Source organism: Nylanderia fulva, unplaced genomic scaffold (assembly GCF_048542155.1).
Source record: "Nylanderia fulva isolate GAGA-0341 unplaced genomic scaffold, ASM4854215v1 Scaffold23, whole genome shotgun sequence".
Lineage (NCBI taxonomy): Eukaryota > Metazoa > Arthropoda > Insecta > Hymenoptera > Formicidae > Nylanderia > Nylanderia fulva.
The window spans coordinates 1,081,425-1,203,320 of record NW_028190293.1 but is presented as its reverse complement, the minus strand read 5'-3'; the positions used below and the strand labels follow the sequence as shown (position 1 = coordinate 1,203,320).

Here is a 121,896-nt window from a genome sequence, read left to right as displayed (position 1 = left end):
CGTCTCCGCCAAATTCCGCGCTCGTCTCGGATTCCCGCTAGTTCGACCACTTCGAACGAGTTCCATATGGATTTTCCACGTTCCGAGTGTCATTCGGCGTCCGCTAGGTCGAGGAACATCGACGGGAACATCGAGGGATGGCTCGCCGCGAGGACGAATTTATTTTGGCGGGTAACGCGACGTCACGTGACGTGTGACGTTGCTTGAGATATTGAGATATGTCCACCATGACACTTTTGAAATTTTCCGGTACTGGTCATCTCGCGTCTCCTTTATCCGTCCCGGTCGAATTTCGTGTAGCGCCGAGTGTCGGGAGTGTCGAGTCCGATGACAGATGACGGGTTGTCATCTGTCACCTCGTTAATTCGTCGCGCGATTCTCGGTCTTCGCGATCCGGATACTTCGCGTCGCGATTGCGGGACTCCACCTCTGCAAAGTGCATGAAATCTCGCGTGCATAAAATCTCTGCTCATCTGTGACGTATTTGAGCATCGCGAGGACATGCAATGTCCGCAGAAGGAGCATCTGGAAGGGTGAATGCTCGGGATGGATTCATCGAAGTGAGAGATAACGAAAGTGGCACTGTGAGATATTCCGCCATGACCTTGAAACTTGTGGAGCTAATTCCCGTTAAATCATGGTCTTGTGTCTTCTTTCGATCCTTCCTCCGAATCGAATTTCGCGTGTAAACGTGTGTCGGGAGTGCCGAATCAATTAACGGGCTAATTAAATCCGTGTGATCGAATGTGCGCGAGTGATATCGATCGCTTTAAAGCGAATCGATCGAAAGAGTGTGTGTGTGTGATGTGTCCATTATGGGATTACGTCGTGGGATTCATCGTGGGATTCATCGAGGATCATCAACGGAGGCAGAGGATTGCTTAGCTATAATATCTTGAGGTGATTATGGTGAGTGTTAAACTAATATTTGGTATTTTTCGTTATTTTGAAAAATTTGTGTTAAAAATTATTTTTAAACTATTTTAAAAATAGCTAAATATATTCATGATTCATGATTCTTATACATATTCGATTATACTAACTAATAAGTAGTGCGCAATAAGTAGTCTTCAAGTATAAATCTGACGTAACTGTGAGACTTTAGGTGAATTCTCCTTTTCCAGAAAGCGTAATATATTTTCCATAACTGTAAAATAAAGAGGGAGAGATCTATTTAGAGAGATCTATTTATTAATTACATAGATTGAATCAGTTAGATTTTTGCAAAAATACATTTTATTTCACATGATTTCAAATAGGAGCTATTATATGTATATTATATTTGTTATCTTTATGTTACCTTTTTTATCATTGGAATCCATAAACATGCAAATGATAGAAAATCTTTTTAATTGACTTAAAGAATATAGTAGATGTGTGAGTAGCTCTGTGTCTTTTGGGGTGCAGAATTGTTGCTCGCAGCAATGCAAAATGAGACTCAACATTGTCGCATCCAATTTGTTGCCTATAACTGTAAATTATTTTCATTAAATAATTACTTGCAACACTCTAATACAATTTATATGCTATTTTATTTAATCTATAAAACATTAGAACATGATCTATGTGAACACACTTCTACTTTTACTGATTGTGAATTAAATAAGTGCTAAAATATTCAAGTATTAAAATAAATAGAAACTATTCTAATTGAAATAGTTATTAATAGAGATAAGCAAACCTTAAATTTTAAAAACAAATAATATATAATTTTAATATCTACAAATATATTATAATTAATATCACTTTATAAAACTTACTTTTATTTATGTCCTTGTATGCTATACATCTTAAAAGTTTCGCATGTAATTGTAAATTAGAATCATCCTTCAGGGATAGCCATAGACGTAAGAATACATAAGGTGATTCAACGTTTTCCAATTTCTGAAAAAATATGTGTATCATATAAATTATATACTTTTATATAAATTATATATTAACAAGTTATATAAAATTTACATAATTATTAAATTATATAAATTAAATAATTGTTAAAATATATATAAATTATATAATTTTGTATAATTTGTATAATTATATAAAAATATATTTTATATATTTTTCTCATCCATTTTTAATTATACACTTTTCTCATATCTGAAATTTAAATAAATAATAAGATGCAATTTAATTCGACCAAAAACTGGCTATTCATTTATTGAAAATAAGTACACACTACGTTTCGACCCACATTGTGGTCCTTTTCAAGTGTTGTTCTTATTCAGCAATTAGAACAACACTTGAAAAAGACCACAATGTGGGTCGAAACGTAGTGTATACTTATTTTCAATAAATGAATAGCCAGTTTTTGGTCGAATTAAATTGCATCTTATTATTTGTTAAAATTTTATCACTGGCGATCAACAATTAATTGTGAAGATTTTAAATTTAAATCATACTTGAAATTCCTCTAGGTTTTCGCTGTCTTTCTGATACTCATTAAACATAATTTTGCTCGGTGTTACGCTCCTTTTAATCTTGCTTTCGTTTTCAAGCGAACTTTTTTTATTCTTATCTAAATCTGATCTTTTCATTAGCGTATCTTTCTCTTCCTTGGGCGTCGTTTTTTTCTTTATTTCCATTCTTGTTTCGCTAGTGTCGGTACTTTTTCTCGGCTTCTCACATTCGTTAACTATCTGAATTTTATTCGGCGTTAAATTCGTTTTAGTTCTACTTTCTTTCCCAAGAGAGATTAATTCCTTGGTTTTATTTACACACGATTTCTTTGTCGATGTACTTTTCTCTTCTATCAGACTCGTTTTCTTCTTCGCTTCGCTCTTCTTCTCGTCAGGCTTGATAATTTTCTTCGGCATCTCGCTCACTTCGTCGCTCGAAAGTTCTTCGATGATAACAGTGGAGGGTTTTATTTTATTAGAAGAGATGCACGAAAAAATAGACTTTTCCAGTCTACCTTCTGCGCCGCGTTGTTTGTGAAATGACTCGCGGGCTATCGTAAAAATATCGTCACTCCTGAAAGCGTCTTCGAGATACGATTTTGGCGTTTTATTTCCACTGCCGAAATCCTTCGCAACAGGTGATAATTTATTGCCGCGCGTTGTTTTCCCGCTGCTTTTATTTACCGCTGCAGCTTTGTTACTGTCGGTTTCCACGCAATAACTCGCTTTTAAGTGCGGCTTCGTCGCAACACTTTGTGACGGGCCTGGCGCTCTGTCGCAATAACATATATCGTTGTTAACACGCTGTTTCGGACACTTGATGCCGTTCGTTTCCACAGTTCGCATCTCCGACTTCACTTCTCGCTTGGCCTTGCCTTCGTCGACACTGATATTTTCTTCTTCTTCGATGTTCATCCTGCGGAAATGCAATGGGAAAAAATGAACGACAGTAATACAATATTCAGACAGTAATATAATATTATATATCCGATATATAGTAAAAAAGTTTATCATTCGACAAACTATTGGAAATTAAAAATTAAATTAACCTTATTTTTCTCGATTTTTCACATGGTTTTCTCAGCTTGTTTACGCCGGAAATCGCCGTTTTGTTAGTCGGCTCCAGTTTTAAAACCGCTTCATAATCTGCCAAGGCCTATATGAGAACATGAGAAATTATACATCAGCTATTTATTATAAAATTATGAAACGCGCGTATTAGTTATAATGAAAAAAAAGAAATTCGATTAAAGTTTTCGTTGTGAATACTTTGGAGAACCTTGTATTTATTATGCCATAAACTTTGTATTTCTCGGCATTAAAATATTACGAATTATAAATTAATATGAACGTTTATGCGTGTAATTTTTATACCTCGTATGCCTTCTCGAGATGCTCCAAGGATAACGCTCGGCGAAGTAGCGCTTTGACATTTTTGTAATCCATGGTAAGCACCGTGTTGCAGTCGTTAAGCGCCTTCTCGTAACGTTTCAACTTTATAACTGAATGCAATATAAATTCAATGATCTTATTATATAATACAGAGTTAAGTAATATTTTAAAGAACTATTAAAATCGTGAAATAATCCCACATTTCTCGTAATACAATTTTATTTTAATTAAATTTTTTTATTGTCTAATAATTCAAGAAATCTTACATGGTTTTATTCAAAAATATTTAAAAGATACGAGAAAAATATGTACAATATAGGGACTATTAAAATCGCGAAATATCCCACATTTCTCGTAATACGATTTTATATATATTTTATTTTAATTTTTTATTATCTAATAATTCAAGAAATCTTATGGTTTTATTTAAAAATATTTAAACGATACAAGAAAAATATGTATAGGAACTATTAAAATCGCGAAATATCCTACATTTTTTGTAATACGATTTTATTTTAATTTGATTTTTTTATTATCTAATAATTGAAAAGATGAAGAGGTTTTATTTAAAAATATTTCAAAGATATAAGAAAAATATATGTAGGTTTCTCTTTTTATCACGTAATTATGTATCGTGTAATTATTAATTTAACAAAATGCATCTACTTACATGTCATTGCGCGATTGTTGTAAGCATTCAGATTCGATTCGATTTCGATACTAGCGTTGTAATGTCGAAGGGCTTCTTCGTAATCAGCTGCTTTGAAGGCTTCGTTCCCTTTTTCTCTCTCTTGCTCTGCTATTACGTTTATTTCCGTGCCGGTTAACGAAGCTGTCAATCGATTAAAATATTTAATATAAGACTTATCGCTTTAATTAATTATATCAAAATTTACAAGAGAGATCGATGCGAGAAAAATTCTATGAAGTTTAATTAGAGAAACGAAAAATGTGCAGGAATAATTCTATAGATTAAATAAATGCGCTATATAGATAGTTTTTCGTTCTTTTAATAATCGTCGAGGTTTAAAAAAAAAATTACAAACTTACATTTATTGACGGTCGCTTTATGCGTCATTCTATTCATTTTCTTCAGCTCCTTTTGCCGTTCTTGGATTCTCTTCATTTCGGCTTGTCGCTGCTCGTCCTGTAGGTCTATCCTGTTTATTTCCGTATCGACGTCGTATTTATCCCAAGCCGCGTAATCACACGAGGATATTCGTTTATTGGGCTGCTTTTTCTCGTTGTTCTTCGTCTTTTTGTCCTGCAAGTGTGACGCATGCATATTATAAACTTCAGTTTATATAACTTATTTACAATTTTCCATAAATCAGTCAGATATTTAGTATTGACAATTAATAAACATTTATAATTTTAAAAATAAATAAATTATTAATAAAATACAGCTGGGTAATACAGTTGGGTAAGTTAATGATTTTTTAAAACTAAGTTAAGTTAAAGTTAGTTGCTTATAAAATTAATTTAGTGAAGTTAAAAATTGCATGAACAAAAAATTAACTCAGTTAAAGTTAAGTTAAGATTAAATTAACTGAAGTTAAATCAAAAGTTAAGTTTTAAAAATATTACTTATATTAAATTAGAATTTTGTTTGTTAATTCTTTTAAAATATATAATAACAAATAACAAAGAAATTTTGATTTTTATATAGAAATATATTCTTTAGTAATTACAATTGATGACAAGTGAACATAATAATACTTTAATTTTTAACTTATTACTATAAAAAAATTTTCAACTTATTGTTAGGAAAAAAGTTAATTAGTTTAAGGTAAAACATAACTAGTTGAAGTTAAAAATTAATACATTTTAAATTAACTAAGCTAAGTTATTAACTCTTTAACTTTGTTTTAACTTTCAACTAATTAACTAGTTATCACCCAACCTTGATAAAATATAAATTACAATGTCGAAGAGAGGGAATATTTCAGTAAAATATATTTCTATAGTTTGACGAAGCTATATTATAATATAATGAATAATGATGTATACTTACAATATCCACTTTAATCTCTCGAATGTTCGGTTGTGCGGAGGAATCGTTGTTAAGGACGGTTTTGCCTTTGTCTAAATCCTTCTCGCGAGATTGCATCTCGCACGTCCAATTGCTGATATCGTCGTCGATTTCCTGCCGTTCATCCGCATTCAACATATTTCGTCTCAAAACTGGCTCCGCTTTTCTCAAAACAGCGCTTGTCGGCTTAATGCTAATAAGACGTTTCTCCGCGTGCTTTGTCAAATCTGGATATACACCTTCTTCGCCAGAACTGGTATTAAACCACGCACACACAGAGATATTTATGATAAATCGTTAATAAACATGCCGGAAAGTAACGGGTTTAATGGCGTTTTAAGCAGCAAGATTGCAAATCTCTTGCAAAGATTAAAAATCATCGATTTTTCTGTAATTATCATAATGTACCGAGGACTAGTCGAGAGAAATACTACCGCAAAATAGGAAGTTCTCGATGAAATTATTAATATTTCGCGCGTGCAAAACTTTTCGAGAGATCGCTCTCGCGAATCCGAATTATATAATGAATGCAAAAAAATGTTTAACACATCGGGGATACGTAAGCTAAAAGTAGCAATTAATCAGTATCAACCCTGATTATTCGAGAGACAGGAGAGAGTTCTGAAATCGTATCGTATTACGTTTCGAAAAAACTTACCGTAATATGAGAACAATTCGCTCCAGTGTTTTTCCATCGTTACATCCCGATATGAATTCGTACGAGAGATACTCGAGCGGTATGTTGTACCTCTCCAACAGAGAGGTTTTCTTCTCGGGTTTCTGCGCCACGCTAATTATATCTACCTCCTCGTTGCCCATGATAACGAATGCGGGGATCCGAAGATTGCACTGTAAATCGTTTGCGGTTTGCCTTCGTCGTTCTATGCGTTCGGCGGAGACAACAGTTGAGCGCAGCAATCGAACCGGATTTGTCCGATCTCCGAGGGCGAATGCCAATCGTCCAATTACTATGTATTCCTATACGGTTGTCTTTGCTGAAACGTGCTCTTTGATTCGTCAGGTTGCCACGGATACGCCGAGTTGTTGATTTTCTACACATCGAGTCACGCTTGTAACACTTTGCTTCGTAACGATCTACCTGAAATATAATTTGTTCATTAATTTGACACAGAAGAGAAAGAAATCGAATGATATATGCATTGAACAAAAAATTTGTTAACTTGACGAAACTTTTTAGTAGTATTTAAGTCAAATATACATTTTGTTAGATTTAATGTCATATTTATTTTAAAAATATTTTTATGTTTAATTAACAAAATATTTAGTTGAAAGGTTTAGTCAAGCTAACAATTTTTTTGTCAGTGTGCGGTTACCATATTTTTTGAGATAAAATAAAGGATAAATCTGAAAATTTTTTAGGACTTTGTTTCAATATGTTTCCAAATTAATTTGCGACCAAAAAAGTGGAGATCGATGAGCAAAAAAAATTATGTGACTGTCAGAAGTCTGTTACGTATTCTTATATAGTTTGAAACTGGGCAGTTATGTATCTGGATTCGGAAAGGATCGGATTCATTTTATTTTTCCCTAGAGAACTAATAAGAAATCTAGGGAAAAATAAAATTATTCCGATCTAAAACGTCTCCGAATAGATACAGATACATAATAACTGCTCTGATTCGATTATGTTAAAACAAATCCTTTCTTAAATAAGTTACGGATATAAAAGGTTCCATTGTTTTCGTACTAATTCTCATGTTAATATTACACATTAGACATTCAAACGTCAAATAAAAAATAAAGGACAAAATTAGTTTTGGATAAATGAATAAATTTAAAGGATTAAGTACTTGAAATAAAGATTCTCTAAACTAAAGAATGATCACCGTAATGATACATGTATCATTTAAGGATAAAAATACATAATTTCTTACGCAGATGTATTATCTTATTTTTATTCATAAAAATTAGAACATTATTTACTTCCAAATTCCAAACAAAGAAACGGATTAAACAGGGTGTCTAGCGGTCAGGGAAATCTGGAAAACCGCGGGTATTGTCGGGGAATTTTATAAATCTGGAATTGTCAGTGAAAAAGTTTGGAAATTTTACTATTTATCTGGATTTTTTCACATTCTACATTGTCTCAATAATTTGAAATTTTTTATTAAATAAATATAATCTTTTCCTTGACTTCTAGCACGCTAATTTTCTGTTATTAAAAATCGATTCATCTACAGCGTGTTCGTTAATTTATATTTTTATCGTCGCGTTATTTTATTTCAATATGTTTGATAGAGACAAAACTAAAAAAATTGATATAATATAAATAAAAAAGATGATTATTTAAATAATTTATAGTGACATGTTTGTTTCGATTATCGTACATGATGCAGATTGTATAATTGATTTAAATTTTTGTTTTTTTTAACTTCCGAACCTTTTCATTATTAACAAATATATCTCAAGGATTTCATGATTTAACATTGAATTGATTTATCATATAAATATATGCAAATCATATATTTGAAAAAAATAATATTAAAAAATCAGAGAAAAAATTAATTTCTGATCTTGGAAAATCTGAAAAAGTCAAGAAATTTTTTTTCATTTAATCTGCCGGACACTGTTAAAGTTACTGCCTGACTGTATATAATACACATCGAAGAATTGGAATTTTACTATAATTTTCGATTTTCTCCCTCCAAGTATATAATTTGATATTAAAAAAAAAACGATATATCCTATTCGCTCTACATTCTCGCGAAGAGACGCTGCATTAGAAATAATTCAACGTACACGTAATGCATACCCAAGGGAAATAAATTCGCACTTCCACCTTCGTCGACGTCGCGAGAGTGTAATGCACATCTCTCTCTCTCTCTCTCCCTTTTTCTCAGAGAACTCTCCCTCTCTCTCCTCTTTCCTCACGTGAACACGCGCTCGTGCACGCTTACCTGTTAACATGGCGGTCGGCTTGTAGCGCGTCGCAACGCGCAACAGTCCGCGGCGCACGAAAGAAGCGTGCAGTCGTCGTCGTCGCCGTCCTCGCCGCCGCCGTCGTGCCGGTCCAGAGCGAGCGCAGCCAAGTGCATATTAGACGAGGCGGCCGCGAGCGCCGCGCATTCGCCGGCGAGCGCTCGCTGAGAGTGGTGAGCACTCGCTCATTCTACTCTTTCCCTTCTTCTCTGTCTTTCGCGCGCGACCCGTTCGTTCGCCTCCCGTGCGAGTACGAATAAGTATACACGGTCCGAATTCACCGCGAAAACGCGAGTGATTTTTTCTCCGAAAGCTGAAAAAGATATTTCCTTTCGAGATTTCGGAATTCTACTTTTATGTGCACCGGCCATCGAGTTTTGTAGCTTGTAGAGTGCAAACTTTGATCGATAAGTTGTGAACATCGCGAAGTCTCGGAGTCTCATCGAAATGTGATCCTGAAATTGTAAACGTGAAGTAGTGCTTGACGCGTTAGGAGAGAGAGCTGCTGGCTTTCTTGTGTGCTTGAATTTTCAAACACTTGCCTCGATTTCACGTGCTATGGCAACTGAAGTACGATCGACGAGTTATAATCGATTTTTGTTTGTCGAACTACGATTGTCAGATTCCAATCATAATTGTGCAAGTGTCGATAATCGTTGATATATACATCAGGTAATTATTCTGAAAAGAAAAATTCGCCAAGAGATTTCGATTCGTCTTAATGAAGGATTAAAGATCGTCAGTTACTCTTTGAAGTCATGAATTGCAAAAGTTAATTTCTTTATTAATGCGCAACTTAATTAATCTTATTGTTAATTAATCTAATGCCGGCGTGCGCGATTCGTTTGAAGTGTCTTGGCGAATAAAAATGTATGATTTGATTCAAGAATTGTGTCGGCCTTCCTCGACGCGGATTAATGCAATCTGCGATTGTTGTCAATCGAACAGAATTAATTTATGCGAAAACTCCAGACACGTTAATTAAAATCGCATGCATATAAATGCGCAGATTTCGGTACGGATAAAGTAATTACGGATCGATTCTTGCAACGTTGATTAATTCCCACCGTAATTTTAATTGATTTTCTCTGTCCTTTCTAAATTATAATATTCATCGTAATGTACACAGATTGATAGACAATTTAATTGATTATCGTTAATCGATATCGGAATTAAACTGTGGTAGGAAATCTTTGAAAGTCGGAGAAAATCAATTTCGTTGAATAAACAACCGGTACATCTGCGTGTCATCTAGTATTTACACGTCGCAGAATGGCTACATGAGAAAACTGATACGCGGTTTCCGATTGCGCTCTTCTATCGCGAGCAACGAGTCAATTTCCACTTGCGTAGCTGATGAGTAGAAACATTCACCGTACGTGCCCAAACTTTGTTAGTTAGATATGCAGATGAGACTGAGGTCCAAAATAATATCTATATTCGATCTATATTTGATTCGATCGTAGTGATACTGAAATATTTGACATCGAATATATGACGTGAAATTAATCTCTTAGAAAATGTCAAGTGTTCGACAAAATAGAAAACTATTCCATTTGACATTTTATTCATTTAACGTGAATTTAATGTGATTTGATTTCATCTGACGTGAGATAATTTGAAATGACTTAATCTAATTCAATTTATTTTAAGAATGCAAAATGAGACAATTTTATAAAAGAAACATTGCACTTGTTCAAAATAGAATAGAATTTTATGTACTCTGTGAAATGTGGTGCAGTTAACGCTTATTTTTCTTAAGTATTCTTAATGCAGTCATTAATGACTTTATTTGTTGTCTTTTCGAAAAAGCTGAATTGCGATTTTTTCATGAATACGCTATCGCAATAAATATTGATATCGTTGAAACGTCTTATAATCACGTATCGTCGTTTCGGCAAAACTTGCTTACATTTACTGAATTTCTGAATGAAAAAAATACATAAGTTTGTTTTTGTTATATTTGTTCTTTAATTTTTTATTCGAATTTTTTCCAAATTCAATATGAATAAGTGAAATTATCAAAAGTTATTAATAATGAATTCAAGAGGAAAATTTATTATTTCATTTTATGATTCAAATTACAATTTACTCGATTCGTATTTGATTTAACACGTGTTACAATTTTAAGATCGCGCTTTGTTGTTCAACATTGTGACGAGTGTTTTGCGATAAGCTCGTTTAATACAAATCTCGCGTGAATAACAACGTCGTGGTGCGCCTTGAAAGATAATGAGATTTAATACACGATATACAGACAGAGCGTTATCTAATCTAGGTATTATTTAAAGTACAGCAGAGGCGCGAGAAAATGAGAAATAGCCAACTTTGCGAAGATTTCCGACGAGAAAAAATTTCTGAATTTTTCGCGCGTTTTTTCTTTTTATCTACTCGCATATTAATTATTGCTCTCCGTTAATTTTCGTGCCTCCTTCATTATGTTAAATGTTTCTTCTCATTACGTCAATCATTTCCCCGCTATGTTAATTGCTTTTCTCTCAATTACTTTCCCGTTACGCTATTTGCTCGTTTGTCACATTAATTTATGCTCAAAAACTCTTAACTTTAATTAAATATGTGTAGGATTCGACTTGGCGATATCAGACATATTCATGAAAAATATTGCAATTGCAAAAGTATTGTAAACTGAAAAATATATTTGTGAAATTACATGATTATGGTACACATATATGTAATTTCATATGATATATATTCTTATATATTTTCAAGATTAAAAATATTTCATTGAACATGGAATTACACATAGGAAACGCTAATAATGTATATAAATGCTATAAAATAATGTTATTAACAAAATGGATAAATGCTTATAAAATAAAGTTCTAATAAAATAAAAATACTAAATTTAAAACTATCAATTGTTTTACATGTATTTTCACTTTAAAAAACATGGAAAAAAATTACGATGATAATCAAGTAATTTTTCCAATTTTGAACAAGTATAATTTCCATATTAAAAGTACATAGATTTTTTTCAGTGTACAAGAAGCATTATTTGTGCAATAGTTTCTTTACTACTTAGTTAATGATTTTACTCATCGAACGCAATATAAAGCTACGCTAGCGAAGAGAATAAAAAGAAAACAAATACTCCATAATTTCGTGGCAAACAATACTCGCGCTCGCGAGATGAATCAATCTCTTTTCTTTAATCAAACTCGCCGTCTCGAAACGTTAAAATTAGCTCGCGCAACACATCTCCGTAAACATAAAAAAGAAAACACGAAAAAAAAAAAAAAAAAAAAAGAAAAATATTAAAGCCCGCGCGTCGCCGCGGGGGATGCTCGCGCGCATCCTACTTTTCTCGCGGTCTGCCATCGTCGCTCGCGCGAGAGCAAGAAGCGAGAACACGCGTGCGAGAGAACTGGGGAGGAGGCGCGTGTGCGTACGTGCGCGTGCACGTCGTGCCTGTTCTTTTTTTCGTAATCGCGCCGACGTGTCGGCGGCGCCAAGCTAGAAGACGCGGAGGAAGGCCGACGACCCGTTATAAATGGAACCAGAGAGACGGCATTTCTCGAATCGCTGCTTGTGTTGTTATTCGCAGCCGCAGCGCAGAGCGTCGGGGACGGGACTCCGTGCGGAGCACGTTCGAAAGCGTTCCTCGCGCTTTCGAGGTGCGAACGAGGGGACCACCAGCTCCGTCATTCCGAGTCTCGCGAGCGTGCCTGTCAGGTTCGATGTCCGGAATAAGGCGGATATAAGCGGAGCAGCGGACGAAGGAAGGAAACCCGGGGAAAAATTGGAAAAAAAAAGAGAGAGCGAAGAAATGCACACTCCTTTGCGCTCCTGTAACGAAGCGAACGACGCCCGATTAATATTCAAAGCGGCGAAATATATCGAAGATATCCGTTGAAGAACGGAGAAAGTTGACAGTTGCAAATTAGCTGAAATCCACTTATGAAATATAATCAAGTCGATGTTAACAAAGATTTTCTCTAACAAAAGTTCGCCGAGAATCTCGCTGGGAAGAAAGGAAAAGCGTGGCGAAAGGAGAGGAGTACAAACAGAACTGCGTCACGTAAGACTCGTCATCGTCAAAATAGCGTGAAATCCTGATAAGATAGCGGACGGTCGTTGATAAACAGTCGTCTGCGAGACACGAGCGAGACAGGTTGTGCGATCTCTAGACTGCAAGGACGCGCGAAGTGGGCGATTGCGACAATCAGCTGTTTTCCTCCGTCTGGATCGTCAACTTGAATCGCGGAGCTTTCGCAAGAATCGTCACGCACGCGCATACCGGAAAAGGGATTGCGTTACTCAATGAGCGTTTTTACGTAGCGTCATTAAAGATCACGTGCGAGGAAGAATCACACTCGAACGGAATTCGCCGACGTTACGTTCGTTCGTTCGTTCACCAATTACAAAACGCGAGAGAGGCAGTCTATTCATCAACCGCATTCACCATTTCTTCGCAGTCGGCGGGGATTAACGGAGAAGGTTTCAATTACCGTTGCCATTAATAGTTCCGCATCTAACCGCCGACGACTTCTTCGAATGATTAATTGATAACTGCAATTGAATACCTAGTCGAAGTGCGAGAAGAACGAGAGCGCAGCCTTTAAAACAGACTGATATTATATCTTCTCTGCTTATATTTCTCATCATTCTTTTTGCTCACATCGTTGACAGAAGATATTCAATAATTCTGGAATTTCATCGTCGAGGAATTAATTAATCAACAACGGAGTGGATCGAGCAACAATTTAATTATCGAGAATTGATCTATTAAGGATGAAATTTATATAATGGGGCGTTTCGGAAATTAATAATTAACGACTGATAACTCCCGTAACTATATCGTATAATCATCGCGGAATCGAACAGTGATGACTCGAGTCGATTGATCGATCGATCGATATAATAATTAATTCCGTCGCGAGTGCCCGCACGTGCGTATTAAATAAGTGTCCTGACGAGGACCTGAATGTGAGTGCGGCGGTAAAGTGCAAAGTGGATGTAATTGGTGCATCCGCCGCTGAAGCGATGTGTGATGCCAGTCCGAATGACACTTAATCCACGCAGCTGATGACAAACGTAAACAGGATCAAGGTGGTCGTCCTCGGCGGCCCCAGAGTCGGCAAGTCAGGTGAATCTCCCTGCACTTTTTTATCTCATGCACTCTTGCTTCTGCTTTCAAAGGATAATCCCTCGTTTGTTCCTATTCAACTTTAAATCATTATAACAGTTGGCAAATTTCTGTTTTTAACAGATATGTTCCAAACGGTCCACAGAAATTTTTGTGTTAATTTAATGCAGTATCTTAATCTTTTTGAAGTTATAGAATACTTTTGATTATAAGAAAAATTTGTGGAACACCAAAATCATTAAGATTATAAAGGTAATGACAGAAATATACATGAACATATTTTTTATTAAAAATTATACGCAGTACAAATTATGTGACAGTAAAAAATTTAAATTAAAAAAATATTCATAAAATAAAAAAAAATTATAGTAGTTTTCTGTGTAGGTATACCGTGATTTCATAATTTCGCAGAACACTTGTATCACGTTCGTGGAACACTAATGTTCCGTGGAACACCAATTAAGAACCACTGATTTAACGTAATATAGATATATGTTAAATGGAGACACAAATACTGTGTGTTAATATTTTAACTTAACACAAAATAAATACAAAATTCAAGTAATTTAAAATAAATTTTGTGTAAAATTAACATAATTTTAATGTAAAAATCAAAATTTTACTATTATCACTTGTATTATAAAAAGTCAACATTTTCTTCTGTAAATTTTAACAGATAAATTGTGTCACTAATAAAACAGAACATATTTATTGTGTAAAATTAAAAACAGATGCACATTGTGTTATTTTTACATATTTTTAAGCTGTTTTAATAATTTAACATTTAAGTTCAATTAACACAACAACAATATGTTAAATTAACACATAAAGTGTTAAAAATTTAATACAAAAATTTTAACGGGGACCGTTTTTAACAAAAAAATATTCCTACTGTATACCGTTCAGGATTTTGATAATAAAATTATGCATTAAGTAACCCAAATTAATAATTAATGTTGCGTAAAAGAATTTATTTTGTTAAGATGTAAATAAATATTATGATGGACTTGTGTTTCGCCGATCTCTTATACGATTCGCAAATAAGGAAAAGTTTAGCGCGTTGATTTCAAAATTCAACCGCAAAAAAAATATTTCTGCAGGATGTTTTCCAATATTAATTCGCGCGCTCGCTGACGAATAATAAATAAAGGCCCGACAAAAAATGGGAGAAAAAGATGGGGGAGGTCGCGATTATGGCGCAACGGCGTGAAATATTGAATCGCGTCGGAAGGACGTTCATTATGGTGGACGATACTAATATCGCGTCGCCGTATAGCGTATAATTTCTGTGCGTTGTCTAATAGCGCACCGACGCAACGCATTGAATGAAAGTGCCGTTAAGATGGATACGCATAGTCCGCGGAATAATACGTTGCATTAGTTAACCCGACAGTCGCGCGACGCATACAAAGCGAGCAAACGAACAGCGATAAGGCGGTTCGCCGACCTCGAATAAATCCTATTAATATAACCGCTAGGACCGACCACCTTAATAAAGAGAGAAGCGCAATTCTCTATTTTATTTTAGTTTCATTCTCATCTCTAATTCTCTCTTCTTCGCCTCTCCCTTCACAATTTTTCGCGTCTTTAAATTGCAATTGTTCTTCGAATTCTTGCAGTTCTTTCATGCAGTTGGAGATCTTTTTGATAGTGGCGATTAGATCTTATCAAGATCTTGCAAGAGAATTATGCTTCTGTATTTAGAACGTTTCTTAAATTATTTAAAAATATTAATGATGTGATTTTGAAGCTTTAATAATAATTTATTCCATTAAAATTTCTAAAGAGCGATTTATGTGATCATAAATGTATGTAACATAATTTTATAACATTAATGGAAATCTCTCTATTCACAAGATTGTTCTTAGATTTATAATAATTCCTAGAAATTCTCGGTCATTTACACATCTTTGAATGGTCAATATCTGTCTACCTTTATATCCTCGGTATGTTATAATCTGACGTTCCTTTAAATTAAGATAATTTCTCTGCGTTAATATATTTAATCGCAGTTTGCTTCTGTATATTTGCTTGAACGTGATCGCGGTGAAACACGCGACAGTGTCGTCCCACTTTTTGCGACACGAAAACGGCGCATTCTCACGCGGCGGAGGGCTACCTCGACGGGAGAGAATCCTTAAAAGTCCTTCGTGGGATCCCGCTGGGTATAATAAGGACCTCCGTGAACGCGTTATCGGATATCGCCCTGCGGATGAACGGGGGTCGCGTCGCGCCACGAAAAATCCCGGTTGCGACAGCAGGTTGCGAGATCCGACATCCGATATATCCGTCCTGTTACTCTTGTGGCATTCGATTCTGGATTCCGAGTTTACGCAGCAACACGTACCTTCCTCCCTTATCGCGCCTTTGTCATTAATGACAATAATGACATATAAAAATTTTTTTTTATTTCATATTATTCTTTCTTAATTTTTTAAATTCAATTTTTTTTATTATTTTGTTATTTTAATATTTGTATATTAAATAAAATTTTGATAAATATGCGATGATCCGAAAAAGAGAAGGCGTTCGCAGAGGCATTTGTCCCTCTCTTGGAATCGTTAAAAAAAATTAAGCATTTGCTCCCCTTTTGAATAAACACTGGAATTTATTTGTATAAATAAAATCAAATAATTAAAAAATTAAATTTAAAAAAAATTAATGCCTTCTCCTAGAAAAAATCTTGCGAACACCCATGTAGGGATATGCAAATAAGTAATTCGAGCTTGACAAAGAAATGAAGATACTGTTTAGAGAACTAGGAGGTTGTTTTTACTTCTTACGACAAAAAATTGAAATTTAATCTAATCGTAACTGAGGATATAAAAATACCAACAAGTTTGCATATTTCTGAGCGAATTTATTATAAGATATTTTCTCAACTCGAGAAGTCGATTCTTCGCTCCCTAAAAATAACTGATGGCAAAGAATCATAAAAAGAATCGTAGTCGCACTTGTGAGAAACGCGAGATTGTTATCCATAGCCATTTATCTGCGTTAACGCTTATTGAGGAGACAATTGGAGGTCCGCTACCAAGAGCCGAGACGTGTTCATAAATTCATTTGGTCCTCAACGACTTGCCGTGTGTCACGAGAAAAGCAAACAGACGAAAAAAGTAGCTCGTAGAAGCTGCACTTTAACGAGTTTCTTTTCTGCACGATCAATCTGAGACTTTTATTACTTTTTTAATGTTTTAACGTTATAAAAATTAGGGACATAAAAAAAACATTACAATCAAATTACAATTTAGTCTCGTTTTCTATATTATATATATCCCGTTATCTCTTTGTTCCGAAAAAAATATTTGTATCTTCTTTTTTACATAATAAATAAAAAAATATATTTTTTATTGTAACACAAAAATGATGCTTAAAAATAATTGCATTCATAACGACTGAAAAGATTATATGCGGAAATTAGTCTCTTGTAATACGGCACATAATATTAATTGGCCTATTCAATTACTCGATAATTTTGATAAATTACAGTAAAAAAGTTTGAGTTAAAACTCGCGTTGTCTTCAGTGTAGAAAGGAAATTTCTATAAGACACAAGAGAGGATGCGCTTGGTTGCTCGCATATCCCGATCCTTTTTTTTTATCCTCATTTCCTTTTCTCTTTCCTTCTTTCTCTTTATCTCCCTTCTTATCCACGACGATAGTGGTCGTAATTACTATTTTCTTACGTTCACCAAGCGGCTTATCCTCCAACGATCTATCTATAGAATCTCGCGTTGGCAACCATCGCACGTCGGCGAATGGCACCGCGAATGATTGCGTTTTGCTCGTACCGTTGAATCCTCCACATTACACACAATTCTCCGCAGGTGACTTAATCGGCTGTCCCCCTTCTTACTCCTCTTTTTCATTCTCTTCTTCCTGTTCATTCTCCTCTTCCCGCGCTTTTTTTCCTTCCTCATTTTATGCGTGTGGCTACTTACGTAATCGAATTCCTTTCTCTTTTGGAGATTAATTGATACATTTTTGGATTTTTTTTTATTCATATCAAGGTGTCTAGGGAAATCTGGAAAACCGGGCATTGTCAGGGAATTTTATAAATCTGGAATTGTCAGTGAAAAAGTCTGGAAATTTTCTGAACTTTTTCACATCATTCTACATTTGTCTCAATAATTTGAAATTTTTTATTAAATAAATATAAATTTTTTCTTGACTCTCACACGCTATTTTCTGTGTTGTTAAAACTCGATTCATCTGCAGCGTGTTTGTTAATTTACATTTTCATCGTGTTATTTTATTTTAATGTGTTTGATAGAGATAAAACTAAAAGATTTGATATAATATAAATAAAAAAAGTGATTATTTAGTTTCTTTTTTTTGTTTTAACTTCCGAACCTTTTTATTGTTGAGAAAAATATCTCGAGCATTTCATGATTTAACATTTGATTGATTTATCATATGCTAATTATATATTTGGAAAAAATAATACTAAAAAATCAGGGAAAAAATTAATTTCTGATCTTGGAAAACCTGAAAAAGTCAACATTTTTTTCATTGAGTCTGCTGGACACTCTGCTTACGTAATTGAATTCCTTTCTCTTTTGGAGATTAATTGATACATATTTGGGTTTTTTTTTTATTCATATGCTCCTATTAATTTTCTCCGGAGAGAAAACTTTTCTCGTATCCTTCGAGAGTCTTATCACCATCTTTTACACTCTGCACGTGAACCCTTCATTATTCTTATTCTTTATAAATATCGGGCCCATATTGTCGCACATTCGTCCGAGTTGACCCTACGAAGATAAGAACTTTATAAACGTCCTGCATCTGGCACGAGTGTCGGGTTTCCCTTACGTTTGGGCTTTAGGATGAAGAGAGAGAGGATGGAAGAGGAGGAAACGTGCTTTCATTTAGACTCAGGCGCTTGGCACAGATCACTGTTGGGACCATTAGGCATTACGAGCAACATTCTCGTGTCCACATCAATTATTCCGGTTCGCGCGGCGTGTATAGGATTACGCGTGACGTCGCCGGTTTGACGACAGTCATCTTTAAGGGAGAATGGGTCTCCACTCCATTACGAGGGTCTTTCTGCGTGGTACTAATGATTCACGATATCTTTGCGTGGACCGTTGAAAATTCAACCCGTCAGAAGATTCTAATTTTTTTCTAATTGATTGATTGAAAATGCAGTTTAATTGTGATAGCGTGCCAGTTGATCTATTGTAATGACAGCTCGATCTTTATGTGCGAAATGTACAATAAAGAAAAGCGTGGAATTGTTTTCAAGATAAAATTTTTTGTTGTACGTATATGCTATATTTTTTTAATATTATTATTATATATATTTTTATTATATTATTAAATATATTTTTTTAAATAAAGTTTTTGAGACAGATAATAATCCTTAAGGTTCGCCAGTAATAATTAATAAAAATCTTTGTTAATGACAGCTCGATCTTTATGTGCGAAATGTACAATAAAGAAAAGCGTGAAATTCAAGATAAAATTTTTTGTTGTACGTATATGCTATATTTTTTTAATATAATTATATATATTTTTATTATATTATTAAATATATTTTTTTTAATAAAGTTTTTCAGATATATTATTACATGCAATATTTTTAATGAATTAAAAATAAGAATATTTTTTTGGATGGATCAAATTTCATCGACTTTGCACGATCGCATGTTGAAAAGCACTGAAATATCCTCGGAAATATCGTTCAGCTGTGCGGAAATATTTCGCGAAGATATGTAGTTTATCTCTCAGCAAATAGTTCACGAATGAAGTTCTATATTCCTATATATTTCTGCTCGTGTCTCTACCTTTTCTCTCCTCTCATCGTGATATTTTCCTCTCCCTCTCATCGTCGTCGTCGTTGTTGTCGTCGTCGTCGACAGATTTATAAACGGTGTATGTACCAGTACGGAACGGCACGAATCTATGTACTCGATAAGTCTTGCGAGAATCGAACGACGACGACGATGACGACGATGCGAGAAACGTCGTCGACATGCTAAACCACGTTTCGCGTGCAACGAAATTTATGAAGCAAGAAATTTATCGGCAGCCCACGAGAGAGAACCCGTTCCGATATTTATGGTTTCTTTATTAACGGACACGTTAGTCCGAGATGAGTTAATAGCGTTTCAACACCTGCGCGCAAAGATGCGTTCGTTGATTAGAGACGCGTCTAAAAATAAATATTGTACATCCTTTAATGTCATTACTTATAATTACGATTCGATATACATGGACGTTTGCAGAGGGAGGCAATTCCCCCTTGGAATCAGTAAAAAATTAACAGGGTGTCTAGAACGGTCAGGGAAATCTGGAAAACCGGGCACTGTCAGGGAATTTTATAAATCTGGAATTGTCAGGGAAAAATCAGGAAATTTTACATTTATCTGAATTTTTTCACATTATTCTAGATTTGTCTTAATAATTTGAAATTTTTTATTACATAAATATAAACTAATCGATTCGTCTACAGCGTGTAATTTATATTTTCATCGTCGTGTTATTTTATTTCAATGTGTTTGATAGAGACAAAACTAAAAAATTTGATATAATATTAAATTAAAAAAATGATTATTTACATAGTTTTTAGTGACATGTTTGTTTCGATTATCGTACATAATGCAGATAGTATAATTGATTTAAATATTTGTTTTAAATTCCGAACCTTTTAATTGTTAACAAAAATATCTCAACGATTTTATAATTTAACATTTAATTGATTTATCATATAGATATATGCAAATTATATATTTGGAAAAAATAATACTAAAGTGTCAGGAAAAAAATTAATTTCCGGTCTTCCGGAAGATCTGAAAAAATCAGGGAACTTTTTTTATTAAGTCTGCTGGACACCCTGGCTCTCTCCTTTGGAGTAAACGCTAAAATTTATTTGCATATTTCATTTAAAAAAATAAAATAAAAAGATAAATTCGAGATTATTTCTGAGAAACTAATCAATGTTTTTTCTTTTTTTTTTTGCAGCGGTGGTTGTGCGATACTTGACGAGGCGATACATCGGCGAGTACAGCTCGACCAGCGGTAAGTGTTTATTATCTCTTCTTTTCGTTTCCTTTTTAGAATAATTGGCAATATTAAGCGTGAGTAATTACATCCATTTGTTGGTAATTTCGAGGCATCGCTATTCAGAGAACAAATGACCTATCTAAGTTCTCCTTTCTCGCTTGCTATCGACTTATCTCTCGAGGGGCGGCGTCGATTCGCGCGCGCGAAATGCTTCACCCCAAGAGTACAAAATGCGAATCTAAATCTTGATCAGTTCTCCTTCGCGTGCTCCAACGGGCCGGCGATGGAAAAATCCGCCATGAAATATTCTCGCGCTTAAAACCGGACTCTAATTCAAGGGTATCCGCGAAAAATCTTAATCATGGCGCCTCGCGAGCGACGTCCCGAGGGCATTCTAGCGGTCACAGAAATATAAGCGAGCTATAAAGGGGTTGTGGGAGGGAAAAAGTAACAGCGGGACTTAGAAGGAGAGAAAGAGAGATGCAACAAACATAGCGCTGGACCCGTATGGAGGGCGGAGATTTAAACACTCGATATGAAATAGAGCCTATGGGGAGGGTCCGCAGAATGCAGATCTCTCCCATAACTCATGCAGGCTACTTCGCCATAATAATTGCCGTGCACGCCCGCGGACGTATAAGCTACGGCGAGTTTCGCGGATATCCGAGCTGCCTGGAAAAATTCTCCGTGAAGTATTGTCCCTTTAACCCTGAACCGCCGGCCACTTGTATTTTTGTAACACCTCTATGGTTGCGCTGCTTGTGCTCGCATCCCCGTTGTATCTGTTATTCGAGTATCGTATGCCTTTTTATCGTGCTAGTTGTAAGAATATTATCGTAACGATAATCGAAGAACGCTCGAAGCAAATGGAATTACGTAAAATCAGGGTTGGATAATTTAATGATTTTTTAAAATTAAGTTAAGTTAAACTAAGTTAGTCGCTTATAAAATTAATCAAGTTAACACAAAATTTAGTCAAGTTAAAAGTTTTATGAACTAAAAATTAACTAAAATTAAATCAAAAATTAATTTTCACAAATATTATGTATATTAAATTAGAATTTTGTTTGTTGATTTTTTTAAATATATTGTTTGGTAATTATACAATTGATGACAAATGAACATAAAAATTAATAATACTTTAATTTAAAAATAATACGTTTATTAACTTATAAAAAACAATGGTATTCAGAGATAAAAAAATTTAACTTAGGAAAAAAGTTAATAAGTTTAAGATCAAAAATAACTAATTGAAGTTAAAAATTAATGCATTTTAAATTAACTAAGCTAAGTTAAAAATTATTTAGTTTTTAACTTTTAACTTATTAATTAGTTATTACTCAACCCTGAATCAATTTGATTATAAAAGACTATAAAGTTTTAAAATTAATTTGAATGGAAAATCGAATTATATTTTATCGAGCACTTTACTATACATACATATTTTTAGAAACATTTTCTGTAACTTCTGTTATTTTGATTTATATTGGCGTGTATTTTTTTTTTAAATGAAATTTAATTATTAAAAATTTTTGAGAATTGAAATTAAATTAATATAAATATATGCAATTTGAACCTTTTTATATTTATAAGTCAATTTCTCCTTACCTTTCTCACAATTGCATTAAAGTAATATGCCGAAAGCTTTCCGATACAATAGCGCAATCATCGATTTATCGAATTTCTCTTGTGTATAACTGGCAGCCGGAATCAATCTTAATCTTGATCGATTTAACCGCGATCGATAATGCTGAACGAAAGTGGACGGGTGCCAGCCTCTCTCTCTCTAACATCGGTATTAATTAATTTCCTGGGAAAATGATGGATAATCATTGTTGAACATAACCAGGAAGCGGATAATCTCGCGTGTCTCCCTCGACCGAGAAGGGGGATAATCGCTCAATCGATCCTTAAAGATGACTCTACGACGATCCGATCGCCGTTAATCGATAATCGATGAAAAATGATAAGAATGACAACGGATAAAAAAACGACGCAGACACGAAAGCATATTACAGATATTAAACTGCTTTGTATAAAATAAACCGCGTCGAATGGTAAGGGCTATAAACGAGAGCACAGAAATTAATACCTCAATTATAATATAGATATCGAAGGATTTCTTTTTATATATAAAACAATTTTTTAAATACGCTTTACAGAATTTGCACAGTTACGTAAAATTTTGGAAAATTTGAAAAAAATATCGAGTCTTTGAATTTTTGACACTTGAGAATTTTAATGAAAATTGACTTAGAATGAGACAGTAAGTATTCATGGTACGCGATCGCGTGCAGTGGCACATTTTGTTTCTCTCTCGGCGCATCTCGTGTGAAACGAATCGAAAATGCGTCGACACTTCGTGCGACTCGTGCGCGGATTATCGCGTACACTTTCGTTCCCGCTCGTTGGAGAATTACTTTTCCGAAGAAAACGCCCTCAAACGGTGAAAGCGGGGCCATTGATTTTCTTCAGTTAAATGCGCGTAGGTGATGTGACGGACGTGATCGTGAAAAAAAATTCTCTTCGTTATCTTAATAGAAATTAATCTATTTTTATCATTCCAATCGTGTATGTGGATATATTAGTAAATGAAAAATTATTTATAAATTCCTATATACAGATTAGAGATCCAGCGATAGAATAAAGTGTATCAATTATAATTTTAATTAATTCTAAAATAAATTTATTCTTTACAAATTTGAAAATTAACACAATTGTGGAGCAAGAAAATTTGTGAAACAACATTTGGAAATTATAATAATTTAAAAATATATCTAAATATGTGTATGTAGGTGGAAAAATCAAAGACCTATAAATTCAGACATTCAATGAACGATGACGAGTACTTTCGAAATACCAGTTATTACCGGCTTCCACATCGCACGACTTAAATTTGATCTCTCGACGAAAGATCGAGGATGATCTTCCTCGGCAATTTCGATTACAAGGCATTTGTACGAGCAAACCATCGTCGTTTTACGGGACTCTGAAATAATCGGTCCTTTTCATCTCTCGCCACGATGCAACACGCGCGCGCTTGTTATTATTTCGATCTCGATTAACAATGCAAATCTCTTCTTGCGTGGAATAATTCTAGGCAATGATTTTAGAAAGCGAATCTCGTTGCATTGTCGATCCGCTCACGGATGGGAACGTTTTGTCCGCAGATTGCATCTCGTGCATCCCGATAGAGATGAGTCTCTAAAGTGAAGTGACAGTTATATATCCAATTACATATTCGACGAAAGTGTGTCATAATCTTTCTTCTTTTTACGTCAGTTTTTATACATTTTCTTTTTTTTTTTTTTTTTTTTAGAAATTAAATTTTGTTCTCTTATCAAAGATTTCTCATCAAAGACATAACTTTCTATATCATATCCGATATGCAAATTTGTCTTGTATTTAGATTAGGTTGCATTTAGATTTCTATAGATTTTTGCCTAATTATATCTAAATATCCATTCGTTAAATTTGATCTTGTAAATTGTAAATTATCTCTCACCTACATCGCCCGATTTCTTCTTACACAAGCGTGGAAGAAATCTTCTTCACGTGTTTCATATATACGCAAAGATCAAATAATACATCTCACGGTCTTGCGAGCCTTTTCAGGGTGTCTGGCGGCCAGAGAAATTTGGAAAACCGGGCATTGTCAGGGAATTTTAGAAATCTAGAATTGTCAGGAAAAAGTCAGAAAATTTTATTATTTATCTGGATTTTTCACATTATATTCTATACATTTGTCTCAATAATTAAAAATTTTTTATTAAATAAATATAAACTTTTTCTTAAGACTCCCAGCACGCTAATTTTTCTGTGTTAAAAAATCGATACATTCACAGCGTGTTCGTTAATTTATATTTTTATCGTCGTGTTATTTTATTTCAATGTGTTTGAGACAAAACTAAAAAGTTTGATATAATATAAATAAAAAAGGTGATTATTTAAATAGTTTATATAGTGACATGTTTGTTTCTCGATTATCGTAGTTAATTAATGCAGATTGTATAATTGATTTTTTTGTTTTTTTAACTTCCGAACCTTTTCATTGTTGACAAAAATATCTCACGCATTTCATGATTTATCATATAGATATATGCAAATTATATATTTGGAAAAAATAATACTAAAGAGTCAGGGAAAAAAATTAATTTCTGGTCTTGGAAAATCTGAAAAAGTCAGGGAATTTTTTTCATTGAGTCTGCTGGACACCCTGCTTATTTTTCCGCACGCGGTGATATTTCTTCCACGAGAGGATGCAATGAATTTTCCGTCGCAACGCTTGGTCAAATCGTTTCTCCATCAGCATTGTCCGGCAATAAAACTTTCTCGAGCGTAACGGCAGCTAATATAACGAGCATCCTTATTTGCTTGTTTCTGCGCTTCTCCAGCTTTTCGCTCCCGACACTACAAGGTGTTTATGAGTTTATTTATCGTTTATTTATTACGTTTACCCTGGTAGAGCTACTGTGCTCGACGTGGTTTCGCATCTTCTCTCTCTTTCTTCTTTTTCCTCTTGATACGTGTACTTCTCTAATCAGCCTCTCCGATGAGGAATACGAGCTTTTCCTTTTTCATTTGTCCTGTGTGAGGTGTGAGCCAAAAATCGAAAAATTTCAGAAATATAAGAAGCGACAAATATATCGCGAAAAATTTCTCTCTTTCTTTCTTCAGAAATTTAAATATTTGGAGAATAAAATTGAAGGAAAAAATATGTAAAAATCTAAAAATTCAATTATTTCTTAAAATTAACTTTGTGAGCATTGAACATTTTAAATACGTATAACAAATATAACTAGTTATGTATGTAAATAATTTGAACGTATAATAATCCAAAATTGCGTCTTAAAAATTATCCACGAATATTTTTGATCGCAAATTTCCAGCAAAAGCCATGTGTCATTGTCAATAATAGTAATGACACAGCGGTGAATGTTAGCGTAACTAATTAGAATTGTCGTTACTAACTGCTCTGGCACTTTCTCACATTAGCCGCGTTTTCTATTCTTGGGAAAATGTCGCTCAAACTTTTCCAGAAGAGATCGTCTATAAATAATACCGATTAAGAGAGATTGTCGCTGTTTTCAATTTATTTCACGAGTCTTGTAAAATACTTTTATACTTATTAATTTACCAAAGGATAATATCATTATGTTCGAAATTCTATTATTTGTTGCAGATTTCCTCTACCGACACAGTGTTACTATTGACAATGTCACAACGGAAGTCGAGATACTTGATACCTCGAGGTGCGAGGTAAGTTTCAATAATAATCAATTTTGTCTAATAATTTTAATTATATCTTAATATGTGTTTATTAAATAAAATAATTTCTTTGAAATCTATTTTTTATGATTTTATTTTATCAAAGAATAAAATATATATTTTATCAGAAAATAAAATTATTTAAACTTTTCAAAAATTGTTTATAAAGAACATTTCAAAGAAATTAATTTAAAAATTTTTTAAATTCTTTCTCGGATAAAAATTAACCTAAAAGTGTAAGACTATAATTGTAGTCTCGTTAAACAATTCTACATAAACAAAAATTTTAAATTTTGCTGTAGAATAATTACACGGTATTCAAGATTATAAAGACATTCTCATTTTTTTTCACCATATTTTCACGGACAATAGCAAGTTGATTTGACAGATTGATTCGCTTGGCTAAATTATGTTTGCGTGCGTTCTCGTGACAAGGGTGATAAATAATGCATCGGTGCAACGGTATCCTGTGCAAATCTGTATCTTTTCGTGAGCCATTTTATTTTTGCGGTCTGCAAAAGATTCTGCGTATACTCTCGAGACGAATCCTCGCGACGCGTTCCGAGGCAGGACCCTTCAAAGACCTGGTCTAAATATATCTTCTTTCAACGGAGGCCTCCGTAGGGTTCCGTAGCCCTTAAGGCCCACGTCCATCATACGTTGGCGAAATAATGAGCGACTCGCGAATTGCAAAGGTGATAGTATTGCAAAGTGACTTCGAATCTTTAACACATACATCTTTCTATTATCCGCAAAATCGACGATTTAATCTACAAATAAGTAATTTAGTTCCGCGGTTTATAAAAATACTATAAAATTTACTAATAATACAATAATTTTTCTGTCAATTGTATATGTAGAAAATACTCGTTTTTAAAATAATAGAGCTCGCGTTTTATTGAAATATCTGTTGGTATTTAATTATGCGCGTGTAATTACACAATATACAATATATATATATATATATATATATATATATATATAATTTATATTTTTTAATATATATACTATAAACTTGGAGCATGTATATTTTTCAAACATGATACGTTGCTCGATAAAATGATATTTAACTTACAATTAGAATCTTTCGCGGACGATTGGTCACAGATCTACCTGACCTTTCCTAACCCGATTCTTCTATAATACGGTAACGAACCTTGAGCCGAACCGGAAATCCTACGCTGACCCGTTATAGTCGTATATTTGAATTGAATAACGATCGTCTTTAAATTCGAATCTAGGCGACTACAACCGCGACTATGCACGAACAACACGTGGCCTCACCTGTCGCGGTTATAATGCTCGTTGAAATTCCAGCGAGGTCGTATAGCATGTAGGATGAGGTATTGTTCTCCTTTTCCAAGGAATCACCGTCGCTAAATTCAAACGTAAACAGCGCAAATTCGTGCATTGATCAATTGATCTTATATATTAATTTTCAAAAAAATTTTCTATCTATTATAACAATAAATTCAAATTTAAAGTGTTTTATATATACAATTTTTTAAAACCATAAAGTTTTTTTTAAATTCCATATTTTAATCTATCTTTCCATGTTCTCAAAATTAAAAAGATTAAAGTTGCAATAATGTTTTACTAAATATTTAGAAAAATATCAAGTTTTTAAACTTTTGAAGTTTTAATTTACCAGTTTCAAATTTTTGAAAATGTAAGACTTCAGATCTTAAGTTTCTAAGGCCCAGATTATTCATGAGAAGGAAGTGTATTTTTAAAATTGTAATTGCCTTATAATTTGATAATAGCACGAAGAATAATATTACATATTACACATCAAGAGAATAAGTTGCAATTTGTTTTCGCGAGTTCCCCTCCGGCTCCGGTTTTGGTATTATGTATCCTTTCCCTCGATATAAACGGTGAGAAAGTTCATTCATAAAAGCATTTTCTGCATAAGTTCAAGTATTGCGAATCTCTGGCACCTTTTCAAGGCAGAACGATTTCATGCATTTATTATGTTAAATATTGTATTAAAGAGCAGACTTTTAAAATATGGTATATAATTTTATCATTACGTATTCGTAAAATATTTTACTATTATATAACATGAACAAGGTGTGTTTCTCTCTCTCTTTTTTTTTTAACAACACGTATAATTTACACCGTCGAATAATCGTTTAATTTCTCGCTGGATAGGAATCGAAATATTTCAAACTTAAGAGTGGTTTCTTTCTTCCGGACAACCAGACGCATAATTCTCGCAGGGTGGTGATATTTTTAAGGATATTTTAAAGCGGATTTTTGAAAAGCCGCGCTTCTCACGGGCTGTTTACACGCACGTTATTACACCGACACCCGTTGGTTGTTCGGTAGCTCCGCAACGAGACTCGATCAGGCCCGGGTTGTTTTTAGCAAACTGGTTTTTCTACCCGCGGCTCACAATTACCGGCTTCCTTTTTTGCGCTGCTCCCCAAATGTTTGCACCTGTCGCTTAAAAGGCCGCGGATCCGCAGGATGGCACGCTAGATGCGAATCTTGGAATTCTACGATTTATTGGATTCCTCAATTTTCATCAATACTCAGATTATTAGATCTCTGAAATCTCTAGATCTCGCAAATCTAAATTTATATTTAGGTAATTAAAAACCCGTATTTTTGCATCAATAAGCTTTTGATTTTATAATTTATTTTTCAAGAGCTTTTTTAAAACTCAACTCTTTTTAGATTTAATTTCTACATATTTAATCACCATTAATCGATACTACACGCTTTAGTTATTTGTAAACAATGCTTGTCCATTTAGAGACTTGTATGTCAAACGCGTAAGAATGAATGCACCGTTATCATACGACAAAATAAGTAATCTATAACAGGAAGCGATGTTGGTGCTTTGTACGTGCATAAAATGATATTCTAAACGCTTTTTAAAAACATCTGATGATAATATATTTGTGTATTTATATAGGTATGCAAGCTTGAATTTTTGGGGAATTTTGTATTACTACAAATGAATAGGAATATTTCGAATTTTATCAATTTATGAAGAAAATTATGATTTAGGAATGTTGTTGGTGAGCAGGATCTAAAAAGATTGATATCGATGTGGATCAGTGTGGCAGTGGTCCAGGAAGTCGACATGACTTCGTGTAGAAGCGGATCGTTAAATACGCTATCAACTGGATATTCTTATCTAATTCTTCTGTACCAATATATCACGTCCGATATGTGAGGTTCCATTGTGCGAACGAGACTTTTAGGTCGATCCTCTTTACTCTCGGTAAATCTCCACGAAACAGCCCGGTATACGCCAGGATTAATCAATCCTCGACAACACGCTGTTTATCATGAGTACAACATTTACGAGCAATATATCGTTTTCATCTCGACATTTTTGTTACCAGATTACCTCGGTTATCAGTCACGTCCAACCTCAGTAAATCCGAAAGCTATTATTAAGGACTATTCATTATTATTGTTATTATTAAAGATTAAATTTTATTATGTACTGCGAAGAAAGTTTTTACTTGAGTGTATGTGTGTATTCTATAAAATGTCAATTTTCAAATATTTTATCATTTTTAAATTATGAAATTATCTCACTTTTAAATTACCAAAAGTTTTCGACTTTTTTAAAATCTTGGATTCTTTACTTCTGTTTTTACGTTCTTAGTGTGTGAGCTCTCAAATTACTAAAATTCTTAAATTATCGAGAAACCAAGTTCTCAAGTTCCTGAGAGAGGAAGACTTTAGATGACTGAGCTATCTGAACTATCTGAAAGTCGTGCAACGGATATTAGAACAAACAGTCGATAATTCGTCGCTAAACTAAGGCCTCAGCCGCGCTACTAAAATGCATAACGCATTGGATGTTCACGATGTAATCTTTCCAATTATCCCAACATTCCTCTCACTTTTACCGATATCTTTACCGCGATATTACATTCACCGAAGAAATTTAATGTTGTTAAGAGAAGCGGCGTAAATTCGCAGATATGTCCTGTATTTCGACCACAATACGATATATGCTATTAATATTATCGAATTAAAACTGTCTTTCTTATATAATCATATACAAATTAAAAAAAAATATATATATATATATAAATCTTTTTATCAAATTATAAAATATAATTGATAAGAGAGGACATATTTTTCTCGAAAAAAAAAGAATTAGTTACCATATAGCTAAATTTTAGCTATGGTAGCTAATTTTTTCCCGTGATATGTATACATATAAAAAAATCTAAATTTTTATTAACAATTTACATAAAAATTAGAGTTTAATTTACTTTTTCCGTAAACCCTAAGTTTTAATTTAGCGCGTTTCTTCTTTTTGTAACAAAATTTCCCAACTCGATGATAATTAATTTGCGTTGCACCGGACGCCGCGGTTTAAAGGGCACATAAGCCCCGCATTTAAACGCGCTTCTAATCTACGGTATTATCCGTTTCCGACGTTATTCTACGTAACGTGCATCCCTGATATTCCGATACGCGACGGGCCGCACGAATGCGCAACGATACCGGGTGCGATCTACCGGCACTTTAAAGTGCACGAACCCATTGAGCGCACGTGGTCAACGTCCGCTCTTTCCGATTTTTCAGCTAGACACCCTGCACGTATACGCTCTCGTGTATAGCGGATACCGATCCTCCGGTCGCCGTTAAGATACGCCTGAAAATCGGCCGACCGTACAAATGTCCTTGGAGATAAGCGCCATGCAAGGCTGGCCATTGCAATCTGCATTCGCTAACAAGGAAGTGTGTCTCCATTTTTTACCGGTTTTTATTTATTATTACACGCATGATTTATTAAGTTTGTGTCCTTCCGCTTAATATTTTGAGATTTATTTTCGGGTATAATTAAGTAATTATTTTTCGGTCATGTATATATAAATTATTAATATAGGTCGAATTTGTAAAAAGTACGAAATAAGATAAGCAATCTTCGATTGAATTGATAGAGACACGTTTAAAGGATTTTTATTCAATGATCGATTTTCATTAAGTTGTATACTAAATTAACATAAAATGTCAAAAATTTCAAATTAATTCGATATTTATCAATTTAAGAATGAAATTGTCTTTTAAGATAACACTTTTTATAGCACGAAAAATGTAATTTTATTTTAAAGATGAAATATATTTCACCGAGTGACAGAACAGTTGTGTGACGTTTTCTCCTCATTGTCAGTTAATGAAAATCTCTCCCTGGCCCCTCGATACCGACGTCTATGAACATGCTTATGTTCACGCGAGAGTTTACGTGCTTGCAGCAGCTCGTGCCAGTTTAGCGTGCGTACCTTTGACCGTTTTACGCGTCATGTTAGGTTAATGACGAATACCGTTCTAATGCGATGGGTAGTTCACCGATCCACCTCATTAAGCACGCAATGAGCAGATCGAACTAACAATAAGAAGAAATCGCGGCGAAAATGTTCGGGCGCGCGACCGCGAATGGGAAAAGCTACAGAAATAAAAAATTAACACTAAAATTAAAAAAAATTATGTTAAAAAGATTTTTTTCAGTCACTTGTAAAATTCACTTTATCTTCTGTTCGTTTTCTTTTTGTTTTAAGGTCTTAATTATGAATTTAAAAAAATTTGTTAACTTGACTGAACCTTTCAACTAAATATTATTTTGTTAATTAAACAAAAATATTTAAATTAAATATAACATTTGACTTAAATACTAATATATGTTCAATTAACAAAATAGTAATCTAGTTGAAAGGTTTAGTCAAGTTAACACATTTTTTTCAGTGTGCAATCGATTTAATGAATATTTACTAAGAGACACTACATTAAAACTTCCGGCTCGACGACGATATCACGTCAAAAGAATTCGATGATGACGCTCGTTATTTCTCTATGGTTTTTCTTGGAAAACGTGTGTATCTGAGAGCAATTAGCGACGTGCAAAATGGCGCCTTAGGCACGCGTCGCGCAACAAGTCGAGAAGGAAACCGATGAGGTTTTTTTTTTTCTACAGCCTCTTACAGCCGGTCCCGATATATGCATGTGTGTGTGTGCGCGTCCGACGAACCGGCACGCGGATCGTGATGTCAATTACGAACGAAGACAGTCGCCGGGCGAACTGTCACAGGCATCAGGCCGCAGTGACAGTGGCACGCGCCTTAATTCGCGTTCACAAGACCGCGAGAAGCGGCTATAAATCCTTCCCCGGATGCCTGGGACGTTTCTTGCGACGATCGTTGCCTGCTGATGTCATGTCTCCGTGAAACTGAACTTAATTAATCTTAGACGTCTATCGAGCGTTATTTTGCACGACATAAACTCGGAATCGTGTAATTTATTTTTTACTAACAATAAGAGATTTTTTACTAATTAGATTAGAATGTATATTCCATTGTGAAAAAAAAGATGAGAATGTCTCGCGATTTCTTTTACGATGCACCTTTTACAAGCTAACATCGATCGATATTTTAATCGCTATCGATTTCGCGTAAACGTGTCGCTGTTAGGCGGACGATAATTTTATTTACTGGAATCTCGTTACCTTCTATGGTATCTGGTAGGCCTCCACTGACACGGCCGTCAAGATAAATGGTGTGAATGCACTCTTAGGTTCCATTTGCATCCGAGAAGAACGATTTGTGACACACGATGAAATGATTTATTTCAATTTTAATCCGCGTGCGCGCGCGAGATTAAATTTCGAGCCTCATTCATATAACACGCGTTAATATATATCTTTAGACGAAGGTCCCCCAAATATTTCAATCACCCGGAGCCTTCAAAACTTCAACAGTAAAAATACTTTATCCGTTAAATTGTAAAAAAACCAGAGATATTGACTCGATGATTCGAATTTCTCTCGGAATCGCGAACGTTCTAATGCTTGAAGACTGTCAGACTAATGCAGGTTCTTTGACATGAAACTTGAAGGAGTTGCAATAATATAATCGCACTTTCCTGCATAACCGGCATGCCAAGCTGATCGCTCTCGGGCCGAGTCGGGTTTCATAGAATTTCCGCTTGGCTTCCGAGAGAGAAAGACTCTCTCGCGAGTTGCAATATCGATCACGAGAATCGCGGTAGGTGTTCTCCACGCGGGTATAATAATAACCCGGCTTAACAAGGGCACGGGAGTTCAGGTAGGTTGCTCTCCGGCGGAGGAATCGGCCACGTAGGTAGGAAGTCGAGCAACAAATGGGTAGGTGGCTGCTGACTGGCTCTCAACTCGGCTGGCTTTCGACCTCGTCGACCGCCACGATTAATACTTCCATCGTGCATTGTTCCTCGTCACGTAAATCTCCGGCCGCGGCGAGATAAGACTCCACGGAAACCATTTATAAGACCGATTTATATCATTACTAACGCGCGCGCGCGCGCGCGCGGCTCTGCAAATATCCTCGCGTCAGCTGATCGTCTTCCTATTATTTCCTCGTCTCGTAACCATCTTCCCGTAATATCTAACGAACGTGATTGTTCCGCTCGTATAACAATTGTAATTGTATCTGCGAGTTCAATTATTCAGATTTACCGCGAGGCAATAAATATCGCATGATTATTCATCTCGAATAATTAATTTTATATATTTATAATATAAATTATATTATCAGGGTGTTCAGCAGTCAGGGAAGTCTGGAAACCCGAGCATTGTCAGGGAATTTTATAAATCTGGAATTGTTTTTATTAAATAAATTATTATTTTATTTTATTTTCATGTTATTTTATTTCAATGTGTTTAATAGAAATAAAATTAAAAAATTTGATGTAATATAAATAAAAAAGGTGATTGTTTAAATAGTTTATAGTGACATGTGTGTTTCGATTATCGTACATAATGCAGATTGTATAATTGATTTAAATTTTTCTTCCGAACCTTTTTATTGTTGACAAAAATATCTCAAGAATTTCATGATTTAACATTTAATTGATTTATAATAAGTATAGATATATGCAAATTATATATTTGGAAAAAATGAATTTCTGGTCTTGGAAAATCCGAAAAAGTCAGGGATTTTTTTTCATGGAGTCTGTTCTGGACACCCTGAATTAGTAAGATTTACTGCGAAGTAATAAATACCGCATGATTATTCATCTCGAATATAATTAATTTAATATATATTTAAAGTATAAATCATATTATAAAATCATTTATAATAAATTTATAGTAAATCATATTATAAAATCATTGATAATAGTAGATAAAAGGTAATAAACTTTAAATATGATTATACAAGCACTGTTTCCGTAACGTTTGACGGGAAGAGAAAAGATTCAAAGTACTAATAGCGCGCTTTAGATTTTCCCCCTCGTATTCTTTTCCATTTCACTCGATCAATTAATTCCATTTCGATCTCTCGATAGAGAAGGGAAAGTTGATTAACCACGACCGCCAACTGACGTTAGTCATTGCAACCGGTCGTATATGTCGCGTCGTATTTTTATAATCTACATACGATTATTCAGTCTATAATTTCGATATATGGGTCAATGTCTCGGGCCGCAATAAAGTATCAATCGTACTTCATCTCGTACCGATCGCGCGGACGTTCCACTTTTGGTAGATTAATTTTTTCTCCTTCTACCCCCATCTCTCTCTCTCACTCACTCACTTATCTCGTTTTGTTTTATTGTCATTTTCGCGTGTCTCATTCCTCACAATCTACATATGGTTTTACGGGTCAATGTTGCGCGGAACCGCAATAAAGTATCAATCATATATCGCCTCATCTCGCCAGAAGAGACCAATCCGCTCCGGGATGCTGCGAGCGCCGCGTGGTGCCCAGGTGTGTTCCGCCTCGCGAATATGAAGAGTGCCGGCAGCCTGGTGACACACTTCCCCAATTCTCGCATTGTTCTTCATCCGCGTGCGCACGTACGAAATAAATCTCCGAGTGAGAGGGTGGGAAGAAAGAGGGCGAATCCCTCTGGCCTCGTGACCGGCTCGTAATTGCGATTGCTTTTCGTGGGAGGGTCGCTGGATAATTGATAATTAAGCGCGTGCCCTCCTTGCCTTCGGGAATGAAGCATGAAGGGATCGAAAAGATCGTAAATGTAACGAGGGAGCTGTTTAGGGCCGGATGTTGGTCGGCAACGTTTGATCGGTTTTTGTCGGCATTCTTGTCTTAATATCGCCGCAAATGTTACACTTTTAATCTCCTTTATCTGGACCTCGTTTTCATTTTTTTTATTCATATTATGGATATTGAGAATTGTATTTTAGATACTTACTTGAAAATAATTGTACATATTTCGCCGATATCGAGTAATTTCAATCTTTTTAATTTAAATGATATTCTGTTGGAGAGATAGTACGAAGAGATTATTTTCGAAAATTGTATGTGTATGTGCGTGTAAAATATTTTTATTTATAATTCAGGTAAATTCGATTTTAATTGAAATTGATAGCTTCGATTAAAAAAAGTATCGAGCTTAATTAAAGCGAATTAAAAATATCGAATTCCCTTCTCTGGAATGTGTGTACATGTCTTAATTTAATAATTTTTATCTCTTCCTCCGCTTCAATTAATTCGCGTCACTTTCGTGATTGTCGAAAATTTCTAAAAATGATTCTACGAGTCATTAAATTCGCGGTATGCCGACCAGAATGGTACTCAATTTCGATCTCGATGACGAAGTTTCGGATCGACATTGAAATTCCATTGCCGGCTTATCTTAATTTCTTCGTGGTGCACATGTGTGCAAATAAGAACCGCGTAAACGTCGCAATACATATATGCACGTCTCGAGTATCTTTCGAAGACGATAGCTTTTCTTGTTTCTTCGCATATATAGCAGAGAGAATGTAACAGTTGTACCGTATCGGAAAACAAAAGGAAATGAGGTGCGCAATACTTAAAGTAGTGGTATATACGATGTAGTTTATGTATAAGATGCGCGAAACGTTAATGAGACAAATAAAAGTTAAATTAAACAGCGGAGTTAAAAACGTTATTGAATTAAATACTCTTCTAACTTTGTCATTTAGCGATTTCAAAATGTTGTCGCAATAAGTTTATTACACTATCGTTACTTTTCACCAGGGTTGGGTGAGTTAATGATTTTTTAAAACTAAGTTAAGTTAAAGTTAGTTGATTATAAAATTAATTTAGTTAAGTTTTATGAACAAAAAACTAACTCAGTTAAAGTTGTTAAATTCAAATAAAATTTGTTAAATTAATTCTGTTCAAATGTATAATAAGAAATAACTAAGAAATTTTGATTTTTATATAGAAATATATTTTTTGAATACTGTAATTGATGGCAAATGAACATAAAAATTAATAATACGTATACGTTTGTAACTTATAAAAAAACAATAATGATATTCATAGAGATAAAAAATTTAACTGGGAAAAAGTTAATAAGTTTAAGGTCAAAAATAACTAGTTGAAGTTAAAAATTAATACATTGTACATTAACTAAGCTAAGTTAAAAGTTATTAACTTTTAACTAATTAACTAGTTATTACCCAATCCTGCTTTTCACTCGGAGTGCTCGTTTCATCAGCTATAAATTCCTGTTGGTCCTCTCTTCTTCCTCTATCTTTCTAGAGGCGAACCCGGTAGGAACTCTATCGTTGTAAAACTACGAGTAATAACACTGTAACTCATTGTCAATGGCCAAGCAATAACGCGGCATCCTGCGGCGTCGGATTGGTTGGTGTCGCTTTCGTGGAAACATGCATTGTTGTGCGAAAAAAAAAGATCGTACACCTCGAGACACGTTCATGTGGTTCTACCTCGAGTCATACTATTGGAACGGTTGTGTTGCAAAAAAAAAGCGGAGAATTTACTCGGAAATATATGCAAGGCTCTTATAGAAAAATAACACGTTGAAGTAACATTTAAGCAAAACTCGAACTACACTACTGCATTAGAATTGCATCAATAGAGAGTTTAAAGTTATTCTGCATCAAACTAGAGTCCAAGATCATAATTTCTACAAAAATAAGATAATTTAATTGAGTCTCCTCTCTTTCAATAATTAATTCTTATATTTTAAACAAAGATTTTTACTGAACAGATGCGACGATACACAGTAGGAAAATTTTTCTTGCGAAAAACGATCCGCGTTAAAGTTTTTGTGTTAAATATTTAACACATTCATGTGTTAATTGAACTTAAATGTTAAATTATTAAAATAAACTGAAAAAAGATGTGCAAATTATACAATGTGCATCTATTTTTATTTTATAAGTGGATGATAAAATTTAAAATGAACATGTATTTTTAGATAATTTACATTAAAACTATGTTAATTTTACACAAATTTCATTTTAAATTATTTGAAGTTTTGCATTCAACTGTAAAATTCTAAGAACATTACTTTATACCGTATTGCACAACTAAAGGTTAGACGAGGCAGGGTATTTTCTCCGCAGATATTTTTTTGCACAAATCGCAAGCGTGAATCACGATACTGGAATTCAAGGTTTCAGATACCTATGGGGAGATCCACTGATCTTGGTATGCCGTTTATGCAGAATATGCGATCTTCTAATCGGGGGGGCATTATTAGTCGATAATATTGGCGCTATCCGTAAAGGCGAATAGCCTTTGGGATTGTTATCTGCGCCACGAACACGAAGCAACATAACTTCGTCGCCGGAGCGATCGTTGCTTATCCGGCGGGATCGCGTAGGTGTTAAAGCGCGCGGTTCTCGCCCACTTGAATCGATTCCGAATGAACAGTACGATCGTTCCTATCGGGTGTCCTGTTAACTGTCGCGCCGTTAAGAAGACCGCCGCACGAAATATACAGTCCGCGATTATATGTATATTTTTTTTTTACCTATCCGCACTGTCTTAACTCAAAATTTTGCGAAATGACTTACACAAAATACGAAGCTTTAATTTTGATTTTTTATTATGCAGTTCATTTAATTAACATTAAATTTTACATCTTTCACCTAACTTAGAAAGTTACGTTCCATAAATAGCCTTTTAATAAATTTTGTTATAAATTCAGCTAAAATTCATGCGTGTCTTTAATCAAATATATATATTGAGTTTTTTCATATAATTTTATTTATAAAAGCTAATTTAAATATTTTTGATATATTATATATATATCAGAAATATTTAAATTAGCTTCTATAAATAAAATTAGATGATGTAAAATATGATAAATAATTATTTGATATATAATATATATCAAAATTAAATGGGATACAAAAGTCTATTCACAAGCGAAATTAAATGTAAATTGTTGCATATATGAGCTCGCTCGTTTGTCATATTTAATCGCGACAAAATATGATGATTAATGAATAATAAGGACGCGTTTTCGCGAAATTACGCGACACAAAGTGTATTAAAGCGTTATTTAATCAAGAGACGTTCTGCATTATTTCATAACTGGTGGATGGATCACGTCGGCGGCGTTGTGCAACTCGCCGCCGATGCACTCACGTGACATGCGTGAATGCAATTCCGGCACCGCGTTCAATTGCTTCGAATACAATCGGTCAATAAATATTTATGAGCAAGGTTCGAACCATGTCTCACACGACGCGACAGATGCACGCCTGCCCGATGTTTTACGTCGATGACGTCTATCCGGTCGAGGTTACGCGACAGATTTGGTACTCGTTTAAAATTCTCAGATGAGATAAATGTTAAAAAGATATATATGATCAATTTTGATTCGCAACACGAGCCGTTTTTCGTACAGTTTCGGCTGTATTATGAAATATCTAGAGCACACTTATCGTAATATTTATGAAAATTAATTAAACGATTCATTGTTGTACAATAATATATAAATATAGTCAAATATCAAACAAAAAAGGTAACATACAAGTTAATTAAGATTTCAAAAAATAATTATTAGAATTTTTTTATTTATTTTTTTAAACAAATATTTAATAAAAGAATTACTATAAAATATTAGAATTAAAAATATTTTTTATTTAAATAATTATAATCTAATTTAAAACAATTATATACATTTCTTGAACAATATCGAAATGTTATATATTATATCTATTTATATATGAAAATATATTTTATAAAAAAATATTTAATATAAAATCTTTGCAATACTTGAAAAAATAAAATCTAGATATATAAAATTAGTTATAGTGCAGATATGTATAAACAAGCAATTAATTTCACATCTAACATATACAAGTCATAAATTGCTTATCTCATGATGTTTCTGTTATTGTCCAACGCTACCCCAGGCTTCTTTCTTCTCTCTGTGTTCACCCCTTATTGCTTCTTCGTGACATTCATTCGCGAGCATACAGTTAATTACGATCGCGCGCGCATTATAATCAGCGAAATACGACGATCGCGCGACACTTTGCATTCCCGACTCTGCGAACCTTATTGTATTACAACGGGAGAATAGCATATACGCACAAGGAAACTACGATCGCACCAAGCTTCGATTCGTTCAGTGTTCAGAAAACGTAAATTGTGTAACCGAATTCATGCCGCATTAAATATCACAGTGATAATGAAAATGTAAATTCGATGAAAAGTTTAAAACGCGAGGCGAAATATTCGAATAGAAATATTTCAGAGAAAATATTAGAATCGTTTGTGTGTAACAGTCTTTATGAAATGATATGTCTATTATTTCTATTCCCTATCACTTTCTTTATAATACAATGCCTGCTCGAGTCTCACCGCATGTATAATAACAAGACATGCATAAATAATAACGCATTAATGTTTATATGTATGTCGCCAAAGTCATCACATTTCGTCGTTGCCACGAAATATTTTAATGTACTACAAAATAAATTCACACGATATTTTATTCTTTGAATGTTTAATTAATTCTCTGAATGTTTCATTAATTAATTTTATTAATTAACGCTATGTTTATCAATTAATAATATATCATAAATTAATGATGTATAACGATTCTTTTCATTACTTGAATAATTCGATTCTGTAATTTGTGTATTATATACACGCTCTCAATCTGAATATGATAATAGTAAATTTAAATCGGAGAAAATTTGAAAGCGTGGTGTGAGATTTATTTAATATTTATGATTCCCATCGTATAATACATATCTCATTATTCTTCTTTTAATATATCAAAATATTCTAGATTTTATTTCAACAAAAATTAAAAATATCTTAAAACATTTGCAGTATAACTAATGCTTTTATATGAACATATCTAAAATATTTCAGTATTATACCTAATTTATATAATTACATAAGAATTACATTTTTATTTATCATATTTTATAAATGGTTATAACAATTTTTTTATAAATATGTATAGGTTTTTATTTATTAAATATCTCTTTAAAAGACAACATTTCTATGCGTATAATAATTCTTTTTTTAAATATTAATTACTTTGGATTTTTTTTTCTTTACACGATTAAATAATTATATAAACTTGCTTTTTAACTGATTGATTGATTATGCAAATTTCGTGTAGGTGAAGGTATTAAATGTTTAAGATGTAGAAATTTTATCTTAAAAATGTGTCTTACTTTGAATAATTGTATAACTTCAGCATAATAAATATTAATAGTCGATTACGCTTTGTAGATTTGAAAATTTACAATTTCAGTACACTGTGTAAAATGTTGAAAATTAAAGTTATATTATAATCTTCGAAAAGTCTCACACACGAACTTAAAAGTTTCGGATTTCAACACTTGAATAATGAGATTCATAAATTTCAAGGTGCATAAATCATGACTCACATTCGTTAAATATCAGCAAAATTCTTATATATATATATTACAGAAAATCGCGTAATTTTTGATACAATGCAATCAACTTGTGAGTGCTCTCTTTTTGCAGCGGGATATCAACAATTCTTTAAGACGTTACAACATTGCGTTGCAAGGTGCGCGTATAATATTCGCCGTTGTCAGAATTCCTGTGGCGTTTATTTACGAGCACGTTACACGCAATGTTAATTCGACAGATTTAACCGTAAATAACGCCCGTAAATAGGCGGAGATTCTTACTCTCGCCCTCGAGGTATATGTTTATCTTGGTCTATAAAATTCAGTCTCTCGGCCGGATGTGCGGCAGTTTTAAGCGATGGCTGAGATTTACGGATGCAAGTTGAGGAATCAACACGCGGCGAATTTTCAGCGCGCTCGTCTCTCCAGCACATTTTTTTCGTATAGTCATTAAAAACACTTTTATTCGCGTACGTAAATAAATGTAGCCTGAAATAAATGCTCTCTCTCTCTTTTAAAGATAGAGGTACGATATTTCGAGATGCGAAAATTTCGGATAAAGTTTTGTAGGAATTTATTAAACTTTTTTAAGAGATCTTTAATTAGAGCTCTTTCTTTAAAGCGCGAAAGGATCGAATCTAAGAGCGATTTCTATATTTATCAATATATTAATTATTTACATACAAGGACAGAATATTCTGCACTGAAAAAAATATTTGTGTGAAATTACATGATTATGCTGGGTTTTTTTTTCGACCCAGCATAATCATGCAATATTGCTATACCCATATTAGATTACAGATTATGTGTAATTTCATATGAAACATATCCTTATATATTTTCAAGATTAAAAATATTGCACTGAACATGGAATTACACATACAATGCTATATAAATGCTATAAAATAATGTTACAAATAAAATGGATAAATGCTTATAAAATAAAGTTCTAATAAAGTAAAAATATTAAATTTAAAATTACAAGTGATTTTTTACATAAAAATAGTAAGTAATTTTACCTACAGTACCCTCCACAAATTTGGAAACACCTTATATTTTACAGTTAAACAGATTTTTGCATGAATATATCGTAAGATATTTAAAAGGCATTTTTATATCGCCATTTAAATATCATAAGATATATTAAAACGAAAAATGAACTCAAGGAAAAAGTTTAAGGTCAAAAATAACTAGTTGAAGTTAAAAATTAATACATTTTAAATTAACTAAGCTAAGTTAAAAGTTATTAATTTTTTTTAACTCTTAACTAATTCGACCCAAACTAGCCAAGAAAATTTTTATTTTATTTCCACAACGTTTCGACCATCTGACAATAGTGTCGACTAACTGCGCTTTTATCAAAGAATTTTTCACTTGAAAAGGACCAAAAACAGATGGTCGAAACGTTGTGGAAATAAAATAAAAATTTTCTTCGCTAGTTTGGGTCGAATTAAATATATCGTTCCTATTTTAAATACCACTAGCGACGTTTTAAGTATTCAATTTGATCTTAACTAATTAATTAATTATTACCCAATCCTGGTAAATGTATATACACATGGATTTTTTGAGTGTGTAAATGCACTGTAAAAAAATTTTGTAAAATTACATTAAAAATATGTAAAATTACATAAATAATAAATGTAAAATTACATGATAAAGAATAAAAAGGTAATCATTTTTATTATTTATCGTGTAATTTTACACTTATTATTTATGTAATTTTACATATTTTTTTACAGTGTGTGCTAAGACTGATATACGGATCTGAATGCCAAATTAAATCGGTTCTCGACTGTCGTATAATAATCGGTCGTCGTGTTTCGCCGATTGTTTCAGGAGAACGGTTGTCTGTACTCGCACATACGATGGGGCGAGGCCTTCGTCGTTGTCTACAGCGTGACATGTAAGCGGAGCTTTCAGGAAGCTCGCGGACTCCTCAAGCAACTCGCAGATCTACGTCTGCCATCCTACTTCACTGCCCTCCTCCTCGGCAACAAGAGAGATCTGGACCACGCGCGGTAAGCATAAATCACATTGTTGCAAATATGATTAACGGTTTCGTAAGAGACGGGCGTGTACCTTCGTATATAACGCGTGTCCGATGATGATCTTCGATACTGATGTACGGCCAAATAAACCGCGCATTATGTGCTCACTTCGGGCATAAAAAACGGTAATTACTGATAAATCAATATTATGGCACGGCAGTAATTTTTCATCGCTTTATCAACGCGAAAAAAAGTCCTTTTAATTGAGTCTCGTATATCGTATTACAGTTGACGATTATTTTTATCATATTACAATTAATTTATTATTTTCTGTAAGTTTTAATTAATCGATATATGTAAATGAAACGCGTGTGTGTGTATATATATATATAGCATTCGATAAACACGCATTTCAATCTGTTGTTGAATAATAGATGACAAGACCGTAATACGATGAATATTACCGAATAAATTTTCCGTGGCGATAAAATTAAAAAAAAAGATAAAGAGAGGTTTTATTCGTAAATAATGTGCTTATACGTGGCCCATTTTTACCCGCGGCCTCGCAAGTCTGGCACACTTGGCCGATTGGCGTCTTAAGGGGTCTCCACACGACGATATTCTTCTGTTAGTATCTGAAATATTTCATCGATTAATGATATAATCTCTTTTTAAATTCAATACATTAAAGGTATAGATATAATTTCCGAAATATAGAATTTATATATTTCCAAAGTATATAATTATAATATTATTGCACTTAATCAAAAAATATCGAATATCAAAAATGATATTCGATTCGACAAGAAATCTGTCACAGGAATAAAAATATTTTTTTTTTTTTTTTTTGAAGACTATTTTTTGAAGCGTTAAATATGTGCGACAAATAAATGTGAAATCTGCGGAATAATTTTCGAAATAAAAATTGATGTTGCCGCGAAATCGTTCGATATCTCGATACGGATCGTGATGAGAACCGCTTAAATGGCACAAGAATTACAATATCATTTCGCGTCGCGCGATCGCCGACTTCGTGTATCGCCCTCGGCGCATCGTCGATTATTCGATCATTTCGTTCCTTCTTTTTCTTCCTTTTTTTCATCGCACTTACCCTACCGATCCGCGATTTGCCATGCGTATGTATGTAATACATACTACATACATATGTGTCCTATTAATCCCCACAGTTCACTTTCCATCTGCGAGTAACAGGATCTTCGCCAGAGTATATATATATTCCTTCGTTTCCTAGACGAGGTGAGATTTTGCACGCGATTCGCGTTTTTTCCAGACGGCTTCCCCCGACGTTTTATTACGTTGCACCAAGCTGCAATTTTGTTGCCCCCTAATTTGAATATTTCGATCTTTTACAAGGTGCGATTTAATATTTTATTCATTGCATTTCTCTCGCTCGTATATTTCGCTCGCAAAGATGCGAACTGTCGAAATTATTCGAAACTCGTTTGGAGAACTTGGTCACTTTGGTGAATTTTTTTTTTATTTGCGATCGGATTTTTTGCGACGCGCGTAAGTTTTTTGTTAGCGTGACACTTGTTTTCGCAAAAAAATGAGTTCGACGAACCGAACGTTGGATCGGATGGAGACGATGACGGAGTAAGTTAATCGGCCGACTGGTACGTCAACTCCGGCGAAGCGACTCATCCAAGTCGGTCAGGCGACTCGGACAGGTAAACAGATATCTGGCGAGGCAAAGTATCGCGCGAGAACAGTTTCTAGATTGAATCGTCGAACGACTCGACCACTGCCAGGGTGTCTAGCAGTCAGGGAAATCTGAAAAACCAGGCATTGTCAGGAAATTTTACTATTTATCTCGATTTTTTCACATTATTCTATATTTGTCTTAATAATTTGAAATTTTTTATTAAATAAATATAAACTTTTTCTCGACTCCCAGCACGCTATAATTTTCTGTATTAAAAATCGATTTATCTACAACGTGTTCGTTAATTTATATTTTTATCGTCGCGTTATTTTATTTCAATGTGTTTGTATTTATAATATAAATTTTATTATCAGGGTGACCAGCAGTCAGGGAAATCTGGAAAACCGAGCATTGTCAGGGAATTTTATAAATCTGGAATTGTTTTTATTAAATAAATTATTATTTTATTTTATTTTATTTTCATGTTATTTTATTTCAATGTGTTTAATAGAAATAAAATTAAAAAATTGATATAATATAAATAAAAAAGGTGATTATTTAAGTAGTTTATAGTGATTTGTTTGTTTCGATTATCGTACATAATGTAGATTGTATAATTGATTAAAATTTTGTTTTTTTAATTTCCAAGAAACTTTTTATTGTCGATAAAAATATCTCAAGGATTTCATGATTTAACATTTGATTGATTTATCATATGCTAATTATATATTTGGAAAAAATAATACTAAAAAATCAGGGAAAAAATGAATTTCTGGTCTTGGAAAATCTGAAAAAGTGAGGGAATTTTTTCATTGAGTCTGCTGGACACCCTGACTTCCGGGTGTGATCTCGAATCGATGGCATCTGCGGTCTAAGCAAGGTGTCACGTGTCGTGTTTCGCATATCGGCGCCGGGAATCCGGCGGTTTGACATATAAATATGTATAGATAAGTAAATGGGTATCGCGTATACGTATATACTAATAGATGCTTGCCGATTAAAAGAGACACGAGTATATCAAGTTGTTATGTAAGCTTTCTCACGATTTTATATATCGGAAACACATATCGTGTTTCTTGGACTTATGTAAATTTTACAACTTGTTGATTTAAAAACAAGTTAATTAACAGTCTAAATGTATGAAAATTTGAAGAATTTCGAAATTTAAACATTTCTCTATCATAAGATTTATAAGAGAGAAAGTGACAAGAACATCTTAATCTTTTATTAATACCTTTATAATTTGGTGAAATAGTAAATAGTCTTATAATGGGCGGTAAAAGAGATCGAATTTTTACAAAACAACTTTCTTGCGCGAATTTTTTGGCAGAATATAATTTTTCATCCCGATATGCATAAAATGAAGCATATATATTGATGAGAAAAATAATGTACTTGGTTGAAAGATGCGCGGATATAAACAGGTGTGGTTTGCGTGTGCAGTTTCCCAAGCATCGATACATCTTGTTGCATTTTATGCAACAAGTCGCTCAAAGTGCATCATTGCGTTGCGTGATTCGGGCGAGAGAAAGCTAGGAAATACTAGTACGCGCGCGTTCATCGTTTTTATTTGTAACTTGAATAAAGATTGGCGACGGCGGCTCATTAACCTTGTCGGATTGGCGCGGCTTCTCGTGTGTCTGTCGAGAATAAATATACATTAATAGGACAGCGCGATGCATGTCTAATGGATAAATTTCCCAGATGCATCTCTTGTCAATTCACCGTGAGAATTTTTTTTTAAACAAAATGTAAAGTTGGTATCTCACGATCTTTATTTAAATCTTGCAATTTAATTAATTTTAAATAGACACTGGTTTAATTTTCTCTATACTGAAAAAATCTCTTTTTGTAAAATATATGTATTATTAAAAAATAAATTATTTAGGGCGAGAGATTATAAGATTATTCGAGATTAATAATTCCTTTAATCTAAAATATTTTCTTGATCAATTTTTAATATTAAATTTTTATTATATTCTAATAAATCATCTTTATCACTCATTATATCTCGCGAAGATCGCGTGTTTAATTTAGACTTAGGGGAAAAATTCTTTTCTCCTTCTATTCATCGAACGAAGAGGAATTTTCCGCGCGATTCTCGCAGGAATGCGGATTGTCGTTAACGAAGATACGCTCCTTTTCTCGCCTTACGAGCTACCTTCTCGTCCTTACGCCTCCTTTATGGGGTTTTGCATACCGGGAGGAATCTCACCGATGATCTAGTAACGACGACAACATTACAATTACACACGATGTTATACTAAACAGGATGTCTCGAAGGTGTCGGGAGTATATCCATGAAGGAATTCAAGGATATTCAAGAAAGTTTCGTATCTCCAAATTAAAAATTAAATTCAAGATAGAAAAAGAAAAAAGATAAATATAATGATTAGAGTTTGAAACTTAATCTATTCTACAGTTCCAAAGAGGTGTTGATCTTAAAGTTTAAGTATTCAAAGCTCGACATATTTATTATTAGATTGGTGTCTTTGTAATTTAATAATAAGTTTAGCACAGCCTTTCTTCTCTTTCTTCTAAAATGCCTGTTAAATATCGCATGGACAGAAAAACAGGCAGGCGGAAGATCGAAGTATAGATACAATAGAATTTGACGGATATACTCTCGGCATTTGAGTCTTTTAACGTGAAGCCAACCTTTAGACAAGGAGAATTATGAGGCAGAGGTCGAGCAAGTTTTACGAGGCGCATAAAAGCGTGATCAAAGTATATATAAAATGTCGCGGAATCGTTGAGAATTTCGTAGAGGAGCTAACAAAGGGAAAATCGAGATGTCTCGATAGAGCCACGGGCGAATAACAAAAATGTCACACAAATAAAATGTCACAAATCCGCCGATGTTGCAATAAGCGATCGGCGACGGCGATATTGCTGGCGGGAAAAGAGCGATTCGATTTACGTAACTGGCATTTTGATGGCATGCAAGAGATACACACTCTTCGTAACTGTCACGATTATCGTTGAGAAATTTAATTAAACCGGAATTATTCGAGACCTCTCTCTCTCTCTTTCCTCCTCTCTTTATCGCTTTATAAGATGAGTCATAAATTACAACGCACCTTCGCTTACGTGTGTCGTATGAAGAGAAAATGATCAGTTTTAAATTAATCGCATCAGTGTGACATCGTTTTGTATATGAGACCTTCAAGACTTGATAAAAATAGATTTAATCGTGAGAGAGAGAGAAAGAGACTTATCATTTTTAAAATTCGAAAATTTAGTTTTTTCATCAAATATTGCAAAGTTTATTTTGCATAAATTCTTGAAATTTCAAGCTGTCAAAGTTTTAAAGCTTTATGGCGATAAAATATTGGAGCACAGGACTCTTCAAAAAATGTTAACAGTTTAACTTTAGTAAATAAATAGTAAAAAATGTTGAGAAAATTTGAGTCGAGAGAATTTGGAAACAACAATTTTGAAAGGCTCGCGAAAATCGAACTCGGGAGATCGAGGGAACATCGTACCTTTATCCGGTAGCTACGCTCGTCGTCTTAATGGAGTTCATAAAGATTAGAGCGAAGTCCGCTGCAGGGCTGGTGAAACCGCTCTCCCGAGAACGAGTTTTCGCCGCTTTAGATACATCCAGAGTCGTCATTCGGTCGCGAATATTACGCATCGATAACGCATATCTCGAAATATCATTACGGACAATCTCTCGTAGCGATGCTGATAAACTGGTTCGGGAAAAGATACTTCCGTTTCAAAGCGCTTTTACATTTTCAATTTTTCAGGGCTTTAAATCCTTACAATTTTTAAATGTATTTGACATTTTTTATATTTTTGAACAGGGTGCCTAGTGGTCAGGGAATTTTATAAATTTGGAATTGTCAGGGAAAAAAGTCAGGAAATTTTACTACTTATCTGGATTTTTCACATTATTCTATATTATCTCAATAATTTGAAATTTTTTATTAAATAAATATAAACTTTTCCTTGACTCCCAGCACGCTAATTTTCTGTGTTGTTCAATAAATCGATTCATCTACAGCGTGTTCGTTAATTTATATTTTCATCGTCGCGTTATTTCATTTCAATGTGTTTAATAGAGATAAAACTAAAAAATTTGATATAATATAAATAAAATAGATGATTATTTAAATAGTTTATAGTGACATGTTTGTTTCGATTATCGTACAGAATGCAGATTGTATAATTAATTTAAATTTTTGTTTTTTTAACTTCCGAACCTTCTCATTGTTGACAAAAATATCCCAAGGATTTCATGATTTAACATTTAATTGATTTATCATACAGATATATGCAAATTATATATTTGAAAAAAATAATACTAAAGAGTCAGGGAAAAAATGAATTTCTGGTCTTGGAAAGTCAGGGAATTTTTTTTCATCGACTCTCAAAGTTAAAATCTTAAATTTCAAAAATATTTATATTTTATTTATGTAAAAAAAATGTTGACTCTTAAAATCTTATTTCGATTTATAATTATACTTGAAACTTGATGACCCATATAATTTTCTTTCTGCTATAAATTTTTATACATCTGTGCTATTCTTACGATCTATAATTCACACTTGACGCGACGTTCCGGAACACGTCAATGAATATCTCTTTCTTGTCTCTCCCTCGAATTAAGGAAGAACGCGGGAACTAACGCTGCTCGTAAAGTAACGCCACTCGTATAAAATAAAAGAGAACAGATTAACGGCCATGACTATAATGGCTTGTGTGCACGATCGCGTCTAATCGGGCGCCCTCCCACGTGCTCTTCTCGTGAGGATCATGTGTTCCTGCGAATTTAATTGTCTCCATAAATATCAGAGTTCCTCTGCCTCACGCAGAGCCGCGTTCCTCACACTAGAAATACGCAGGAATCCCATCCTCTTTTTCCTCTCCTTTCCGGCTCTGGCGCATTTGGAGATTCGCGAATTTTTTTTATCCACGCTTTTTGTCCGCCGATTAAAATGCACCCCGCGGTCAGCATATTAAGCCTTAAGTATATTCGAAGAAAGTAGATTCTACAATAAAAAATGGAATATTTAATATTTATAAATACGCTCGATCTCAATCTTTGAGTAATGAAAAAATATCCCATAATGTTATAATAAACGTGATAAAGCGCGCAATTCAGAATATCTAGAAATACGTACATATTGAAGTTAACAAGGCACTTATACTACCCTAATATCATAAATATCCTGCGACGTCAGGCGATCACATCCTGGCGAAATTCCAATGACTCCGTTTCCTCTCGTAAAACGTCCGGTCTTTATGTCGCCGTTCAATCACCTCTCTCTGCAAGCAATGTCTGGTGTTTGCCAAACTCGTAGTATCCGTCATCGACCCAGTACATTTCTGCCGCTTTGCGAAGATTTAATTCGAACCTTGGAAGACTCCATTGACTTTTGCAAAAGCGCAACGTCCGTTGCGATATAAATCTGCGAACGCCCGCAGCATCCGGTCCGCGTTTCCGCCGTTCCCGATCGATGTTTCAGCACATGATTCGAGTGTTCCGCGACATAAACCACTCCCGTGAATCATGCGAAATGACTATCCTCGCACAACTGACAACTGCGTTGCGAACTTCCAGTCTGTTACAAAGACGGGAATATATATACGATATGTCTTAAATGTCAAATCCTTGCTATTTCGAATCTACAAAGTTATAAAGTATGCGTACAATTTAAATATATCATTTTAAATCAGCGAAATTGTTTAAAAATCCTGATATAATTATTAATAAAAAATAAAATATACCTGTCGCACAAAAAGATTTTTTTATAAATATGATATGTCATTTGTCAAAGAGGGAAACGTTAAAGAGGGATCGATGAACATTTCTGTTGCAGAGAAGTATGCGTGGACGAAGGTCAACAGTTGTCCTTGGCACATGGATGTCAGTTCTACGAGGTAAGCGCCGCGGAGAGTCCTGCGGGAGCGGCATTGGCCTTTCAAGCTCTCCTGCGAGAGGCGAGATCGGTCCAGCTCCTGCGAGCGTTGCCGATTCGCCGAAAACTCGGAGTACACTCGGTCTCGAGGGTCCTCGGGACGATCTTTGGCAAGAACACCACCAAAGATCGTAAGAAGAGGCCGTCGTTGAGCATATGACGCCTTCTATGCGCCCTCCTCCTCGGAGGACGAGACGAGCCGGGCAGAAGGACCGACATCGTCGTCCTCAGCAGCAACGTCTACTCCAATCGCTGACGAGGTCCTCGGCAACGATGAAGAGAATCTCCCTTTTCGCGCTTTCCTGAATTTTCGGGAAGAGCCACCAATCAGAAAATCGTTCTCCAAGTGTCTTTTGACAAGAGATTTTTTTTTACCAAGCGTTTTCATGAAAAAATGCATTTTCACTATAGTAACAATCGAGGTCCTCTCAAGCTTATTCGGGGTCTAAAAGCTCCGAGGATGTAAGACTGATTTTCTGGCGCGGGATCGACGCGCAGGATCCAAAATACGAGATGCCTTGGAAGTCTGAAACGTGTGAATTTAATAAAATATCTGACAGCCGGAAGATTCAGCCTCCGAGAAGATTCTATTTACTGGAGGGCGACATCATACTTTAAGAAAACTGTATTACGAGTGTCGAAAGAGAATGTTCGCGTGACGCTCACGAGTGTGATTCCGCTTTGGTGATGCTTACGGATTTTTGCGAGAGAGAAGCGAATCAACGTGGGAAATTCGTGCTTGATTGTGTGCATAAAGGTATTTTTTTTAAATAATGCTATAACATTTTACAGTGATTACAAGTGACTGGCAAGTTGTTCCTGAACGGCGTAATCCTTAAGATGATTTATCGAAAATAATTTTTCGATCGCAAATTGTTTCGAAACCATTGCCGCGAGTGTGAATTTATAATTTCAGATAACACTTGCACATCACTCGGCATCTAAGTTATTACATTATTAACTCTAAACAGTATAAAAAAATTTAAACATTTTTTTTAAATCTTTAAAAAAATTTTACATATTCATGCAGAATTTTTAGTCATATTTTTCATATTTTTTCAATCAGTTATTTTGCCATTATAATTTTTAAATTAATTTGTTTTTTCTCTTTGTCACGTACGTAGGCGAATAAAATATTTTATATTGTTTAGAGTTTACATTTTTATGCTCCCGAAAAGAAACCCATGAGTCTTTCAAATTTCAATATTTCCACTAAGTGGAAGAGATCACGATTCGATTCGATTTTCTGCCTACCGCCTTAATTATTTCTCAAAGATGTTCGCAAGCGGCTCGATGAGAGCGACTTTAATATCTTTATCGCCAGGCGTGATTGATTCGATGACTTTAATGTTCCTAAAGAAAGTAGCCTAAGTGTAAATAGCGCGCATGTTCGCTTATATCATACTCTGCGAAAAAGTTTCGTAGATTTGTGTGAATAATTGTTAAGATTTACCTATGAGAAGAGAAATAATGAGCGCGGATGTTAAAATGCTGAACCCATTAAAAAAATCATTTTATTGAACTTATTAACAATCAATAATATAAAAATCACGACAAAAGAAAATATAAGTAAAATATTAGCCATTAAAATCACAACACTATAAATGACTAACAGTATATTTAATTGATTTATACAGAATTAAATTCTTTTTCAAATTATTGTTTGTAATCTAATTTTTTGGTATAAAAGAAGAGAAAATAATTTAATGGGTTAAAAAATATTGACGATCGTTTGAATGACTGCCATGTTCATCACTGACAGATCGATCATCGCGAGTCTCGTCAACTATATCGTAAAAAGTGTTGGTCGTTCGCCTTTTTGCTAAGCTCTATAATCGCGCAAGCGCGATGTTTTATAAATCTTTTTTTTCTACGACAAGCATAGAGACTTACGATCGACTTTTAAGGTTCGCGTAATTCATAAATACTTTGAGTGCCTTTTCACCCGTTATACGGTATTTTTTGCCAATAGCTGACACGCTTAATGACGCGAGTATTTTATCGAAGAAAAAAATTATATTTTACACTTAAGAAAACAGATAGTTAATGAGCGGTGAATTGTACGATCCTCTTTTAGCGCGTCAGTTTTCAGTAGAAAAAAAAGCCGTAAAATGGGCTTTCAGAGTTGTGCTTCCTCAAACGAGGAAAGACTCAACGGCGTTGCGTATCTACCTTTTTCGCGATACATTCCAATTGAAATTAGCATCTAATGTGTGAGTGCGTAATTCGATTCCAGGCAGATGTCGATCGCTGTATTCGAAGTGCTAGTCACTTGTTATCGAGAGAAGATAATAATAAAGGAGCGTCTTTTGTTAAACCTCGTCATAAGTCACCTCGTCACAAATCATCGCAGTTACAAGTCTCCTCGTCAAATCCACTGTTCCACCTTCCACCATTTCCATCCTGTCTTCGTGAATCATCGATGGTCATCACGGGTAAGTCGCATGGAAAGAATTATTTTATATAAATCAAAGTAGTTCTGCAATTTTCACATTTTCGTCGAAATTTTCCTACATTCGCAATTTGAATGTTGACTGGAGCTAAAAATAGCTCGTTATTACTGTATTGTTTTATATGTGCCAACCGCGAGTCCTCGGAGGAAGGACGTCACGGTCGTCGATTTGGCGAAAAATCGGCCGGGCAATCTCGCGAATCGCGAGAATGAATTTATTGTTAGTGGCGAGCTTCGTTAAGCGAATTTGCCGCCGACCGAATAACTAGCGATTCGGGCCAAGGTTTCATGTTCGTTCGTCTCTCTCGGGTCGCGATACAGAAATAAAATACGGTTCCCCCAGGCTCCCCCGATGTATGCATTCCCTCGTGATGACGGCACGATCGTTCGCACCTCCACGGAAAAATGCAAAAAGAAAGTGTAGGAGCGACCCAACGGGAAGAAAGGGTCGAATATCTCGTAAGACATGCGAGTCTTGAGTTTTCGATGATAGAGAAATTTCACCAAAATTTTAACATCCGATTTCTACAAGAGCAATGCTAATACACATATATGAATATTGAAATATAAAACATATATATTGCATGCACACTTTGAAAATTTAATCTTTTAAAAATATTTTACCAATTTTTTAATATAAGGGAGAAAAAGAAAAAAAGGAGAGCATATATATCTTGTATATTATCACGAAAATATTTTTGAAAAATGTAATGCAATATATTTCTTGAATTTAAAATTTCTTCTAGATTTCTCAATTCTGTAAGTCAATTCCATATCTATCAGATCTAGGAATCAACACCGAGCTTTGAATCACCCCTATATATAATAGGCGAAGAAGTTGGCGCAAAATTTTTTTAATATAAGGGAGAAAAATAAAAAAAGGAGAGCATATATATCTTGTATATTATCACGAAAATATTTTTGAAAAATGTAATGCAATATATTTCTTGAATTTAAAATTTCTTCTAGATTTCTCAATTCTGTAAGTCAATTCCATATCTATCAGATCTAGGAATCAACACCGAGCTTTGAATCACCCCTATATATAATAGGCGAAGAAGTTGGCGCGAAAATGTTTTTAATATAAGGGAGAAAAAGAAAAAAAGGAGAGCATATATATCTTGTATATTATCACGAAAATATTTTTGAAAAATGTAATGCAATATATTTCTCGATTTTAAAATTTCTTCTTGATTTCTCAATTCTGTAAGTCAATTCCATATCTATCAGAATTAGGAATCAACACCGAGCTTTGAATCACCCCTATATATAATAGGCGAAGAAGTTGGCGCGAAAATTTTTTTAATATAAGGGAGAAAAATAAAAAAAGGAGAGCACATATATCTTGTATATTATCACGAAAATATTTCTGAAAAATGTAATGCAATATATTTCTCGATTTTAAAATTTCTTCTTGATTTCTCAATTCTGTAAGTCAATTCCATATCTATCAGAATTAGGAATCAACACCGAGCTTTGAATCACCCCTATATATAATAGGCGAAGAAGTTGGCGCGAAAATTTTTTTAATATAAGGGAGAAAAATAAAAAAAGGAGAGCATATATATCTTGTATATTATCACGAAAATATTTCTGAAAAATGTAATGCAATATATTTCTCGATTTTAAAATTTCTTCTTGATTTCTCAATTCTGTAAGTCAATTCCATATCTATCAGAATTAGAAATCAACACCGAGCTTTGAATCACCCCTATATATAATAGGCAAAGAAGTTGGCGCGAAACTTTTTATGACATTACGAGGTGATGGCAAGTACAAGGTTGAAAATCCGATCGGGTTTAAGATTTCCGGACGCGCGACGTTCGTCGCGAGTCATTTAAGTTTCTAAGCGCAAGAGAATTCCCCGTAGGCTCTCATATTACCTCTTTCGCGTCCTTTACACCCGATCCTCCTCCGAACAACCCGGCCGTCTTTCCGGAAGACAAACGAGCCGGCTGTACAGGTAAAACGATGCCCCGATGTCGTCGATTTATCGCCACGAGGACGTTGCGACGCGTGGGGGACTATGTCGCTCGAGGACTATATTGGTTCGTCCCTGAGCCCGGATAATTCCAATTTGCGTATTTCATCTGGGAAACTGAAACCTACGAAGCTCCGAGATTCTCTCCGCGCATACTCGGAATGAATCCGATTCTCTGTTGCATCCAAGAAATTAGAATTGCAATCTTTTATTATGTTCAATTCTCTCTCTTCCTGTCACGGTCTTATGTACAGGTCAGGACACTACTATATCGACTACTTATACTGTCAAGCGTAACAAAATGTATAATTAATATGGCTGCCAATTCAGGCCGATTTAATCAATGTGCGTATGCGCAATTTTTTTTATTTTGACAGTTTTGTGCGATCGTGTGCACAATTGAAAAAGGGTTAAAAACCGTCAGAATAAATATTAAATATTAAGAATAGTTTTTATTAAATTATTTACAAATAGTGAAATATATTATTATATGACATAAATGTAACCAATATGGCGGCCTGAGTTGGCCGCCATATTGGTTACATTTTTTATACACTACTTTAATGAGTGTCCTGACCTGTACACGTTATCAAAAATTTTTTAAACATTTTTGTTAGAAATTTAAACAAAAAACAAAATTTATAATCATTCATTCTATAAGAATATCTTGATATAAGCTTTTACACCAAAGTGAGTTGTGCGTATTAAATTTTAATTTCTAATTACGTATATTTTATCGACCTTTAAAAATTCTATACTCGAAACTTTCGCTGTCTCGTAACTTTACTAGAGTTCTTGAACCTGTAAATGAGAGCATCGAAACTTCGCACGTCGTGAATATCAATTTCCACGTAATGTCTCCGCAATGGAACGCTAATATTAATTAGTGCGATATAAAAGCGCATTAGGGAAGTATCGAATTAATTTCTGATTAAAACGTCGCTCATATCGCATGATGGTGGCATGCAGGCGAAGTCTTGAAGCTTGCGGGTGGCGTTACTTGCTAACGAGCGCAATTTAATCCGGCGCGGCTCGCGATATCGCCGATAACGATATATCCCGGACTTATCTCGCGGAGAGAGAACCGGAGAGAGAACTGCCGGTAGCTGCGCGATATTCGCGGACGAAAAAAAAAAAAAAAAAAAAAATGGCGGGTCGTGAGCGAGCGAGCGCGCGACTTTTCATCGCCTTAATCAGCCCGGCTCGCTCGCTTTCGTTTTGGCTGCCATTTAATTAATGGCGCCATTGGCGACAATTAGAAATTCAGATTCATCCGAGCATGCACTCGGCATGCCGCGAGGCCGACAATGACCACCTGCCGATCTCGCAGACCGACTTTCGACAGGGTACCCGATAAGCCGGGGAAGTCGCTCGAGGAATACACAACAACACGCGGTGAGAAAGGGGGCCAAGGCGGGGGCGAGACGGAAAAGAGAAACAGGAGAGAAACAGCAACGCGGCTCACTATCGGCAAAAGGCGAAAGCGACGATTTCCACCGGTGTTATCCGACTCGCGAGACGGTGAAAACGATGCTTAGACTCCCTGCTAGCGCGAAGAGGTTTCCCTTTTGCCCTCCTCGGTTCCGTTCGGAATATAAATCCGTTCTACGGATGTTGCGCGAGAGATGCATACGTATAAGTACATCCGGCTCTTGTTTCGCCGGTGATACCGCTGAATCTCGGGGAGATAAACTTGCTTTCGCCGAAAGATATCGAGGTTAAGGTGTGTACAGATACGATGGGAGCGCGTTTGTATTTGTCGCGGAATTCGTATCGGAGACTTACATCAGATTACATAGACTTGAATTACATCCATTCATCTTATATCTAACTTAAATAATTGGAAAAACGCAAATCTGTCGAACGATAAGTTAAGCTCTTACGTAAGTCTTCAGTTCCGCAACCCTTTACGTAAGTTTAGCTTTATAAAAGGTAGCTTCTATAAACGAGGAAAGAGATGCAGGGATATATTTTTCGATCAAATTTCAGGAAAAATTTTCTCGTCGAAAGAATAGCGTTCTTAACGCACTGAACAATAAAAAAGAAATTTAATAAGGTATTTTTACATAAAAAGATATTTTGATGAAACAACGCTACAAATCTCTTTGGCACACTTGTAAAATAGAAAACTATTTTTTTCCCTCGACAGTCAATCAACAACCGTAAAACAATCATGATATCAGACTTTCTCATACGGAATGACTGCACATGTGCAAAGACCAGACGGACTGGGTCTCATTTTACAGCTGTTGACTAATTATAAAAAGAACAAGATGGTTTTCGGACTATTTTAAAAGTGTGTTAAAGCCATTCGAAGTAATATGTTTCATCGAAATATCTTTTTATCTAAAAACGCAATAATTTTTGTATTACACGTGCAGGCAAAGTGGCACTTTGTGTGCGTGTTTTCTGTGCGGAAAGCGGCCGATTTCCCACGCCGCAAGATGGCGGCGTGCGATCGGCCACCTCGCGCACAAAGCCACTTGTAATACGAAATAGTATGTGTATCACGTGCGGATTGACAATTGTTCACTCGTGACCAATTGTCAACTTTCCGCACTTGATACACAATATACTATTTCTCGCCTCTATGTCACAATTCCAACATGATCGACATTTGTTCGTCATCGTGCATTTTGCTTCAAACTGACGGCTTTTTCTCCAAGATTCCGAATCTCGCCAGACACTGACTCTAAAAGAGATTCTATTCCGCGATAAGGACCTCGATTACCAGATGCCCCGTATTGTGGCGTGCGAGAAACGTACAGGAAACGGTATTCCGCGTAGCCGACGTGTATATGTGTGTGTGTGTGTGTTTCATACACGTTACGCGTCAGAATATGCTATGCGCCGACTCCACTCGGCGTCGCGTCGTGACTGCCAAGGTCGTAAGGTCGACTCGCGCTGCACCTTGCACCTCCGTCTTCGGACGAGAGGTGGTACCAGAGCCTGCGCGAAGTGTCTGGCCTCGGGCGAGAGTTTGAAATTTAATATCGCGCGCATAGCTCACCGTTCTCCCCCAAGCCTTCTTGATCGGGTGGCCGGCCTAGGCTATAGAGTCCCCTCTTCGTAGATTATCCCTGCTCAAAAGGGATCCGAGAGATTACCGAGGGGCAGCGCGAAGAGGCCGCGGGATTCGACGATCTCATCTCGAAGGGTTAATCTTCGCGCCGAGATACGCTCATCGTTGCATGCATATGAAATATAACGTTTCTTACAGAGCTTTAAATCGTTTTAAACCATACACGATAGCTATAGGTATGTATATACATATTAAAAGGACGATCTTATAGTCGTCTAAGGAACCTGGTTGTCCTTGTAATTAATCTGCCTTAGCCAAAAATCTATGACTTTCTGAAATATATTCTGAATTATTATTGTTCTCGTTTATAATTTCTACATCGTTCGCTATCTAATTATTTCGCTCGACAGAGGTAGAAAATGATAAGGGTTGGGTAATAACTATTCTAGTTCATTAGTTAAAAGTTAATAACTATTAACTTAGCTTACAATTAGTTAATTCAAAATGTATTAATTTTTAACTTCAACTAGAACTTTTTCCTAAGTTAAATTTTTTTTATAAGTTATAAACGTATTATTTTTAAATTAAAGTATTATTAATTTTTATGTTCATTTGTCGTCAATTGTAATTACCAAAAAAATATATTTCTATGTAAAAATCAAAATTTCGTTCTTGTTATAAATTTTAAAAGAATTAACAAACGAAATTCTAATTTAATATAAATAATATTTATAAAAATTAACTTTTGATTTAACTTCAGTCTTAATTTAATCTTAACTTAACTGAGTTAATTTTTTGTTCATCCAACTTTTAACTTAACTAAATTAATTTGATAAGCAACTATAACTTGAACTTAACTTAGTTTAAAAAAATCATTAACTTACCCAACCCTAAAAATTATTAATATTCACTCTGAAAGATATAAGAATCTTTGCTATATATATAAATAGATATTTTCCTTAGCAAATATGCTTTGCCACGATGCGATATTCTCGCGAAACTAATCCGAGATAAGAGAGCGAGCAGAGAGTGCTAATAAAACGGTGGCGGCGCGAGAGATAAACGTTGCGTTAAATCAACGAACGGAAACGAAAGAGAGGTACGAATATTTCTAATTAATGCGCGCGACGTTGGCACATCGCTTCGGAGAGGCATCAGGCGAATCGCGATAAAACGCGCGATAGGTATTCCCGGCCATATGTCGCAATAAACGCGAGTTGCTTTAATCCCGCCACTCTGGAATTTCTCGTCGCGGTATGATGAATAATTAACGTCACGTCGTACGCACTCTCTTAAATGGGATCAGTGCATTATCGCTAAAAAGCGATGAACAGTCAGCGAGCTCAATTATATAAGTATAATATTAAATTAATTAAATTTCACTGAAGAAATATCAATTTGACAATAAAATATGCGTTTTAAAATATGTTATGACATAAATTGATTTAGCAATATATTTTAAAGACATATGTATGTAAATTTATTTTTTGTGAATTTATCGTACACCTTAAAATTAAAAATGCAAATTTTATGTGTATACATAATTTTGGATTTGAACGAGTTGTATGTCTTTTGAATTCTAAATATACATATATGGAGGCTTTTCTTTATTGATTTCTTAATTTGAAATTTTACTGTTGTAATCATTGGGACATAAAACGAAGGAATGTGAAGTGTTTTTGATGAAATTTTATCATGACTTTAATCAGTGAAATTTGCATTGATTTAATTTAAGAGAATATACATTTTCATCCTTTTATCCTTTTTGATGGATATTATAATATATAATTGGGGTAAATAATTTATTATATTTAGGATATCAAAAATAAAAATAGAATTCGTGTACATGTTAAGAGAAAATGTAAGCTCAGAAACTTTAGCCGAGAAATTTTCTGACTCTAAGATTTGAGGATTGAACTCGCAAAAATATAGCATTGAGAGAACAAGATACAAGAATTTAGCATAACAAAATCCGGTGTCGTACATGTATATTTGAAGAATGTAATAACGTAAAGATATAATAATGCAGAGATGTAACGGTTCGATGATCTCTCGAGGCATCTAGTTTCTCCTGAGAATTTAAATTCCCGCAGCTGCCATTTCGAAATTCTAAACGTCGGATCAACGACTCGCGTATAGGAAGCTGCGTCCGCGTTCTGCGTAGATCATCATATTACACCCGGTAATTGCCATGGCTGGTTTGTTTGTTTACGGCTCGGAGATTACGTTAACATCCACGATGCTTCCCGCGTGTGCTTTCACTTAATAAACTCCACTTCGTCGTTTTATTCGCGCAAACTCGCTCGTTCGCCAAAGTTCAGCGCGTTTAGGGAATACAATCCCGACTATTTTTCTAATTCCGCACAGTAGAAAAATTTCTGTTTTCTTGCTAAAAACGGTCCCCATTAAAATTTTTCTGTTAAATATTTAGCATATTCATATTACTGTTCTGTTAATTGAACTTAAATATGAAATTATTAAAACAACTGACAAAAATGTAAAAAGAACACAATGTGCATCTATTTTTAATTTACACAATAAATATATTCTGCTCTATTAGTGACCAGATTTATCTGTTAAAATTTGCAAAAAAAAATGTTGATTTTCTATTTTATAATATAGGTGGGGATGATAAAATCTAAAATTACCATTTTTTTGTTAATTTTTACATTTTGAAGTTTTGCATTTATTTTGTGTTAAAATATTAACACAATATTTGTGGCTTTATTTAACATATCCATATTATGTTCAATTAACACAAACATTTCTGTGGACCGTTTGGGATATGTGATATCTGTTAAATTTGACAGAAATTTTTCAACTGTGCGGAATTGTAAAACTACTAATCCCGGGATTTTCGGGATCCTTAAAAATTATCTTTTAAATATTTGTGTACTTTGAAACAATTTTTGATAATTTAATTTAATTATATATAATTGTGTATAAATATATTTTGCATATGATTGCAGAATTTTCATTTATAGATCCTACATATATTAGTTATTTATTTCTACGGTCGACAATTTTTGTCAGCTGCGCACAAGTTATGGTATTTAATTACATGATCAAAAATTTTAATTATATTAATATACAATAGTTGCTAGTTTAACAACAGTTATAAGAACTAATTATTATTAATATAAGCGCATCTTTTCTTTCTAATTTCATTACATAATATATAAAAAAAAATATAGTTTTGATATAATTAAAACACCTCAATTTTAAATAAAAAAATGTACTTTTTTAAATTAAAAAAAATGTTTCCCAATCCTGGAGCTCCGACTATTATTTTCCAAATCCCGAAATCTCGGGATCGAAGATGAGGTCCGGGATTGTATTTCCTACTCGATCGGCGGCGACTCTTTATCAGATATACCTGTCGAGGGAGAACGATCTGAAAGATCAAACGGCGGGTCTCAGATTGTCGGGTAATTGGTCGCGCCATTGTTTGTTCATGGCTGAGGGAATACGCTAAGTAAGATTCCTCATCGAAGATGATGATTGGCGTGCTTTCACCTCCGTATCAAGTGCTCATTGTCTTAAACGTTCTCGTGCGCTTGCATACTTACTGCGATCCGATCGGTCTACATTTGTACGTTACATATATAAGAACGAGGCGATTTGCGAGTATCTCGAGGGAATATTAGCAGTCAAGAGCGAAAGCCGAAAGATATAATAATATCGAGACGTAATTGCCGAGAGATATAATCGTGACTCTGTGTATAATCGCGTCTTTGGATATAATAATTTAAGGATTAACAAGGACTTGAAACACTATAATAATCTAACAGCATAATGCAAGGAAATAAATGTAGCAGTTGTTAGATTTCGTATCAATAATATCTCCGGTAAAATCGAGCTTCAAGCTTGTCGAAGAACGCGTCGTTGCATTAATATGACAGTAGAGGATATAGACGTTCTCTTATTTAATCTCTGGGCGAGTGCGGAACAGATCGACTTATCTGAGAAATTTGGCGAGCAGAGACGGTTTTTTAACGCGAAGCTTATTCACGGAAAATTCGCGGTTATCGCGATCTGGGCCAGTAATAATTAAGAGTGATTATCTCGCTACCGTGGGACTTTCTATACGACGAACAATAGTTGCCGATAAATAGCGGCCATCGAATACCCGAGCGCCGTTTTAAAGCGCGATAAAGGAGCGTTGAAATTACGGTTCTCCAGATAACCAACAACGATCTCTGCAGAGTCTCCTCCGATAGCACGCAGATTTATCGTGTAAAATATTATACTTTCATCCGAATTAATTACCGCCGCCAAATTAAACGATACAGTTAATTTTTTATTTAAAAAAAACATTTAATTTTTTATTTATTTAAAAAATTAAATGTTTTTTTTAAATAAAAAATTAACTGTATCGTTTAAATCTAGTTGATGATCATTTATCTAATCGTAAGTCTTGCATTATTTTTTCATCAATTTTTTAAATATTTAATTTTTTAAATAAAATTGATGAAAAAATAATACAAGACTTACGATTAGATAAATGATCATCAACTAGATTTTTTTTCGAAATTTTCCCAGAAGGGCGACTCTTACTTCATTGAAATTCTCACAACTCTTGCGAACTCGTGAACATTCGAACGTTCATAAAGCAATATCTTTTCTTCTCACGCTTTAGTTAGTAAAGTAATTGCGCAGCGAAACGAGAACTTAGCAATGCCCAGCTGGCGCCAGCTATTTCAACGTATCAATTACAGCGCGATATAATTACAATGAAGGCCGCTTTGCGAGGGGGCAAGTGGCCAACGCGAACGCTGACGTAACGATTTAATCGCTCGGGAAAACTAGCGTTCAACCCAATTCTTCAATTTGCCGTCGAGCGGAATCGGTGAGTTTACGACGCCGACGCGACGCGCATTTTTAATATCGAAACGCGCCGCGATATTGACAAACGTTTGCGTCGAAAGTGGGAATTTCTCATATGATATACTATATGCATATGCTCGGGGATACTGCGCGGAATTAATAATCCCGGCGAAATGCAAATCGCTCGCGTGGCAAAACGCGAGAAGGCGAGCTGTCGTAATTAGGCGCGCGTTTATGGCCGGCCGTATTTATTACGATATATAAATTCGAATCATTAGAGAGATGACTGTTTTTCCAACGTTCGATTTTGCCAGGTTTAGTATATTTTATGTTAAATGCCCGTTTTTCCCCGACTGTTCGTTATTCGTGCTCCGATTCGGAATCGGGACAAGATTAAGTGGTGGAGTATGTGAGGCGGTCTAAATTTAAATGAAACCGTCATAAAAATCTAAGAATATGCGAGATCAGTAGTAGATTTGAGTATCTAATGAGTGATAAATATGTTAATTTAAATATACAATAATTTTAAAAAATATTTGCTTTTGATTTCTTATGGAATATCATATAATATTTAATAATTTAACGCTTTTAATGTGTGTTATACTCTTATAAATTAATAAACAATTTTCTAATTAGATTACAAATTCTTTGACAGATATTATCTTTTTTCTCTCATTTTTTCTTCATTTTTTTACACTTTAATTTTATGAATCTCGGACACAGAAATGTTAATCAGGGGCGATTAATTGCAAAAATTGCGACTTGAACAACGTCGCTCAGTGTATAATCGGACATTGATAATCCAGAAACATGATTCGCTTATCGCGATAACTCGCGGGATTAAGATCATTAATTGGAACGTTTAGCGAAAAAGTCGTCCGTTTAATTCTACCTTTCGCGCGACCTGCTTTTCTCTAACGCTATAGATTTCTTTTTTTCTTTACTTGAACGTATTTATAGCAAATCTCGCCTTGGAAAATTGAGCGTTGTAACAAAGTATGAAATGTAATGTCAAGATTTTTACGCGAACACAATATTAGCTTCTCTTTAAAAAGGAAAAACGTGTAAGAAAACGCGGATGTAAATTTTGCCGGATACGTTGTTTCTTGCTTCTCTTTCATTATGCCAACATTAATCCTCATTTCCTTTCTGAAAAAAAAAATTTAAATTAATAAATATTTATTTCAATATAGCCTAATAAAGCATTTATTTGAAACTAAAAATATTTATGCGTTTTGAAAAGGATTTTCTTATATCAAATAAATATTTTTCACATCAAATCCATATATTATTAGTTTCAAATAAATGATTTATTCAGCTGCGTCCAAATAAATACTTATTCGAATTCAATATTTTTTTCAGTGCTCGTATCTTTTCTCTATTCATAGTTGCGTGGATTTAGAATCGATTTATTAATAGTGAAAAAATAAATCGGTGGGTGTTTTTAGGCGCGACCGGAAATTTCGCCCACGCGTAAACTTTTTTTTCGAGAAAAATGAACTTGTATGGCGTGCATCTCCTAGTAAGAGCGATGATGAAGAAACATGACGGTACCGTTTCTATTGTAACCGACGCGTTATTGCTTTTATTATAGTCTCCGACAAACGGTATAATAACAACGGGAGTCCTGGAGATGCGTCTCGAACGATATAGGCGCACTCAATCATACGGTTTTGAGGCTTCGATCGAGAGAGGAGCTTCCTCTTTCGATCTGATGCCAGGTCGTGAGATGCCTAAGAATGCGAACACACTCCAAGTTCTCTCTTGAGACACGAAGCTATTCCTCGACCCGATTGATAAATGTCTGGTTACGCAACAGGTGTACTGTTGAATACACCGGAAACATTTACGTTTCGAAAGATTAATCGCGCTGATTGTGTTGTGATATATCTTGGAAATGTATCTCCTATATATACTTGGATCTTTTATAATATAATATTGTAGTATTGAAGACTTTTTTATCATGTTGCTTCGAAACTCGCAGCAAAAATCTCGTACATCGATCGAAATTTTACATGGAATAATCTTAATCATTGAAATTTTATTTTTCAATTTCTACAAGTTTTAATTTTTGCATATTTATTACATAATATAATAGAGAGGGAAAAATATATGTATTTTAAGAAAGAGATTTATTTCCAAAATTCCAAAGTGAAAGGTTTCAAAACTTAGGAGCTGAAATAAAATAGAGATTCTCGTTCGAGCTAAAATAAAATTGAACATTCGTGCAAAAAGTAAAAATGAAACATATGAACGACGTGTCAGACGAATGGAAGGTAGGAATGCAAATAAAATATTTGCGCGGAGAAAATTGCGGAGGAATGGAAAAAAATGAATAAAAATCGAATGATATGTGCACAATAATGCGAGGGAGAAACCGGCACTGAAACGGCTCGCATGAGCGGACACGCAAAAAGGTTTTCGGCGCCGCCCTTTCGCCGATGCCGATCTTATTGTCCCGTATATATTCGAACACTCGGTGGCGGTTTCTACCCCGCGGCCGCGCGTTTAATGCGATTTCCGCATATTGTCTTCTTTGCGCTTGAGAGAAAGAGAGAGAGAGAGAGAGCAGTCGTTCTTGCAAAAGCAACGCGTTTCGTGCAAGCGCGCCGCTTTATGAGATCGCCACGGCATCGCGATTATATTGTTACCGTGGTTGTAGGTACACACTCGAGAGAGCGGACTATCCATTATATATCCGCCGGATAAAATAGAGATGTATTGTCCTTATAAGCGCGGCAAGTTGTACTCGCCTGAGCGGTATACGGCATCGTTTATCGTTACCGAACCCATTAAATGATCATATTGTTCCATTCTTTGGGATGGAGACAAAAATTCGTCAGGAGAGATCGGTAGCAAAAATTCGTGAAATAATTAAATACACACATGTCGCGTTTTTCATTTTAATACACGGAGAGAATTTTCTCTTAAAATTTATCCGGAAAATCATGGTAATCGTACTACAATATTTCGTTTATCGTTACCGAACCCATTAAATGATCATATTGTTCCATTCTTTGGGATGGAAACAAAAATTCGTCAGGAGAGATCGGTAGCAAAAATTCGTGAAATAATTAAATACACACATGTTGCGTTTTTTATTTTAATACACGGAGAGAATTTTCTCTTAAAATTTACCCGGAAAATCATGGTAATCGTACTATTTCGTTTATCGTTACCGAACCCATTAAATGTGTGTGTGATCATATTGTTCCATTCTGTGGGATGGAGACAAAAATTCGTCAGGAGAGATCGGGAGCAAAAATTCGTGAAATAATTAAATACACACATGTTGCCGTTTTTTATTTTAATACACGGAGAGAATTTTCTCTTAAAATTTACCCGGAAAATCATGGTAATCGTACTATTTCGTTTATCGTTACCGAACCCATTAAATGTGTGTGATCATATTGTTCCATTCTGTGGGATGGAGACAAAAATTCGTCAGGAGAGATCGGGAGCAAAAATTCGTGAAATAATTAAATACACACATGTCACGTTTTTTATTTTAATACACGGAGAGAATTTTCTCTTAAAATTTACCCGGAAAATCATGGTAATCGTACTATTTCGTTTATCGTTACCGAACCCATTAAATGATCATATTGTTCCATTCTTTGGGATGGAGACAAAAATTCGTCAGGAGAGATCGGTAGCAAAAATTCGTGAAATAATTAAATACACACATGTCGCGTTTTTCATTTTAATACACGGAGAGAATTTTTTCTTAAAATTTACCCGGAAAATCATGGATTTTTCACATTATATTCTACATTTGTCTCAATAATTTAAAATTTTTTATTAAATAAATAAACTTTTCCTTGACTCCCAGCACGCTAATTTTCTGTGTTGTTAAAAATCGGTTCATCTACAGCATGTTTATTAATTTATATTATCATCGTCGTCTTATTTTATTTCATGTGTTGATAGAGACAAAACAAAAAAAATTGATATAATATAAATAAAAAAAGTGATTATTTAAATAGCTTATAGTAACATGTTTCTTTCAATTATCGTAATGCAGATTGTATAATTGATTTAAATTTTTGTTTTTTTTAACTTTCGAACCTTTTCATTGTTGACAAAAATATCTTAAAGATTTCATGATTTAACATTTAATTAATTTATCATATGCTAATTATATATTTGGAAAAAATAATACTAAAAAATTAGGGAAAAAATTAATTTCTGGTCTTGGGAAATCTGAAAAAGTCAGGGAATTTTTTTCATTGAGTCTGCTAGACACCCTGTTTCGATCACATCTTGCTCGATGTAACTCGTTTCAATCTAAGAGATCATCTTGGACAAGAATAAACTCTCCCCTCATCTCGGCTGAGAATTGGAATGAGAACTTTCGATAGAAACGTTCGGTTCTTTATATACGAGACCTTTACAATAGCCAGATCATTCCGTTAGGTAATTACGTCTGCTAAACGATGACACATTTTACTACAACGTGAGATAGGCCGAAGTGATGTAGTTTTCTACGAAGAGTCGTTCCACAACTCGATTATAACGGTGCTCGCGACCGTTTAAATAGATCCATCTAGACATGTCGAACAGATCTACGAAATAAATCGAATATCTCTCGACGAGAGAAAAAATAAAATTCAACGCGAGTGATCGAAGACTGCCATTGTTCCGGCTGAAACGCTACATCGCTTCTCTTCACTCGTTAATTTCCTTATATACAGATCGCCGCATCCTTTGGCCTGATCTAATTGCGCGAATTCCATTTTCCGGAATTATATATAATGATTCGATTATGCGGCGGAACCTCATGATACAGGTTTTCTTGCCGATCCCGCCACACACGATCCTCTTCTGCGGACGTAAACCAGTTCTTGGAGCGATTAATAAAACTTCGTGTCGCTTACCCCAATGCCCTTTTCGTTCAATATTACTACATGTCAATCTACTTTTCGTCATTCGCGCACTAATTACGAATTTATAAATTAATGGAGCTTATTTAAAATTAATTCAAAGAGTGTAATTCCGTCAGGAATCTTTCAATCTTCTTGCTTTCTTTATTCATATACAATATCAGTAACAATTTTTAAATTATTAATTATTAATTATTATTAATTATTATTAATTATTAATTATTAATTATTAATTATTAATTATTAATTATTAATTATTATTAATTATTATTAATTATTAATTATTATTAATATTATAATATAATGATTATATTAATAATAATATTATTATGATTATTATTAATTATTATATTTAATTATTTGATGAAAAATTAACTATCATTTCTCACAGAAAAATATATAAATGAAAAAAAATTAATTTTTTTTGTATAGTTGTCAGGGTGTCTTACGTAACGGGAGCGAGAGAGTGGCGAAACATCACGGACCCTTAAAATAAAAACTTGCTTATCGTTTTTTGTTAAAATATTGTAGTTGAAGCATCACGGAAGGGTTAACACTATCGCGTCGCGTAAAATAATGATAGACGCACGCGGGTGTGTCGTATATGTATATAGTATACACGGACAGTAAGTGTGACCCAGAAACATATTATCGCGATACGCGTCGACCCACTCATGTTACACGTTCGACAATCCGGAACGATGCTTTGCTCGCTCGCTCGTCATTATTATCATCGACACCTTCGAACGTCACTCGTCATCATCTTTATCAACTAATTAACGTTATATCATTTGACCTACTTTTTATCCCTCTAATATGGAAGCGCAGTGCGAGAGAAAAGCACTAGGATAATTAAATACAAAGTTGTCGATTGTTGTCGTTTCACTCGGCAATCATTTCGAGACAATCGGAAAGAAAGGCAGAGAGGAGTTAATTTCACATTTTTAGATCAAAGTGAAATATAGGAATTTACAGAAAATACAAGATTAATCGCTACTGATATCGAACAATAAGTTGTTTATAATAGTTGCGTCTGATTAGAATCGTGGCTTTTTAAGATGAAGTTTCTTGCAACCTCTGCTCAGCTGATTTTTTGTCAGAATTTATCCTGCCCTCGGATACAAACATGAGAGAAAGAGAGAGGGACCGCGTCTTTTTTCCCTATCAGTTCTCTAACGGTAAAGCAACCGACCATTGCATTTGCGTATACGAGAGACCCTCGCCGACTAACGGAGTTAATTAAAATCGTTAAGGATGGCTCGTCCCTTACAAGGATTGTCTGGCACGAGTGATCTCCGTGGCTTACAAAAATGGCATCACTGGAGTTTGATCTTTGGAAATATCCCATTTACATACCCGCGTTAATTATATCGCGCAATAATTTAAAAGAAATGGTATCTTATTATTAGAGAAAAATATATAATTATGAAAACATTAAGAGTTGAAGCAAACATATTGTCGAGAAGTTGATGACAGTATTAGGTAACACAGTTGAATCGAAAATTATGAAGACTTCCCTGTAAGAAACTGTCCCTGTCGAAACGAAAACGTAATGTCAACAGATTTATGTGGCGTTAATTATCGCGACCGTTATCTTCGTAATCGGTTAAATTCCATTCAGCATCCTACAGTCAATTCATTGGTTGTGTAGCTTGTCGTGTACAAGTACAACGTTTGCTTTAGCAACCGCAAGAAGCAAAGAATCTGCGTTAATATCTTCGTAGCTTGAATGCAAAGTCTTAATAACATTTTTTTCATTTTATATTTGTATTTTGAATATTTATATACTTTTGCAAATTGTAGCATTTTTATATATAAAATGAATAGTTATACTGCACTTTTTTAAATTAAAAAATTTTGCGCTCTAAAGATCTTTTTCTATATATAGTAATAGCGATGAATCAAAGTCTTAATAACATTTTTTCATTTTATATTTGTATTTTGAATATTTATATACTTTTGCAAATTGTAGCATTTTTATATATAAAATGAATAGTTAGACTGCACTTTTTTAAATTAAAAAATTTCGCGCTCTAAAGATCTTTTTCTATATATAGTGATAGCGCCAATAGAGCTTTCTTTAACGGAAGAATAATATTATTTTGCGTCTCATTTTAGCTTACTTACGCGATATTTTGGACGATCATGTGCTCGAAATAGAATTTCGTCATATTTCAGACATGTAGATCGATGACTCTTAAGCGCTGACGTTCGTTGTGTTTAAACAAATAACGGGATAAATTTGATCGATTCGCGATGATAATAATATCAAGTTCTATATCAAGCCGGTGAATCTTTCGAAAATAATTGCGTGACGAAAATTTCATGTTTCTTGACTCTGCCGAAAAATCAAACACATAAATTAAATCTATCTATTTTTTTATCCATTTATTTTATTTTATTGTATAACTATATTACATATACGTTATTGCATATATTATTAACATCCTATTTTTATCAAGCTTCAATTTTAATTGTCTATAAAAATATTTTATAATAGACAAATAAAAGAAATATATATTTATTAAATTTCAGTATATCGAATGTTTAATAAGAGAGCAAAGAGAATTTTTTTTTATTTTACAACAGAATGCACATATACACATTTTTTATTCATACATATACTTTTACATTGTTCTCGCATTGTCAGAGATTATAATAATCTAGATTCTTATTTTCATATAATGATCAGTGCAGGGTTGGATAAGTTAATGATTTTTTTAAACCAAGTTAATTTAAAGTTAGTTGCTTATAAAATTAATTTAGTTAAGTTAAAAATTACAAAGTTAGAAATATATTTTTTGGTAATTACAATTGATGACAAATGAACATAAAAATTAATAACACTTTAATTTAAAAATAATACGTTTATATAACTTATAAAAAAACAATCACGGTATTCAGAGATTAAAAAAAATGTAAGTTACTTGAAGTTAAAAATTAATACATTTTAAATTAACTAACCCAAGTTAAAAGTTATTGACTTAATTTTTTTTAAACTTTTAACTAACTAACTAGTTGTTACCCAACTCTGGATCAATGACACATGACGAATCCGCGAAGCAGATCGCTCGGCCGAATGATCGGGCGGTTTCTAGATTTGCGACTTGATACCAATTTATTAATAACTGCGCGCGCGGTAGGAATTTTTCTTTTCGCCCAGCGCGAATTCACTTTCACTCCGACTTTAAAAAGCAGGAAGTAGACGAAAGAAGAGGCGCTCGCGACCGGTTTTGCCTTCGATCCTCGCCAACAGCTGCAAACGGCCAAAGGATCTCTCGCTGCCGGCATTGTAATAGATGCTCATATAAGGCGCTGTCAGGAAGTGGGCCATCCTCTCATTCATTCTGCCCCCGTGCCTCTATTTGCCTTTTAGTCGGCTCTTAAAGACGATTATTCTTTAAAACCCGGAGAGATGTTGGCCTCCTGAACACATCGTCAATCTTTATACGGTGTTTTCCTTTTCTTTCTTTTTTTTTATGTCATCTGTGAATGGCATTAACGGTGACATCACTCGAAACACTTTGTGCGTTACGCAATATTACGAGCCCTCTTCTTTTTCTTCGCGGTGCATCGATAGTGAGAGTAAAGACGTATGTACATACGTAATTAGCCAATCGAGTAAAAAGACTTTGATTCATCGACGTTACGGCGTAACGTCTACTCTAAAAAAAAATTATTAATTGCAGAATTTTATAATTATAAAATAAGAAAAATGTGCACTCCATCTTTTACGTCCCAAGTTCAAATCCATTTCGACGGGACCGGACTATAAGAATAAATCAAAAATTATGAATCGCAGAATTTTATAATTATAAGAAAAAAAAAATGCACTCCTCTTTTATGTCTCACAAGATAAAATCCGTTTCGACGGTACCGGACTAAGAAAAGTGTCTCACGGTAGCAATTAGCGGACACGTAAATGATCGCCTGCGGCAGAGGGCCTCGAAAGAGAGAGGTAAAAAGGGTCCACGGGACCGGAAGAATTTAGTTATAGTCTCCCTTTTCTCCTCGGCTCTCTCGGTTGTCCGCTTGAACGTTTCTCGTGCGCATTCGCCTGCCCACGCGAGGCGACCGCCTCTTTAACATCGCCGGTATTCGCCTGATTTATGAATGCCCCGGCTATATTTAACAGCATGTTCGCCATTGAAGACATGCCTTAGGCAGAACGCGCGAGGCGAGCCCGATGAGCGAAGAGACGTCGCTCGCTCGCTCGCTCGCACGAATGAGGGAAAGAGAGAGAGAGAGAGAGAGGCTGGGACAGGTACGACGGCCGAGCACGTAATCCCTGTAATGCGGGAACCTACGCCGTCCAGACTGCATTCAGGATGCACCGGGAAATGTCGCGCGCGAAATAGCGCGCAGAGAAGAAGACGCCCAAATCGGTCTTATTGTGTTCCTCTTATCGATCAATAAGGATTTAAGGCGTTACCTTATGTAAAAAAAAATTTAAATAAATATTTTGTTATTTAATTACACTCATGATTACACCTTATGTTTTTGATAGATTTTGTTTTTTCAATCTTTTCTTTCTTTTCTACAATTGAAATTTATTAAAACTCCTTTGTAACGCCTTGAATTCTTGTTGATCGATAAGAGGTATCTCTGACCGCTTAGATATCAGTCTTCGTTTAAATGTTTCGCTTTAATTTAGATATAGAAATTTAACAATATCGCAGATTCGGAAAATATTCTGTTTATTATGTGACAAAGTTATAAGGCAAATCGAAGAAATATATGTTTGTGTTATTACAAACATCTTTAAGCGCTTTAGTTCAATGTTTTCCACATTTGCTATTTATTTGCCTGTAGAGGGTAAAATCTATCCATAAGCGAACAACAGCTAGTAGCAGTAACAACTGAGAAGAGATAAGAACAGTGACATTTATTTAATACAAAAAAGAACAAAAAGCAAAAGGCAATTCTAAAAAAACAGGTAAGAAAAAGTTAAATATAATATTTGTATGTATATATAATACAATACCTCTTTTACTTATTTAATCGACAAAAATTAATTGATCAAATATAGCGTTAATTAAAAGAAATTAATAAAGAAAGGAGTTTTAATAAATTTTAATTGTAAAGAAAGAAAAGATTAAAAAAACAAAATCTATCAAAAACATACGGTGTTCATGAGTGTAATTAAATAACAAAATATTTATTTAAATTTTTTTTATCTTTGGATTTTAATTGTCATCATATAAACTTCTATATATTACAAGTAAATTATTAGACCGCTAGTCATTAGTATATTTCTTATTTTCATATGTATTTAATATTTTTTACTGTTTCACTTTTACTGTCAATATATGTTTTATCAATAAGAAGAACGACAATATCTAATTCTGTCTAATTAGATATGGCTTCGCTTGCATTACATTTTACCATATAACTCTTATATGTTTTGGTATAATACATAGAAGTATGTAACTTGTCACATGTCTAAAAAGACAATCGTGTACGTAATTTATTTCAAATCATGTGAAATTTTTGTGAATATGTTATCTCACCTTCGATCAATTAAATTATCAAGAAAGAACAGAAAGTTAATTATGACAACAGTTTGTGCTGACAATAATTCCAATTACAAATATAATGACAAGAGTAAATTTAATAAGAAAATAATAATCACTAACTAAACTTTATAAAAAAATATTTTTACATATATAAATCAAAATTACTTGTTTAGAAAAATTACCTTTATTTCCAGCTGCATAAATAACAGATTGTGACAAATAATCGACGAACCAAGTGGTGTAAATTCAAACCGAAAGGTCAGAAAATCATACAGGCAGAGACTATGAGTGGCAGATCAGACAGGCAGAGAGGACAACAGGATGCTCAGAATAAACAGCCAAAAAAATACTCATACAAATGCGTAAGATGTGGCGCGGTGTTAAGTGATTACACTACATTCGAAGCACATATGCGCAGTGCTCATCTTGGTCAACAAAACAGATAATCTTTTATTAATTATTCATTAATTCGAAATCGTATTAAATAAGCAATAAACATCTCTCATCTACTAGAAAGTCAGAAAAGTCAGAAAAAGAGCTATCCAGATAATAAAAGCAAAACCGAAATCAGAGAAATATATCGATGCAGTTATTGTTATAAAGCGTTTCAAATTTACTCTGACTTCGTGGCACATACATGTCCTATTAATAATAAGTATGTTTGATTTATTATTTATTAATTACAAATCGTATTTTAAATAAGCAATGACAAACATCTCGCATCTACTAAATCAATCGTGATGACCGACAGCGACTTATTTAATTTTATTCTCGCACTCTTTTCTTTACTTTTTTGGTTTGTAAAATTATATATTAATTTTTTAACATTAATTACAACGCGTCCAGTTGTATACGACAGCTTATAACTTCGATCCATTATGTATACGCGACACATTAATTTAATACACAGAAAAAATTTTATCCTGAAATTCATGGTAATCATAGGACAATAACAAATTGCAAGAATTTTATAAACGTTTGTCTGATTAATATTTTGATCATAATAATAAATATTAATATCTTCTACAATAAGATATAAAAAATATTTGATCAATTTTACTAAAATATATAGTAAAATTTTAAATATTTTTAAATATATTCAAGATTATATTATAAATTTATAATTTTAAGTGTTTTAAATATTTTATATAAATTTTACATGGTAGCATAATATTTTCAATTCTATTTAATCATTTATGATAATTTTAACATGCAGCTTGGTAATTTTTGACTTAATACCGAACACTATAAAATATGTAATGAATTTTATGGTAAAATATAACGAAAAATTCTCTCCGCGTATGACATATTATATGTATATAATTATGTATATGTACATTAAAAATAAGTTTTAGTAAATTATTATGTTCTCTATGCCTTCACGCCCCTCCCTAGTATTGTTACATCCGTAAATCTCGAAGATCTCACAAACGAATAGAATGTTGCAAACCTAGAATTGGAGAATAAAGTATCTAGTATTAAACGAATAAAAAAAGTTGTGTAAAACTGTTAGAACAAATCAACATCAATCAAAAATCAAATAATTATTTGCTTTCCGCGCTTGTTCATTACATTTTATCATTAATAAAAAAATGCAACAACATAAAAGTTAAATTACACAATATTTAAAATATTTTTTTCTTGTATATTATTTTTGACGTTTAAATGTTCTGCTTTAATTTAGATATTAAAATTTAACGATTTCGCGGATTCTAAAAATATTCTGTTTATTATATGCGACAAGGTTATGAGGCAACTAGAAAAATTATATCTGTGTGTTTTAATAAATATCTCTGACCGCTTTAGTTTAGTCTTGAATTCTAATTTTATGTATACGTATCTATATTATCATTATCTGTATTAGTACTTGAATTTTTTTCACCAACAATATATTTATCAATAAGGACTTTTTTCGCCCGATCCCGAGGGTCGAAGAATTTTGCAGCCGCTGCGAAAAAGGCATGCAAGTAGATAAAGTATAGTCAGTGGAATAGAGGTTCTCGAAAAAGATATGTTATTTTAGAGTCTTAGCTTTTAATCATTTTTATTATTACTGTGAAAAAATAATCTTTGAAACAGAGACATTATACTATACACGCAGAGAATTTGTTTTAGAATTTATTTATCACAAACAAAAAATTAATAGCCACAATGATATAAAATTTACTATGTATGTACATATTAATATTTTTTATTCCGATAAATATTAATCAAAAAATTCTTATAAAATTCGTCGAAAATATCATATTCTCTCGCACAATTACCGTGATTTTCAGGGTAAATTTTAAGAGAAAATTCTCTTCACGTTGTGCATTTTTAAAGATTTTTAAAATGATTTTTAAATCTAATAATCAGAAGACTTTAGGATTGTGCTATAGAAAATATAGATTTAATTAAATATGATACGATTATTATTATTAGGCAACTTGTTAAAAATAAAAAGGAAAAAAGTAAATACATAAAATTGAAATTTGATGGTATCGCGATTACGAGGATCTGAAGCCTCGAAGGCAAGAATTCGTCGATGATTTTTGGGTAGCCGCTTCTACAGGGCTTAAGAGAGAGAGAGAAACTTCAAATTCTGGGAGATCGGTTTACACGCCTCCACGATATTATTCTAATCTGCATTTCGCTGATCTAAACCCAGTAATATCTCGAACCGTAGCAATTTGCATACATTAAATTAAATCGTTCGCGAGACAAGAATCGAGCCCGGGCTCGACGACGGTGTTATTCCGGATTATCGGCCAGTGCTATCAACTATCTTATTAACTATGATTTCAACAGATTGTCGCGATGTCTCGTGTAATCTCTCTATGCTCCTTTTCCGTATTGTCCGCGTAATCCATTTTGCAAGTTACATGAACGTGATTGCGAAATAGATATTTCCGCTCGAAAGAAATCAAGTCTAACGGGCATGCAAGAATATTTCACGTATATTAATTTTTTTACACAACATTTATCGATTTTTCAAACGAGAATAAACTGTTATTCCACTTTATATACATATGTATATGACATATATATATATATTTCAAACGGTTTTCGTAAATCTTGTAGAATCCAAGCTCTTTCGAGACCGGGTTACAGATTTATATTTCTCTATCGTATGCAAGTCCCTCGGACTTATTTATCGAAGAAGCGACTCGAGGCGCGTTTCGAGGTTCGTTACGCACGTAGTTCCCACGCGGCTGTATCGGTAATGAATCTGACTCGCTCTCCCTCGGTCGCTTTTATCGTTCGATTTAATTTAGCGTTGAAATACGGCGCTGGAAAAAGATCGCGGCGTCGCCGTATACATCGCCCGTACCGAGAGCCCGCGGAGAATGCCAATTAGAGTTTCGCGTATATTTTCGATAATGCCACGCGTGTGTGCCCACGTTTTTGCGAGCGAAAAGTTTCGCGACCCGGCACAAAACTCCCCCGGATAATTTATTACGGCTTCTTCGACGCCTCGCATTAGACTCGGCGGCGTATATTGAACGACCACGCTAAATTCAGCGACAATAAATTAGTCATAGAGGTTCTCAAATTTGTCCCCGCGCTTTTTGTTATTTCAGAAAAATTCTCATTTTCTTAAACAATTTTTTTTAAGGAGATGCTGTCGTAGTTCTGTTTTATCGACTTTAAGTTGGGTTAGGTTCACTTTTTATTGAATGTACAGATTGAAAAATCCTTCACAATGAAAGTCCCCGATAATATGTGTTATTCTTTCATGTCATCTCTATTGGGAGCGCCATATTTTGTGCACAAATAAACTGCAGAACTTTTGTATTAAATAAGTATTGTTATGAGCTGAGGCCGATAAAGAACTGTAATTTTTTTAACTTTTATTGTTTTTTATATACGAAATTACAGCGCTCCCCGTTCATTATTATCAGTATTTTAATTGTGAAGAAGGATTTTTCAATCTGCGTAGCCAATAAGAAGAAAAGCACTCGAACTGAAAGTCGGTAAAACAGACATGGTCAGCATCTTCTTAAACAATTTTTACTTTTTAAAAATATGCAGATTCCGCTTTGGAAACACCTGAAGCTTAAGCGATATATAACACAACATATCAATTTCAGGCCGATCGATTCTTTGCACTTTAATTAATAGTGAAATACGAGGGGAAGGCGTCGAGTGAATCGCGAGAGGGAAAACGTTCCAAGTGCACCGGTGCCATCCCGGAGCCTTGAAAGAGCTGGTTCTATCGCGATCTACATAGTTGCATAACTTGAAGCCGAGCATCGATACTCTCCGCGAAGGAGCGAACGAGATCGCGATGGACCGGTGCGGGAGACCCGGGTTAGGGCCAAGACGTGGTGATGAGGACGGTGCACCCAGGCCCGATGTCCGATAACGAACCGGTGTTTACTCCTGCCAGAGAGAGAGAGCAACATTTTGCGTTGTTCCTTCACTTTCTTTTGTTCCTTCCTCCTCGTAATTCGTAAGTCTGCGAATTTGGGTCTTACGTCACGGAATCTGACAGGAAGAGAGAGAAAGAGACACTTAATATTTTTCATTAGCCGATCGCTCGATCGGCAGTTAATTGAAAATCCGCATTTTTCGACGAGACGACGCGATTAATTTCACGTATAATTGGATTCTGACGCGCGACCGTGGAAAGTTCCGCGAAGATGAATTATAGCGCGTATGTATGCACCGGGGTCCCGTCTCTTTCTCCTTCTGCTTTCCTCTCATCCGCACATCTTCGATCCTCTCTCGTTCGCGATCACGCGGCGCGGATGATTTGCGGGCGATGATTTGCTGCCGCGCGTTTTAATTGGGCCCCGTATCGCGTGTACAGCTCCTTTTCATACGCTGCGCCTATTCGCCACTCTCGCTTTCGCGCGCTGTCACGAGGATCCTTGCTTTCTGTTAGTAGGATGTAGAAAATGTTGGGTTCAACCTTCCACGACTCGACTTCCGCCTTGGCCGCGCCGTAAAGGGTTATGCACACTCGTCCCTAAACTATTATAAATGCGCGCGAAATTTATATTTTCATACAATGCCATATATGTATTTTATACCTTATTTTAATTCAGACATAATTTTAAAAATCTTATACGAAATATTATTTATCAGCAGCGAGCAATTTAATTTAAAAGCGAAATCAATTACATTCGCATACAATTATTCGCATAAAAAAAAAATAAATAAAATACATAGTGACTAATTGTCGTTATAAACGACATCCTGCGTGGCGTAAATTCCTCCTTCGCAGATCGGGTCTAATCGTAAATCGCGCAGCTCGTGTGCAGAGGCCTTAAGACGTTTGATAGGAGAGACGTGGGCGCTATTTTCTTTCCCCGTCATCGATTTTAATAAGGAAGGACGACGACGACGACGACGACGACGGTGACGATGAGGAGACGCATGCAGTTATGACGACTCGTAGAGGTGGTGCTGTAAAAGCGCGTGATAAAGATACGCTGCGCCCTACGTGCGTTTCTCGGTGAGGCTATCTACTGTGGAGATTGTTATTAAGTGTCGTAAAGTTTATTGCGGCGACTTTGCACCGGCCTGGCGGGTGTGGGTCGCGGATGAATTCATTGTAAAGTTGTCCGCTGCGGTCTAGCCGGTATATACGGCCTTATATTGCGCCTTCGTAATCCGGCCTGATTTTTCCGAGCCTCGGTGAAAGCTCGATTCCGGGCCCTTCGTCAACTACCGTTAGCTTTTATTAGACGCGGACTTTTGAATACATTTCCTCGATCCCGTATATGAGCGGCAATAAAACTCGCGCAATATTCTTCGAGTGATTTTTAGAAATTTCGAAGATAAAGTAATCAGGGTGTCTAACGATCAGGGAAATGTGGGCATTGTCAGGGAATTTTATAAATCTGGAATTGTCAGGGAAAAAGTGAGGAAATTTTACTATTTATCTGGATTTTTTTCACATTATTCTACATTTGTTAAAAATCGATTCATTTACAGCGTGTTCGTTAATTTATATTTTCATCGTCGTGTTATTTTATTTCAATGTGTTTGATAGAAACAAAACCAAAAAAATTTGTATAATTGATTTTAATTTGTTTTAATTTTCGAACCTTTTTATTGTTGGTCAAATGTATCTCAAGGATTTCATGATTTGACATTTAATTGATTTATCATATAGATATATGTAAATTATATATTTGGAAAAAATAATTTAATTGAATCTGTTGAACACTCTATTAATTTAGATTCTAATTAATCCTTAAAATATAGTATTATTATTCCACGTTAATTACGTAAGGTGTATAAGTATTACGAAAGAAAAGTAGGTCGCGTACACATGTTTCTGACAGAAACAAAACCAACTCTTTGTCAGAGAACTCTGTTCGAAGGTATCGCCGCGGGTTTCGGGGTCGGTCATTTATTCTCGTTGGGGCTTCTGTTCGAGAAAGTATCATTGATAATTATGCGAGTTGCCCGTTAACCCTGATTGGCACGTTGTTCCGTCGTAATGATGCGGCTGAACCGATCGATCATCGGCTACTGCAATTGCAGCCGCGAACAGCATCATCGCGTCCAGCCGATGGCCTGCTTCTTCGTAAAAACTTTGGGATCTAAAGTGCGTCTGAGTACATTAAAAATAACCACACACGCGTATTATACATCTATATAATCTGAGCATTTTATTTATTTTCGCAAAAATATGTATAAAAAATTGTGCACCTCTCTCTCTCTCGACGCAAAAATTTGAGAAAAAATCGAAATAAAAACGCCAGATGATTTAGAATGGTACAAGAGAGCCTAATATCATGGTCGCGGCGATATCGACGGATATGCGGATTGTTTCAGGCAATCAAGGACTCTCTTGTGATCGCGCACGCGAGTGACGTTCCTGGAGGTTTTTCCACGGAACCGACGTTAAACGCTCTTTGTTGCCCGGCAAAGCGTGCCACGTAAGGGACATTGATTAATGCTCGACGTCGGCTCACTTTGCCGCCATTAGTCTTGGCTCTCATCTTCATTATAATGTCACGGGGACTAATCCCGCCGTCCATTCATGCGATCCACAAAGTTTCGTCGCGCGAGCGCGTTCTCGACACAAAGACCTCTTCTTCTCCCATAGAGAATGCACCTTCACCTCCGAGACGTCCTGCTCCTTAAACAGTCATTACAAATCGAATTAATCTTACGGATCACTTTTTTCTGGGTGGTCAGGCTTATATGAAAAAGCACCCTTCTAATGGCTCCTACAATTGCGTATATATAATTCTTTTTTTTTTAAGTATTTACGCGATCTTCTCAAGTCTAAGAATTAAATTGTAAATGTATGATTTTATTTTATTGTATTTACGTAATATCTGAAAATATTGTTCAAAAAATTAGACCGGCTCTTCAGATTTTAAGAAATTATTTTCATTTCTATTTTCAAATAATAATATCAAATTTCTATATTTGTAGTTAATTGTTACGTTTCTCGATAAAAGAAACTTTTCCGGGCGATCACGCTTATATAAAAGTATCTTTTTAAGACTCTTATAATTATATAATCCTTTTTTTATTTTACGCGTTCGTCTGTAAGTATAAAATATAAATGTATTTTTGCTTTATATTTTATTATATTTATGTAATCTAAAAATACTGTTTATTATTTCTTGTGAAAAATTAGATGAGACTCTTCTTTCGTAATAAGATGTGAAATTATTTTTCCCGACTTATTTAAGAAATCTTTAAAATTTCTATTTTGAAATAATTATATCACATTTGCATCGTTAATTGTTGCGTTTCTCAATAAGAGAAATGATGTAATTATATATTGTGTCGCGTTATAATATATTTCCATATGAAGGCCGAGATAACATTCCTTGGATAAATTTAATTATATCCTTACACGGTGTTACATCCTCTCTGACGTTTTCAAGGCATCTTGCTCTCCTTGCAGGATACTTTAAAATATAAGTCCTTGCGGGTCGTGCAGCTGCTGTCAGTGCCTGCTGACATTTCAAACGCGAGACAAATTGTAAAGATCCTATCATGCCGTGAGAAACGTGAGTTTCTGCGTTAGATAGGCAGCGAGTTGCGCGCGAGAATTTCTCTATAGGCAAAAAAAGATTGGATTTTATTTTGCAAAGTAGTATTGTATTAGTAGTGATGTTATTCGCGAATCCGATACACGCCGATTGCCATTCGCGATTGATACCGTTATATACTTTGAAATAATCTTAGGTAAATTGAATACGATTACGGACGTTATATAATATTGAAGAATCCATTTTTTTTTTCAAACTACAGGTAACTGTACGACTTATCACATCATTAAATTCCCTTCAAACATGGGATTAACTTTTGAAAAAAAAAAAAACTATGGATACATATTTTGTGCTCACGAGTGAACTCTAAATGAAGATATTCTTGCGGCCTCTAATCTCAGCACATGCTATACATTTTGCCACGGGTATATATTTATACACAATACGTATCGAAGTTTATCTCGGGAGATATTTTTATCGGTCGCGCGAAAGGCGGCTTTTGATCATCGAAAATAATATTTAAGCGCGGCGTACATTGAACGCGAAGAGATCGCATCATGAATTCTCTCCCTCCTATATGAGGATTCCCCTTTAATGTTCATGATTATCCTACTCACTCGAGTATTATATCCCGTGGAATTATAAGGTCGACGAAATGAATCCTCACATCACGCTCGGCCGGGGTGTTATACGAAATAAAACGTCATGATATATCCCGATATTTTTCAACACCTCTTTTTTGCCACTCGCGAAAATTTTCTTCTCAAATATCAGTCTCAATTTCATGCCCATTTTTTCGGATAAATTTAATTAATTGCGGACGTAATAAGAGGTTCTCTCTCTTTTTTTTTTTTTTTTTTACAAATTTACAGTCTATTTCTAATTCTTTTATTTTTAAAGTTATATAAATTTCTTACGAATTTCTATTGTTTGTTTTTTGCTTGGACAAACTTTTGCAAAAATGTCATGCCAGATGATTCTTGATCGATTAACATACCATATTAAAACGAGGATATAAAACACGATACACAGCACTTCACTTAGCGAAACAAATATGTGAATAGTGGCTGATGCGAATCGAGTTCAGTGTCCTCGTGCTTCTTGCGCGAGTGTTTCTCGGCTTCGCGGTGAAAACTTGGTCCAAGGTCACTCAGCTGCTGATGGATGACAAGTCGATCTTGCCGACGGTAAACCCGAAGTACGCAAATATTGAATCAGTACGAAGGGGAACACAAATTGCAGAGTCAGAAAATATCATCCTCCGCGAACTTATCGAGAAATGCGTTGGAAGCTAACCACAGTTGAAAATATAAAAAAATATATGATCCAAAAATCTCTCCAAAGATCCCCCAAAAAACCAATTATTAAGAATAACAAGTTCCACAATTAAATTAAAAAATGAGTTAAATGTCTTGAAGTTAAAAGTTAATAACTTAAACTTATTAACTTTTTTCCTAAGTTAATTTTTTTTATCTCTGAATACCATTATTGTTTTTTTATAAGTTATAAACGTACGTATTATTAATTTTTATGTTCATTTGTCATCAATTGTAATAACCAAAAAATATATTTTTATATAAAAAAAATCGAAATTTCATTGTTATTTGTTATTATAAATTTTCAAAGAATTAACAAACGAAATTCAAATTTAATATAAATAATATTTATAAAAATTAACTTTTAATTTAACTTCAGTTAATTTAATCTTAACTTAACTTTAATTTTATAAGCAACTAACTTGAACTCAACTTAGTTTAAAAAACTCATTAACTTACCTAACTCTGCTTAGAATATATTTGTAAAATAAAAATGTGAGAAATTTTGTCTGTCTTTCAAATGATTTGACGAGTGATCGCGAAGGTCGCAGAATGAACTTAAGGAGACTATCCTAGTAATAAGCGAGACTGCGGAATATCGCGGAAATCGTGCCGACGAAGAGGCGACTGCAAACTCATTGGCGCCATGAAGACAAAGTCGCGTTGCCCTACCGCAAATATTGAATTTCGCGGTGACAGGACCGCGTTTTAAAGCGCACTCTCGAAGTCAAGAAGGGGATCTCCCGTCGATTCGAAGAAGTATCTTCCTCTGTAATTTGTCGGAATAACATCGCGGGGCAATTCGTAATGGTCCTACGTTGTCCGTAACCGCGAAATGTATTCGCGAACGAGCGATTCGTTGCCGCGAGACTCTCTCAAGGGTATAAGAAGGCGAGATTACAATAATTTAAGAAGGTAAATCATCCGCGTATGAACGTGCGCGAGCGAGGATGCAATCGTTTACGATTTCGGCAACGATACTAGTATATACATATAACAATGAATAAGAACGTAATAGTATATTGTGTATCAAGTGCGGAAACATTGGTTGACAATTGGTGACGAGTGCGACCACTCCACACGAGTGAACAATTGTCAATCCGCACGTGATACACATACTATTTTGTATTACAAGTGCAGGCAAAGTGGCTTTGTGCGCGTTTTCTGTGCGCGAGGTGGCCGATCGCACGCCGCCATCTTGCGGCGGCACGGTGCGGGAATAGCCGTGTTCAAAGTCATTGTCCACGGCTGAAGCCGTGGGCAATGACTTTGAACGCAGCTCAGCCGTAGGCAATGGCTTTGAATGCGGTTTATTCACTTACCGCGTCGCCGCTAGATAGCGGCGTGGGAAATCGGCCGCTTTCCGCACAGAAAACACGCACACAAAGTGCCACTTTGCCTGCATGTGTAATACAATAATATTAAGAACGCAATTGAGGGCATGTGAAAATAAAATTGCATAATCCTTGAAAAATGTAAGGAGCTGAAGTGACACTATCTAAAGCGTAACATTTTCCTGGGAAAAAGAATGAAACGAGGTTGTTACTTGGGAAAATCTTGGCTTCCCACCGTGTCGCAAGCGATGAAATTAAGATATAACTCCGTATTCACTCTTGCGAGAAGGAAAAGGCGACGAACGAGGATCTATTTTCCAATTTTCAAGCCTACGTGTTGATCGAATAACGTATCGTGTCAATACGTGATAGCTACCGACAGGACAAGAATTGCAAAACCAGTCCTCTCGCAAAGTCCTATAACATTACCTGCTTTCATGTGTTTCTCATTTCGCGCGTTTTATCCAGTCTAATGTGCTTTCAACGCAACTTAATTGAGGAAGTAATAAGCTAATAAGGTAAACTTGAATTTCAGCGCTACGGCAGATTCTTTTCGCTGCTCACTACCTGTCCCTGTCTTCGTCTTTTCTCCCTTTTTTTATTATCGTTTAAATGTATCACAATTTAGATTAAAACGTCGATTCGTGTCGACGCCTGTAGACGGAAAATAAGCGAGAAAATTATATAGAGGAAGTTGAAATGTACATGGATATATTTTTCTTTCCAAACAAAAGACTACTTTATACACGTTTCAATTATGCGTTTCGCATACGAGATCTCTTTATCGTGAATTTTGATTTTTAAATATGCAGTGTGAGAGAAGTCACATGGAGGGGCGATATCATCGAATAAAAAATGATTTGTACACGCTCGACGCACCATTGATAGGCGAACGGAATTACTTTCACGGTGCCGCTAAAAAGCAATAGAAACGCACACTCGGTAGGAATAGGCGCGGCCGGAAACGTCAATTTCGTACCGAGCTAATCCTCGTCGAGGTATAATCGGGATCCTTTTTCGCATTCGCAGACGAATTCAATTTAAACGCCGTTAATCGTCGATTGCGTAAATGGACGACGTACCGTTCAATGAACGTAGTGAATTGTAATTGTATTACGGATGCAATTTCCTTCGTGTTCCCCAGCTGTTCTCAGGCCCTAAGGACCTGACGTTCATATCTACGAGGGATTTTAATGTTTCAGAGATTGCGCAAGAGCGTTTGAAAACCCGAGAGTATCTAAGATTTTATGTCTATGTGGATGCAATAATTATACTGATCTCAATTTCAATTGAGCACCTTGAAATATATTCATATATTATTATATTATTATTTATCTATATTTTAATATATAGTTATTCATATATTAAAATTTAGTGTACAATGTATATTTATTATTCATACACCGAGATTTTCTCTTAGACTTTACCCTGAAAATTATAATAATCGTGGGACAAATAATATTGGAATTAAGAATTGTATAAGAGTTTCTCTGATTCATATCTGCCACAATAAGATATCAAATATGTTCGATTAATTTTACTATGTACATATTAATATTTTTTATCGTGGTAAATATTAATCAGAGAAACTCTCCCACAATTACCATGATTTTCATTTTTTTAATTCTAAGAGAAAATTCTCTCCGTGTATATATTTTAATATAAAATTTACTATATATTCAGTGTTTGCTGTTATCTAAATAAAATTATATAAAGCAGTATATATACTTTTATATCCTTTTCATAATTTACATTTTTTTATAACTGCGTTTATATAAGCAATCCTAAAAATGATTATCTAGAAAATTATCCGGATGAGTCGCCATATAATTTCATCTTTTCTCCAGATACATTTAAAACAAAATCATCTTCATCTTATCTAAGATGAATTTCCATATTTTGATCTCATCTTTATCTAATTTTGAAATCATCTATAATCCCAACATTAGCTATAGTAGATGAAATGAAGAAGGGGATACCGTGCTTGAACCTAACAAACCGCAATCCTCGTAATTTCACTCTTTTTGCGTCGCGATTCTCGTGAGCGATCGAGTACGCACGTCGACGCGGTCGGATTGTCTGGCGCACGAAGGTATGGTAATCGAAGGAAAGGCCGAAGGATACGAGAGAATCGGAATGGGGCCAGCGGGAGCCGCCCTTCGACCTCGCACACCCGGCGCGGCGTCGCGACGTGGAGGAGCGCGTTATTCGGCGATCGCGGGCGCGATCGATTTGACATGAATCTCGATCGCACCATGACCTCGGCGCGGCGCGGCGGCGTGCAGTTTCGCGATGCGCGCCGGTCCCCAATTATAACGGCTCACGCGAAAATGCAGTTTAAATTGCAGGTTCACATCGCATCTCTCGGTCGTGGCAAGGGAAACGATTTCGACCGGCGCGGCCGGTCGGTTTCGAATGATCCAATCAAACGTATACGCCGCGGCGCTGGCTTCTGCTCCGATCGCGGTTCGGTAATGCGAGACCGAGACACACCGTTATATTCATCATCACGATATGAGCCGTGTGGCTCTACACAAACCAAACGCGGAAACACGTGCGTGCGCGCTGCTGCTGAAAAGGAGAACGCGACGTCACGCGAGCGATCATGCGTCGTCGTCGTCATCGTCCACCTTCTCGGAAAAGGAAAAAGAGATGAGAGAAAATTATTGCATTCTCGCGTCTCGCGTAACCCGTCTCCATGTGACACTGTTCTATTTTAATCTAGGTGTTTGTCACATCGAGAGTCCTACATAAAGACATATAGATCTACATATCCTACATAGAGTCCTATATACTTTTTATTAAGTCCTATATAGAGTCCTATATACAATACTTATATAAAGTCCTATATACAATACTTTATATAAAGTTCTATATAAAGTCCTTCATATAGTCCTATATAAAATCCTTTATATAGTTCTATATAAAATCCTTTATATAAAACACATCCTATATAGAGTCCTATATACAATACTTTATATAAAGTCCTATATAGAGTCCTATATACAATACTTATATAAAGTTCTATATAAAGTCCTTTATATAGTCCTATATAAAATCTTTTATATATAAAACACATCCTATTCTATATATAAAGTCCTTTATATAGTCCTATATAAAATCCTTTATATATAAAACACATCCTATATAGAGTCCTATATACAATACTTTATATAAAGTCCTTTAAAAGTCCTATAAAATCCTTCATATAAAATTCTAGTAACACTCATCGTCTCCGAGTAATAAGCCGATAGCTTGATACGCTATAATTTCGTGTATTAATTTTGCTAATTTATATGTGGCGAAGGAGAAGAAAGTTCAAGATGAGTTACGCTTATACTCGCGTTCGTTAAAATCTCCGGGGATTCCGATGCGCGTAAAGGCGGGAAGTTTGCGAGCGATTAACGTTGAAAGAAACGGGAAACCGTGCGTGATAAATATTAATAAAGTCCAATCGATGAGAGGTTCCTCTCGAGCTTCGAACGGAATTTATTCCATTGACGCGATGTGAAAATGAAATTTGGCGAACGATATCTCTCATATTAGTTTCAATTTGTATCTCATCTCTCTCTGAATTTCACCAAGAGCTGATTTATTAAAAATCGATATATATATATTTATAGTGCTGAAATTTCTCGCGCGCGGCTGAATCGCGATATAAATTCTCCACGACAGGAGCTCTCGGTTGCAAAACGGCGCAATGAGGTTTTCAGGTGGCACTTTAATCGTGTCTGGGTCCCACGGACGTGAGAGGCAGCGTAAGATCGCGAAGGAAGGAGTCCCAGGTCCAGGACGGTTTCCCGCCATAAACCTCGTCGTCGTCGATCTATTGTTCGCTATATACGCGGACGAGCGAGAGCGCCCATAAGTCATTACACGTCGAGGGCTTGATTATGATCTCCATTGTGGCGACCGCGTCGTGAGCATTGTTCGTCGTGCCACCTGTAACCAACGGATCTCTCTGTCTCTCTCTAGCACACGTCCCTTCCCACGAGAATATCGTAAAACACCTTCCTCGCGCAGAAATAAAAAGACTAATTTTTATTACGTACTTGACAGTTTCGCTAAAGTCAACCTTAACGCTGTTGATTATTCTGAGGTTTTATTAAAGCGATTTACGGAAGAATCGAAGCTATACCAGGGTGTTTAGCGGCATTGTCAGGGAATTTTATAAATCTGGAATTGTTAAAGGGAAAAGAGTCAGGAAATTTTTTTCACATTCTACATTTGTCTCAATAAATGGAAATTTTTTATTAAATAAATATAAAGTTTTCTTTGACTCCCAGCACGCTAATTTTCTGTGTTGTTCAAAATCGATTCATCTAAAGCGTGTTCGTTAATTTATATTTTCATCGTCGTGTTAATTTATTTCAATGTGTTTGATAGAGACAAAATTAAAAAATTTGATATAATATAAATAAAAAAGGTGATTATTTAAATACTTTATAGTGACATATGTTTTCGATTATCGTACATAATGCAGATTGTATATAATTGATTTAAATTTTTGTTTTAACTTTCGAACCTTCTCATTGTTGACAAAAATATCTCGATGATTTCATGATTTATCATATAGATATATGCAAATTATATAATATTTGGAAAAAATAATACTATAAAGAGTCAGGGAAAAAATTAATTTCTGGTCTTGGAAAATCTGAAAAAGTCAGGGAATTTTTTTCATTGAGCTGGACACCCTGTATACGTAATTTTTTCTTGTCTGAATAGAATTATAGTATTTTTTTTCGACATTGGTTCCCTCTCCCATTCACGAGTTAATAAGCGCTTCGGCGGATGTTGCGACCGGAAAAGTCGCCGCTGCTCATAAATTGTGACGACGCGAAAGGCTTTCTTCCGAAAGTCCCACGAGGCATCTGGGACTTGAGGAAGGAAAGGGCCGTTAATCTTGTCGGATTCGAGGAGGTATTGTAATACGTAGACTGCGTCGTCGCTCGTCCATAAACGTGAGGAAAGCGCGCGTCTTCTTCTCTTTTTTATTTTTAATACGAAAAAAAGGAACTTTGCGCCGTACGTTTATACCCTAACAATATCGATAGTCACGAAACATATTTGACCGTTAATTATATGAGACGCCGCGAGTCGTGAATGAGTCAAATCTTTTCAGTTGGAACAGAAATACAAACACCGTCGTCGATTTTAATGACGATTTCTCCCGTTTCCTTTTTAGCGGGTCGTCAAAAATTTTGGAATCGTCAATCACGTGTATGTTAATCGAAGATGTTAAGAAAGAGAAAGTGTGCGATAGGTTCCGACAAGAAGATAGTGTATATATATTTGTACAAAATCGGCTTTGGAATTAACGGAAAATAATTTTTCCCTCTCGATTCGTTTATTCCATCGTTCAACGATTCAAGTCAAGAAATATTATTTATTTCCTATATACGAAACCAGCTGTGCCGGATTTTGGGGTGTCACACGCGGGTGGCCGAATGGGCCTTTCGATTTGGAGTTTATCGACTCCCTTCCTTTTCATTTTTGAGGTCGCAATTCATATATTCCAGCGTGGCGGTTTAGCTGTTTCGATCTAACCCAGAGAGATATCGCCATCTCTTTCCGGATCGGCCACGCACTAACTTATCCGCCTACCTATGGAATAAGAACGAAACGGAGACGGAGAATTTCTCCATCCGTAGCCCGGCGTGGCGACAAAACGTGTTTCAAGCGAGTTGTTAAACTTTGCTTTTTAACGTGTACGACATGTCGAACCATTCATATGAAACAATGTGCTTTTTATAAGATATAACTGAAAAAGACGAAATTCAGCGTTAGCTTTTTTTTTTTAATTGTTACGTATAATTGATGGGAAAAGCATGATTTTTTGCGTACACGTAGAGAATTTTCTCTTAGAATTTATCCTGAAAATCATGATAATCGTAGGACAATTATGGTATTGGAAGAATTTTATAAGAGTTTCTCTGATTAATATTTATTACAATAAAAAATATTAATATGTATTATGGAGGATATTAATATTTTTATTGTGGTAAATATTAATCAGAAAAACTCTCCCACAATTATCATGATTTTGAGGATTAAATTCTAAGAGAAAATTTTCTGTAGAATTTTTTGTTAGAAATAAATTGAATTTATCAAATTGAATTAATTATCAACATGTCCTTAGAACAACATGGTACTGGAAAAATTTTATAAAAGTTTCTCTGATTAATATTTATTACAATAAAAAATATTAATATGTATTATGGAGGATATTAATATTTTTATTATGGTAAATATTAATCAGAAAAACTCTCCCACAATTACCATGATTTTGAGGATTAAATTCTAAGAAAAAATTTTCTGTAGAATTTTTTGTTAGAAATAAATTGAATTATCATTGATAAACATGCTAGTATCCGTACATGCTCTTTAAGTATAAAACGCTGTATGAACTGTATGTGGCTCATATTTTTCTCTTATATTCCTTGATTAATTAATTTAAACTATAAAAAAGGAGCTAGCAAAAATCTCAATTATTTATGAGCTGTCACGAAATGACACGCCAGTTTCGCGCGCATACATACATGTGCAACATTTTCTATAGCCCTAACTATATAGTTCATCCTTTATCAACATGTTCTTAGAACAACATGGTACTGAAAAATTGAGGATTAATGTCTAAGAGAAAATTTTCTGCAGAATTTTTTGTTAGAAATAAATTGAATTATCATTGATAAACATGCTAGTATCCGTACATGCTCTTTAAGTATAAAACGCTGTATGAACTGTATGTGGCTCATATTTTTCTCTTATTTTCCTTGATTAATTAATTTAAACTATAAAAAAGGAGCTAGCAAAAATCTCAATTATTTATGAGCTGTCACGAAATGACACGCCAGTTTCGCGCGCATATATATATATATATACATACGCAACAGATTCTCTGTAGCCCCAACTATAGTTCATCCTTTATCAAACTCGGGCGACACGTCGTGTCTCGAGATAGGGCGACTCGTCGAGGGTACAAAAATAATCGCGACGCGCGTCTCGCGGACTTTTTCTTGGAAGTGGGCGAGAAGAAATCTCAGTCCCTGTCTCTCTTTTTTCGCTCTTTTGCGGCGCGATGAGTAACGAGCGAACGCTTCCGAGGAGGCGTCCGTCGTGAGTTATACGCGCGAGGGTGCGAAGAAGTGGTCAGACCAGTGTCAAATCTCGGCTTTCGCTGCGTCTGTGTGTGACCCACAAAGGTGGCCGCGCGCGCACATATATATATATGTGCGTGTGTGCGCGCGCGCAAAAGCTCGTTCGCGGAGGCCGTGAATTACCTACCTACACGCACGCAGAAACGAGCCCCTCTGCGAGCTACCGAATGCTCATTATCCGCGGACGTTGCCGGGCTATATCGCTTTGTAACGAGCAAAAAATGGGAATAACGAAGAAGAAGAAGACGAAGAAGAAGCCCGGCTTACTCTCGTCAGGAAAGGAGGATCTCGGCCGTACTTTGTCCTGAAAATACCTGATGTGTGCGAACGAGCACACGGGGATTCTCATGTGATTCTCCTCTGTCGAGAGCGAGAGGATGAGATATCTCGTCATTGTGTTGCGCGTCTAATACAAAAGGCGAGGAAAAAATCCGCGGATTTTGCAATCGCGACTCTTATGCAAGTCCTCGCTGAATGAAAGCCGCTTATTTTGTCAAATGGTAAAGGCACGAAGATGCGCGCCTCGTAATCGCGTGAAGAAACGACGAGAGGAATCGTAATCGAAAGAGAAAGATAGAGGGAGGAATCGAGCATGATCGATGGTATAAATTTCCTGTTGTCGGTTGTTGCTGGGAAAAACGGATTCTCCCTCATTTCGCATTCAGCGCGAACGTACGTTCGTGCCCGCGGTTTAGCGCCATTCTTCTATACCGCTAATCATCCTGGCATCTGCGGAGGCATATATATGCGGTAGAACCCGGAAATAATCGTCGACGCCGCGATAAAATGGTCGGGGCTCCGCAATACGTATGTAACATCGCGTAATCCATCTCCGCGATATTTCCGCGACAACGGTCACTCTTATTTCTATATTCTCGAGCTCCGTGTCACATAATTTTGTTACGCCCCGGAATATTAAATATTAACAGAGTTATTGATAAAATTATTAATTCAATCATTTATTCATTGTGTGTCGTGTTGATTAATCAAGCCGTCGATTTTGTCATTTTTAGTGATATCAGTAAATATATTAATTTATTAATGTTTTTTGTTAGAAAAATATAATGAAAACAATATATTACTGGTAAATACATGCGTGTGCGTTTATAAAAAAAAAGGATTTTTAATTTTAGTTCCGATTTGGGAATTCTCTCCTTGCATTATGCGTCGATAAAAATTAATTAAATAATTTATTCATTATGTGTCCTGTTGATTAATTAAGCCGTCGATTTTGTCATTTTTAGTGATATCAGTGAATATATTAATTCATTAATGTTTTTTGTTAGCAAAATATAATGAAAACAATATATTACTGGTACATGCGTGTGCGTTTATAAAAAAAAAAGAATTTTTAATTTTCGTTCCGATTTGGGAATTCTCTCCTTGCATTATGCGTCGATAAAAATTAATTAAATAATTTATTCATTATGTGTTCTGTTGATTAATTAAGTTGTCGATTTTGTCATTTTTGTCATTATATCAGTAAATATATTAATTAATGAATAAAAATACGAATAAAAAATATATTACTGGTAAATGCATGCGTGTGCGTTTATAAAAAAAAAAGAATTTTTAATTTTAGTTCCGATTTGGGAATTCTGTCGATTTTGTCATTTTTAATGATATTAGTAAATATATTAATTAATTAATAAAAATACGAATAAAAAATATAATAAAAAATATATTACTGATAAATGCATGCGTGTGCGTTTATAAAAAAAAAAGAATTTTTAATTTTTGTTCCGATTTGGGAATTCTCTCCGTGCATTATGCGTGCGAATAAAAATTCTCGCGGGTTTGACGCGGGAATAAAAGGCGCCGGCCGATGCATTCTCTCGTCTCGGTGGATGCAAGACCGTCAGAGCGCATCTGCGAGATGCGGCGGGAAGCCGGGTTAAGGGACGACACACGCGAGACGAGCACGAATCGGCTTACGCGGATACGCGACGTGAGTGCCGCTAAAAATAGCCGCAGGACCTCTCTTTGTTCGCTCGTTTCGAGAGCTCGGCTGCGCGCGCTTTGTCCGCGCTATGCCATGACCTCGGCAATTGCATTTAATTGTCACGAGATGAAACGACATTTAAGCGCGCCACCGTGACCTTGATCGAGGACCGACGATCTTCCCGTCTCATCGTCGAAAAAGGAAAGAGGAATCCTCGCGGCGCCTCGCGCATTTTTCCGGACACTTTTAGTGCTCTGTCAGCTTTACTGCCTCCGGCTTTAATCCTGTGGCGCCACGTTAAACAAGTTTATCGAAGGGAGAGAGAAAGCTTAATTTCTGCAATTTTTTTTTCTACGCAACACGAAAGCCTAATTCTTCATATTTTTAATGAGAGAGAGAGAGAAGAAGTGAAATTATATAATAATGTGATCAATCAAAAAAAATCTCGGCAATGTCACGTTATTAAACGCGAGAGATTGATCATTTTATTTCTCTGGCCATTCGCGATTACTCGGTATTGTAGTAAGATTATTGAACTCATCGTTACGCGTTACTGCCGGGAAAAGATCGTGAAATCAATCCGATCCGAGACTCGGATTCTGAGAAGGAGCCCGTCGTGTGCCGGAAGGAATCAATTAAGAGCCGCGCATCACACATCCGAAACAGCGAAAGGAGCCGGGCAGACGTAGCGAAAGGCAGGAGATACGAATCCGCACGAATCGGCTTCATCGCGCGCAATTACTTCCGCGCTTCGAATCTCGAGGACCATTAGATCATTAAACATTCGAAACGCCACGCCATTTTCTCTTAACCTCGCTCGAAAGCGTAAATTAATCATCTCTTTTGCCTTTCTATAAATATATTCTATATTAAAAAAAAAAAATACGCGCGATACAGATATTTACACACAAAATTCTATAATATATTTTTATTGACTCGTAATAAAATAGGAGAGAGATCCCAAATGTTAAATAACAAAATTGCAATGCGCACATACATTTATAAGTAATTTTTTGTATTCCTATTAATAAATATAATCATGTGTCAATTTATATTTTTTAATAAATTATTTTATCAATAAATTTTTATTGATTTCTAATTAAATTGGATAGAAATCCCAAATATTAAATATAAAAATGTCCAAGTAATTTTTTTGCTTTTTAATAAATTATGTGATCAAAAATTCTGTTAATACTTAATATTCTCGAGTATATATATATATACATATATATATATATAGACATCACATATCTGGTTTTTGGCGCGCGCCGTAAATCTCATAAATCAAGATTTACAAATAAGTTGTAAATGAGGGAAAATAAATCAAAGTCTACGAATTGTAGATCCATAGGTCTAAAATTGTAGGTCATGTCAAAACAGCGTTACGTTTCGCCACGTCTGATTAACGTTCGCGCAACATTCGCGGCAGACCGATTTTGTTGCGCGGTGCCAAGCCTCTTTGGAAAGTCGCGAGATCGCGGTGGGACTTTGCGGAAACTATATATATATATATACATGCACACACATACATACGTAAGAGGCGCCCGGTCGCCTCATCGATCTCATCGAGATCGATGAATAGGATGATTAACGTGCGCGTTGGAATTCCGCCGACCTTCCTCCTACGCGGCGCGCGCAAGACTTACGAGCCTCAGTCGCGGACAATTAATTAACCGGCAGGTTCGACAGGTCACGTGGGAGAGTAATAGAGCGGACGCGACAAAACGCGATAAACTGTCGCGCATCCGATGAAATATTCCGCGCGACACGTATAATGCTCGCGCGCGCGGTGAAATTGAATTCCTAAGTGGATGATGCATTTAAAACGTTACGCCGCGTAGGAGGCGAACACCTGGGATCGTAAAACCGCGAATCGGCCGGACACGTTTGACGTATACGTTAAATATGACGGCTCCGGAAAGACAATTCCTTCCTCGGACGTGAGAATTATACGGAGACTGATAGAAGTGGAACGAGCGACGTCCCAATTTCTAAATTGGCCGAACATTAGCGTTTATTTTCGCGCTGATTATGCGTGGAAATCGCGTTTGACTTTCCAAGTGAAACCGCGCCGGTGTCATTCGCGGTGGAAACACGAGAATAAAATGGATTTACATAATTTTATACTTGGATTGAACGTCTGCCTCTGTCACAATATACGCATCCATTTGAGATTTTGATACTGTTGGGAGATTACAAAGTTGGGTTATCTATATATATATGTGTTTGCAACTTTCTTCATTTATGATTGATCAAAATATCGTTTTGCCCATGAGCATCCAGGAATCAATAAAAAAATTAAGCATTTCTTTTCCTTTTGATAAAACACTGGAATTTATTTGCTATTTAATAAAAAAAATAAAGATAAAAAATTAAGAAAAAATCATATCCCCCTGGAAAAAATCCTGCGGATACCCATCTGGTTTTGGCCAAAGTCTCTCGAGTATACTAGACAGGATTCAATCTTGTGACGATGGACAGCGAATGTAAATCCGTGGAAAATTAATTTTGCGCATTGATAAAGAAACAACGGGAAATAATGGAAAATTTCAGACTAAAAATGCTAACAATAATTATGACCGCAACGTCGTCTGTCTCCGCGTCGTGACACAGCGATTCTAAAGTCGACGACTGAATGTCTCAATGACTCGCGCCAATCTCGTATCCCTAATTAGCGCTTGCCAAACATGTAAATTACGATTCTGACGTAAACTCGGCCAAACTCGCAGACAAGCGCGGTATAATTGCGTTTCAAATTGCGATAATTGCACATCCGTTACCGTTTTTGCCTGTCCTCGGAGAGGCTTGTTTTCGAGGAGGAACCGATAACCGCGCGCGTTATCGATGTAACGAGATAATAATGTTACGATATTATTGACACGCTCGAGTTGCTAATTAGCACTCTTATCGGAGTACATAAATAATGTAAATTAAGAGGTAAAAAAAATTGCCGAAATTTTTGGCGCAGGAAAAGTTTGGATATACATATATATATATATTCTTTTGCCTTTCTATAAATATATCCTATATTTAAAAAAAAAATACGCGCGATACAGATACTTACACACAAAATCCTATAATGTATTTTTATTGACTCGTAATAATATATATATATGTTCTCAAAAAATATATATATATTCTTTTGCCTTTCTATAAATATATCCTATATTTTTAAAAAAATACGCGCGATACAGATATTTACACACAAAATCCTATAATATATTTTTATTGACTCGTAATAATATATATATTTGTTCTCAAAATACCAGAGGGAGAAGTGGGAGATGGGGGAGATTGTGAGAAAGCGAAGGACGAAAAGATCGGCATCCGCGATAAATCATTTCATTGTAACCGCGCGCGCGTGCGTTTTCACTCGCGTAATAAGATTCGAAGCGAGCGCTTTTCTTCCCACGAGGGCTGCGCATGTGTATATATATATATATGTATATGCGGCCCGTAATGAAACACGTAATCCTTTCATCCGGGCACCAACTCCCGACGCTAGAGATAATTGCGCCTACCACCTAAGGGAGAAGGAGGACGGGCAACGTAATTAGGCGTTGCACAATTGCACGCGCGGCCGAATAATAATTGAAAAAGCGAGATTCCTAGGCGGCCTGAATTTGCCGGCCGGTCCGGATTATAATTCCAGCCTCTCGACCCCGAAGTCTAATCTAAACGAAAAACGCGCGCAATCACGGATCTGCGAAAGGAGGAACTTCATCGTCCCAGGTGTCCGGGTTGAGTATCAATTAAGAGGGGAAGGAGAATTAAATTTTTAATCCCGGAGAAACGTCGGAATATAGAAAATAGACATTAGGCAAGTGTCGGCGCGGTAAACTTAAATTAGAGAGCTACTCTTTTCGTTCGCGCAAACGCATGATCATTATTTGCAAAAATGACGGTTTCCTCCGAGATTTTTTTCAAGGAACGTTTATAACTTTGGAAATACACTCTACTGTGCAACAAAGTCTGAAAATTACCTGGGAAGTTAATTTTCTCTCTAAACATCGCGATTAAATAATGACTATCATTAAGATCTTATCATGGGAAACCTTAACTTTTTTTTTTTATTATTTCTCGTACGTGCTGCCAATTTCGCAATTCCAGCCGGCATATGCAAGCCGGTGGCGATATCAGTGTCTCGGAGACACGACGTTATTCACGTGCACACGCGGCGAAAAAGAATACAGGACGTTCTTAGAACGTCGGATTCGTCCTTACGCGATCACCGTGTCGTACCAGGAAGTCGTAAGTCGATTACGATAAGGTGGCGCCATGTCGCGACTGACACTTTGCGTTCGACTCGAATCGCGTTTCGAGACGAAACGACCGAGAGCATCGAGATACGACGTTATACACCCGAATATTCACCGCAATCCTTTTCGCCAGCGAGATAAAACGCGTCTCTTTGTAAGGCCGTGTTATAAAATTATTATCGCTCGTGTTATTCGACGTAAAGGAATGACTGAAGAAAGTCCTCGAACACATTAATTTCTCATAGATTTGTTTGTTTTTTTTTGGCGCCAATTTATGTGTATAGATTATATTATAAAATATAATATAAAAAATATAATTGGAGGTATTTATAAATTGAAATTTTATTTCGAAGAGAGGAAGAGAGAGTTGTATGCTAAAAAGTAATATATTTGGATTTAGCTACTATTAATTAAAATTTCTGAATAATTCAATTTAACTATAACTCTGATCAATTAATTTAAACTCCTGCTAATGTCAATAAAACGTCATCTTTCATGATGATCGACGCGGATGTATTTTTAAACACTGATGTAACAGCCCCGGAGACCTCGCTGTCAGTCGCGAGAATCATCGATCATCGACGCTCTTATATGGCAACTTCCGATCGCGTGGATTTAAAAGACTGATAAGATATGTACAAGTGTGTAAATCAGATTAACATAACCGACTCGATTACTCGTGGGATATCTTCTAGTTAATGCGGCGAAGGAACTTCCGACAGTCTCGTGACCCTCGTCATTTCTTATTAATCATTGTACTTATTTATCCCGACATTAACGTTATTATTGAATTGTCGCACAAAACGCTTTATCATTAATACAACGTAACGTATACAGGATTTTTCTAAAAAAAATGTTTATGGGACATTTCGATCCCTAGAATACTTAAAGGGAAACTGCCGTTGTTCTGTTTTATCGACTTTAAGTTAGGTTAGGTTCACTTTTTATTGAATATACAGATTGAAAAATCTTCCACAATGAAAGTACTTTATTATACTTCTGTATTATTCTTTCATGTCATCTCTATTGGGAGCGCCATATTTTGTGCACAAATAAACTGCAGAACTTTTGTATTAAATAAGTATTGTTATGAGCTGAGGCCGATAAAGAACTGTAATTTTTTAACTTTTATTGTTTTTTATACGAAATTACAGCGCTCCCCGTTCATTATTATCAGTATTTTAATTGTGAAGAAGGATTTTTCAATCTGTATAGCCAATAAAAAGAAAAGCTCTTGAATTGAAAATCGGTAAAACAGTCATGGTCAGCATCCCCTTAAAATCTCTTAGAAACACTTTGTAGACTAGAAACATTGTAAAGAAATAATTTCACTTCATTTTCTCTAAATGTACATCGAGAAATTGAAAAATCTCATTGTCAGCATATTCGATGATTCAAGAAATCGAAAACCTCTTACCGCATTTTAATTTCATGCACTTTCATAGCACTTTTACACGTTCAAGTCGCGTTCATATACGCTTATATATATATATATATATATCTCTCTCTTGTGTCTTATGCGAGCGCGTATCGAGGTCTCGAGAAAGTTTCTCTTGTCTATCGATTGCCGTAAATGCAATATCGGAATGATGCAAGCGCGATCGGGATGTGAGTGCATATGCGTTTCGAGATGTCAGCCGCGAGGCAAGACCAGGCGAGACAAGACGAGAGTGCGCTTCGATGTCTCGTCGTGTGCTCGTAGAGAAAACGTCGCGCAAAATTTCCATTCCGACGACGACGATGACGTTTTAGAGACGAAACATTCTCGTATATGCTCTCGTCCCGTTTCACGCCGCCCAGTTTTTAATAACTTTCACCCGCGGAAGTCCGAGCCCGGGTCTTATCTTTCCGAAAGAAATGTATAACGGGGACGAGGAGGTGAAATTGAAATCGTGCGTGCATTTAAGAATATACACGCTTGTATCATATTTACGCGCATTTTTATACCGTGCTTGAAATTTAAAGCGCCGATACGTTATTTATCGAGGGCACATTGCCGAGCATTATGTCCCGGAACCACGTGCGTATATATGTGTGCATGCGTGTGTTATTCTCTCTCCTCCGACGTGTCGCCGGTATTTTTACGAGGCACAGGATGCCCCGGGACATATTCGTGGTTCGAGCCCGAACCTCCGGGCGGGAGAAGTGATTTTCTTCGGGACCCCGTGGCGAGACTCGCGGAGTCCTTGCGCGGGTATCGCGTGCATTAATCCTTCGGGTACCTGTCTACCACATGTCGCGCGTCAATTCGCGGTGTTCCGCGATGTTAAGTAACGATATGACTATCGACCGTGTAAGATGTATATAGATTTCGCGGGATAGAAAAGCGTTCTCTTATAGCAGGTTATTCTCGCGGAATTGTCAAGTGAAATATTATTGACGGGTCTATATGTAATATATAATACTCGTATATGCGGTCTCTCGGGGAAATGATCTCGTAACGATATAGAAACGCGTCGGAGAAACCTCCTAGGTGCGACTCTTTCTTAGAAGAGGCCGTTGTTTCTGTCTTCCGAGGAATCAGCGACCGCGTTACGTCAGTCGATGATTTATTTTACGGCGAGGTTTTATCTCGACAAATTTCGCACCGCCTTTATCCTGGAAAAAAAATATATATATAAGTACGTTCTTCTCCCGCCCAGGAGATCGTTCTTAAAATCCGGCTCGCTTTCCACTTTTGTTACGCTTGTTCGACGAGCGAGTATCCGGACTACACCGCTTCGCATAAAAGAGGTAATAGGGTCGCCAAAAGCGCGCGAGTCGCAGTCAATAACGTAGAATCAATAACGGAAAGTGTGCCGAGACTGATGGAAATATTTGCGGAAAAAATTATAATTGCGTTATAATCTTAAATCAGGGATATTCTCGTTTTTCGCGACTAATTTAGAAGCCGGTCTTTTTTTTTCGAACGACGAGATTGAAAGAGAGAGAGAGAGAGAGGAAAAAAAAGAAAAGACGAGCTTCTTGGACTCGCGACGCCACGTTGCGCATGATTTGCATACGTCATTTCGGAGCCTCTAGAGAGCCGAGAGCTGACGTAGGAAATTCGTCACGGCGAATTGCTCGCGGCTGGACGTTATATCCGGACGTTAAGATCAGTCCGCGAAGTCCGGTTCTCTCTCTCGGGGCTGCCTCGCTCCTATCGTTGGCTGTTATGACAAGTGGGCTATTAATTTCGCTCTCGACTTAGCTCGAGCCTCGCGGGATCCGCGCTGCCCTCTTATGTTAGATGCACTTCATGTGAGACCTCTTTCTCCCACTTTCGCCCCCTTTTCCCCTTGTTCTTCCTCCTCGGCGAAAAGAACCGTCGCTCGATTTCCGAGAGTGACGACTATATTTAAATCATGCTTATGCAGAAATTGCATTTTGCCCGCTTCTACGAAGTACGCTCGTAATTGTTTCACTAATTTCGATGTTACTTATTGTTAGAGGATTGTTGATATATCATATACAGACAGAGAGAATTTTCTCTTGAAATTTTTCCGGGAAATATCATTTGGTAATCGTGAAGCATTTTTTGATTAATATTTATTACTTTAAAAAATATTAGTATTTATTGTTAATAAAATTTTATCGAACATATTTTATATCTTATTGTGTGGTAAATATTAATATTTTTTGTATTACACGTGCAGGCAAAGTGGCACTTTGTGTGCGTGTTTTCTGTGCGGAAAGCGGCCGATTTCCCACGCCGCCATCTACAGCCGCATTCAAAGTCATTGTCCACGGCTGAAGCCATATTGTCCTACGGGATTAGCGTGATTTTCAGAGTAAATTCTAAGAGCAAATTCTCTCCGTGTATTTTTCATAAATTATCTCTGGCTGAATGAAGGGAAAAAATTTTGTTCTCCAGGGTTTTTTTTCGACATCTCTCTGAAACAGCATTTCATATTCGAAGAAACGCAAACTGGACGAGACTTAACAAGTAGCCGATTCAATTTACTTTTCGAGGCGTTTAAAAGCGTTTCTCGAACGTGTATTATCGACGTTTCGCGTTTGACTAATTCCCGACGCGCTCTCTCGATCTAATTTACATTTCAATCCACGAAAATCAGAAGCACGAGAAACGCTCGTGGCGATCGGCGGACGTCGAAGATCGATCGCTCTTGCGAACAACGTAATTTGTAACGCGGCGTATATCCGGACGGGAGCGTGTCGTTTTCCAAGCGATAATAAAGCACCGAAAGTCAACCTCTTATGCGTTTGCGCTCGGCAAGAATCGGCCGATTCTTTCGGCCGATCGCACTTTCGCTCGCGCGGAAAAAATGCGTACATAGAGATCCGGCGCGAATGACGGCTCGAGATGAAGGAAGAATTTCAGTTTCACACCTCTCGATTTCAACCTTCTCAGCTTTTGACGCGTTCATTACGTTATATGCTCTGCGATGTTGAAATGCACGATGTTATCGCTCTCGATATATATCGGTACATATCGTTCAAGCTATATTTTATAACGCGTTGCATTTTTAAATCGAGACCGACCGACGTGTGGTTGATCGAGAAGGAAATTTAAAACCAGGGTTGGCTAAGTTAATGATTTTTTTAAACTACGTTAAAGTTAGTTGTTTAATTTATAGTTAAGTTAAAAGTTTTATGAACAAAAATTAACTCAGTTAAAGTTAAAATTAATTAACTGAAGGTAAATCAAAAGTTAATTTTTACAAATATTATTTATATTAAATTTGAATTTTGTTTATTAATCCTTTTGAAATATATAATAACAAGTAACAAAGAAATTTTGATTTTTATATAGAAATATATTTTTTAATAATTACAATGATGACAAATGAACATAAAAATTAATAATACTTTAATTTAAAAATAATACGTTTATAACTTATAAAAAACAATCACGGTATTCAGAGATAAAAAAAATGTAAGTTACTTGAAGTTAAAAATTAATACGTTTTAAATTAACCAAGCTAAGTTAATAGTTATTAACTTTTTTTTAACTTTTAACTAATTAACTAGTTATTACCCAACCCTGTATATCGTTAAAGCTATATTTTATAACGCATTGCATTTTTAAATCGAATGTGTGGTTGATCGAGAAGGAAACCTAAAACACACCGGATACATACACGCAGGAAAATAATTTATTCGCGCGAATAATTCACCGAGTTCGTGATAATTTATCCGCGCCTTTCGAATACAATACGTCTTTCTCTCTCTCCGTGAAATATACTCATTATCCGCGCTTTGTCATAATTACCGGCCAAGACCATCTGTCGCGGGAAAGAGACTTATTCGCGAGGGATATTCGGGGGAAAGTACAATTTATTTATCGCTTTTCCGCGAAGGAGCAGGTGCAAGTAGGAAATGACGCCGATATATACGGTCGGTCGTTCTCTCCGCTCGCTCGGGTGTCGCGTTCTCGCCATAGATCCAAGGTCAACGCTGTATACCGGTGTCGAGGAGTAGCTCGCGCAGAGGTCGTCGCGCTCGATCCTGATTAATGGCTTTCGAGATCGCGTCTGCGAACGCGCTCCAGGTGCATTGACATCGCATCGGTGCTGCGGGCACCGAAGTAAACGTATAGGTATCGTTCGAAATTCACGTTTCCGACTCTGTTGCGGCCAATTTGCGTGAAACTTACGATGGAAAATTCTTTAGACACAAATTCAATTTGAACAACTTTTCAACCAAAATTAACTTTGAAGATCTGATGATGATTTATAGATTTTAACGTGTGATAAATACTATCTGAGCCACCTTACAATCAGTAAAAAAATTAAATCTTTGCTCTCCTTTTGATTAAACACTTTATTTAATAATATAAAAAATGAAAATAACAAAATAAAATAGAACGATAAAAGTATAAAAAAATTTAATTATGTCCATGTATGGAGTCTGTATAAATGAATTAATGGAATTAGCTTGACATTGCGTATTTTACACAAAATACACGACATAATTCTGAAAATCTCATATTTTGAGCTACAGTAAGTACTCCTTTTTCGAGAAAGAAGAAGAGTCTGAATTTATTCGATTAAACGTACGACAAAAGGACAAGTTGTCTAGCATTCGACGAAAATAGATTTGAAGGAAAGAAGTTGCGCACATACAAGTCACGAGATTACAAACGTTAATGCCAATGTGGCACTCTCCGATCCGAGGACGACGACGAGTAGCTTAAGAGAGGTCGTCACTCGATCCTGATTAATGGCCCTCGGTATCACGCGGGGCTGTAAACAGTATTAATCAGGATCGAGTTTACGGTGCGCGGACGCGTCACGAATCGCATTAATCAGGATCTCAGGATCCCCCAGTCTAACGCGAAATGCTCAGTGTCCACGTTACGTTACGTATATGCATTGATTTACTCTGCGTTTTCCGAATATCCTGCAGTCGCGTCGTTCCTCTTCTTATTCAGACATCCTTAATCCGATACATTCGACTTTCATCTCTCTTTCGCGACTGAAGATAACCAATAAGATATATCAGATCTTTTTCCTCAACAAATTTCATAAGATCTCTCTCTCTCTCTCGAAAAAGTTGCTCGGATAGCTCGAGAAGAACGATTTGTAGGCGCTATTATAAATAAAACAGGAAATGTGTGGGGTCTTGAAACTCGATGGTTCAATGAATTATATTATATTATATATTCGCGGAAATATTTATTACGAATTAATGTGTTTATCGAGCTCGCGCGATATTTGTTAAGCAATATTATTATATAAATCGGAAATCATACGGTCGCATTTGAGCGTTAAATGCGAGATACGATCTCGGCCTTTGCATATTGCCTCGTCGCGAGATGTGTCGTGATATATCGCATACGTCATTACATGGCAACCGGAACTGGCGGGACATATTTGTGCCTATTCCAACATCAATTTTACAGCTGTCCGGTCGAAAGGACGAGCCTCTCGGGGCTATCGGCCTTGTTGTCGTTTTACGTTGTCCGTGACGAATGAATTTAGCAACGGGCGTGCCAGAGAATCCAACATTGTATATAGTTTACAAGGCTTACTGTCGAAATCGGTTTAGCGGCTGTCAAAAATATTCGAAAATTCACTCGAGTTAGCACTCGGTTGCAGGACCGGCCGACAATTATATTACGAATCATAATTATAGTACCAAGCTGATTTGCAAAAAAAGAATTGCAAAAAATGTCAATTCCTCATGAATCGAAATATTGTACGATGGAAAAAATAATAGGATTTTATCCTTTTATTTTATGATTAGGACCTCTTTTAGAGGATAAAAAAAATCCTTTTGTATTACACGTGCAGGCAAAGTGGCATCTTGTGTGCGGCGACGCGGTGAGTGAATAAGCCGCATTCAAAGCCATTGCCTACGGCTGAGTCGCGTTCAAAGTCATTGTCCACGGCTGAAGTCGTGAGCAATGTATTGCCCACGGCTTCAGCCGTGGACAATGACTTTGAACGCGGCTATTCCCGCACCGTGCCATCGCAATTTAAGATGGCGGCGTGCGATCGGCCACCTCGCGCACAAAGCCACTTTGTCTGCACTTGCAATACAAAATAGTATGTGTATCACGTGCGAATTGACAATTGGTCACTTTCCGCACTTGATACACAATATACTATTATAGAATTAGAATAGAAAAATAGGGATTTTTAATAAAAAATTTATAACAGAAAGAAAATATTTTTCAATTTGTTCTCGATTCTAAAAAGTGACTGTAGCTATATAAATATATTTCTCATTTATGTTTCAAGACGTCATTTTCTGGAGTCGAGAATCTCGCCACTGGTGAGTGAAATATCGATTTTCGATCCTTTCTAGCGAAAGGGGACTGTTTAAGTAGAAAACTGTTGTAAGCGAGAACTGTTCGATCGGAACAGTTTGAACAGTTTCCTTGACATCGTATCTTTATCGTATACGAATGCAAGTCGCGTCGCTCGTCTCGAACGATCGAAAAAATCGCGCAGCGGGATATCTCTTCCGATAATCCTCCGGCAGGGACGATCGGCACACTTTGAAAGGCGAGTTTTTCACTTCCGCGATTGCACAGAGAGACGCCAGAATGTCGGAAACAATGGTTCGATGGATTGCCATATTATCGGTATCATACGTTTTGCTTCTCTCTCGAATCATCGATCGATCGGCTTTCACTGATACCGCGATTCCCCTGCATTTTATGCGGCATATTATTACGGGAGCACCTAGCTTAACTTTTCCCGCTTACGGGCTGTGGCGGGTTTAGCTCGTTTAAGTTACTATCTCATTACCATATCACTGTTGTCTCGTAACTCACCGCGGTCACTTCTTTATTATTATGTCCCGGTACAACGTTCTTTCCTCTCTTCCTGCATACTAGGATGTTGTTATCGTTATTCGTAACTCGAATCACTATTCGCATTCAAAAGAAACTACTTATTGCTTGCAAATTTCTGTATCTTCAATGAGACCACGATGCATTTTCTAAGACGAGATAATAATTCGATAAAACACGATTTTTGCACATACCCTTTTCTTTTTATTGGTTGAATAGAATAAAAAATTATTTTTCACGATTAAAGTACATGGAAAAATAAAACGCGAACGTATACCGATTTATGTTAAAAACAAGAAAGTTTTAATTTTTTAATTAGACAATTTTTTTGTTTTTAACATAAAATCGGCAGGTTCGAACTTTTTTCTGCATATACATATGCACTTTAATAGTGGAAAAGCATTTATTATTCTATTCAAGCAATAAAAAGAAAAGGGTGCGCAAAAATGATGTTTTATCGATAAAACGCGTTTAGGATTCCCTTAAAATATGTACCGAATATTTATGTGGATTTTATTAGAAGCGCAGCTTCACGTGTCGTAAAACTTCGAAAGTGAGAGTACGGGAATAACAGGGACGAAATTTAACTTATAGCAATCGGATTACACTCGCGGTACTTTATGTATGTACATACATCCTCGTACACAAAAGAGCATCGGGATCAGATCCGCAGGAGTCGAGGAGGAATTCTTGCATTACGAAAAAAAAAAAAAAAAAAAACGAGACGCAAACGAGATCTAAGACCCGCGTACATCGTCTCCTTCGGCGACTCTTTGAAGATGGCAGTTTAATTTGCGCGACGGCTGTAAAAGCCGGCCAACGTCGGCGCTTCTCCGAAAGCCCGGCATGCCCGGATATACATATACATACTTTAAAAAAAAGGTAATTTTTTGTTACTGACATACCGTTAACTGGGCGCCTTTTTTTACCTTTTTTTTTTAAAGTAAATTTTTAGAGATTACTTATACCAAAAAACATTTTCACAATAAATATAATGTAATTTTTCACATTTTGCAGCATTTTTAAATCTGTTAAAAATATCAGTAAGAAATGTCAAATTATGTTGTACTAGTTATGCAATATTATTTTATAAATATATATATTAATATTAAAATTAATATTTTATTTAAATAACTTTTTAAAATTAGAATGTGGCTTCACATATAAGAGAGAGAGAAAGAGAGAGAGAGAGAGAGAGAGAGAGAGAGAGAGAGAGAGAGAGAGAGAGAGAGAATTGTGTCATGTTATTTATTGTAAACTAAAAAATGCTGATCAATCACAAATTCTACATAATTAATAATATAAAATATATAATATAATTAATTTCTGTAATAATATCCAGTTCAACTACTTCAAACAAGATCGCAAAAAAATGAAAATCTTGATGCATGCAGTCATATTGTTTTATAAAAATAAATATAAAGGCATTGGATAGTAATACATCTAAATAAACACAAATTAAAGCAGTAAAAGAAATAGTAGGTACGTACAATATAAAAAAATTCTTCATATGGAGTACGTTCACGTATGCAAGGCTGCAATTTTTGTTTTTACATCCACCGATTAGAAGAAATAACGGTTAAAATACTGTTTTTGTCTTTTGATTTGTTTCTTGCGATAATAAACGTGGCTCCTAATTCGGGAATATAAGTAAGCCTTATCTATCAAATCGCCATTCCCCTAAAACAAATAGTTTTATTAATTATAAAATATTAAATAAATATAGTAATCTCATTCCACATTATGAAAATCTAATATATATAAACAAAGATTGGCATAATGAAATCAACATACTGTTTATATGTATAACAAATGAAACAAATAAAAAAAATAATATTCAGAAATTAGTAAGATAGAACAATATTTCATTTTTTTTGCTTTTCATAATAATATTTATTTTTACCTCCTTTAGTCGATATCTTTTAAATTCATCTTCTATTTTATCCACTTCAACTAAGTTAGTTTCTACAATACTGGCAGCATTTTTCAATATTGACTAAAATGTATTATTTTTATAACATTATTAATAATCAACGCTATTGTAACATTATCAAAATTATTTTAAACGTTAAATAATTAATAATATTACATTAAACATGTAATATATTTACCTCAGTTCGATTTGCGGTATATACGTTATTAATCATAACAATTAATGCTGCAATTATATTAACATTTCTAAAAACAAAAAAAAACAGATGTATATGTAATACATATAATAAACTTTTATACAAAATATTTATAAAAATATGTCACATTACTTTGGTTTTATTTCGTTAAAATTTTCTAATATATACGTCAGTATAATTGGATTTTTCGCATGCTTCGTAATAATATGTAAGAAACTGTTAACGAAAAGTGAATTGTCCTCTTCTATATGAATGTACTCTTTATATCTTAAACACATTTTGATGACATCAGTATCTTCAGCGCAAGCTAAGTATTCTAAAATTTTAGCGTCAGATCTGTTGGAAATGGTTGACGCGACCTGGGCAACCCGGTCGTGAACTCTCCTTCGCGATAATCGGCCACGCTCGTGAAGGGAACTGGTTTTAATAACTCAGTGACCTTCGCTTGCGGTTTTCGAATCATCGCGTCGTTTTGCTCGCGAAAAAGAGAAAAGCGGAGAACGCGATCGCGCGATATCGAAACTAATGAGACTGGTATAAGTGTACTTTACCATACCAATCGTCATTTTTTTTCTTTTTAATAATATGTAATACTTGGGTTTTCCATTTGAGTAAATCTCGATTACGTCTCAAGAGATGGATTAATTATATTTGGTTCAATTTTATTTCTTTCTTTCTCTCCCTCATCAGCAATGATTGTCTGCGTATTATTTCTCAAAAGCCTCCTCTTATGAATATGTTATTAAAGATTTTTGCTCGCATTGTTATAATTATCTACATTATTCTCTTCATGTGCAGAGTCCTTCGTCTGATATGTAATACTATCTATGTGTTGTCTCGAAGAAGACGAATTTAATCTAAGCCGCATAAAAAATCATATATTATTATATTAAATTATAATTATATATAAAAATATAGTCTACGATAAAATTCGTCTTTTAAAAAAGATCTGAAAAAATTAGTTTATTATTCAACAGCGAAATCTTATAAAACTTTGTTCAGTATAGCATCGTTAAATGTTCTTGATTAACGTATCATATATTCAATAGCCAGTGACTTATTTAACCACTCACGTGACAATTAACCGTAAACTCAACGAGTTATCTCACACAAGAATGAGCACTATGGACGAGTAAATTACCGGTAATTTTTCACGGCATATACCGGAAAAATAATCAGGCTAGAGTGACTATGAATTTCGCGAGAATGGCGACTACCGGCAAGCATCGGCTCGCGAAAAATGCGGAAAGACGTTAAGCGATCGTTCCTCGAGTTCTGTGATAACAATGGAACATTGTACGCTAATGTCGCGGACGTGATTACGCCCGCGATATCGCGATACACGATCGTGTGGGTGAAAATCGTGTCATTAGTTACGGTCCGTTAATTGCGCACCCGACTGATCACTCTTTAGCGAACCCTGATAGCGATTTCCGTCCTCGCCACCGGAAATCTCCGGTCTCGAGAAAATTCGGTTTCAGCGAATGATAATTAATTAAATCTACCTGGGCGAAAGATACAACTTCTAACTAAAGGCGATCCTAAACGTACTTGAGAAGTCTGTTGTTTCTTTCCTGTTTTATCGACAAATTGTGAGATCATATAAACTATAAATTTATTGATTGACTATATATACGGATTGTTTTTTTACCCGAAATGAGAGCGCTTCGCCCTTTGTTAATATTAATACTTTAATTTGTACAGTAAAAAGATTGATCAATCTGTATAGTCTCATATATCTAAGTTACGGAATTATGAATTCGAGAATTCAAAAATGCTGTAATCTAGATCTATGAGACTAAACAGATTGATGAGTCTTTTTCCTGTACAAATTAAAGTATTAATATTAACCAAGGGCGAAGCGCTCTAATTTCAGGTAAAAAACAATCCGTATATTCAATAAATAGATTTATAGTTGATCTCATCTCACATTTTGTCGATAAAACAGGACGGAAATGACAGACTTCTCAAGGACGTTTATAGGATCACCTCAATAAGTATTTCTTCTCTTGGACTAGAGAGACTATTACAAAAACTGGTTACTCGAAGAGACCTCTTTGTTGGATATTTGATTACGAAGAAGGGTAGATTTAATTAATTATTCCTGTACAAATTAAAGTATTAATATTAACCAAGGGCGAAGCGCTCTAATTTCAGGTAAAAAACAATCCGTATATTCAATAAATAGATTTATAGTTGATCTCACCTCACATTTTGTCGATAAAACAGGACGGAAATGACAGACTTCTCAAGGACGTTTATAGGATCACCTCAATAAGTATTTCTTCTCTTGGACTAGAGAGACTATTACAAAAACTGGTTACTCGAAAAGACCTCTTTGTTGGATATTTGATTACGAAGAAGAACGCGGTTTCTCTCTCGCCCGTCGTTGGGATCTCGAAGGTTAAGCAAACTGCCCGTTCGCGGGATGCAGTTTTTTAGTCATCATCGCATTCCCCTCGTGGAAGTAACCCGACCGGGTTACATACCATCACGCGCCGATGCGCCGCCACGTTAGCGTTAGTTATTATTGTTATTAGACTGCCAACTGCGGTATCGTATTCGGCGCGGGAAGCGGAAGAAAGGGGCCGTGGTGGGAGGGTAAAAGGGGAGACACTTCGCGGTATACATATACGAAGGTGCATTTATACGAAGATGCCGTCCGATTGCGCTCGCTCCGATCTGCATGCGAAGAAAAACGGGGGCGGTCGGGCAATTTGCGGTGAATGTAGGCCACAAACGTGCGCACCGTGTCGAGATTAGGATAATAAATATGGCCGAGGTGAAATCATCCACCGCATGTCTCTACGGTTGACCTTACCGTATAGGCCGTTTCCATACCGCGAACAAGAAAAAGACGTAGACGACGAGGAGAAGAGAGAGAGAGAGAGAGAGCAAAGGAGCACTCTACATGGCTCCTCTCGTATATCGTAGCACCCTCGCCGCGCGTTTTACGTATAACCTACATTTTACCTGCTCATCTTTCGACGAGAAAGTTGACAGGTGAGCGTCTCTCCTCGCTACAGATATTTCTCCAATTTTTGTAAATTCTACAACTATTAATTTTTCGACATTTTTTCATATATACGTGCATGCATTTTCGAAAGCAGATTTATCACTTTTATATATTTTCTTATAATTCGATTACTTTGTGTAATTAATTTATATTTCGCCGTTTTATCAATAAAACATCATTCTTGTGCACCCTTTTCTTTTCATTGGTTAAAAAGAATAATAAATGTTTTTCAGCGATTAAAGTACCTACATAGAAATAAAGTGCGAACCTACCTTTTAATTACAATATTTTTTGTATTACACGTGCAGGCAAAATGGCACTTTGTGTGCGTGTTTTCTGTGCGGAAAGCGGCCGATTTCCCACGCCGCCATCTACAGCCGCATTCAAAGCCATTGCCTACGGTTGAGCCGCGTTCAAAGTCATTGCCCACGGCTAAAGCCATGGGCAATACATTGCCCACGGCTTCAGCCGTGGACAATGACTTTGAACGCGGCTATTCCCGCACCGTGCCATCGCAAGATGGCGGCGTGCGATCGGCCATCTCGCTTACAAAGCCACTTTGCCTGCACTTGTAATACAAAATAGTATATGTATCACGTGCGAATTGACAATTGTTTACTTTCCGCACTTGATAGACAATATACTATTAACGTGAAATTGGCATTTATTATTCTATATTCAATCAGTAAAAAGAAAAGAGTGATGTTTTAAACACATTGCAACAGCATCGAAGATTATACTCCGGTATCCGTCCACAATAATCCTTGATGCTTCGACTCGGTTGGCGAGTCTGTCCTTCGTCCCTCGCGAGAAATAAAGGAGAATAAGAAGTGCGCGCTCTTATCCCGATAAAGAAAAAATGCAGGAGGATAAATCACGCGTACGCCTCCCGCGTGTTAATCTGAAAAAAAAAGAAGTCCCGGGGCAAAACCGACGAGAGGCGGAGTGCAAGATCAGAGAGCTGGACCAAAAGGGACAGGCGCCCTCGCGCCATCGCGTCGCGTCGCGTCGTTGCGCCAACATGTCATTGTTTATTGCTGCGAATCGCGCGCGAGATGGTATCAATTGAATGGTCCGGAACGAGATTGATGCGGTCCCAGCGGGCAACTTTGCCGGAACATCATCGACGAGTTGCTCTGCCTCTCTCTCTCTCTCTGTTTTTCTTTCTCCGTCCTTCGTCGGTCTTTCTCTCGCTCCTTGTGTCGCCCGCAGCGTTAATTGTTTTCCTAATTCGGACACACCAGATAGGATTATGTACATCTCCAATTACAGTGATACATCGACAACACGCGATGCGACACCTCCGCAAACCTCTTCGATTTTATTAACGTTCTCGCCCGTATCCCCCTACATCCTTATTTTTATCAGTTTATTTTGCGCCGTTAAATTTATTTGCATGTAAATTTAGTAGAGCCATTCCCGTCGAGGGCCTCATCGGAATTCCTGACCCCTATGGAGATAATGTTATCTGGAATTATTGCAATTACATGCGTCTGATTCTTTTTTTCCTCGAAGAGACATTCGATAAAAATAAATTCTAATTTATGAATTAATGATCATTTTTTTTGTCAAGAAAAACGAGACTTATAAATGTGCTACATACGCTGGTAATCTCAATTTAGCTCTCTAAAGAATACAAAAATCAGACTTTTTCGTCGCGACGTTTAATTATGGTAGAAGCATCGATTGAAAAGCTGCTTCGATCGTTACCTTTAATTACTTTTAACTCTCGTGCGACTGTCGTTGATTAAATGAGGGAGAAGCGATGAATTTTATATTATCGACTCGTGAAAGACCTGTCCGATTCGCGAGACTCGCGTGCGAGAAAGAATTTTTGTGATGTAATTGAGCTGTAAAAAGCGCCGTCGACTAAAAACGACGGATAGATCCTGTCTTGGAGAACGGCTCCATTGTTTCTTGTGAATGTTCGCGTGATCGATCAATCGACGGACGCAATGATGCGGTACTTTTTCCACGTTTCGCTCCTCCATCGACCTTTGGACTTAATCAAGATTCCCAAGCTCGTATACACGAATCGGAGCAACGTCAAATTAGTATTAGCCAATAATCTTGTCAGAAAGAAATGCCGACTGAAAAGCAATCTAGCGGGACCCTAGATTCGCTCAGATTTCTCTTCTAACGGATAACAATGCAGTGCTACAATGTCAGAATAATATTTGGTAAAGATTTATATAAGATGCGAGAAGAAAGAAAAGGATGATTGAAAATTCTCCATCGAATTCGAGTATTATATGTTACGCGATACAAAAATGATCAACTAAGCTCATATGTTGAAATTCTCAAAATTTCATTCATAAACTAAATTTTTTAATTGAATTAAAAAATGTTATCTATAAATTAAATATAAAAATCTTTAAAAAAAGTGTATCTCTATAAACTAAATTTTTGAATTTGCAGGTGCCACGAGCGACGCGAAAAGGTAAGATCGGAAAGCGGAAACGCGGGTGAAAGTGGTGCGATGCACCTCGGCTACACCGAAAGATTAGCCGTGTAAGGTGACCGGCTAATCGAGGAACCGGAGGCTTCGTATTACCTCACGAACGTCAAATGGGACACGCCTTTTCTCGGCGCGCAACAGCTACCATTAGCGCCCGATCTTTCTAACAGCTGATCGTTACAAAAATTATTATCATCAAGTATCCGCGAGACCCTGATCTTTTAGCTCCTTTTATTTTCTCTCTTACACTCAACGTATCGTTAAACACTGGACATTACTCTTTTTTTAATTGAATTGAATTGATTTGAAGCGTTTATTACGTTTTAAAATGAGTATTTTTTTAGAAATTAAAAGAACGTACAATATATGATGTCTAATATATATATATATATATACTAATATATACTATAATAGATAACATTATATAACCAAATAAGAGATAGAGATCGTTTACGAGGTAATAATGATGGATTATGAATTAAAAAAAAATTATGAACGGTACGCTTCGAAAATGAAAAATTTGATGAATATAGATGTTTATCACAAAAATAAAACACATTTTTAACAAAGTGATAACCACGGGACGACTGTCTGACCAGAGAACACTCTTGCGATCGTAACTATACACACAGAGAATTTTCTCTTAAAATTTACCCTGAAAACCATGATAATCGTGGAACAATGTAGTATTGGAAGAATTTTATAAGAGTTTCTTTGATTAAAAAAAATATTTATCACAATAAAAAATATTAATATCTACCACAATAAAATATAAAATATGTTCGATTAATTTTACTATGTATGTACATGTGGATACACATTATTATTTTTTTACATTAATTATATTATTTTATATTAATATTATTTTACATGTATATATTAATATTTTTTATCTTGGTAAATATTAAACAGAAAAGCTCTTATATAAAATTCTTTCATATATTGTCCCACGATTAGCATAATTTTCCGGATGAATTGCAAGAGAAAATTCGCTCCGTGTTCTCCGTTCTCTGCGATTTGTGGTTTCGCTCGTACATTTTCGTGCCTTTTCACCTTCGGCCCTATCGCATCCGCTTCCGCCTACGTCCTGCCGGTCGGCGAAGCGTGTACCGCACGCATGCACGCGTGTATAAAGCTCGAGCCTGGCGCCGGGAGGCGCCTTTTCACGGACTGACGCAGCCAGGCACGCGTGCAAAGCGAGCAATAAGGTAATGGGGCGTAACCGAAGCGGCTTTGCCTCGCGGTGAAAGTTAGCGCCGTGACGTTAATTGAGGAGCGCCTTATAGCGCTAAGGAATTAGGAATTATCCGCGGAGATTCCGCCGCGGCGCCGGCGCCGCGATCGATCTCGAGGAATCGCGACTTATCTATCAGCCGCATCACCGTCATCATAGATAGGGATCTGAAGAGCCGGTTCGTTCGACAGGCTAGATTTTTCCAGATTTCGAAGATGATGACGGTTAACTAATTGTCGGATCTTTCGCAGTCTTGGCTTTTCTCATTAGAAAAATACGATTAAGTTTTTATCGATTTAATTATGTCATTTTTTATCCGTTCTTAGATTTAATAGATTCCTTTAGAGATATTTTAATTAAGTCTCTCGGGAGAGAGAAGGAGGAGATGACGATTTTTATATTTTTTAAATAATTTAATATAATTCCTGGATGGAAGAGAGCGATAACTTATTTTTCCTTGCTTTACTTCCGAAAGAGAAACCTCTGAGTATTGTGAGAAATCAGAAATAGAGATTAACGAGGAGAGAAGTCTTGGCAAAGTGTTGTGTATACATATCGATTTGTTTTAAAGAAACTGACGAGCTCAGTTTAGCCGTAAATTCACACTTTCACGGTAAATGACGAAAGAGAGAATTAACATTCATTCGGAATCTTATGGTATATCGATTGAAATTTCGATTATATCTATCGTCGTATTCTGGGTCAAGAAACAGCTGATGCGCTTGGAATAATATGTCATGATAATTGCATCACACAAGTGTGACTTTCGATGCATTTTAATGTCGTCGTCGCGCGGTAAAAAATTCGACGATTTCTAAAATCGAAAATTCTCAAATGGGACTCTAGTGTGTAAATGTAAATGTATGTAGATCAGGATAAGAGCGTCAAGTTACGTTGTCCCTCTTCTTCACGTCCCACGTCTAGTCTAGACTGGAGAATCACGACGATATCTAACGATATCTCCGAGATATCGATACTTTCTAACGGTTCTCGATGCATGGCATCGAGAATGTCTGCTCGTTCAAAGGAACCAATATCTTTTTTTTTTAATCTTCTAACGATCACTCTTACGACATTCGGAGAAATATCTGGAGGTACAGAATTACACCGAATTCCAAAGCGTATTCCAATTTTGTCGGGAAATACGCTCGTACTTTTCAGTAATTCCCATTACGATCGGCATATCCATAGGCGTTCGCAGGATTTTTTCCAGCAGGGAGCATAATTGCATTTGTTTCTTAATTAAAAAAAATTTTTTTCTTAATTTTTCTAAATTTTATTTTCTTGTTATTTTCTTTTTTTTAAATATTAAGAGGATGCTACCGTAGTTCTGTTTTACCAACTTTAAATTAGATTAGGTTCACTTTTTATTGAATATACAGATTGAAAAATCCTCCACAATGAAAGCACTGATAATAATGAATTAATTCAAGTACGAATCTTTTGATACAGGCTTTTAATCTCATTTTTATTACTTCTGTATTATTCTTTCATGTCATCTCTATTAGGAGCGCCATATTTTGTGCACAAATAAACTGCAGAACTTTTGTATCAAATAACTATTGTTATGAGCTGATGCAAGAGGCCGATAAAGAACTGTAATTTTTTAACTTCTATTCTTTTTTTTATACGAAATTACAGCGTTCCTCGTTCATTATTATCAGTACTTTAATTGTGGAGCATGATTTTTCAATCTGTATAGCCAATAAAAAGAAGAGCCCTTGAGCTCAAAGTCGGTAAAACAGCGATGGTCAGCATCCCCTTAAACATTAAGTATACAAATAAATTCTAATGTTTGTTCAAAAGGAGTGTTCCTCGTTCATTATTATCAGTACTTTAATTGTGGAGCAGGATTTTTCAAGCTGTATAGCCAATAAAAAGAAAAGCCCTTGAACTCAAAGTCGGTAAAACAGCGATGGTCAGCATTCCCTTAAACATTAAATATACAAATAAATTCTAATGTTTGTTCAAAAGGAGCGTTCCTCGTTCATTATTATCAGTACTTTAATTGTGGAGCAGGATTTTTCAATCTGTATAGCCAATAAAAAGGAAAGCCCTTGAACTCAAAGTCGGTAAAACAGCGATGGTCAGCATCCTTTTAAATATTAAATATACAAATAAATTCTAATGTTTGTTCAAAAGGAGCGTTCCTCGTTTATTATTATCAGTACTTTAATTGTGGAGCAGGATTTTTCAATCTGTATAGCCAATAAAAAGGAAAGCCCTTGAACTCAAAGTCGGTAAAACAGCGATGGTCAGCATCCTCTTAAATATTAAATATACAAATAAATTCTAATGTTTGTTCAAAAGGAGAGCTTAATTTTTTGTACTCCAAGACAATGCGGACGCCCATGGATATATCGAATAGCGATTGTGAGATGAGGGTAATCGAGCATCTTATATCTTGAATGTGGATTGCGGCGGGAAGAAAGGTCGCATAGCGCAACGTCGCGGATTCATTAATAATTGCATCGACCGGGCCGTTACTTAATACGCGTATGAGATGGAGGAAAAGAAGGAAGAAGAGAGAGAGAGATGCCTACGGTGCACCCTCGTTACCTCGGGAGACTTTCACATTCTGCCAACGGCGCGCACGATCCCCATAAATCCTTATTAGCGATTAGGCCATCCGAAATGTAATATCGATTCACCGCGCGCCACCGGATTGTATCATTAGCCGATGATGGATGACGCGTTGCGCAATTAACAATTATCCGGCAACACGCTGAATGCCGGAACGTTGTTGAATGCAACGAGATAGATAAGACTGACCTGGAGTCACTCCGCTATTGAAACAGCCAAGTCTTGGCATTTCAATGAAAATATAAGCGACGTTCCTGCGATGATGCGATTTTAATCGCTTTGAATTTATTGAACAATATTACAGCTGTTATCATGATGTATTATACGTATTGTACATACGGTAAGATATAGATTCCGATTAGAAAGTCGAAGACCTGATCTCTCGGAGAGCTTTTCTTAAATTTGCGTACCTCAGCGATTTTTATTTTTATTAAAAAAAAAAAGAAAAAAAACTAGATACACCGCTTTTCCCTTCGATCGATTTGGCGATCATCGATCACTTCCGCTTGATTCCGAAAGTCGTGTCTCTCCTGGAAGGAGAAAAGTCCATATTTATATCTCAAATGGGCGCAAAATATGTGTGAGAAGAAATAATATATCCTTTTCCTTTTTCGCGTTTACGCGAACGTTGTAATTTATAATCCTCCGCTCTGTACTTTCGCCGTTAAATATATAATTTTATATCGAATTCTGCGTATAATCTCTCTCTTTCTTATGACGCGATCGCGCTCTTGTTTGTAATTCTAGAATGAAAATTAGACTGGAAAATGAGATTGGCGCGGTGAAAACTCCCGTCGGTCCTTCTTTTGGAGAGACAATAAATATCGGTGGTGCACACGCGAGAGGAAATATAATTTAATGAACCGTGTAAACCGCGGCGTCGACACTTGCTCGCACTTCGAAATTACGTTTCTGGTTTCGTCGTAAAATTCTCCGAGTACGCTTCTCGTTTCTCTAATTAATCGGGACCGTAAATCCACTCCTCGTCCCAGTTCACGAAAATAATCAAATCGGACGATCACACTGTCCAAAATAAGTATTTTATTTCGATTTATCTCGCAGTTCAATCATTATTATATTAAGCACACTGTAAAAAAATATGTAATATATTACACAAAAATATGTAAAATTACATAAATAATAAGTGTAAAATTACACAATAAATAATAGAAATCTTTACCTTTTCATTATTTATCATGTAATTTTACATTTATTATATATGTAATTTGACATATTTTTGTGTAATATATTACATATTTTTTTACAGTGCAGAGATAAAAAGCTATACCGAGATATTCGCTTATTATCGTTATTATCGAGAATGTATTTTATAATAATTAATTCATAGTAGCTTGACCAGCTTAAAAAAATTAAATTTGGAAATTATGTTACTAAAAAAATGTTATGCAGCTTTTGCAAGTTTTGTATTAGTTAAATTCCCCCTAAAAGTATCTAGGTGCCAGTTTAACGTACACTCTCTATCGTTCGGTGAAAGCAGAACATCCTCGAGATATCTGTGATTTTATGTAGTCGGATTTAAGCACGCGGAACGCAATAAAGTCGTTACATTATTTCGACCTTATTAATCCGATATGGCTTTTGTGATAAATCTCGGCTGCTCGCTTCCTTGAAACGAGAGCCCGGTGGTAAACTGCTAAATTATCGAATTGTAATTGAAGCTGTTAGTCTATATACTCCCGATTTCATACCATTTCATACCAATCAACTCGGGCGATCAAAATCTCTCGCAAAAAAAATGACATTTCGCTTACGACGCAACACGTCATTTTTCTGTCGCTCCGTTTCCGTAGATCACTCCTTATAGCTGTTATATATAAAAAGGAGGCTGTCGGAAGAGAATTGCAAGATGCGTTACATAAGTCGCAAACTAGAATCTCAATCGCGATTTAAGGCTCATTAAGGTTGGCTCTACGAGCGATTGACTCGATGACGTTTCATTTTCTCCTGGATACGAGATTCCGTCGAATATCTATCGCGGCAAATTTATCTCGTCGATTATTGGACAGTTGATAAATTTGTGAATGATATATCGTAACGATGTTTTGTATAAACAAAGGACTAGCTACAATCGTACTCGGATGAGAATGAACTTTCTCCGTTAATCCAACAGTCACGTCAATGTCTTCATTATCGTGCCTCGTAAGTCGCTATTGAGTGTCGAATTGACGTTTAAGAAAAAGAAGATGTAAGAAAGTGCGCTCTCGCAAAGTAGGTTAACTAGCGAAATCTTATAGATTCGCGCCTCTTCGGGTATTAAACGAGCGGAGCACTTTTTGCCGTATCCTCGTCTAGCGCCGCCGATTCTTTAATTAAAGAAGAATCGTAGGCAAAATTTTGCCATCGCAACTCGTCGAAGAATTGACCTTTAAAATCGCATTAACTATTATACATCATTAAGGAAAAGAGTTCTGAGATAGAAAGATTAAGAATATAATTTGTAACAGCTCTTTAAAAATGAATATACATATAGAGCTAATTAAGTTCTGTTATTAATATTTATTTGTGGAAAAAAATTTTAACATAAAATATTAGACAAAAAAGTTTCGGTTGCCTTTTTCAACCTTCTTCAGCGCGTCATTTAAAATTAAAGATTAATAAAAATTAACAATAAATTATTCATAATTGTCAATATACTAAAACTATACAGAAACAGAGTTATTCGCATAAAACTACGATGAAGATTATAAGAAATTCGTGGGTTTCGCCTTTTACGTTTTTTTTTCTCGTTAATGGAAAATCAATATAGAGGATGAAAAACGCCGAGTAATGGAAAATCGATGACGACGAAAAAACGTAATAACGACAGACGAATTTTACTACTCATATTTTACGTTACCTAAGTGCCGGCGTATAATTTATATACGTATTCCACTGAATTTTTTTTTCCATGTCACAGGCATCGATCAAAACACTTTACATGTGCACTCTTACGCATATCCGTGCGGTTAGAGTCACGAGCGAACTTGTACGTGGCGATAATTCATCCTATATGGACAAGCAACGTTTTAATAATAAGCGCCACGATGATTAATCGGTTAAACTGCGGTTGGAGAAATTTGCGTAATGCATAAAGAGCGAAATAAAATAAATCCCGTCCGCGTACGACAAGACGTTGCTGTTGCGAAACCATCGGACAATTTTTCCCAAGCACCGCGATACGCAATCGATGTCGATCGCGAATTAATAACTAATCAATACCGAGAACACGTGAGGGGATAGACGATGAAAGGCTTAACTGTATCGAGGAGAAATGTCGACATTGCTTGACAGACCGCTGTCGCTGTATAAACTGTCGTAATCCTCGACGATTACCTGCCGATATGTCGTATATGGGATTTGCTTCACTTGAGAATCACATACAATGCGATTAAATTAAATTTAAAATTGCTTCGAAAATATTTTGACGTGTTAAACGCGGCTATTTCGCCACACGAACATCGCAATTTTTTTTTATTAAAAGAAGAAATCTTTTTTATATAATGTAAAATTATAGAGATCCTAAATGCCGTCTTGATTTATTGATAAAACATTATTTTTGGGTACCCTTTTCTTTTTATCGGTTGAATAAAATAATAAATGCTTTTCCGAGATTAAAGTATATATAGAAACAAAGCGCGAATTCACCGATTGTATGTTAAAAACAAAGAATTTTTTTAAGCTAAACAATAAAAATGTTTTTCTTAATAAAGAGTTTTTAAAGAGAAAAAAAATCACGGTTGGGTAATAACTAGTTAATTAGTTAAAAAGTTAATAACTTTTAACTTAGCTTAATTAATTTAAAATGTATTAATTTTTAACTTCAAGTAACTTAAATTTTTTTAACTCTGAATACCATTATTGTTTTTTTTTTTATAAGTTATAGACGTACGTATCATTAATTTTTATGTTCATTTGTCATTGTCAATTGTAATGACCAAAAAATATATTTCTATATAAAAAAAATCAAAATTTCTTTGTTATTATATATTTTAACAGAATTAATTTAACAACTTTAACCGAGTTAGTTTCTTGTTCATTAAACTTTTAACTTAACTAAATTAATTTCATAAGCAACTAAACATTAACTTAACTTAGTTTTAAAAGTTCACTAACTTACCCAATCCTGGAAAAAACGTATATTAAGAAGTCTCGAGTTTTCGCAATTTAATAAACTTCTGCATATCCCGCATTTAATACTGTTACGCGTTTGAAGACGAAGCGATTTCTGAAGAGCTTCGCGAGAGCTCGAGAGCGCACTTAGTTATCATAATACGTAACATTAGGAAAGACCCTTATATCCATGCAGAGTCGGGAAGGTTATACCGCCTCTCGCGTTCTTAGACGTATGCAGAAATATACACGTGCACACACACACACACACACATACACCAGCGCAAGGCGAATCCAGTTTGCCGCGAGTTTTTGCAAAACGCGCTAGTGCCAGGGCAGTGATTCCCGGACAACGTGACGCAATTATGCAACAAACTGGTCACCACCCTTTTCTCTCCTCTCTACCCTCCGTCTGCCTCTTCTCGTCGTCCTCGATTGTATCGCTGACCTTGGAGCCCTTGAAGAGATCACACTCGCGGCCTTGCATCAGCCGAGCCTGCCTGCGCGAGGATCACGTTCGGAACGTGAGCCCGCGGGTTGCTTACATTGTTGCGAAGATAACTCAGTTCCTCGAGGTCTCGAAGAAGGTGTTAGCTCCGCGAAGAAGGGGATTTCTTTTTGCGAAACACTGGCAAATCCAGAAGAGTCCTTCCTCGAGTGCTTCCTCTGCGCTTGCAAAAGTTCCTCGCGGTCTTCGAGAATTTAATGAAGACATTAGAGTGCTTGAGACTTTTTTGCTTCAGAGAGGAATCAATGAAAATCAATATGTGACATAAACGAGAAAAAACGAAGACGCGCGACCTTGCTTCGTGCAAACGCACCTGCCGCCCGAAGTCGTAACTCGTCTGACATCCTCATTGCCGAAAACAGAAGCTGCCTCTGTATCGGTCAATTGCACCGGTATCTCATAACGGCTCGCGCCGCCGAAATTGCATACTTATTAAATTGCACGGTTACATCGGCGCCTTATTAACGTCGGGACACGAGTCCGTAGGCTTTCTGGGAAGTGGCACAGGAAGCATAGATTCGAGAGGATGTCCTCGGGCGTCTCGCCATTAATATATCGCTCGTCGTGGATCTTCGGTGAAATTTCGTCTTTATTAAACGGAGTATTAGGAAGGACATTTCATCGGTATAGTGATACAAGAATTAGGA

General features: G+C 35.6%; 2 protein-coding genes and 1 long non-coding RNA gene across 4 annotated transcripts; 1 reads left to right on the top strand and 2 right to left on the bottom strand.

The window, feature by feature from the left end:
• Window positions 1-1,021: 1,021 nt before the first annotated feature.
• On the bottom strand, window positions 1,022-8,824 carry Spag1 (Spag1 axonemal dynein assembly factor). Its single transcript, XM_029305118.2, has 11 exons — window positions 8,739-8,824; window positions 6,479-6,919; window positions 5,803-6,073; window positions 4,839-5,052; window positions 4,459-4,620; window positions 3,771-3,898; window positions 3,446-3,552; window positions 2,400-3,312; window positions 1,761-1,884; window positions 1,301-1,471; window positions 1,022-1,147 (listed from the first exon to the last, which is right to left on the bottom strand). The coding sequence occupies exons 2-11, from the start codon at window positions 6,637-6,639 to the stop codon at window positions 1,071-1,073; spliced, it is 2,328 nt and encodes a 775-aa protein (XP_029160951.2). The 5' UTR covers window positions 6,640-6,919; window positions 8,739-8,824; the 3' UTR covers window positions 1,022-1,070.
• Window positions 8,817-113,098, top strand: LOC114932762 (ras-related and estrogen-regulated growth inhibitor). 2 transcript variants are annotated; one of them, XR_003819949.2, is made up of 7 exons: window positions 8,817-9,432; window positions 12,326-13,867; window positions 20,836-20,892; window positions 26,060-26,136; window positions 42,587-42,768; window positions 50,230-51,085; window positions 112,775-113,098. XR_003819949.2 is itself a non-coding variant. In XM_029305131.2 (6 exons), the coding sequence occupies exons 2-6, from the start codon at window positions 13,807-13,809 to the stop codon at window positions 50,486-50,488; spliced, it is 636 nt and encodes a 211-aa protein (XP_029160964.1). In that variant the 5' UTR covers window positions 8,817-9,432; window positions 12,326-13,806; the 3' UTR covers window positions 50,489-52,645. The 2 variants fall into 2 exon arrangements, 1 of the variants encoding a protein (XP_029160964.1); XM_029305131.2 differs by lacking the exon at window positions 112,775-113,098 and having other exon boundaries at window positions 50,230-52,645.
• Window positions 107,149-107,535, bottom strand: LOC114932770 (uncharacterized). Its single transcript, XR_003819951.2, has 3 exons — window positions 107,473-107,535; window positions 107,323-107,389; window positions 107,149-107,207 (listed from the first exon to the last, which is right to left on the bottom strand). It is a non-coding gene; the product is annotated as an uncharacterized LOC114932770 (long non-coding RNA).
• Window positions 113,099-121,896: the final 8,798 nt, after the last annotated feature.

Bases quoted from the DNA above. Each gene is read 5' to 3' on its own strand.
- Spag1 (XM_029305118.2), bottom strand. From the start codon at position 6,639: ATGGGCAACGAGGAGGTAGATATAATTAGCGTGGCGCAGAAACCCGAG. The intron at 4,621-4,838 runs GTAAGTTTGTAA...ATCGATTGACAG, and splicing joins TAAAGCGACCGTCAATAAAT to CTTCGTTAACCGGCACGGAA. The intron at 1,472-1,760 runs GTAAGTTTTATA...AATAATTTACAG, and splicing joins ATACAAGGACATAAATAAAA to TTATAGGCAACAAATTGGAT.
- LOC114932762 (XM_029305131.2), top strand. From the start codon at position 13,807: ATGACAAACGTAAACAGGATCAAGGTGGTCGTCCTCGGCGGCCCCAGA. The intron at 13,868-20,835 runs GTGAATCTCCCT...TTTTTTTTGCAG, and splicing joins CCCCAGAGTCGGCAAGTCAG to CGGTGGTTGTGCGATACTTG. The intron at 42,769-50,229 runs GTAAGCATAAAT...TTTCTGTTGCAG, and splicing joins AGAGATCTGGACCACGCGCG to AGAAGTATGCGTGGACGAAG.